The 102,871-nt window shown below is 46.6% G+C and overlaps 1 protein-coding gene and 1 long non-coding RNA gene across 5 annotated transcripts; one reads left to right on the top strand and one right to left on the bottom strand.

Annotated features, from left to right (window-relative positions):
• Nucleotides 1–31,438: 31,438 nt before the first annotated feature.
• LOC133109995 (uncharacterized) lies at nucleotides 31,439–37,155 on the bottom strand. 2 transcript variants are annotated; one of them, XR_009704805.1, is made up of 6 exons: nucleotides 36,723–37,155; nucleotides 36,384–36,475; nucleotides 35,303–35,452; nucleotides 33,251–33,458; nucleotides 32,929–33,068; nucleotides 31,439–32,120 (listed from the first exon to the last, which is right to left on the bottom strand). It is a non-coding gene; the product is annotated as an uncharacterized LOC133109995 (long non-coding RNA). The 2 variants fall into 2 exon arrangements; XR_009704804.1 differs by having other exon boundaries at nucleotides 35,303–36,475.
• Nucleotides 36,880–102,569, top strand: LOC133109993 (filamin-A-like). Of its 3 annotated transcripts, none has more exons than XM_061219797.1 (48): nucleotides 36,880–37,071; nucleotides 41,600–42,094; nucleotides 59,262–59,510; nucleotides 59,920–60,017; nucleotides 62,268–62,415; nucleotides 62,827–62,945; nucleotides 63,144–63,221; nucleotides 64,029–64,191; nucleotides 64,664–64,864; nucleotides 69,526–69,663; nucleotides 70,396–70,522; nucleotides 70,863–70,999; nucleotides 71,619–71,815; nucleotides 72,581–72,694; nucleotides 72,940–73,083; nucleotides 73,829–73,952; nucleotides 74,353–74,513; nucleotides 74,805–74,895; nucleotides 75,006–75,175; nucleotides 75,275–75,392; nucleotides 75,802–76,064; nucleotides 77,465–77,783; nucleotides 78,347–78,520; nucleotides 80,318–80,480; nucleotides 80,737–80,897; nucleotides 81,184–81,351; nucleotides 81,465–81,588; nucleotides 81,801–81,957; nucleotides 82,069–82,258; nucleotides 84,088–84,111; nucleotides 85,660–85,907; nucleotides 86,526–86,612; nucleotides 88,353–88,452; nucleotides 89,421–89,561; nucleotides 89,785–89,913; nucleotides 90,344–90,517; nucleotides 90,605–90,766; nucleotides 91,248–91,451; nucleotides 91,831–91,983; nucleotides 92,537–92,659; nucleotides 93,151–93,417; nucleotides 94,108–94,245; nucleotides 94,551–94,666; nucleotides 99,104–99,236; nucleotides 99,900–100,076; nucleotides 100,325–100,543; nucleotides 100,665–100,865; nucleotides 101,615–102,569. In XM_061219797.1, the coding sequence occupies exons 2-48, from the start codon at nucleotides 41,710–41,712 to the stop codon at nucleotides 101,797–101,799; spliced, it is 7,662 nt and encodes a 2,553-aa protein (XP_061075781.1). In that variant the 5' UTR covers nucleotides 36,880–37,071; nucleotides 41,600–41,709; the 3' UTR covers nucleotides 101,800–102,569. The 3 variants fall into 3 exon arrangements, with proteins under 3 accessions (XP_061075781.1, XP_061075783.1, XP_061075782.1); XM_061219798.1 differs by lacking the exon at nucleotides 36,880–37,071 and adding an exon at nucleotides 37,149–37,166; XM_061219799.1 differs by lacking the exon at nucleotides 84,088–84,111 and having other exon boundaries at nucleotides 36,881–37,071.
• The last annotated feature ends 302 nt before the right edge of the window (nucleotides 102,570–102,871 follow it).

Raw genomic sequence — 102,871 nt, 5'->3', positions numbered from 1 at the left:
CAAATAGTGCAGCACACAGACAGGGGAGTGACTATGGCTCCTGACACAGACATAACGGGATGACGAAATGCAATGAACAGTAATGGATGATAAACAGAAAACCAGATATGATAATGAAAAATAATAAATTACAAGAATTAAACAAACAAACTAACAGACAGACTCATAACACTGAGTTAATGTGTTTGACCCTGTTATTCAGTCCTGGACTCAAGCTAATCAGACCTTGAGAGACACAGTGTGACCAAGGCCATGTCTGAATCAGCCAAGTATGTACTGCCTGCTAAGCATACTGCCTCCTGTTTAGTTCTTAGTATGCAATAAGCAGTATGTGTAAAATAGTCTATCTGTGCTGTGGGAACTACCTGTGTAGTTTACACTCGGGATTCAGTCAGGGAGGACAATAAGCCATTTCACAGCTATTCTGTAAACCAGACCTACTGAACTCCAGTGTCTGCTGGTGTTTGTTCCTACCATGCACTACACCACCTGATTTCACTAATCAGCTCATTATTTGAATCAGGCTGTTAAAATAATGAGTGAAATTGGTTGGTGTAGTGCACAGTAGGAGGGAATACCTGCAGACACTGTGACCCGCAGGACGTGGGGTTGAGTAGCGCTGCAGACACTGTGACCCGCAGGACGTGGGGTTGAGTAGCGCTGCTGTAAACAGTTGGTTTGAACAGCGTACCATGAAAGGTAAACTGTCCACATACATATGTCACTGGAGTTTCAATTTCCCACACTCCTCTGTGTTTGTGTGTTGATGGAATATGACAAGCTGTATTTCATGGGACCACAGCGTTCAATTACTTCCTGAATAGTACGCTCCTGATATACTTATAAAACTTGAAAATAAGTATTTCATCCAGGTATTTATGAAATATGCTCAATCTTCTGAAACCATAACCACAACCTGAAATAAGACCCAGTTGAATCAAAAGTGATGTGTGAAAAGGCAAGCTGCCATTTATTAACAGCAGAGCAAAGAGTTAGTATGGCTAAGTTAGGCTAAAGTCGTTAACTGAAATGGTCAGTGGAAGACTGGTGGATAAAGAAGACAGTCCCCACATCCTCAAAACTTCACTTGAAGAGTTTCCCCGGCGATCCTGCTGGCGTCCGTAACAAGGTGTGTCTCCAGGGAAGGGTCGAGATGCAGCTGTGTGCGTCAGGAGTGTGTCCTCCGAGACAGATCACTGCAACAGGACCGTGACGTCATCCTCTCCACCTACAGGAAGACCGAATCAAGCTGCACACAAAGTCCCACGGAAAAACACTGGCACTTAACATACTCACATAGCATACTCACATAGCATACTCACTTAACATACTCACATAGCATACTCACATAACATACTCAAGTAACATACTCGCATAGCATACGCACGTAACATAGTCACATAGCATACTCACGTAACATACTCACATAGCATACTCAGTAGTAGGTGAGTACGCTGATTAGCACACGGCCCAGGAGGGCTGGAGTCCCACGTGCATTTCCCCCAGAGATGTCTACTTCCTGTTCCACTTCCTGTCTTGCCTCAGGAGGATAGCACTCAGCTTCCCTGCAGCACTCAATGGAAAAACTACAAGATCCCTGCCTACGATACATTACATTGTGATACATTACATTACATTATGATGCATTACATTACATTTCATTATGATACATTACATTACATTACATTACATTACATTATGATACATTACATTACATTATGATACATTGCATTACATTGCATTACCATACATTGCATTACATTGCATTACTTTGCATTACTTTGCAGGTATTCAGAAGATGCTTGTTTCCCCAGTGGCATTATGCACAGTATCAACTCATACAGCCGGCTGTTTACTTAAGCCATTCTTCAAAAATGCCTTTTTTAATTAATCCATTTAACGCTTCATTATTTGATCATTTGGCATGCATTTGAGAATACTGCAGATTTAAAGCTAGCCCTGTACATGTGATGTGTGTCCTCACAGAATTCGACAGCGCGTGCAACAGAATGTGGGTGTTTGCGGTTCATTCATGTGCTGGGCAGGGCGCTGAAACGTCCGGGTAAATAGACGGAATACCGTTTGGGTCAACGGGCCAATCAGACAGCTAATAATAACCAGGCCCATCGGGCAAAGGTGGTGCTATAATTAGGGGTGCAAGGAAGTCCTGTAGGTGGTTCCAGGACAAGATGGTTATTTCTGCCATTGCAATCATGTCATGAATTGCATCATGTACAGAACTGTGCGAAAGCCAGAGATCACTTTTCTAGTCAGATCAGCCGTTCAATGCATTTTCTTCAGTCTTTTTTCAGAAAAACATGCAGTGCGGCAGTCCATCAGTATTTGGACAGTAGTACAATTTCAGTTCTTTCCTCTGTACTCCAACACACAGCCGAAAGGATTGGCTTTGAAATGAAACCATGAATACTGAGGTTAAAGTCCAGCCTGTTGCTTTCAATTTGAAGGAATTTACATCTGTACTGGGTCATTTGTGTAGGAATTGCATCCTTTTTGTTCATAGCTCCCCGCCCCCCACCAAAAGTAATTGTGGAGCTTCTCAGCTGTTTCTGATTAGTCGGGTGTAATCAATCGCTTCCTTAGGGCGGGTATAAGAAAGCTTTCAGTATCTTGTCTTGATTCTAGGCTTTTGATTTTCTTTGGAATCTGATATTTGGCTTTTGTCAGCATGAGGACCAGAGGTGAGCCAATGACAGTCATAATGAGGCTGAGAAATGAGAAAAAGCTGGTGAGCCCAGTGACCCAAAATGGCCTGGTAGGCCGAGGAAGACTCTGCAGTTGCCTTTAGGAGGCAGGCATGGATATGTCTATGACTCCTTCCCACAGAAGACATCACACACAGATCTACAGAGGCTACACTGCAAGATGTAAAATACTTGTTATCCACAAAAAAGAATGGCTATGTTACAGTTTGCTAAGAGGTACCAAAAGATTGATGCAGATTGATTTGGACCAGAGACTGAGTGGAGGCTAAAGGGAACTGCCTGAGAATCAAAACGCTCCACACCGCTCTCATCTGTGAAACATGGTGGTGGGGTGTTATAGTTTGGGCAGGTATGGCTGCTACCGCTGCTGGCTCCCTTACCTTCACTGGTAGTGTGACTGCAGATATCAGCGGCAGAATGGTGTTTCTGAAGTGCACAGAAGCTTATCTGCTGCTTCATCCCACAGCAGGGCAATCTCTCCACTTCAGCTGACGTGTGGTGAGTGTTCTGGTGCAAAATGGCTGCCGTTCCATCACCCAGGTGGGGGCTACTCATTTAGCAGTGGTTGAGGCGAGTTCCCCCTCATCACTGCTAAGGCATTTGGGTGTGAAAAGGGTGCTCTATAAATGCATTGATCTATCCGTTCTTCATCTGTGATCCATGAGCAAGAAATGTAGCTATATCAGATCATGCAAATGAATGGGCTGATTTGATTATTAAGTGTAAAAGCGGATATGAGGTCCAGAAACGCGTATGAAGGAGAGTTCCCAACCAGTGTGGAATTTAGTGCTACAGTGCACACTACCACCACAAGAGGGAGACAAAGTGTCATAGCAGCAAGATGAAGAATTGCAGGGGAGTAGAGTTTATGGCCTTTTTTGTTGCCCTTAGAAAGACAAAATTATGCCAGATGATGGCGCTGTTGCATCAACACGGACAGTACCAGCAGTCTCGCAGTATTCCTCTGATTCTTCAGAGTATGAGGTCATACCTCTAAACTTTGGATAATGCAGAACAAATGTTTTGTGGATGAAGGGTGTTGCTGGTATTTGAGGAATTGGTAATCTGGCCAGTGACATCACCCACATTGCATTTCATTATGAAAAAGCCGTGGCTGACGTCTGTGCTGGCTTGTTGTTTCCTGTTGTAACAAACTGCCAATTATATTAGGATGTGATATGACCACATCAGCTGGAAAAATACCTTTCAGAAAGGGTGGGAGAGATGGAGAGACAAATGGAGAGAGAGAGAGAGAGAGAGAGAGAGAGAGAGAGAGAGAGAGAGAGAGAAGGATAAAGAGAGAAGGGGAGGGTCTGACAGGGGAAGCCAGATTTTAATAAAACATTAAACATCATTATTGAAGAATACTTATATCTAAGGTGAAGTGACATATATCATATAACAGCACTTCTCAACCTTTTTTTGAGACTGTAACCTCTCCAATGCACTTAATCCGGCTCATTAAGACATGCCATTGTAGTAATAGTATTGGTGATCCTCAGATAATCCTTTATTTCCCTTGTCTTCATTCATAGCAAACATAGGTGAGTGTGACATGTCATTACAGAAAGCAAAAACGCTATATTTAAAATGTTAATTTCCTTGCTTTGTGTGTTATTTAACTGAATAATTATTGACGTCTTGATGTTTCATGACTGGGGCTTTTGATAATCTCCCATCGGCCCCCCAGGCAGTTCCCCAAGGCCCTCTGCTGTAAGGTATTTCAGCCTATAAAAACTGCCCCCCCACATGATGATGTCACCTGGGTATAACTCATCCCCCTTCCCCCATTGTAGAGAATGGATTCAGAAAAAACAGTAACAAAACTCAGTACTGTGATTGTGACTTCAGAAATGGAAAGAAAACGTGATTAATAATGCTCTTGCGTTCCCCGCCCCCTTAACCAGTGCATTCCCAGGGTGCCCTGCCAAAGGAAGCCCAGACAGCAGCGTGATTCAGACAGCAGCGGGATTCAGATTCAGATTCAGACAGCAACATGATTCAGATTCAGACAGCAGTGTGATTCAGATTCAGATTCAGACAGCAGCGTGATTCAGACAGCAGTGTGATTCAGATTCAGACAGCAGCGTGATTCAGACAGCAGCGGGATTCAGATTCAGATTCACACAGCAGCGTGATTCAGATTCAGACAGCAGCATGATTCAGATTCAGATTCAGATTCAGACAGCAGCGTGATTCAGATTCAGACAGCAGCGTGATTCAGATTCAGACAGCGTGATTCAGATTCAGACAGCAGCAGGATTCAGATTCAGACATTTTAGCATCCCTGGGCGGCTACTAATAATGTTGTATTAGTTAATAGCACAATAATACAACTAGAATAACAAATAACTGCTGTATAAGAATAAAGATATTGTTAATGCCTTAAATGGCTACTTTGTTAAGAGCTTTACCGGGGAGGAGGTTACGAGTAGGCCGGAAGGCATACTCAATACTAGCAATGTCAATATTGAGATAGGGGATAAAGAAATAATGAATAAATTACATAAACTAAAGACAAATAAGACAGAAGGCCCTGATGACATATTCCCATTTAGACAGTCTTTAGAAACTGGAGAAATACTGGATGACTGGAAACAAGGTAATACCCATATATAATAAAGGGGACCGTACCGATCTAGGAAACTACAGGCCTGTCAGTCTAACTTGCATCACAGCAGTATAGCACAGGGCCACAGGACCTTAACACAGGGCCACAGCACCTTAACACAGGGCCACAGCACCTTAACACAGGGCCACAGCAGTATAACACAGGGCCACAGGACCTTAACACAGGGCCACAGCAGTATAACACAGGGCCACAGGACCTTAACACAGGGCCACAGCAGTATAACACAGGGCCCCAGCACAATACACAGGGCCACAGCACCTTAACACAGGGCCACAGCAGTATAACACAGGGCCACATGACCTTAACACAGGGCCACAGCAGTATAACACAGGGCCCCAGCACAATACACAGGGCCACAGCACCTTAACACAGGGCCACAGCAGTATAACACAGGGCCACAGGACCTTAACACAGGGCCACAGCAGTATAACACAGGGCCCCAGCACAATACACAGGGCTACAGCACCTTAACACAGGGCCACAGCAGTATAACACAGGGCCCCAGCACAATACACAGGGCTACAGCAGCATAGCACAGGGTGACAGCAGCATATCACAGGGCCACAGCAGTATAACACAGGGTTACAGCACCTTAACACAGGGCCACAGCATCATTACTGAAAGTTCTCAAGCTTCTCTCCCATAGTGCATTGCTCTCTCGGCTGGACACATACACACCCAGTATGATTAAGAAAAGAGTATCGGTTTCATTTCCTGTCTCTGACCACAAAATGGGTGTCACTCCACACCCAAATTATTTCTCTCTTGCTTTTATACAGAGCCACCACACAACAATTCTTTTGTATTTCATTTTTTGAGGCGAGAGATTTTTGTAAACAGCACTTGGCATGTTGTTGATCACTTTTTTATGTCACTTCTTCTAAAAACCTTCAGCCTGCATACTCTTGCAAGACTATGCTAGCTAGCCTTATGCATTCTGTACAAGCAGTTGAAAATATATGTAGTCTTGTTTGGTTTCCATACCCTGGTTTTGTGGCCCTACATTATGGTGCATCAATAGCACAGTGTGTGTGCTGCATGAGTCTGTCTGTCTCAGTGTGTATTTTGTTTGTACGTATCTACTTCTGTATGGATTTGCAACATGTAATTGGCTAGTTCAGTAGTGCAAACTTCTTTTTCAATGCAGCTAAGTAAATCGTTCATTTATATTTATATTACAGCACATGTACTGTATGTGTGTTAACTCCATGGTGACCTGGGCCAGTACTGTCTGTGTGTTAACTCTGCAGTGACCTGGGCCAGTACTGTATGTGTTAACTGACTGGTACCCTGCTGGTGATGAAGTTTATTCCACTGTGTGTGTATGTGTGTGTGTGTGTGTGTGTGTGTGTGCAGCTTGACCTGTGGGTTGCAGTCTTAAAAGTAGCTGGTGACATCACGTGTTTCACAGGAGAGTCTATGCCTGTCTCCACTTCTCTGATGTGGATGTGGTCAATGACCACTGTCCGCAGAAGACTTCTAATCTAACATAACATAACACACGGTAATGGCTAAAAGCTAAATAGCATCTCACACAATATCAAGGCTGCTCTTGAAAACCCCAAGTTTTTCTGCCTCCACTACTCCACTAAATGTACTGACAAGCTATTCCACACAGTCACCACTCTCTGTGTGAAAAAATACTTTGTTATATCAATCAAATCCCCCGAAGTCTCCTTTTACCTGTGCGGCCAACTTCATGAACAGAAATACAGAGGTTACACTTCAAGATGCAAACTACTGGTTGGCTGCAAAAATAGGATGGCCAGGTTACGGTTTGCCAAGAAGTACTTAAAACAGCAACCACAGTTCTGGAAAAAGGTTCTGGACATATGAGACGATGATTAACTTATATCAGAGTGATGGTAAGAGCAAAGTATGGAGGAGAGAAGGAACTGCCCAAGATCCAAAGCACACCACCTCGTCTGTGAAACACGGTGGTGGGGGTGGTATTGCCTGGGCATGTATGGCTGCTGAAGGTACTGGCTCACTTATCTTCACTGATGATGTAACTGCTGATGGTAGTAGCAAAATTAATTCTGAAGTGTATTGCCACATCCTTTCTGCTCAAGTTCAAGTGAATGCCTCAAAGCTCATTGGCCAGAAGTTAATTCTACAGCCGGACAATGATCCTGAACATGGGGGGAATATGTAGCCACAACTGTTAAATCTCAAATGGTGGAGTAGAGAGGCAAATAAATCAATTATGGCTCTTTGTCCCAAACATCAAGGAGGTCGCTGTCTACCCCCAAATCTAGTCTTTCTCTTGTACACGAACACCATACACATGTAGAAACATGCACACAACACATATATACTGAGTTCATACATAAACACACACGTACCCAGATGCACACAGACACAGATGTTGAAAATAGTCTTTCTTGTTTGCTGGGTTTCATATTTCAAACTGAACAAATAATTGTCTTGGACTACATTCTTCATTAAACCTTCACCATTCATAGAATGTTAATACAATACAAAATCATTCCTTTGGAATCTGAAGAGGCTCTGTTTCCTTGGAAAGAGGAAATGCACTTCAAATAAAATGTGAACTTGATTTCATTATGGGATGTTAGTTACAGTAATGTGTTGTGTATGAGGGAGGGACATGGCATGTCACAAGTTGATGGGCGCATTCCTGCACTGGCCTTATGTTCTCGTTCAGAGGAAGGGACAATGTGTGCCGTTACCATGGAGATAAATGTGAAACGGACAAACAAGCAACGGCTTTTAAACTGTGCCAGACAGATTTCTGCTGAGTAATCATTTCTTTGTGCTATTGAGAGTACCATTTTGCTTCAGAGGGTCTTAATGCTAATTATTTTCATGCCTCTTTAATTCCACTCTCTGTAGCTTCAGGGTAAGTATTGTTTTTAATGTTTTTCGTGTTTGTTCTGTGTCCCCTCCACCCCCGACCTAGGGCCTTGTTCTTGGTGTATAATTCTTCGCTTCTCTGTGTAATGACCATTTTCCATGTTTATGGTAAAATAACAATAACAATAGCAACAAATAATTTGCTAGTGCGCACATCCCCAAAAGTCTTGCCATACACAGCTGTCAGTCAACCAGCAGTACTTCCTGTGGGAACAGATTGGATTGGTTGGATTTTGATGTGTTTGTTTTCATTGTTGGAAAGGTTTTCTAGAACTTACTCCAAACACAGTGATCAAAGAGTGATGTTTCACACACCACAAAAAGGGTGGATTTACATTGTGCTATGTATGACTTGCTGATTTGAACCAACAGGTCTTGCTGTCTTACTGAACCTTTTTCTCAAGATTCTTGTGATCAATGTGCCCACCCACTTTTCCAGATGTAACCAATTATATTCAAACGAAAGACGCTTTGAAGGTATCTCACTTCATTTCTGCACCATCTGATCATCTGATCACCATCTGAGCGGGTACCTCCCTGGCATGCCCTCTGGCTGCAGTGGTCAGGTCCGTTCCCAGAGGGTAAGATGAGCAGGTCTTCTGTCCTCCCCACATCTGGGTTCCCAAACAAAGAACCTGCCTGTTTTCCACCATGGTTTGGAGACCCTTCTCTTCAGACCTTTAACATTAACACTACACTCTTCTGCGGAGCAACCCCACAATTAATTAGCACTTTCATGCCGCATGTGTGTCTTAGCTTGGACTTTCATGTAACACTTGTACCTTAATGTTGATATTGCAGTTATTTTGTTGCATCTGTTGTAATCATGCCTCACTTCAGACTTAGCCATTGCTTTATTGACTTAACCTTGAGACCTAGCCAAAGCTTTACTGTGCTAATGACTTGAAGTCCATGGCTATGGATAGCTGCTACTTTAAATCTAGTCTCTCAGTGCTCTCTGTATAAGGGATCTAGTCCCTCAGTACTTTGTGTGTAATGGATCTAGTGTCTCAGTACTTTGTGTGTCAGGGATCTAGTGTCTCATTGCTTTCTGTGTAAGGGATCTAGTGTCTCAGTACTTTGTGTGTCAGGAATCTAGTGTCTCTACTTTGTGTGTCAGGGATCTAGTCCCTCAGTGCTTTGTGTGTCGGGGATCTAGTGTCTCATTGCTTTCTGTGTAAGGGATCTAGTGTCTCAGTACTTTGTGTGTCGGGAATCTAGTGTCTCTACTTTGTGTGTCAGGGATCTAGTCCCTCAGTGCTTTGTGTGTCAGGGATCTAGTGTCTCATTGCTTTGCGTGTAAGGGATCTAGTGTCTCAGTACTTTGCGTGTAAGGGATCTAGTGTCTCAGTACTTTGTGTATAAGGGATCTAGTGTCTCAGTACTTTGTGTATAAGGGATCTAGTGTCTCAGTACTTTACATGTAAGGGATCTGGTGTCTGGTGCCAAAAAAGGTTGAAAACCCCCGTGATAAGGGATAGTGATTGAAGACTGCCTGTAATGATTTTGTCGTAAAATTGAGTAATTGGTGTCAATATATTTCTTTATTCTAAAACATTCATGATCTAAACATGGAATGCTGTCACAGTAATCAGTTACCATAAAACTATGCTTTAGGAGCAATGTTACTTATCATTTTGAGTAGTTGAATTAATTGATAATTTGATGCATTGTAATGAATGAAAAGACAGTCATATCATATGTAATGTGTGTATTTCATTTTGAAAGGCTAGTACTTTGAAAGTTAAGTTGTGTCAAGTGATGTGGTTCAGTAATCAAATTATTTTTGGTTTATCCGTATTGTATTCAAGCAATTGGAAAAAATTGTTTGAAGTTTCGAAAATTGTGCATGTTGATTATCTGTTTTTAGTTTTGTGACTGGGCAGCCTGTAGCGTAGTGGTTAAGGTAAATGACTGGGATACGCAAGGTCAGTGGTTCTAATCCCGGTGTAGCCACAATAAGATCCGCACAGCTGTTGGGCCCTTAACCCTGCATTGCTCCAGGGGAGGATTGTCTCCTGCTTAGTCTTATCAACTGTATGTCACTCTGGATTAGAGCGTCTGCCAAATGCCTTTAATGTAATATTATGTGTCTATAGTTTTGAAAGATTACCTTAAGTTTCTACAATTAGTGATTGTGAAAAAACTGTAATGGCAGTTATGTGTCATTTGATAACAGTTATGTGTCATTTGATAACAGGGCTAAAACAGGAAGAAAGTTGTTGGAAGAAAGGCCGCAGGAAAAAGCACAGGTCAGTTTTCATCTGTGTCGAAAGGCAAGGTGTGTGGCAGCTTGTTTTTTACGCTGGGTGACGGGTATGCGTCTCTCAGTGGTTCAAACCACAGCCAGGACATGTGGCACCATCTGCAGCTTCTAGCTGGGACATGACACAATCTGTTTTTCCAATGCTGGCTTTCAGTGGTGCACCTCATGTGCAGGTGTGGACATGATATCCCTGGCCAATTCTGCTTGGTATGTGTGCTGTGCATTTGTGTGTGTTTGTTTGTGTGTGCACAAACTTCAACCTGGGAGCTATACTCAGTCAGATATAAAAAAATATATGAAAGCACCTACAGTGGGATACTGCAGGTTTTCATTCCTCTCCTCCAATCAGGGTCTGATTTAAACTCTGACATTAAATGCCTGAGTACTCTGCAGAAATGTAGTTGTGTATAAAACCCCTTACTTACACTAGCACTTACTGGAAACACAATTTGGGGGAATAGTTCATCAGAAGTATCTGACATTCATTTGACTTCTGGGATTCATTATAGTTTCCAACTGGTAACTAAGCTAAGCAGGGCTGGGATTGGTCAGTGCTGAAGCTAAGCAGGGCTGGGATTGGTTAGTGCTGAAGCTAAGCAGGGCTGGGATTGATCAGTGCTGAAGCTAAGCAGGACTGGGATTGGTCAGTGCTGAAGCTAAGCAGGGCTGGGATTGGTTAGTGCTGAAGCTAAGCAGGACTGGGATTGGTCAGTGCTGAAGCTAAGCAGGGCTGGGATTGGTCAGTGCTGAAGCTAAGTAGCGCTGGGATTGTCATTGTAATCACATTCACGTCAGTGTATCTAGCAGATATATAACTTATAAAGTGTAGTCTCCTGCGAGGACAGGGGCGATGGCTTTGGGAAGTTGAGATGCAGGACTGCAGTAGAAAAGTGACTACAGTCAGTGTTGACCCACTCATATAACATATGATTATTATGAAAGTAGAACAGTATTTTGTCTTCATTCTGCAGGTTGCAGAGTTTAGTTCATTAATGGGAAACAAATGCAAATATTATTATTTTTATTAATAAAAACGGAGGCAGATTAGGCACACAGGGAGCCACCCCCTCTTCATGTGCCTGGGGCCTGTGAGGTACAGTATCATTCTGCTTTTCATAATTATTCAACTCATCGTTCAATCATCACTTGGCACTGACACAAGTATTTTTTTTACTCATGTCCATGTGTTATCTTATGAGATCCAGAGAATACAGTCCCTTCAAAAGGTATTGGAACAGCAAGGCCAATTCTTTTGTTTTTGCAATACAGTGAATACATTTAGGGTTGAGATAAAAAGATGAATATGGGACACAAATTCAGAATTCCAGCTTTTATTTCCTGGTATTTGCACTTACATTTGTTGGTAGTGTGTTTTGGGCCTTTGTCTTGCTGCATGATGAAGTTTCTCCCAATTAGTGTGGACACATTTCTCAGTAAGAATGTTTTTGTGACTTCTAAATTCATCCTGCTGCTACCATCATGAGTTACATCATCAATAAAGATTAGTGAGCCCACTCCAGAAGCAGCTATGCAAGCCCAAGCTATGACACTTCCTCCACCGTGCTTCCTAGATGAGCTCATATGTTTTGGATCATGAACATATCCCTTCTTTCTCCACACTTTGGCCTTTCCATCACTTTGGTAGAGGTTAATATTGGCCTCAACAGTCCATAACACTTTGTTCCAGAACTTTTGTGGCTCATCTCTGTACTTCTTTGCAAATTGTAATATCGCCTTCCGATTCTTACTACTGAGTGGTTTGAATCTTGTGGTATAGCCTCTATATTGCTGCTCTATAAGTCTTCTTCGAACAGTTGATTGAGATGCCTTCACCCCTGCCCTGTGGAGATTGTTTGGGATGTCACTGACTGATGTTTCTTCACAGCTCTCACAATGTTTCTGTCATCAACTGCTATTGTTTTCCTTGGTCGACCTGTTAATGTCTGTTGCTCAGTACACTAGCGGTTTCTTTATTTTTCAGGACATTCCAAGTTGTTGTACAAGCTATCCCCAACCCTTCTGCAGTGGCTCTGATTGATTTCCCCTCTTTTCTAAGCTTCAAAATTACTTTCTCCCAAAGACTGCTCTCTGGTCTTCATGTTGGTTTATCTTTTCTAACACAAATGCAGTCCTCACAGGCAAAACCCAAGGCTAAAACCAAGAGTAGACATTCAGAACTATTTATTAACCAATCAATCTAACGGGACACATCTGGGCAACAAGAAACACCTGAAAATCACGTTCCAACACATTTTCTCACCTAAAAATTAGGTGGTCTGATACAAAAGGTGATATGTTCTAAGTTGTTTAAAAAATATAAATGCTGAAATTCAGATCTGTCATCTCATTTTTTGACCTCAAACACAATTGTATTCAGTGTACACCAAAAACAAAGGAATCTACCTTGCGGTACCAATACATTGGGAGAGGACTGTATATTCCTTCATATAACTGAGTTGTCATAAGTAATGCTTTATTTAATTCTGTATAAGTTGTGATCTTTTACTTTTACAAGGATTGGATTTGGTTGATTCCTTATCCACCTCCTGGGTGTGTTTATACAGATCCAGCACTGCAGTAAACTAATGAAGACCTTGGCAAGGGAAGCACTGTTGGGTTGTGAATAAATCACCTACAGCATTCAAACACTGTGAAGACTACAGCTTGCTTTCTCTGCTAGAGCTTGTGCACAAAACATTTCTTCTTTCATTGTCCTACTTTTGATCTGTTTTTTGGCCCTTCAGTTTGGCGATGTTTAGGGGAATAAAAGCGGTTTGCTAACCTCAAAGCCCAACCCTGACTCTAACCCTCACATCCTCATGAGAGATCCAGGGAAGTCATAATACACTCACCACACATTTAGAAAAGCATTTTTTCTTTGCTTTCATTTTTATTATTTGAGGCCAAAGGAAACTATAGAAGACCCATGATATCACCGAGAGGGAGAGGGAAAGTCAGAGGTGAGAGAGGGAGAGAGAGAGAGAGAGAGAGAGGGAGGGAGGGAGAGAGAGATGGAGAGAGAGAGATATAGGGAGAGAGGGAGAGAGAGGCAGAGGGAGGGAGGGAGAGAGAGATGGAGAGAGAGAGAGAGGAGGGAGGGGGAGGCTGAGCGGGCCCAGGCAGTAGAGGCTTTGTCCTTATTTGGGGTGAGGAATGCAGAGGGTCGGGGGGTGAGGCAGTGATGAATGACCCCCCTCCCCCGTCTCCTCCTGTAACGCCTCAGAGCTGAGCACACACACTCACACACACACACACTCACACACTCACACACACACACAAACACACTCACATACAAACACACTCACACACAGTCATACACACGCACACACACTCACACACTCACACACACACATACACTCACACACACACTCACACACACACACACACTCTTACACACACACAAACACACTCACATACAAACACACTCACACACAGTCATACACACGCACACACTCACTCACTCACATACACACACAAACACACTCACAGGCACACATACACACACACAAACACACTCACACACACAGTCACACACACACATGCTCTCACACAAACACTCACACACACAAAACACACCTGCTTATACACACACACATGCATGCAAACACACACATGTGCACACAAACATACGTGTGCTCACACACACACATATACATGCACACACTGTGAAGGGAGAGAGTGAGTGGTTGAAACACTGAAGAGGTCCATTAGGTCGTTTGCTCTCATCAGTGGTGCAATGTTATTTTTTTCCCATTGCTCATGGCCATTAACAGTTGCTGACCAGCATAAAATCTGCACCAACATGCAGCTTGGCACGACTGTTCATTTCATGCCCAAAATACACCAAAACCTCAAAAAATATGTAAACATGTCTCAAAATAAAATCATTCTACTGAACACGTACTAGTTTTCTTCCAACAAGAATACTTTGTAGCACAATAATCTAAAATGCTACAGGTGGCACAGGTGGCATTACATTACATTTTATTTAAATCTTTGAGGTCGTAAATTATTCTAGTTTCTCTTTTGTTATTGACATTAGTTCAAACATTACTTTGTTCTTTGGTTGATAGTGTAAGTAATATTTCTTTTTTTTCTTCACAAGCTTTCCATTACAAAACAGCACATTTTCACTGTATAGAAAGTACCACTAGTCATACAGTACTGTGCAAAAGTTTTAGGCAGGTGTGAAAAAATGTTGCAAAGTAAAAGGCTGCTTTCAAAAATGGAAATGTTAATAGTTTATTTTAATCAATTAACAAAATGCAAAGTGAGTGAACAGAAGAAAAATCTAATCAATATTTGGTGTGACCACCCTTTGCCTTCAAACCAGCATCAATTCTTCGAGGTACACTTGCAGAAAGTCAGGGATTTTGTAGGCATATAGTCAGGTGTGTGATTAACCAATTATACCAAACAGGAGATAATGATCATCAATGTAATATATAGGTAGAATCACAATCATTAACTGAAAGAGAAACCGCTGTGTAGGAGGGTTAAAACTGGGTGAGGAACAGCCAACCTCTGCTTGCAAGGTGAGGTTACTGAAGACAGTTTAATGTCAAGGCAGGCAGGGGTTTCCAGATGTGCTGTCCAAGAAGCACAAAGAAACAGGCAACGTTGAGGACCGTAGACGCAGTGGTTGGCCAAGGAAACTTAGTGCAGCAGATGAAAGACACATCATGCTTACTTCCCTTTGCGATTGGAATATGTCCAGCACTGCCATCAGCTCAGAATTGGCAGAAACCAGTGGGACCCAGGTACACCCATCTACTGTGCGGAGAAGTCTGCTCTGAAGTGGTCTTCATGGAAGAATTGCGGCCAAAAAGCCATGCTTCCAATGTGGAAGCCAAGCATCTCAACTATGCATGAAAACACAGAAACTGGGGTGTAGAAAAATGGCAGCAGGTTCTCTGGACTGATGAGTCAAAATTTGAAATATTTGGCTGTAGCAGAAGACAGTTTGTTCGCTGAAGGGCTGGAGAGTGGTACAAGAATGAGTGTCTGCAGGTAACAGTGAAGCATGGTGGAGGTTCCTTCCAAGTTTGGGGCTGCATTTCTGCAAATGGAGTTGGGGATTTGGTCAGAATGAATGGTCTCCTCAATGCTGAGAAGTAAAGGCAGATACTTATCCATCGTGCAATACCATCAAGGAGGCATCTGATTGGCCCCAAATTTATTCTGCAGCAGAACAACGACCCCAAACATACAGCCAATATCATTAAGAACTATCTTCAGTGTAGGGAAGAACAAGGAGTCCTGGAAGTGATTACATGGGCTTCACAGAGCCCTGATCTCAACATCATTGAGTCTGTCTGGGATTACATGAAGAGACAGAAGCATTTGAGGCTGGCTAAATCCACAGAAGAACTGTGGCTAGTTCTCCAAGATGTTTGGAACAACCTACCTGCCTAGTTCCTTCAAAAAATGTGTGCAAGTATACCTAGAAGAATTGATGCTGTTTTGAAGGCAAAGGGTGGTCAGACCAAATATTGATTTGTTTCTTCTGTTCATTCACATCTTCTGTTCATGCATTTTGTTAATTGATAAAAATAAACTATTAACATAACTATTTTTGAAAGCATTCTTATTTTACAGCATTTTTTCACACCTGCCTAAAACTTTTGCACAGTACTGTAGATATTCAGCAATAAAGGTTTTATTGGCATACAGCAATTACACATGAGAATGACAGAAAGTACATTACTGTAATACAGCAAAATTGGTCTAGTTCTTTCTCTTGCTATGCACTGGGGAAAGAACCTCTGATCCATCCCCGGCAATCATCAGCTGATATACCCAGTCATCCATCCTTTATATTGAATGCCACCACAAATTCATACTCCTCTGCCTCTCCCCCTCCATCATCCGGCCATTCATCTTCCTCTTTCACACACATTTGTATTTCTTCCTGGGTTCGTCTCCTAAAATCATCCCAAAGAGGTGCCTTTTTATAGACGGTCTTAAAATGGAGGGCCTCCAGCACCATTTCATAAGCATGCAGGATTCAATGCTCAGGTACTGTGAGTGTGCGTGTGAGTGTGTGTGCCTTTCGCCTGTTCATAATCCACACTCTGTCCGGAAGACAAGGAAGAATCCACGCTCCTCAAAGAATAATTTGACAGCATAAAACCTCCGTCTCTTGACTTACAGACAAACAGCACATCCAAGACACTGTAAGTAGCACCACAGTATCAGTGCAACCAAAAGTGTTACAAATAACCAAAGTAACACACACGCCCAGTTACGACTACAACGAGCGCTTTAATAACACCAGTCACAAAAAGAAACAGAGCATACATACCAACCATTGCCAAAAATGAGTAGCACTTGCAAAAAGGTCTGCATTAGGGCCAACAAAACCTGTGGCATAAAAAGAACAAAGCCACTGGCAAACACAGTCCAAACTGCAGTCTCACAAAATCCGGTCTGTTCATATTAAACATCCGAACCAAAAACCATGCTACTAAGACAACACAAAAATTTGGAGAGACAGGTGATGATCTGTCCATTTGGTTTCATGTTTTTCACCGTGTTGTATTCTTATTACCCTCTGTCTGTCTGTCAGTTCACCCCATTCATTCGTTTCACCTGTTTCACTTCCTGATTGTTTCCCACACCTGATTGCTATTCCCTCTTGTTACCTGTCATATATGAACCGCTCTGATTGTATGTCTCGTCACCTGATTGTTATGTGTCTTCATCATACTCTCCAGCGTTTTCTGATTGACTTCTGTCACCGCCCATTTTTGTTTATTGACCTTTGTTTTTATCTGCTTTGCCCGTCTGCTATCGACCCTTCCCCTGTGACCACGAGCCCGTTTTGGATTCTCCTTACTGTTCCTGTTTGCTGGTGTATTGACCCATTGCCTGGACACTTTATCACTTTATATCCCTACTGAATCTGTTTGCTGGCTCTTGACCTTCACCTGTCTGACCTGCCTATTTTATAATAAGACTTTGTTTTAGAATCTACACCTTGGTCTTGCATCCGGGTCGCTTGTTCTACAGACCTGATGGTGCCTGTTTTTGACAGATAGGATGATCTACCCGACGCTCGCAGGGCGGAGGAAAGTGTTTTCTCCTCCGTGGCTTGGCATCTTGCCACCTTTTCTGCCTTCTGCTCATAATCTTCTGTGATCGAATTCCAGCACAGATTCCTTTCTCTGGATGAAGTAGGTTCATTTAGGCATATGAAGTACGTGCCGTGTCTTCATTGGGAGCTCACCGTACTTTGTGGTCCTGTGTATTTCTGTTTGCTGAACTGTCAAACATATTATGCGGTGGTTAAAATGACCTTTCTGTTTTGTTGTCTAGACTTCTGTTCAAGAAATTCAGGTTTGTGGTCATAGTTGTAAGTCGAACTCTGTGTCTTGTTTTTGTCCCAAAATAATGATAAGCTTTTGTACAATAACTGAACACACATGACAGTTATATTTAAGAACAATGATCACATTGGTTTGACAATCCTGCGATGGCAGACAAGAGACCTGTTGTGTCTGCATGAGCAGCAGTCTGCAATCATTTCAACTTTTTGATCATGTGATTGTCCGATCATTTCAACTTTTTGATCATCCGATCGTCTGATCATTTCAACTTTTTGCATCGTTGCAAGTTTTAAATCACTTTTATCACCTATTACTTCCATTTTTATATTATTAACTTAGCATATATTTCACATGACTTTTATTGTTATTTCTAACTGTACGATTAGTACCTAACGCGGAGAACAAGCCTTTCAGCCCATCTAGAACAAAAGAGCATTATAATAGATAATGCTGCCCCTGTCTCCTCCATCGTCTCCTTTAATGAAATATTAAAACATTACAGTCTGAAATGATTGTTTCCTTCCATTTAACTGATGCTATATTTAATACCTGGAATCAATTTGGTTTCCCTTGTATAAAGAGCTTCTTTCCTGTTGTCTCCAAGACTGCATTCATTACATTACATTACATTACATTATTGGCATTTGGCAGACGCTCTCATCCAGAGCGACGTACAGTTGATTAGACTAAGCAGGAGACAATCCTCCCCTGGAGCAATGCAGGGTTAAGGGCCTTGGTCAAGGGCCCAACAGCTGTGCGGATCTTATTGTGGCTACACTGGGGATTAGAACCACTGACCTTGGGTGTCCCAGTCATTAACCACTACACTACAGGCCGCATTCAATGTGTGGTGTGAAACAGATATTGTACAGCAAAACCTCATTTCATTAGACTCACTACTCTTAACTATATGTCTCTACTTGGTGTTTTTTACTGATACACAATGCCTCGACCTTGATTCACATTGAGTTTATATCATTTCTTAAATTTGAGCATAATGCCTTTTTCATTGACTGATTGTCTAAGCCCTGTTTTCAGAATCACATTCAAGTACTTTATAAATAAATGTATGATGATAATGATGTTGATTGGTGTCGAACACTGGTAATGTACATAAGCCCTGGCTGAACACTGGAGTTAGTGATGTACAGAGCAGAGATTGTATACTTTGCTTACTCCAGTGTCCAATATACAATAAGCAATAAATGAATACCGGAAAATACATTAAAATGAAATTGTTTTTTAAAATAAGTTTAAAAAAATATAATAATGGAATGGGAATACACATAATAATAATAATAATAATAATAATAATAATAATAATAATAATAATATCTCTCCCTCTCTGTCTGTAGAAAACTGTTCTGGGCTCACAGTTGTGTTCCCTCTGGAAGAACATCACAGGGATATGGGCGATTTGGCGGAAAAGCGGTCCGTGAACTGATCCCCTGCACGTCCTCCATGAAATGTGCCCCAGAGTGCACTCAGAGGAAGCAGCTGATTGGCTGTGCTGTTGTGGTATTTGGCATTGATCTCCCACAAACTTGTGTTTGCCCCACAAGTTCCATCTGTTCCTGCCTGGACCACAGTGTGATGTAACGACCGCTTCAGCCAATCAGGATGTCTGACCTGGTGTTTGACTGCGTGTGTGTGTGGCAGGCTTGCTGGCACGGCCAGAGGCAGCTTGCGCATTCAGCTTTTTTTCAGGGTTGGTTGTTTGGAAATTCTTGCAGTGTCGATGCAGGCTTACCTTACATGGCTGTGTTTGCGCAGGAGCGAGTGAGTGTTCGTAGAGAGGTTTAGAGAGCACAGCTCATAAAGTCTCTGTGCTCTGTAAAACGGCAGGAGAGATGGAAATCTGTGGGTAAAATGGGTAGCTATGGGGGGGGGGGTGTACTGTGTGGGTGGGTGAATGTTGGGGAGGCAGTCTGTGGGTATAGGTGAGCTCCAGGGTTAGGACTTTGTAAACTGAAACTTGAAGTGAAGTGCCTCTATAAAATTCAGATTGCTCTCTCTCTCTCTCTCTCTCTCTCTCTTCTCATCCGCCTCTTCTCATCCCTCTCTTTGTTCCGCTCTGTGCCAGCCCAGGTCTCCCTGTCTCACTGCTTCAGAGGGGACCGATGAGACGCCACTTCTGCATTCCGTGAGTATGTGCTCATCGAATGGAAATGTCACAGGGGCTCCGTGTGAAAGCATCTCTCTGTCTCTCTGTGTGGTGGCTTTGTTCACCACGGCCCTCCAAACAGGGCTGGACTGGAGACCACCTCAGTGGAGTCCAGTACAAGCGCGAGATCAGGAGCAGTCAGGCCCCTGTCACGACAGTTCACCGTGGGGTCCAGACAAAGTCAAGACCGAGACAGAATGCCGGTGACCATTCTGAACCAGATCGCGTTCCTATTTGTACATTGTACAAATTTAAAAAATGAAAATAATAGTGATAATAGAAAAGGCAGCAGAGAACAAAAACCATTAATACAAAACTAATGGCCTGGACTGGCTGTCCAAGTCCACATACCAACAAGACTGAGACACGTCCCACAGACCAATGAGACTGAGATTTGTCCCATAGACCAACGAGACTGAGGCACGTCCCACAGACCAACGAGACTGAGACACGTCCCACATACCAACGAGACTGAGACACGTCCCACATACCAACGAGACTGAGATACGTCCCACAGACCAACGAGACTGAGACACGTCCCACAGACCAACAAGACTGAGACACATCCCACAGACCAACAAGACTGAGATACGTCCCACAGACCAACGAGACTGAGACACGTCCCACAGACCAACAAGACTGAGACACATCCCACAGACCAACAAGACTGAGATACGTCCCACAGACCAACGAGACTGAGACACGTCCCACAGACCAATGAGACCGTACCACTACAGCCATCAGCATTCAATTAACCAGAAGCCCATACTGAACAAAAGTTCTTGAAATAGATCAAAAGTTGTCTTCTCGTTAATTCATTACTGTGAGCTGAACCAGCAGTAGTGTTTAAAGATTGAGAGGGAATCAGTGAAGGAGAAACTTTCTGATTTGATAAAGTACCATTTTATAAATCTCTATTTAATGCTGTTCTGTTGCTTTTAGAATCGTTCTCTACAGCTATAATAGTTTTGGTAGTTCTTCTTTGGAAATGTCATTTTTATTTTCTTCTCAGAAGATACATTGAGAATCATATTTACTGATGTGCTATATCTTTAGATAAATTGTGAACACGTTTATCTGAAAATGCGTTGTGACTGAGACTAATTGTGGAATGTGTGGATCTGTGTGCACGGTGCTTATACACTGCATTAATGCAGATAGCTACATGCTCTGTACAGTACATTATCACGAGACTGTGTGGGGCAGTGGAACAGAACCCTGGCTTTTAATGGAAGCTGACCAGGAGCTCATGCAAGAGAAACATTCTTGGACTGTGATTCACTGCTTCTGTACAGCTGGCTTACCATTTAAAGCTTGAACTACACACAGACAAACACACACACACACACAAACACACTCATTCTCATACACTCTGGACATACTGGAATTCATGAACAAATAGTTTAAATCTGATGGAGATAAGGGCACGGATGACAGTGAAATATGATGTCAAAGGATGAGGAGTGCATCACCTTCAAAACCAAGGGACGGCATTGAGTGGATGGGCCCCACTGTCTGGTATCTGTTAAGGGTCTGTTTCAGTGTGTGGATGGGCCCCACTGTCTGGTATCTGTTAAGGGTCTGTTTCAGTGTGTGGATGGGCCCCACTGTCTGGTATCTGTTAAGGGTCTGTTTCAGTGTGTGGATGGGCCCCACTGTCTGGTGTCTGTTAAAGGGTCTGTTTCAGTGTGTGGATGGGCCCCACTGTCTGGTGTCTGTTAAAGGGTCTGTTTCAGTGTGTGGATGGGCCCCACTGTCTGGTGTCTGTTAAAGGGTCTGTTTCAGTGTGTGGATGGGCCCCACTGTCTGGTGTCTGTTAAAGGGTCTGTTTCAGTGTGTGGATGGGCCCCACTGTCTGGTATCTGTTAAGGGTCTGTTTCAGTGTGTGGATGGGCCCCACTGTCTGGTATCTGTTAAGGGTCTGTTTCAGTGTGTGGATGGGCCCCACTGTCTGGTATCTGTTAAAGGGTACCTACCCCACACACAGAGGCCTATTTTGATGCATAATATTCTATTATTGAACATTTCCTGTGACATTGTTTACACACAGTGTGTAGCTTTAAAAGCTTAAAGTTCTTTAACCACGTTGAGCATTCAAACATTTTGAAAAGGACATTGGAAATGGCATGGGCACTGTCATGTGAAGTTGTTGACAGCTCATACCAGAAACTGCTAAAAACTAATGTAAACACAGTCTACTATATAAGCAGAATCATGCTGAAAATTGATTCGATCATGAAATTATTCAGAAACTTCAACTGGTTATTTGTATGAACCACCGATAACCCCATGTAGCATGGTTAGGTGGAGACCATGATGATTCAGATGACATTATGTGACCTCCAGCACAATCACTAGCTTGCAAGGATCACATAAAACAGGCATCTGAAGTTTGTGCGGGAAAAAATTGAGTGTTTTTGCTGCAAAGAACATGAACTAAGAACCACACATATGATTGTTATCTTTTTATTGTCCCTACTCACAGCACGTTCATCACGGCTTGTGTCAACTGTCTTCTCCTTTTTCTGAACAAATATCGTTGGTACGGTGTCAGACTTTTTGTATATAGCAAAAACAGTATGTTTTAAGGGGACTTTATACTATATCTCAATGGTTAAGGCTCTGTTCCAGTGTGTCGATGGGCCCCACAGTCCAGTATCATTTTAAGGCACTGTTCCAGTCAAATAATTGACCTTGTCCACACCATGTCTGTGTGTGTGTCTGTGTGTGTGACTCATAGATATTGTGCCGATAACTCATGGTCCACTCCCTGAGGAAGTGAGAGCTGGATCCAGCCCTGTCCGGAAAACTCTGAGAAAGGTCATTGGTGGAGAATTGGTTTGCCTGTAACACTGTCTTCCATTACAGTTACCAAGATTAATCTCCCTCGTGCTCCAAGAGAAACTCCTGTTTTCCTGTTTCCTGTGTGTGTGCCTTTATGAAAGACCACTATTACAGGGGTTCTTGTGTGTGTGTGTGTGTGTGTGTGTGTGTCTGTGGGTGTGTGTGACCCTTTATGAAACAGCATTATTACAGGGGTTCCTGTGTGTGTGTGTGTGTCCCTTTATGAAACAGCACTATTACAGCAGGAAGCAGGAAGCAGGCTTCCCCACCACACTGCCACTGGGGAGCACAGTTACCATGTCATTGTGTGCTGAAATGGATCGTAGTGGTTAAGGTCCATGACTGGGACCCGCAAGGTCAGTGGTTCTAACCCCGGTGTAGCCACAATAAGATCCGCACAGCCGTTGGGCCCTTGAGCAAGGCCCTTAACCCTGCATTGGATTGTCTCCTGCTTAGTCGGATCAACTGTACGTCACTCTGGATAAAAGCGTCTGCCAAATGCTATTAATGTAATGTAATGTAATGACTCGCACCAGGTTTTATGAAAACGGAAGAATTAGACTTTACACACACACAGAAACCAAAGCTGATCTAGAAGTAATTTTGTATTTATTCGTCAGGGAAGTTACACTCTTCAGAGCACTGTAAGCTAGCTTGGTGGTCGGAACATGGAGAGGCTACATTACTCCACGTAACATTAGCACGTTAGTGTTTTAGGTTCTCCACCTAAAGAGTGCATGACTCTTCCCTTTAAAGTAAAATGTTAGTTTTAGATTTTTATTTCGTACTTTTGATTTTTCTCTTCTTTCGTTTTCCTTTACACAACATTTCTCAAATAGTTTAAGTATGCTTGTGTGCTACAGCTTGCCAACGAAAAGCTTGGGCCTGCTCTGGGGCCCTATGGGCCTGCTCTGGGGCCCTGTGGGCCTGCTCTGGGGCCCTATGGGCCTGCCCTGGGGCCCTATGGGCCTGCTCTGGGGCCCTATGGGCCTGCTCTGGGGCCCTATGGGCCTGCCCTGGGGCCCTATGGGCCTGCTCTGGGGCCCTGTGGGCCTGCTCTGGGGCCCTATAGGCCTGCCCTGGGGCCCTATGGGCCTGCTCTGGGGCCCTGTGGGCCTGCCCTGGGGCCCTGTGGGCCTGCCCTGGGGCCCTATGGGCCTGCTCTGGGGCCCTGTGGGCCTGCCCTGGGGCCCTATGGGCCTGCTCTGGGGCCCTGTGGGCCTGCTCTGGGGCCCTGTGGGCCTGCTCTGGGGCCCTATAGGCCTGCCCTGGGGCCCTATGGGCCTGCTCTGGGGCCCTGTGGGCCTGCCCTGGGGCCCTATGGGCCTGCTCTGGGGCCCTGTGGGCCTGCCCTGGGGCCCTATGGGCCTGCTCTGGGGCCCTGTGGGCCTGCTCTGGGGCCCTGTGGGCCTGCTCTGGGGCCCTATAGGCCTGCTCTGGGGCCCTATGGGCCTGCTCTGGGGCCCTGTGGGCCTGCTCTGGGGCCCTGTGGGCCTGCTCTGGGGCCCTATAGGCCTGCCCTGGGGCCCTATAGGCCTGCTCTGGGGCCCTGTGGGCCTGCTCTGGGGCCCTGTGGGCCTGCTCTGGGGCCCTATAGGCCTGCCCTGGGGCCCTGTGGGCCTGCCCTGGGGCCCTATGGGCCTGCTCTGGGGCCCTGTGGGCCTGCCCTGGGGCTCTATGGGCCTGCTCTGGGGCCCTATAGGCCTGCCCTGGGGCCCTATGGGCCTGCTCTGGGGCCCTGTGGGCCTGCCCTGGGGCCCTGTGGGCCTGCCCTGGGGCCCTATGGGCCTGCTCTGGGGCCCTGTGGGCCTGCCCTGGGGCCCTATGGGCCTGCTCTGGGGCCCTGTGGGCCTGCTCTGGGGCCCTGTGGGCCTGCTCTGGGGCCCTATAGGCCTGCCCTGGGGCCCTATGGGCCTGCTCTGGGGCCCTGTGGGCCTGCTCTGGGGCCCTATGGGCCTGCCCTGGGGCCCTATGGGCCTGCTCTGGGGCCCTATGGGCCTGCTCTGGGGCCCTATGGGCCTGCCCTGGGGCCCTATGGGCCTGCTCTGGGGCCCTGTGGGCCTGCTCTGGGGCCCTATAGGCCTGCCCTGGGGCCCTATGGGCCTGCTCTGGGGCCCTGTGGGCCTGCCCTGGGGCCCTGTGGGCCTGCCCTGGGGCCCTATGGGCCTGCTCTGGGGCCCTGTGGGCCTGCCCTGGGGCCCTATGGGCCTGCTCTGGGGCCCTGTGGGCCTGCTCTGGGGCCCTGTGGGCCTGCTCTGGGGCCCTATAGGCCTGCCCTGGGGCCCTATGGGCCTGCTCTGGGGCCCTGTGGGCCTGCCCTGGGGCCCTGTGGGCCTGCCCTGGGGCCCTATGGGCCTGCTCTGGGGCCCTGTGGGCCTGCCCTGGGGCCCTATGGGCCTGCTCTGGGGCCCTGTGGGCCTGCCCTGGGGCCCTATGGGCCTGCTCTGGGGCCCTGTGGGCCTGCTCTGGGGCCCTGTGGGCCTGCTCTGGGGCCCTATAGGCCTGCCCTGGGGCCCTATAGGCCTGCTCTGGGGCCCTGTGGGCCTGCTCTGGGGCCCTGTGGGCCTGCTCTGGGGCCCTATAGGCCTGCCCTGGGGCCCTGTGGGCCTGCCCTGGGGCCCTATGGGCCTGCTCTGGGGCCCTGTGGGCCTGCCCTGGGGCTCTATGGGCCTGCTCTGGGGCCCTATAGGCCTGCTCTGGGGCCCTGTGGGCCTGCTGGGGCCCTGTGTGCCTGCTCTGGGGCCCTGTGGGCCGGGTCAGGCAGCAGTGGTCAGTGTGGGTCTGCTCTGGGGCCCTGTGGGCCGGGTCAGGCAGCAGTGGTCAGTGTGGGTCTGCTCTGGGGCCCTGTGGGCCGGGTCAGGCAGCAGTGGTCAGTGTGGGTCTGCTATGGGGCCCTGTGGGCCGGGTCAGGCAGTGGTCAGTGTGGGTCTGCTCTGGGGCCCTGTGGGCCTGCTCTGGGGCCCTATAGGCCTGCTCTGGGGCCCTATAGGCCTGCTCTGGGGCCCTATGGGCCTGCTCTGGGGCCCTGTGGGCCTGCTCTGGGGCCTTGTGGGCCTGCTCTGGAGCCCTATGGGTCTGCTATGGGGCCCTGTGGGCCGGGTCAGGCAGTGGTCAGTGTGGGTCTGCTCTGGGGCCCTGTGGGCCGGGTCAGGCAGCAGTGGTCAGTGTGGGTCTGCTCTGGGGCCCTGTGGGCCGGGTCAGGCAGCAGTGGTCAGTGTGGGTCTGCTCTGGGGCCCTGTGGGCCGGGTCAGGCAGCAGTGGTCAGTGTGGGTCTGCTCTGGGGCCCTGTGGGCCGGGTCAGGCAGCAGTGGTCAGTGTGGGTCTGCTCTGGGGCCCTGTGGGCCGGGTCAGGCAGCAGTGGTCAGTGTGGGTCTGCTCTGGGGCCCTGTGGGCCGGGTCAGGCAGCAGTGGTCAGTGTGGGTCTGCTCTGGGGCCCTGTGGGCCGGGTCAGGCAGCAGTGGTCAGTGTGGGTCTGCTCTGGGGCCCTGTGGGCCGGGTCAGGCAGCAGTGGTCAGTGTGGGTCTGCTCTGGGGCCCTGTGGGCCGGGTCAGGCAGCAGTGGTCAGTGTGGGTCTGCTCTGGGGCCCTGTGGGCCGGGTCAGGCAGCAGTGGTCAGTGTGGGTCTGCTCTGGGGCCCTGTGGGCCGGGTCAGGCAGCAGTGGTCAGTGTGGGCAGGCCCACCGTCGCTGAGTCAGGGGGCAGGCAGGGGACAGACAGCTGGGCTGAAACGAGAGGAGAGGCAGGGTTTCACACGAGATACACAGAGCACAGGGCTGGATGTGGCGTAGGGGAGGTGGGAGATTTAAACAAATGACACAGCACACCCTGCGGCTCTCCAAGACCAGGGTTGCAGAAGTGCACTCCAGGTGGCCAGTATCTCAGGTGTGAGATGCATGAGCAAAACAACGCACGAACTATCTGATTTGTCTGTCATAAGTACATGCACATTTCAAATATTTACTAAAGAGGTGTACGGCTATATGATCTCATAAGTGGTTGAAATAAATGAGAGTAAAATAGTGCACTTCACCAGAGTACTGCCACTACTGTGTCTACACTGAGACAAACAAGCCCGGGTCACCTTAATAACTACTGTAGGAAACAGGATGTAGCCTGCTGTACAATGTTCTCTGCACTACTTCTAGGTCAAAGAAGTTGGCAAGCAGACAAGATTATCCTGCCATTATACGTTTGCAGTACAAACTCTGCCACACACTAGGCACTGTACATTTTCTCCTGTTTCTAGCAGGTTAACTAAGCAGGCATTTGAGCTACAGTACCAGTGTGCAGTGTCCCTGCCATGCTCTGCTCATTCTGTGCTCTGTGCTTCAAAACATCATGTTTATTTAAATGATCCTGGATTACAAATACAATACTTTTTTATTATTATTACTATTATTAGTAGTACTGGGAGTAGTAGATGGGGTGAAGGAGTAACAGCCAATGTGACTCAAACCCATGAATCCCCCTCACACACACACATACACACACATACACACACAAACACATACACACACACACACAAACACATACACACACACACACACACCCAAACACATACACACACAAACACATACACACACACATACACACACACACACACACATACACATACCCATACACACACACACACACGCATACACATACACATACACATACACACACACACACACACACACACACATACACATACACATACACATACACACACAAACACAAACACACACACACATTCTCACAATGAAAACAAACAGAATTGCCTGTGATCTGAGAGCACATCACATTGCGTTAATCTCTTATGAAATCCCACTGCTGGGAACTGCCCCCTGTTTATTCATGAGATTCCTGCTCTTGTTGGGACCTGATATGGCGCAGTGGACATCCCGCCCTCCCACCCCCCCTGACCACAGGGCCCTTACTGTGGGTCAGTCTCAGAGCTGGGGTGCTTATATTTGATGCTCATCTGCATTTCATTACAGTGGTTGTTCTTGGAGCCTCTGGCTCAAAAGTAAGATCCTATCACTGCTATCATAAATTGGAGGGGGGGGCGGGGGTTGCGCAAGCCAAGACCTCTCTGAGCCTGCCTGTCCCCCCTCCCCCCGCCTGCCTGCCTGTCTATCTCCCTCCCTGCCCCCCCCCCGCCTGTCTCTCTCCCTGCCCCCCCCCGCCTGTCTATCTCCCTCCCTGCCCCCCCCGCCTGTCCCCCCCCTCCCGCCTGTCTCTCTCCCTGCAGCTCCCCTGCTGGTGTTTGCAGAGTGAGTGCACATCTGATATCGGTTTTGATAGCTGGGTGGGCCAAATCTCGTCGCCTCTCACCCTTTCTCGGCTGTTATTGGAGAAACATGATAGTTCTGCTCTCCAAAAAGAACACGACAGAGTAATGCTGCTATAAGCAGAGCAAGCACCAGGAATTAATACTCTTGTGCAATTACTACAAGGCCTACATCTAAGCAATGCGAGGACTGAGTACGGCTACACAAGTGCTAAACCTTAGCAATGCCAGCCATCCGTACTGTTACACAATTACTACACCTAGTGTAATGTAACATAATGTCATGGAATGTACTGTTTTCTATGCTGTATCCAGGGAAGGAGGGTTTCTGTTACCCAGAAAATGAGCAAAACATTATTAAGTAATACCATTTGTTACTGTTCACGTGACTAGGAACTAGCCATTTGCTTGGTGTAGATTTTACTAGAGACGATTGCACTGTGCCTATGGCACTGTCCTGAATCTTTGTCCTTGTCGAGGTTCATTGTGTTACTCAATGGGTCTTCTGAAGTTTGCATCCGCTAGCTTGCTGTCTGCTTCGCTGGCTATTGAGGTAGCAGTGTGGTAACTGTCGCTAGTTAGCTCCTGCTTGGCCTCGCCTTTGGCATTAGACAGCAAGGAAGATTATTAGATGAATTTAAACGATACATTTAAACTTTGGTGTAATCATTAAGCCGCCACAGCACGTGGTCAGTGCATCACCAGCCCGAAATGTCTGCTCTCTCTCTGACAGAGCTGGAGCAGAGGAGGGTAAGGATCTAAGATGGCGTCATCCCTGGGACACTCAGACATTTCGGTGTGACTCAGTTATCACCATCTGTTTGGGGCCTGTCTGATCTGATCCCCGCGGGCCATGTTTACAGGTGCATTACAGCAGTGCTTGCGCAAGCCCAGACAGACAGAGGTACGCCACGATGACTCAGCCTTACGTAATGTCCCAGGACCAGGCTCCAAGCCTCTCCCGCAAAGCTACAGGTCACTTATAGTGCTTTTTAAAAAAAAAAAACACACAAACCACAATGGTGGGGTTTTAAAACAACAAAGTTTTGTTTTACTTTTAAAACCCACTTTAAAAGAAAGGGAACAATAGATGGACAAGAGCTAGAGAAGGAGGAGGAAATTACCATTATAGGCTTTCACCCGGGGCCTTGTCAGGGAATCAAGCGGTAGGCCTAACCTTTAAGTTCCATTCAGGCTTTGAGCCAATTTCTGTCACAGTTATTCAACACTAACAAAAACATTTAGTTGGACTCTCTCTCTCTCTTAACTCTCAATCCACACTGATCATCAACCTTGAACACCCTCAAATAGAAAAGAAATCATTAAAGTTAACACACAAATGGCCATTCATGATGAGTGGTAATCCGTTGGATCTCACTGTAGTTAAGGCCTTGCTATTAGCATTACCATGCCATTGAGATCTCACTGTAGCTAAGGCCTTGTTGTTAGCATTGGCATGCTACTCAGATCTCACTGTAGCTAAGGTCTTGTTGTTAGCATTAGCATGCTACTCAGATCTCACTGTAGCTAAGGCCTTGTTGTTAGCATTGGCATGCTACTCAGATCTGACTAGCTAAGGCCTTGTTGTTAGCATTAGCCTGCTACTCAGATCTCACTGTAGCTAAGGTCTTGTTGTTAGCATTAGCATGCTACTCAGATCTCACTGTAGCTAAGGCCTTGTTGTTAGCATTAGCATGCTACTCAGATGTCACTGTAGCTAAGGCCTTGTTGTTAGCATTGGCATGCTACTCAGATCTGACTAGCTAAGGCCTTGTTGTTAGCATTAGCATGCTACTCAGATGTCACTGTAGCTAAGGCTTTACTTTTACCATTATCATGCCCGTGAGGGTGAGGGGGCAGCTGGAGCAATTAGCGCCACAGGGTAATTAGCATGAGTCATCTGCGCAGAAAACTCTGACAGGGTGCACTGCTGTTTTTCACATGTTGAGAATGTCACTTTTACTCCAAGATTTTTAAATCCAAAAATGTAAGTTGAGATTTGACTGTTTTGGCTTTTACCGGGTTTCACAGATTTAATCCAATGAGAGACTGGCTACCTTGTTCCCACATCCTTACAGGACAGATCCAGGTGTTTCCTGTTGTCTTTAACACAGACATCATTAGTGTAGTCTTTACAGAAAGAGACAAGTTTCTTTAACACAGACATTATTAGTGTAGTTTTTACAGAAAGAGACAAGTTTCTTTAACACAGACATTATTAGTGTAGTCTTTACAGAAAGAGACACAGTTTCTTTAACACAGACATTATTAGTGTAGTCTTTACAGAAAGAGAAAAGTTTATTTAACAGACATTATTAGTGTAGTCTTTACAGAGAGACAAGTTTCTTTAACACAGACATTATTAGTGTAGTCTTTACAGAAAGAGACACAGTTTCTTTAACACAGACATTATTAGTGTAGTCTTTACAGAAAGAGACAGTTTCTATACCACAGACATTATTAGTGTAGTCTTTACAGAAAGAGACACAGTTTCTATACCACAGACATTATTAGTGTAGTCTTCACAGAAAGAGACACAGTTTCTATACCACAGACATTATTAGTGTAGTCTTTACAGAAAGAGACACAGTTTCTTTAACACAGACATTATTAGTGTAGTTTTTACAGAAAGAGACAAGTTTCTTTAACACAGACATTATTAGTGTAGTCTTTACAGAAAGAGACACAGTTTCTTTAACACAGACATTATTAGTGTAGTCTTTACAGAAAGAGAAAAGTTTATTTAACAGACATTATTAGTGTAGTCTTTACAGAGACAAGTTTCTTTAACACAGACATTATTAGTGTAGTCTTTACAGAAAGAGACACAGTTTCTTTAACACAGACATTATTAGTGTAGTCTTTACAGAAAGAGACAGTTTCTATACCACAGACATTATTAGTGTAGTCTTTACAGAAAGAGACACAGTTTCTATACCACAGACATTATTAGTGTAGTCTTCACAGAAAGAGACACAGTTTCTATACCACAGACATTATTAGTGTAGTCTTTCCCGAAAGAGACACAGTTATGCTGGTATTCATTTTCATGCAGCTTTTTGTCATCTCTGTGATGGTTGGGTGTAAATGGGGCATTGTGGCGCTAGTTAAGTCAGGTTACATCTAGTCGAGCCAGTTAGATAGCTAGTTAGATACATGGGGAGGGTCCTGGTACTGCAGTATTGAGCAGACTGGTGAAACATGAGGTTTAGCGCTTAGCCATTGAGGAAGGGTGGGGCATGTGAATGCGTTTCCTCACATACACTGCAAATAACCACAAATTACAACAGTTGTATACAGAAGAGCATCTCTGAAGTGGATAGGCTAAAAAAAAAAAAAGTAATACCTAATAAATACAGCAGAAGTCTAAAAAAATAAGTAATACCTAATAAAGTGTTCACTGAGTGTACATATAAATGAAATATTTATTTTTGGTACACTTGAATGCTGTATTCACAAGGTTTGTACAGGGTTCTGTAGTCAATTTGGCCCCTATGAAGTTTCCACAAGACCCACGCACGTGTACACTATGTCTTATTTCAATAAATAATTAGCCTAAACTCTATGTCAAAACAAAGAAAAAAAATATTAAAAGTCTAAAAAATGAATCTCATAAATAGCCAATAAAGCGCTCACTGAGTGTATGTGCTCCCTGTCACTATTTGTGTGTTTATATGTAGTATGGGGTCCTGACCTCTTTTCTATATGGCGTATACCTCTATCTACAAAGCAACTGAAACCTCATCACCGCAATTTTGATTGTAGTTTACAGACACATTTATGTGGGAGGCCTTGTATTTGGCTCCAGGATCCATTCTGTGTTGATCTCTGGCTGCATGCTGTCCTTCCAGGCCCTGCATTGGAAGGGCTTTCACAGCGAAGGATGGGGGGGTCACGTGGGATCATGTGGCTTTCGGCCAGGCCGAACCCTTCTCACTGTATCACCAACTTTCCTCTGCTGCGTAGAGGCTCTGGTCTCTCTGGTTCTCAGACGTTATACGAGCCGGTGCCAGACCTGGACACAAAGGGGAAATCCTGTTCCCTGCCTGAGCATGCACACAGTATGTGTGTGGGGGCAGTGTGTGTGTGTCTTAGAGGGGGGGGGGGGGGGGGGAGTGTGTGTGTGTCTTAGAGAGGGAGAGTGTGTGTGTCTTAGACAGGGGGGAGTGTGTCTTAGAGAGGGGGGGAAGTGTGTCTCAGAGGGGGGAAGGTGTCTCAGAGGGGAGAGTGTGTCTAAGAGAGGGGGGAGTGTGTCTTAGAGAGGGGGGAGTGTGTCTTAGAGGGGGGGAGTGTGTCTTAGAGAGGGGGGGAGTGTGTCTTAGAGAGGGGGGGAGAGTGTGTCTTAGAGAGGGGGGGGGTGTCTTAGAGAGGGGAGTGTGTCTTAGAGGGGGGGAGTGTGTCTTAGAGAGGGGGGGAGAGTGTGTCTCAGAGGGGGGAGTGTGTCTTAGAGGGGGGGGGTGTCTTAGAGGGGGGAGTGTGTCTCAGAGGGGGGGAGTGTGTCTTAGAGGGGGGAGTGTGTCTCAGAGGGGGGAGTGTGTCTTAGAGAGGGGGGGGAGTGTGTCTTAGAGAGGGGGGGGAGTGTGTCTTAGAGTGGGGAGTGTGTCTTAGAGAGTGGGGAGTGTGTCTAAGAGAGGGGGGGAGTGTGTCTTAGAGGGGGGGAGTGTGTCTTAGAGAGGGGGGAGTGTGTCTTAGAGAGGGGGGGAGTGTGTCTTAGAGAGGGGGGGAGTGTGTCTTAGAGATGGGGGGGAGTGTGTCTTAAAGAGGGGGGGAGTGTGTGTGTCTCACAGAGGGGACGTGAAGCTGAATCTCTCAGTCCTACTCACGGAGCATGTTTCTGAGCGTGGGGGACTTCCTGTTCGCGAGAGGGTGTGTCTGGCCGAACATGTGAAGAGTCACACAGTGCAGTCAGGGGGAACGCCCGGTTTCCCAATGTCATCGCGCCTGTCCTCAAAAAGTTCCACTTCTGCAAACACAAAAACCTCACCAACCACAGAACAATACCACCATTCTGAATCATTCCCTCCATGTGGCTTCCATCCTGGTTGTGGAACAGGAAATTTATTTTTTGCTCTTCTGTTACTCTGTAAAGCCTCTTTGTGACAATATTATCTAAAAAAAAAAACGCTATATGCAAATAAAACTCACTTGACTTATACCGGGAGCTTAGGCATAGGCCTTGTAGGATCTGAGGGAGAGGCATGTTCAGGGACCAGGTCATGTGCTTCAGTCATTCACCCCACTGCCAGGTGCGGGTGGTCATGCAGGCTGTCCGCAAAGCGGGGGCTAGCTCACTGACCTGATGAAGAGGGATGGCCATGTGCATCTGCTGCCTGTGTCCACTGTGGAGAGGTACCTGTGACAACTGAGCCAACTCAACTACTGATGATACTGCTAACAGACTGGCCTTCTTTTTTCATTAAAGCATACTAGGTACCTCTCCACAGTGGACCACAGGCAGCAGATGCACATGGCCATCCCTCTTCATCAGGTCAGTGAGCCTAGCCCCCCGCTTTGCAGGACAGCCTGCATGACCCACCCGCACCTGGCAGTGGGGTGACTGACCTGAAGCACCATGACCTTGGTCCTGAACATGCCTCTCCCTCAGACTCCCTACAAGGCCTATGCCCTAAGCTCCCGGTATAAGTCAAGTGAGTTTTATTTGCATATAGCGTTTTTTCTCTTTTAGATACTATTGTCACAAAGAGGCTTTACAGAGTAACAGAAGAGCAAAAAATGGGAAATATCAGCCCTAAACGCCCGAATAGCATATGAGGTAAACAACCCCCCCCCAAGCAGGAGAAAAACCCTCAAACGGTGGCTTCCCGATGGGAAGAAATCTTGAGAGGAACCCGGCTATAGGGGCATGCCCATCCTCCACTGGCCTACAGGTTGAGATGGTGACAGTTCAGGTATGAAACTAGCCGGTAAACTAGAAAGTCCACATGGATGGATGTGAGTATGCAGTTCAGAGGGGACTGTTGCTCCAGGATGTGTTGAAGCATAGTCAGCCACACTGAGCATTATGGGATGCTCCTGTGTTTGTGATGATGCTCCTGCACTGATTGTCCGGTAATGTCCTTTCTTTAACATGCTTCATGAGTAATAATAATAACTGAAGATAATACTCTTCACAAACTTCTTATAAATGAAAGGCACAGTTCACAGCATGGATTCATATTCCCCAGATTGCTACAGTATACAGTATGTCATCACAAGAACAAACCGCTCTTGTGTTTACCGCAAACTCATTGTGCAGAAACAAAGATGAAAATTGTTTACGCCACCAAAAGGCTGTTAGCCCAGAAAACAATTTCTTTTGTTTCCAGAACATTCCAGGAATTATAGCATAAACATTGCCAGCATTTCACTTTTTCCACTGTCTTGGATATGCTTTGCATTTTTGGCATTTTAGAAATAACAAAGCTTAGCCATGACCTACTCATTCAGTCTTGTTAGTCTACTTAAATGAACTTGAATTTTGTTCATTTTTGTGGAATCGTTCAATTTTCAATGAACAGGCCATTTCAAGGTTTACATTCTTAACATTCTTTAACTGTATTTGACAGTATAAGCCATGATGTTGATTTAATCATGATGTTCATGATTGAACGATTATCCAGACTTTGACACAACATGCTTGGAACAAAGAATACATTCTAAGACTGTTTAGAGAATGAGCTTATGCCATTTTAATAACCATCTCAAATTAGGGATTCAGTAGAAATTAAGATTTAAAACATGAATTATTCATAATTCACTCATAAGATCATAGATTAAGTGAATGTTTTCCATTGGGCTGAAGGATGGCTCATGTTAAGGGTCAGTGTGTGGATGGGCCCGGCTGCAGCTCATGTGCTGAGCCTCCCTGCAGTGACTGTGAGCCCACTGCTTCTCAAACAGATTAAAAACTGTCTTGCCTCATTGGCACTCTTTTTGTCTTATTAAGTGATAAGATTGGTTTTTACAGTGCCCAACCTTGGTGTAAAAATCAGAGGTGGCAGCAACACACGGCTCAGAGGAGCGCACAAATGCTCATCTTCAACTCTCAACGCCAAAGATTGCTTGAGAGCTCGACCGAGCTTTCCCAATTTGGAGAAAAATAGGGGGGAAAGCCAAAGAAGAGGGAAAGAGATGGCACGTTCTGTGGCTTTACTGCCTCATCTGTCTCATCTGCGGCTCTGGGGCTCTGGGGCTGACCTCTCTCTCCTCTCCTGCTGACAGGCGCTCACTCCATCCTCAGCTTCTTCTCTCTTTCCAGCGGGATGACGGGATGAACTGCTTCCTCATGTTCCAGGAACAGGTCCTACATGAGCAACACTGCTCTTTAGGAGCCATCTTAAGCATCTTCTGAAAGGTAGAGGGAGTCACTCACAGCTAGCTTCTCTTTGTTTTCAGTAAACAAATGACAATATTTATAGCTATTAGGCCAATAAATGCACAGCAATGTGAAACAACTTTTAAGTTTTGTCAAATTAAACTACCCTTGTCCAGCAGTAACACCATAACCATCATTAGAAAAACTAAATCCAGGCTCCTCCTACATACAGATCAAGCCCCGCCTCCCAGCAGTTCAGGGCCGTCCTACACACAGGTGCCCTCAGCACTCATACGAAGTTAAGAGCAAATGTGAGAAATGTGGAATTGAAGCCCCTGAGTATTCAGTGATCTGTAATGCATATTTAGCTTCCCCACATCAACTTCATTTAGTCGCTTCTTTAATCTAATTTGGACTAATACTTCATCCCTGTCCCCAACTCCAGCAATGATAAACTGAACCAAAACATCCTACATTCCCCACTCCCCTCCCAACACACACACATATATGCACACACACACACACATATATACATACATACACACACACGCATACACACACACGCATGCACACACACGCATGCACACGCATACACGCACACATAGGCATGCATACACACACACTCATATGCACCCACACATACACACACACACACATGCACACACACACACACATGCATGCACACACGCACATGCATGCACACATACACACACACACAAATGCACACATACACACACACCCACACATACGCATGCATACACACACACACACACACACACACATGCGCATACCTATACACACGCACATACACACACGAATGCACACACATACACACGCATGCACACAAACACACACGCACGCACACAAAAACATACGCACGCACACAAACACATAGGCACGCACACAAACACACACGCATGCACGCACGCATGTCCTGTATTTGCAGGGCTCCTCTGTGCTCACTCCAGCAGCAGGGGAGAATGGAGCCTCGCGATGTGATTGCTGCTTTTTCACTGCAGGTCTCTTCTCCCCCATTGAGACTTGAACTTAGGAAACTTAAAAAATAAAGAAATAAAAAAAGTGCTATAACAAGCCTTTGTCTACTGGCCTCGTAGCCCATTCAAGTTTGAATACGTTTTTATTAAAGCAAAGGACCGGTAGACTAAAAATTTGAAACTGAGGAAGACAGGGAGAGGCTCAAGTCGTGAGATACTGCAACTTCAATACAAAGGTAAAGCTAAACTGCCGACATCCCACATGAGTTTACAGTGCACGGGCGAGCGGAACGGGGTGACATCATACCTTTAAAATCCGAAGGCGCGGTCACCGGTATAACGTCAGCCCCTTCTGCTAAAACGCGCTTTCACCAGGAGAAAAAATACCCCCCTTTGATATTTTACCAATTAAGGCTTTTGCTATTGCGACGGCACAGGGAAAGGAGGGAGAGAATACGAAGGGGTGTCACTCTTGTTCTTTCTCGAGTTCACTGAAGACGCATTTCCCCAAGAGAGACGCGTCGGGGAGGGAACTACAGGGTGATAACACATTTTCCTGATTTAGCTTCACGCACACCCGAGTGGCAAACAGAGGGGGAGAGAGAAGCATAATTTAAAAGCATAACCCAAAAACCGGCATTGCATAAATCTGAAAAGTAAGTTTGGAACTTTAAGCGTGTCTCGTTGTTAATCGACGTGCTTGTTACTGTTTGAACAATTTTCTTAAACGTGTAAGAAGTTCTTACTTGCGGTAGGTACTTTATTTAATACTTAGAGGCATTTAGTTTAGTTTTATTATGAGCAGATATGTATGTTTTCAACCCGGCTTCAATAAAAATAATTGTTTTAGTTTTTTATGTTTGATGTTCCAAGGTCATGGCAAGCGAAGCATTGGAATATGGATATGTTGATGCCTGTGGTTTGCATTGTTCATTGCCGCGAAGACGTTTGTGCTGCCAGAAGCTATAGGTGATTTTGCGGCAGCTAAAGGTTCAACAGGTAGTTAATAAAATGTTCTGTGCTTGTAGTCTTGGGTGGTAATTGGTGCCTTGCACAATATGTACGCTCTTTGTAGAAAAAAAATAAAATAATGTTTCACATTGTTATGCAGTGTATTACCAGGTACAAGTTTGATGCTTAAAATTGCCATTTTGAAGGAAACATGATGTTATGTTGTAGAGACTATCATAATAACAAAAAATAGCGGATGATCACTGTATAATAATGATGTCTGGACATATTAAGTTCTTTTGTATATTGCATTACTATATTTTATCTTTCATTCCCGCTTGTATCCCTTGTTTTGTTTTTTGCATTACATGTTTAATGCATTACGTGTAATTGACAATAATTTGATAGTTTCGTTTTTATTGGAACTGGGGAAGCTATAGCTGCACGCCATCATCTGACCGTCAACAGGATTTTAAACTCACTCATGTAGACTAATCTAATTAAGGTCTCCTCGCCAAATAAGGTAAAATACTGTAAAGCCCATCTCTGTGTCTGGATCTCCAACGTTTAAGCAGCTTGCGCCCCCGTACGCCCGTACCGGGGTCTGCGCCTACAAGCGTGGGGCTGCCCATCACGAATAGGCTACCCTGGTCTGAGCCTCCACATTTATTCACTGCTTTCGGTCAAAATGGGTAACTCGGATTAATCGTGTGTAAAGAGATTCAGAGGACTGTCAAAGTCGTCTGCAAGTTGGGCTATTTTGGCAATTTTGTTCTCCGCCACAAAAATGTGAGAAAAATAGAACAAATGAAAGTCCAGTAGTATTATGTTGACGACTTCGCATTTAATGGGCTACATTCCCGCTGGGGCAAGAACGCGTCCCGGGCTGCATTCAAGCGACGCAACGCAACAACCGTGAAACTGCAATCTAAGCGATTCACTCAGGCAACAGATGTGTAGGCTTTATCTAGCTGCGGTTAAAAGCGAGAGTTCCTTTCTTTCAAGTACTCCAAGGCGTGGTTGGTGTGATAAAGTTTAACTTTAGCCAGGCATTGAAATATGAATTATATATTAATATTTGGGGTAGGACAGGTTGCTTATGCTACCGTTATGTGACTGGGAGGATGTTACTGGCAGTCTGAAACATGGGTCAGAGGTGGGTTTTCTTTACGCACATAAGATAATAATTCGCCTCTCCGTTGATAACGGGGTGCGATTCAATGATGCAGGTGAATGGTGTCCACGGTTACCTCAAGGGCATGGTCTTGATGGTACTAATTAGGAGGGAGGGAAAGAGAGAGAGAGAGAGAGAGAGAGAGAGAGAGAGAGAGAGAGAGAGAGAGAGAGAGAGAGAGATGGGGAGAGAGATAGAAAGAGAGAGAGAGAGAGAGAGAGAGAGAGAGAGAGAGAGAGAGAGAGAGAGAGAGAGAGAGAGAGAGAGAGCGAGAGAGAGAGAGAGAGATATGACTGTGTAGGCTATAGGTTAGTGAACATAATCAAATAATGTGTGAAGCGTTTGGATAAACTTCATATAAAACTAGTATCTGATATTTCAGAGGGTGGAAAACCCCGATCTCCGGGCTTCTCTACAGCATACGGAGCCTAGAGGGCACCAGACTCTGCGCTATAGCGGAGACCCTTCTCCACGGGCATCTATAACGATAACTGCTAACTATGATGATGAACTTTATCACACCAACCACGCCTAGCGCCCACGCCCATCATTCAACGGCGTTATAGCGCTTCCCCCCAGTAAACTCAATGCACAGCAGTTACCGGTTGATCTGAGTTTTTGTTTGTTCTAAAATCGCTCTACGCGAACGATGCGACCGTTTCTGCATTCTATATTTCTTGTAGTCACCATTTCATTCTACACACGCATTTCTTATCATTTCATTTTCAACATTCATAACTATCGCCATGAGAGCCTCTATTTTCTCGTGTAGGATAGTGTAGGCTATCTGTCCTCGTGCACACTGGAATCTATAATTAAAATATCTAACAATGACTAAAACTGCCATTAATAATAATGTTTGTGTTGCCGGTAAGAAAATAGCAATATAACTCTGACCAATTAGGCTATTCCCTGATCGCTATTCCCTGATATTGCTGCGTCGGGACTAATAACAAATCTAGTCTAATAAGAACCCAGGTGGTTCGTTGCGGATGCTAACAGGCTCTAACCCCCCCCCCCCCTCTCTCTCTCTGAGGTCGGGGTGCTTTGGTTCCTCATTAGACAGCAGCATTCTTTGCATTCTCCCGCAGTAACTGAAGGGAAAGACCAACATTCTTCATGGACCACGTCCATACAAGAGCGTCTGGCAGGGTTACCTTATTTAGTAATGGGCTGTAAGCTAACAAATCCATTTCCCAAGCCAAATAACTCACCATTTACGCCTCCTACACTCTCTATATCATCACTGAGAGTAAAGTAAGTGGGTTTTACATGATAGAAGCATTCTCCTGCCTCTCCCGGAAGAGTTTTATTTCATTTCATATTTCATTGTGAAACGAACAGACAAATGTAACGTTTTCATCAATCATAAGTATTGTTCATCATTTAAGAATGCAAAAAGATTCAGAGCGATTCAGGCACTACACTTGAATATGTTATACTTTCTGTTTACTTTTTTTCTGTAATCGAGAACCTGCGTAATGTAAATGTACCTTGTCTATGAGCTATGTGGTTATAATGTACAAGATGTTCTAACTCGGATTTCTGTGTCATGTGACCATATCCTCCTAAGATCTGGCAGGCAATTCATCTGTGTCCTCTGTAGGGGACGCGAGTCTCTGGTCTTAACCTCAGCAACCATACTGTGCTGAGACCACGCATCAATCACAAGGCGAAGAGAGAAGAACTGCAGAGCCCTCCTGGTTCAGGGAGCAGAGATAGGAGTTTAACGCACTGGAAACTGGAAAAGCTCTGTGCAGAGCTTTTTATGCACAGAGGAACTTGGGATCCTGCTGCCTTCAGCTATTTTTTAATTAACGGTCCCGTCATAATTTCATAAGTCTTCCTCAGTGCATACTTATGCATCTAACTGCATATGTTTCCTCTACTGTATCACATTACATTACATTATTGGGAATTTGGGAGACGCTCTTTCCAGAGCGACGTACAGTTGATTAGACTAAGCAGGACCTCCCCTGGAGTAATGCAGGGTTAAGGGCCTTGCTCAAGGGCCCAACGGCTGTGCGGATCTTATTGTGGCTACACCCGGGATCGAATCACCCACCTTGCGTGTCCCAGTCATGTACCTTAACCACTACGCTCCAGGCCGCCCTGTGTATTGACAAATCCGATAAGCAGACAGGCTAAGGGCTTTTTATTTTTTTAGCGCAATTCCACATTTGACTTCCCAAGGCTTTCATTTAATTGTATTCAATATTGAATCTAGCTATATGTTCACATTATATAATATTATTATACAGGAATTAATGCAAATATACACTCAACAAGCACTTTATTAGGAACATTTTTACTTTAGAGCACCTACATATTCATGCAATTATCTAATTAGCCAATGGTGTGGCAGCAGTGCAGTGCATACAATCATGTAGACACGGGTCAGGAGCTTCAGTTAATGTTCACATCAACCATCAGAATGGGGAAAAATGTGATGTAAGTGACTTTGACCGTGGAATGATTGTTGGTGGCAGACAGGGTGGTTTGCGTATCTCAGAAACTCCTGGGATTTTCATGCACACTAATCTCTAGAGTTTGTCAAGTGGTGCAAAAAAAGTAATGGATAAATGGATAGGATACAGCAGTAGAAGTCTAAATTAAATACCTAATAAAGTGCCCACTGAGTGTATATATATATATATTTTTTGACACACTTGAATACTGTATTAGGCAGAATTGTTAACTGAACATCACGAGGTTTGTACAGGGTTCTGTAGTCAATTTGGCCCCTATGAAGTTTCCACAAGACCCACGCACGTGTAGACTGTCTTATTTCAATAAATAATTAGCCTAAACTCAACGAAGAAAAGACAAACGAAGAAAAAAAAATATCATAATCTCAAATTGATGAGATTATTATAAAAAGCATTCCATCGCTCCTCTTTTAATCTAGACGCCCACGCATCGGTGCTGACCTAGATATCACGTCATAGAAACGTGCTGTGGTCTGTCCTGGGCTCCAATGATCGGGGTCTGATTCTTCGCAAAAGTTTGTTTTAACATTATTCGTGACGTTTCTGGTCTTTGTCTTTTCTCACTTTCAGAAGAATACGCAGCGTTCAGGAAGACACGGACTGCGAGGATTTGTAAAAAATATACTGACCCCACCCAAAAAGCTAGACAGCGAACGAGCGAGGGAGCAGAGTCAATAAAAATGAGTAGTCAACACCCACGCCTCCACCAGTCGAGCGCTGCCGCTTCCAGTCCCGTTTCCAATTCTGTCCACGGCTCGGATAAGGACGCAGACATGCCCGCCACGGAGAAGGATCTAGCGGAGGACGCTCCGTGGAAGAAGATCCAGCAAAACACCTTCACGCGTTGGTGCAACGAACACCTGAAATGCGTCAACAAGCGCATCGCCAACCTGCAGACCGACCTGGGCGATGGGCTCCGGCTCATCGGTCTTCTGGAAGTGCTCAGCCAGAAGAAGATGTTTCGAAAGTACAACCAGCGCCCCACATTCCGGCAGATGCAGCTGGAGAACGTCTCGGTGGCGCTTGAATTCCTGGATAAGGAAAATATCAAACTTGTTTCCATAGGTTAGTGCCCGTTATATATGTATTGCATTTAAAAGCGCATGTTTCTAGGCTTAAAACCGAGCAGCCTAATCATTAAATAATCACTTTAACAAAGAAAGCGGGGGGGGGGGGCTTTTAAACTTTGATACAAGAATTGGGGGTAATACCAAATTACATTGTATTCAAGTTAACTGTTAATTGTCCGGGCTCACAGCCGCAGGAAACCGCTACGTGTAAAATACTAACGCAGCGTCTTGAGCCGTTTAAAGCATGTTTAAGTCGCATACCTCACTGCTACCTCGTCTCCGCGCAAGTCTGCAGCAAACCAACACAACGGAGGAGGAAAAACGGGTCAAGTGAATTTGTGATTTTTACGGCCTGGTGCAGAAACTCCAGATTTAAAACGTACTTTTATATCCCCATATTTGAAAAGTAGAAACAGAATAGTTATCTTATAAGACCGTGTAGGCTATTTAAAAATGCGGTCATAAACAGCCTAATATTTACAGCAAAACGATGCAGATTTTCCCGAAAAACTTTTTTCGTGTTGCAGGGGTAGAGACGCCTTGTCTTCCCTGGTCCCAACGTAGCGGTGTTCCTTATTGTGGATACGCTGCCCGTAATGTTTAGCACAGAGCATGAGGTTAGCTGGATGTAACGATAGTTCAGAAAGTAAAGGCCTCGCTTTTTAATTTTCGGAATTATGTGTCCAGGCTGGATATTCCGCTCATGAACCACACCAAACGAGGGTGGAGGAAATGGCCAAATTGTGTCAATAGGGCGGACGGCTAACCGACATACTTTTAGCTTTTGTCTGAATCGGTGTGCGAAAGCCAATCAATCCACTGCGGATGAAGTCCAGACGTTCAGAATTGTTTCAGTGTAATTTTTTTTTTTTACCCTAGACAAAACGACACGTACACCTTTGAGACGGGAACTATCGTTCTGTTAAGGTTTCTGTTAAGAAATTCATTTAGTGAGGTTCACGATTTTATTACTGAAATAAACTACCTGATTTTTTTTTTTTTTTTTTTTTTTTTTATCGAAGTATCGTGCCAAACGGCATGGATTAGCCTAGCCTACACGAACTCGCAAATTCTCTTTCCATATGTGAAAAGGCAGAGTTGGTTATTTCCCAAACTTGAGAGCCACAGGAAACAAGTTGATTGCTTAAACTATGAGTGACAAAGATAAATGCAAGCAAATTAATAATAAAAAATAAAAAAACGCGAATCAAACAAAATCGTTTTCACACTAAGAGGAGAAATTGGAAATAAGATAAATAATGCGCCTCTCCGTGCTAGATAAATATTGGAAAGAATGTATAGACCGGTAGCATGTTGGAAGCCTATGTATATTTAACAATCGAATGAGTTGTAACGTTTTCGATCAGACAGCTTTTCTCACATTCACGGCATAATCCTTCCGAACAGAAGTTAATAGGGGCAAGTTTGGACAGCTGGATAGGCCGTGTACATGCTTGTATATACATAGAAAGTCGTTTATCCTTAAATAGAGAGTATTATTTGTCTGGAACGTCAAAATTAAGGTTAGAAGCAGCAGGTTTCTTGTAATTACGCAGGGACTGTATAATTGCTGTCATATACACTTTCAAATGTCATGCATTTATCTACGTGGTGATATGAGGAACTTTTTTATTTATGTGGAAGTGAGGAGCTCTGTACCTTCATGCATCTGGCCAATGTGTGAGGTGATTGGCCACTGGCCCAGCCATCTTCTGGCTCAGTCTGTATCAGATCTGTTTTTAGATTTCATGCCAACCTGTCTGATGGCCTCGATCCTGTACATCTGGGCTGTCAAACCCTGTTTCTGGACATCTACCGTCCTGTAGGTTTTACCTCCAACTCTAGCAAAGCACACCTCATTCAACAACTAGCTGCTCAGTCATAGAATTCGTTGTGCCAAATTTAAAATGAAAACCTATAGGAAGGTAGACCTCCAGGAGCAGGATTGAGCAGCCCTGATGTGCATGATCTGACATTTCAGCTATATTTATTGATATGCTTGTGATTAATATGCTTTTGTTGATATGAAATTTTACTTTTGGCTAATTTACAAAGTAGAACTCTCATTGATGTGCAGTATACAACTAATTGGCTTACTGAACCAGGGTGATTTGCAGAAAGAGGCTTGCATTAAATCCAGAAGCTGGAGACTCCAGGAAATTCAGATTCCATTATAAATTATAAAATGTATTATTTATCTGATGTTTGAACCACCAACCTTCTGTGTCTGTCATGTACCTTAGTCACTAGGCTACAGGTTACTGGTTCAACATGTCTTTACCTCATGGCCAGTAATAGTTCACTGTTACAAGCCTGGGTGGTTCGGAGCCTTAAATCCTGCCACTTTAGCAAATTACAGATCCTTTCCAACTAATCGCATCAACTGTGTGAAGGTGGGTCTGTGTTGAACATGCAGTTTGGAAGCCTTCGTCTGAGCTGGTCTGTCCCTGGTCTGGCCTGCTGCTCAGTCACTATCTCCAGATCTTTATAGATCTGACTGTCTGGGTTCTGAGACTGAGCAGGCCTAATGATAGCTTTAGCCCCAATGCATCTCTCCGCTGTCTCTCAAAGGCTACGTTCACATTACAGGCCTTTATGCTCAATTCACATTTTATTTTATTATTTTGTACATTTTTATTTTTATTTTTATTTTTTTTGCTCAAATCCAATCTTTTTTTCCATCTCTTCAGATGTTTGTAAGTGTATCTGTTGATCCCCATTGGTGGTGCTGTAGTGGTGTGATCCCCCTATTGGCTGTGCTGTTTCTTACAGCTGGCCTCCTTGTCATATTGCACTCCCCTTCAGTAGTCCTCAGGGATGGGCCTGGCCTTCGCTTCTCTGAGCTCTTAAAGATGGCCTCCACCCATTTTCCATCTTCTGTCTATTTCTCAGAATCACTGCGGGGTCGGGGTAGGAGACCCTGTCTTGGGTGCTGCGTTTAATTTCTTTCATTGTAACAAAAAGGACTCGCACCAAAAACAATTCTGCAAGGTCCTGGTTCACAGGAACTTGTGAAAATCAGAAATAACTTCACACAATCTTGATTCTCCAGAAAACAATGTCTTTCTTTCATTATCTGGTAATAGGAAGCCATATTAAGGTCTTCCCCAGAATGCTGGTTACCCTTCAGGCTACAGAACGCTGGTTAGAAGAGTAAAAGTGTTCTGAAGATCAATGAGCTTCAAATGTTAGCCCTTTTTCATGGCTCAATAAATAACAATATTTGTTTTCTGGAGCATCAAGCAAGTACGTGAGTCTTTACTTATAATGGCTTTCATCCCGTTCTAAATTACACCCACTCATCGTTTCTACTCTCCTCTTTCATCACGTTGTCTTTGGGTTTGTGCAGACAGATCTGCCCCGGCTCGTCCGCACGGTTGTGAATCATGCTGACTGAGCCTGTTGCCAGGGCGTCTCCGGGTGTGGCCGTAGGCTGTGGTGGTGTGCGATTGCTCCTGATCTTCCCTGGCACTGATTCTCCGGTGCTGTGTCCACTCGCTTAGATCTGTCCTTCAGGACTTCAGGCTCTTTCATTGGGCCCACGTTTTCTGTATCGCTGGAGAACTTGGGCAGATTAATATGCTACGGCCCGAACAGGCAACACCAATTCTCCTCACTCCAAAGTTTTAGCCTCATATTTTACTGGCTGTGTTCTTTATCTGAAAAGAACATATTTCAATTTCAACAAGACTTTGAACAGTTCTGCATCCTATTAGATTAGTTTGATTATTCTCCCCACTTTTTTGTTGGTTAAATTAGTTGTGCATTAACCTTCTGTAAAGCGGATGCCCACCACATCAACAGAAAATTTTAACTTGGTCTCCTTAATTCTTTTTGGGGAAAGCCTTATGGTTTTCCAGATTCCTAGAGAAGGTTTTCCGACCCATTGCACCCACACCAACCCCACAGGCCCATCCTGGATATCCCAGAACTGCGTGAATGGCTGTCAGGGATACATTTGCTGGAAAACCTTGTTTTGGGGAGGTTTGGACTGTATTCCAACTCCAAGCTTGTACCACTAGGAGCAGCGTGTCCATTATATCTCGCATGTACCACCCCTCTGAGAATCTGACCAATGGCTAAGCTGCACAGCCTCGTCCTATCGTTGCTCCAGCAAGTGCAGTTCCCAAGCCAGAGTCTTCTGATGGATCTACAGATTTCACATCCTGGTTGAGAGGCTAGTTTTAGTCCTTGCATGGAGTATTTGTACAGTATGTGCTTTACTTTAAAAAGGTCATCTTTGTAAAGTAACTGCCTTATGGAATTATACCCTGCGTGCACCTGAGGTGTCTGGACTACATTTCGAAAAGAATAAACTTTGGGTACAGTTTAGTCCATGGTCAAACAAAGTTCAGGTTAACATTACTGTGTTGGCTGAGCATATCCATTATTACGTTACATTATTGGCGTTTGGCAGACGCTCTTATCCAGATTAGACTAAGCAGGATACAATCTTCCCCTGGAGCAATGCAGGGTTAAGGGCCTTGCTCAAGGGCCCAATGGCTGTGCGGATCTTATTGTACCTGGGATCGAACCACCGACCTTGCATGTCCCAGTCATGCACCTTAACCACTACGCTACAGGCCGCCAGTGCTAATAAGCCCTCTGCACTGTGTTACAGTAAACATGACTGTTTGCCGTGTCATTTCCTATGCCTGCCACACCCTGTGTTTTGTTAGACTATAACCCAGCTGTGCTGTAATATTGCGCACTGAAATTACCATCTCATAGTCACCTGATGTGAAGCCAACGAACTGGGTCATTTGACAACCAGGGTTCTTCCAGTTAGTATGCACTTTACTGAGGTCAATGCTAGAGCCCTGTGCTGCCCAACCCTGTTCCTGGAGAGCTATAGCCCTGTAGGTTCTTAGTTCAACCCTAATGACACCCCTGATACTACTAATTGGCAGCTCAGTGAGATATCTAGCTGTTGAATGAGGTGAGCTTTGTTCGGGGTGGAGTGAAAACTTGCAGGACTGTCGATCTCCAGCGACAGTGTTGGGCAGCCCTGATGTGTGGGTCAGAATAGTGGCGGTTGAAGACCGCATTGGATAAATATGTTGCCATGTGCTACATGACCACTGATTGATTGCTCTGGTGTTGTGTTGCGTACGGTGTGTATTTCTTTCACTTGATACAGGTGGGCTACCCCATCCCATATTTCGAATACCCCGTGCCTCTGATTTTCCATTTGAATAGGAAACCCTTTTCTGCAGAGTACAATCTCCTTTCGCCTTAGCGTTTGACACTGCAAACAAAGGCCTGCCTTTCCTTTTAAAAAGAAGTTAGATGTTACTCTGTGTACAGGTTGTAATGAGTAACCGTTTGCCTGGTTATTTGTTCTGTTTGGGGGGGCTAAGTACAGCAGACGTTGGCTTCATCCTCCTCCACCTCACCACCTCCCTTCCGTCTGGGGCATTCTTCATCCCCCTCTCCCTCTCATCACCTTTCGTTTGTCATTATGCCCCAATGATTTATTTGGGGTGAAGAAAAATAAAAGTGAAAGAACACGGGAAGACTGGCAGCCTGAAGGGACGTGTGCAGATAGCCAGTTATTACATTACATTACACTACATTAGTGCCATTTGGCAGAAGCTCTTATCCAGAGCGACGTACAGTTGATTAGACTAAGCAGGAGACAATCCTCCCCTGGAGGATTGCAGGGTTAAGGGCCTTGCTCAAGGGCCCAATGGCTGTGCGGATCTTATAGTGGCTACTGCAAAGGATTAGAACCACTGACCTTGCGGGTCCCAGTCATTTACCTTAACCACTACGCTACAGGCCGCCCCGCATTATGTCAAACTGTGTGGCTGCCATTTTGGATTTGGTTTATCTCCATATGTATTGAGGTTAAATGGTTGTAAAACATGCCACACACTTGTCTCTTTATGGAAAGGAAAATGCTTTTTGTCATTTGCACCCATAGAATCTGATTTGCAGATTAATATCAGGTGTAGACTAACGTTATCCTGCGTCCTGTCCTCTTTGGACCTTCACGTGGGCATAACTTTGCTCATCGATGGCTCCTCTCCTGATGTGCTAACAGTAAATATGTCAGTGGGCCAGAAATGTTCCCTATGATCTGAATTTTAGGGGCTTTTTTTTTGTTTTGTTTTTTTGTCAGTCTGGTCTTACTTTGCTAGCAGTAGTTTTGGTTTCCTTTGCGTCTGGCAGTTCCGTCTGGAGAACATTTATTTAAAAACATAAAATAAAATGATCCTTCGGCTATGGTGAGGCAGCAAAAATGTGTGGGGCCAATTTTCTCAGCTTTCCTCTTTCTAGTGAAAGGTCCCAGATAGCCAGTGACTTCAGGCCAGAATCGCTGCCGATCCAACCAGAAACCGCTGCATCTAAGCAATCTCAGCAATCTGTGCTGCAATCTAAGGAAAGTTTTCTAGCCAAACCACGTTGCCATGCATTTCTTAGCTGGCTTCTAAAATGCATGCTTAGACGGCTGAGATGTAGAAACGTGGTTGTTGTCTTTCCGAGTCGCTGTGGGTTCTTTCCTTCTAATGCAGGTGGGGAAATGAGTTCCACACATAGATTGGGTGGTTTTAGCCAGTGTAATTCCAGGAGATTAGTTTTGACACAAGGATAGTCCGTTTCTCCATTTCATTTCGGCAGTCATATGGGGGTCATAGCAAACCTCATCTGGAATTAAAAGGTTCTGTGGAAAGAACGGAAACTATCAAAAGTAGATGTGGGATTGATTACATAATTGCCTAAATTAGTTGCCATGGTAAACAGACTACATATTTACTCAGCGATTGGTTGCTATGGCATTGTGGTTGAGCTTTCTGAAACCACTTCTATTGGTAAGACAAATTCCTTTTGCAGCAGACATGGCCTATCCAAAGACTTGTGTATTTTTTAGTCATGCATCACGGTTGCACATAAACTGTTAGTTGCTAGTTAATTCATGACATGCAGAATAAAATATAATCTGCATTAACAATTCAGTCTCCATCATATGAACTAAAATTGGCTATGTTGCTTTCTGCCTCTTTTCATAGGCCTAGTAAAGTGCAGTACTTTAGCAAGTATTTTATATTGGCAGTGCAAATGTTTACTTTATTTGGAACAGAAGATATCCATTTTGGGGTGTACCACAGTGTTTGGTAGCACATTCAAACAAACGAATGTCAGTACAGTTCTAAAGAGTCTCCAGAGTGTTTTTTTTTCTGTGTTTAATTGCCTGGGACTTACAGAGGAATCTAATCGAATGCAGTCTGCACAGTGATGTCCTCCATGTTGTGACATGTCCTGGCAGGGTGGGGCTCGTGCTGGTTGCCCCGGAGACCTCCCATCAGTCCAGTCACTCCTTTAAAGGAGCTCCTGCCCAGAGTCTCTTGCAGTGCGTTGGGTGAAAATAAATGTAGCTTGGATTAAAGGAGACTTGCAGTTGCGAGAAATGCGATTGGCTGAAAGGGAAGACTGCTCTGTGCGCATTGGCTGAAGAGGAAGGAAAGTGTAACAGGCACACACACACACAACTTTGAATATTGTCAGTTGGCCACAGTGTAACTGCCACAGCGCTCCCAGTGCAGTGTGGTCTGGCGAGGCATCAGGGCAGCACAGGCCTGCATACTGCATACTGTACCCTGTACGCTGCATGCTCTGGGCTAACTGACTCCAAACAGTCAGGTGCCAAGAGCTGGAAGATTCCTGCACATGTGGAGACATGTTTTTTTTTTATTTGGGTACATCATGTACGTCTGTCTGTCTATCTGTCTGACGCATGTTCTTCTGTGAAGGGGAGACATGCCAAGCTCATGTGGAGGACAAAACTGATGTGATGGCGATGTTTACGATTCATTTCTTCATCACAAAGGAGTGCTTCGCTCCACCTCAGGAATCCAGTGCCGCAGGGCATGGATTATGCAAGGCTTACCACTTCAACGGATATTTCTCTTGCGAAACACAAATGAAGTATCCACTGTTGCATGTTGAATGTCATCACTGTCATGCAGAAACCTTGCACATCCATTTTTTGACACGTTTCATTCATTTTTTTTTTAACCATCAAATGTTTCATAACTCGACTAATGATGCTGAATTTCTGTTGCTAGTTTAGTTTTGAAACACTTGCATGATTAAACCACAGTGCCCTGTTGTTGAATATAGAAATGGCTGTGTCTATAAGGGTTTTTTTGCACCCATGAAATGTTGTATCGATGTGTGGCACTGCTGAATTGGGGGTAACATCGTCAGGTCTCTTCCAGGGACCGTGTTTGCATGTAGTGCATATTCACAATTTTGGGAGATTTTGAATTAAGTTTCTTCAGTGGTTTTATTGTAAATGAGGTGTACCCCTCTCTGTTCAGTTCCTAGCTGCAGCTTACTTGAACAAACGTGTTCTCTGATCTAACTGCTCTTCTGGAATGTGTGTTGCATCATCATGAAAAACCTCTTTCCTTACGGGACAGGCAGGGAGCTGTCAGCAGGTTCACTTCGCCTTGTGCAATATTTGTATCTGTCATTCTTTTAAAATTCTGATATTTTCAACAAATATAAATCTCATTTAAGTTCAGTGTAAGGCACATCTGGAACTGCACGGTGGACATCACCTCTGCACACTGTTAAGGGTTGTTCCAGTTACAAATTGAAAATGGGATGCATGCCAGCAGTCTTTCTGAGAGCCATACATTAGGAATAGTTTTCCTTAAGGAAACCAATAGTCTTGTAATATCCAGGCAGCATAGCTTGAGCTGCAGCTGTGTAATGGCAGTGTGTGAGTAGCTCATTGTTTCTGAGTAATGCAGCTTTAGATGTACTGGTCTAGGTTTTAGTGTAACATGGTTGTAGTCGTCCTAGTAGATCTTGGTTTTATTGTAATGCTTTTGGAGCAGTCATCTCAGGTTTAGGTCTGAGTGTGTAATGCAGTTGGATGTTGGGACGGTGAGTTTTACACTGAGATGGGTTTGCAGCTGCACTGCCCACAGATCGGAGTCTTACTCTTTTCCCCGAAGAGCTGAGCCAAGATGACGCGCGCGAGAGCACTTTCACACCCTCCAGGCACGCAAAGCGGTTGCCTGGTTTAACCTTCTCACCGCATCAATCTCAGGGCTGCACTTGTTTCCCCTCTGTTTCTTTCTTACACATCCTGTTATTTAGTTTTCTTTTATCTTTGTCACCATGAAGACCTGCAGATGCTTCTTTGGAATTCTTGTGCAATTTGCATCAGATTTAGAATTGAAATGACTGGATCTCTAGTGCGAAAACAAAGTGAAATTCTCTTATGACGGGTAAATTTCGACTTACCTTGGGATCAGATGTACTTGTATTTTATGATGGGCCTTTGACACGCAGAGCGATCTTTACCTGGGTTGCTACACAGGGACTAACCCAAAATAAGGAGTGATGCGCTCACCCCAGAAACCCAAAGCCTGTGAAGACTCAACGGGCACTGGGGACGATGTCACTCTTTCCGTTTTATCGAAGGTGTTGTGCTTTGCTGTTTTCAGAGGTCCAGCTGTCCCTATATCTGGTTGGTCCCTGTGAAGGTATCCAGATGCTGCAAGGACCGTTTTGTACGTGTCTGACTGTCCTTGCTGTGAAGTGCTTATTTAGTCCTATCTACTTAGCTGAGCTGAAGCATGTCTGGTGATCTTTTACAGGACTTTTTCTTGGATTGTGGATGGGAGCTCAGCAGAGTGTTGTGGAGCTCACGAGCATGGGGTCTATTGGGAATAGGCCATCCCCTCCCTGGAGAGCTACGGCCATTTCTGGTCTTAGTTTCCGCCAGTTTATTTCCAGGGCTTAATTGGCTAATTGGCTGTATCCATGGCTCACTTTTAGATGGGATCACACTGAAACCTTTCATGTAGGGCCTCTGGAACAGTCACATCATCTATTGCAAAATACATTTTTACATGGCTGGAAGCTGCCATGAAATCTGCCTGACCCCCGTTTCCCACAAGCCCCTGCATTAAGGCAAAGCCCAGTAGAAAGACTAAGGGGTGGACAGGATTGTGTGCTATAAAGAGGGTTTGTTTAAACTGGCTTTGTTTACCGGAGCATGCACTGTGAAATTTAATAATTTAATAACAGGGGGGCCACTGACTGACAAGTACATGATCACAAAACACTGATCCTACAGCAGGGCTGCTAGATTTAGACAAAAATGATCATCACACTTATATTGCAGTTGTAATTCTATGAATCCCATTTAGCAATTGAATACCTATTCTGTGTTGCAATTGCACGCACTCGCACACACACGCACACTGGTCGACTGGTCATAACAAATATTGATTGCTTTTCACAGTACATTTATTTTCTTTTTTTTATAACTGGTAATCTCATAACTTTTGAAAACGCCTTCACTTTAAGGATTTTATTTCGTAGTACTGTACATATTTTTAAATTTCCATCCTGCTTGTCATACACAATCTATTAGACTGGACCTTAGGCTACATACTAACATAGCCTACTATAGCTGTTGTTGGCATTTGCTTTTCAGCGTTCCACAACGGGATGATTGAGTACTCAATTCTGTACAGCACCATTTTTAGTTAACACCGTGGCATTTTGCCACTCATCAAGTAAAGGTTTCATTTATGGATATGATATTTCAGTTGTGATCTAGCTAGCAAACTGCAAACTACTTCAATAGCTACACTTGGTAAAACTGGTCTGTGGGATTTGTCAGCTCATTAGTTATATCACTGAGCTATATGATAGAACGCATTAATGGTAAGATTGGCTGTGACAAAGTGATCCAAACAAACTTGTATATATTCAATTTTTCTGGTGTGAGATCTTGCCTGCTTAAATTCCTTCTTTCTGTTCACAACCTTCAATTTTCTTATCCCTGGTGGGTAATAATATTTGTCAAACGAAAAATGACTTGTCTCTCTCCCGATCAGCTTGATTTGAGCAACCATAAACTGTGCAGAAATTATTCAGTGTATTCAAAAAAAGGATCTATAGGCTAATGATGAAAATGCATTATTTACCTTTAGTTCCAAATTAGCGAATGTAATGAACCGACATGTCCTGCTCAATATTCTTCCATCTTCTGTAGAATTCTTTCTTGGTGATGCACGTCTGAAATATCACGCCTATGTGACAACTAGGGCTGGGTGATATCGCCGTCATTGTATAATTATTTGTATTTGTAAGCACTATAACCACCCATGTCTGGCATGTGGTGTTTTTGCTGACTTTTTTTTCCCGACTTACAAGCCAACGTACATTACATTACATTATTGGCATTTGGCAGACGCTCTTATCCAGAGCGACATACAGTTGATTAGACTTATTGTGGCTACGCTGGGATTCAAACCCCCAACCTTGCCTGTCCCAGTCATTTACCTTAACCACTATGCTACAGGCTGCCCCTATGTACTGCTGCCCTACAGGCCTGCCCACTGCTGCCCTGCTGCCCTGCTGCCCTACAGGCCTGTGCACTGCTGCCCTGCTGCCCTACAGGCCTGTGCACTGCTGCCCCACACTCCAGCATGACCACTCTGCTTTGCTGAGTGGTCGTGACTTGTGCTTCCTGCCATTCGTCTGTATGGCTCTCAATCATTCTAACTGCGGGGCTTCTCCAACCTAGCTCCCAAGTGGTGGAACAAACCCCATTCCTCTGACGCACCCAGTCACTGCCCATTTTCCTTTGTGCTGTGATGACGCATCTCCTCAGACTCTTCCATGACTAACATTAGAACTACACTCTTCTGCAGAGCTGCCCCCAGTCTACCACTTTCATGTCACACTTGTATCTCAATCTTCTAGCACTTCTTTCCTGCTTCAATATCTTGATCTTGTGGTTCTTTATATCATGTCTCTTGTAATCTTATTTCACATGTAGCATAGGACTGAATTGATTTACTGACTTAGACTTGAGACCTAGCCAAAGGTTTATTGCTTGAACTAGCCTTGATGTTCATGTCTATGGACAACTGCTACTGCATAATAGAATTATTCCTTATCTGACCTGTGTTTATATTCATTCCAGTGACCTTCGGTATGCACTTATTGTACGTTGATTTGGATAAAAGTGTCTGCTAAATGAACTGTAATGTCACAGTTGGTTCATGGCTGAGCTTACTGGAACAGGGAGTGATGGAGTGGGAAGTTTTGGCTGTGTCCCTCCGCGTTCCCCTGCCTGGAACAGGGAGTGATGGAGTGGGAAGTTTGGGCTGTTCTGCCTGGTTTCCACAGTGAGGTGCATTGTGGGAGCCGCCTGCCCCTTCGCTGGGTCTCGGTAAAGGACATCTGCCCCTGTCAGAACTGAGCTGTAAAACTTCCCCACACAGCACTTTTTCCACAGCTAGATTCTCCTCCTCCCTCCTCCCCCCTCCTCCTCCTCCTGCTGTAACGGGAAACCTCTGTGCTGAGGAACAGCGAAGACTGCCAGATCACGTTTGCTTCTGCCCTTTTAAGGCTAAAAAAGCAGAGGGAATGTTCCAGCTGGAGGGAGGGAGGAGGGGAAGCTCGGGGGCGGTCCGTGTGAGACATGTTCTCTCTCGCGTTGCGCGTTGGCCCTGCGCTGTAGAGCACCATGTTTCCCATGTTGTACTCCTCCACTCGGGGGTCCAGTGATCCGCACTGGCCACCGTGGGCTTGTCATTTCATTAAAAAAAACAAACCGACATTAACGACATGTTTTTGCCGTACCTTAAGTAGTTTTTCCATGTGCATCCACATTTTCGTGTTTGTGTTCCGGGAGGGGTATTTCACTTTGTGCGTGCGTCTCTCTCTGTCTCTCTCCCTCGGGGGTTTCTCCGGGCCTGAAGCGCGATCGGTGATGTGCTAAACCCCCCTTAGTCCCGACTCTGGGGGGGTCTGAGTCATGGAATGGGTGTGGGGGTGGGGGTGGGGTTGTGATAAGATGCCCCTGGAATGTGAACACTTCCCTCTGGCACCGGTAGAGATGAGTTCAGCTCTGTGGGAAGGGTCATAATTTCTCCTTTAAACTGATTTGGGTTTTATTGCTGCCTGTTTTGTCCTTGGGCCACTGAGACTGAGTTTGGCGTTTTAACACTTTGAAGGGAACCTTTTTTTTTTTTTTTCTCAATTTCCTAAATTCTGAGACTCCATTGCCTTTAACTGCCAGCAATGATCCTGAAACTGGCATTGGAATGCTCAGCTAGGAACGTTCTAATCACACATTTGTGATCTTGCACCCCAAAGTCTTACCTGAAAAGGGTCACTGTGGGTTTTTGTTTTAGACACACGGCGCCTGGTTCTACTTGTCAAGCTTGATGTGAATGAAGATGATGATTAGCTAACTAGTTGATTCATGTGTCATAGTGCTGACCTGCACCCACAGTGACCCTTATGATAAGATTAGGTTAAATATCACACTATGCAAGTGCTCTCTCTGGTCTTCAGCCACTGTAGCTTAAAGACGATCATAATTTAATTCACATTTTCCTTGTCAATTCTTCATAGCCAGACAAACACATCTTTATGTATGTAGTATATATTCCATAAAATTGTAATGCTTGTGTTGTGTTCTTGTGTATCAAAATTGCCATATTACCACTGCAGTGATCAGTGAGCTGTGGCAGGTAGGGGCTGGTTTCTCTCTGTCTCAAGGCAGGTAGGGGCTGGTTTCTCTCTGTCTCAAGGCAGGTAGGGGCTGGTTTCTCTCTGTCTCAAGGCAGGTAGGGGGTGGTTTCTCTCTGTCTCAAGGCAGGTAGGGGCTGGTTTCTCTCTGTCTCAAGGCAGGTAGGGGCTGGTTTCTCTCTGTCTCAAGGCAGGTAGGGGCTGGTTTCTCTCTGTCTCAAGGCAGGTAGGGGCTGGTTTCTCTCTGTCTCAAGGCAGGTAGGGGCTGGTTTCTCTCTGTCTCAAGGCAGGTAGGGGCTGGTTTCTCTCTGTGTTAAGGCAGGTAGGGGGTGGTTTCTCTCCGTGTTATAGCAGGTAGGGGCTGGTTTCTCTCTGTGTTAAGGCAGGTTAGGGGGTGGTTTCTCTCTGTCTCAAGGCAGGTAGGGGCTGGTTTCTCTCTGTGTTAAGGCAGGTAGGGGGTGGTTTCTCTCTGTGTTAAGGCAGGTAGGGGCTGGTTTCTCTCTGTGTTAAGGCAGGTAGGGGGTGGTTTCTCTCTGTCTCAAGGCAGGTAGGGGCTGGTTTCTCTCTGTCTCAAGGCAGGTAGGGGGTGGTTTCTCTCTGTGTTAAGGCAGGTAGGGGGTGGTTTCTCTCCGTGTTATAGCAGGTAGGGGCTGGTTTCTCTCTGTCTCAAGGCAGGTAGGGGCTGGTTTCTCTCTGTGTTAAGGCAGGTTAGGGGGTGGTTTCTCTCTGTGTTAAGGCAGGTAGGGGGTGGCTTGGGGCTCAGGATGAGTCAGGCTCAGCAGGCCCTGGGAACCATGCCTGGGTCTATTAAAGGAACAGATGAGCGAGCAGTGCTACGCAGCGCTGCAGTCATGTTTGGAGAATTTGCTTTTATACTGTGGTTAAGCCCAGTGGATGTGTTTATGTCCAAAAAAGGCCTGACTGTGTGTGTACATGTACTGAACGCTCAGGCCGCAAAGCTGGAACGCTCTGGAATTCCTGTTGTGTTTCCTGTTAACGGGCCGTTTGATAAGCGAGCTCCCGCTCCCGCTTATCCCCCGAATCAGGCTTCCCCTTTCTCCCAGAGCTGGGCGCTCGCTTCCTCTGCCTGCCGCTTCGGTTCCATGTTTCCGGGGCAGCGATGGGCCCTCTGGTGCTTCCTTAAAGACTGTCCTCACTTTGTACAGGCAACGTCCCAACATCTCGGAGGGTTCAGGGTAAAGGGGTCCTTGGCTGTGGAGTTACAGCAGTGTGCTATAAAGGCCAAGTTAATGATCTGTGTGTTGAGTGACATCCTCTTGGGGGTGAGAGCCCATGCCCACTGACTTGCAGTTCATGTTCCCTGTTGCCTTGGAGATTAAGGAGTTTTTGTGGCTGACAATTGACTTCAAGTTAGAACTGCGAGTTGCCTACTGTCGGATCACCCTTTCTTGGGATTCATCTTCCTACCCTATAAGTGTGTGTGGTGTGGTGTGTGTTTTAAATCCTTTTCTCCTCTTTAGTGAGCTTGTCTGGTGTATTGGAGACCATGGAGTACTCTCAGAAAGTGAAAACCTCTCCTCCTAGTCCTCTTGCTTGGCTCAGTTGTATCAGGCAAGATCAAAGTTTTAGACGCATCCCAAGGATTATTAAAGCAAACAGGATGCAACTGACCATAATCAGATGCCACAGAAAAATGTCAACTTAGTATGGAAATGCTGAAAAGACTTTCAGCTTGTTGGAAATATAACAAAAAATAAAATATTGGATGCAACCGAATACTGACCCCTTTTGGATATTCGGTTATTCAAATAGCCGTGTGCATCCCTACCCCACACGCACCAGTTCCTCCATTTTGTATTTGTTTGTTCCTCCTCCCTCTGTACTTCAGAAAGTGTGCGACTGGTGCACAGAGTTCTCCTGTTACCAGGGATACCACATGGCAGGGCAGGGTGCCATCGTTACAGGATTAGGTTTAGTCAGGTGACCTAGAGATTAATGAGATCTAATCGTCTGATTTACATCAAATAAAGATTTTAATCTCACAAATTGAGCAACGATGCAGAAATTCAATTCAAATTCAAACAAAAAGAGAATAATTATTGTGACTGTTTCAGCAGTAACCCTTGAGCTGTGTGCCATTCTAACCTCAGCCAGTGGCACGTGTGGTCCCTGCAGATCTGAATCGCGTGCCACGCTGGCTGTGATGATTCATTTCTTCCTTTCCATCGTGTGTGTGTGTGTGAGTGTGAGTATATGTGTGTGCGAGTGTGAGTATATGTGTGTGCGTGTGTGAGTATATGTGTGTGCGTGTGTGAGTATATGTGTGTGCGTGTGTGAGTATATGTGTGTGCGTGTGTGAGTATATGTGTGTGCGTGTGTGAGTATATGTGTGTGCGTGTGTGAGTATATGTGTGTGAGTGTGTGAGTATATGTGTGTGCGAGTGTGAGTATATGTGTGTGCGAGTGTGAGTATATGTGTGTGCGAGTGTGAGTATATGTGTGTGCGAGTGTGAGTATATGTGTGCGCGTGTGTGAGTATATGTGTGTGCCTTGTGAGTATATGTGTGTGCCTTGTGAGTATATGTGTGTGTGTGTGTGTGTGTGTGTGTGTGTGTGTGTGTGTGTGTGTGTGTGTGTGTGTGTGTGTGTGTGAGAGTATATGCGTGTGTATATGTGTGTGCGTGTGCGTGTGTGAGTATATGTATATGTGTGAGTATATGAGTGTGAGTGCACGAGGCCTTCGTTCTCTTCACACCCAGGGAGGGAGCTTTTATCAGTTTGTTGGTGAGCCGTTCTCCACCTGTGTAAATGCAGAACGATAAACCGGCTATCGCTGGAGAACCTGAGATACAAGCCCATCGGGAACCGAAGCCGTCCCAAACTCTGAAACTATGAAAGCAATGTGGAAAATGTAAAGAACTGGGATCCTATGTTTCGAATTGTTACTATTGCCTTTCATTTGTTTAACTTAACCAATAGTCCTGCAAGCATTTGCTTTTGTATACTATTTATTCTGGCCTTTGTTGAAATGCTCCCCCAGATGTTGTGTTTTTGAATGGTGTTAAGAAATGCCCCCTTGGTCTCATTTTGATAGCCTTTAGTTTATTTTTAATCGATGGAAACTGAGTCATTTCTGTTGCATTAAAATGCTCACGTCCCTTCCACTGGCTTTAATAGCAGTGTTTTTGACTTGTCTCACTGCGTTCCACTGGCACTGAAATCCTCTTGACTTGCACTTGGATATATTTAATGTGAGTTTGCATGTCTGAGTGCGACTTCACCAGACGATTCTGTGCTTCTGAGTTCACAGACCCCTGTGTAGGCAGTCTTTATGCACCATTTGGTGCTCCAAATTTCCCAATTTACACACACCATGGGTTTATAAATGACTCCATCTATGGTTCACTGTCCACCGGCTGTTTCTGGCTTGCAGCCAGATTATAGCGATGCCACTCCAGCCTGGGCCTACTTCTTACCGTATGATTCCTTCAGCATCTCAGAGGGTTCCTCAGTTGGGGTTGAAATGAAAAATTACAGCATGCTGATCTCCAGGAATGAGGTTGGGAACCAGGGGTTTTGTGTGTTTAGTGCCTGGCAGTTTTGTAAAATGCTGAGGACAAATTACCCCACGGGGTTCACTGAAGTATATTCTCTTCTGAAGCCTGTTGTCTTTTGTCCCTCAGACTCCAAGGCCATTGTGGACGGGAACCTGAAGCTGATCCTGGGCCTGATATGGACACTGATCCTGCACTACTCCATCTCCATGCCCATGTGGGACGAGGAGGAGGAGGCCGAGGCCACCAAGAAGACGCCCAAGCAGAGGCTCCTGGGCTGGATCCAGAACAAGCTCCCCGAGCTCCCCATCACCAACTTCAGCCGCGACTGGCAGACCGGCCAGGCCCTGGGCGCCCTGGTGGACAGCTGTGCTCCCGGTGAGAGGGGCGGGGCTAGGGCCTCTGAGTGGGTGTGGCTAAAGGGGGCTGTCCCCTGTTAAGGCTCTGTTCCAGTGTGTGGATATGCCCCATGGTCTGGTATCTGTTAAGGCTCTGTTCCAGTGTGTGGATATGCCCCATGGTCTGGTATCTGTTGAGGCTCTGTTCCAGTGTGTGGATGGGCCCCATGGTCTGGTATCTGTCCTGAAAGATAGTGGAATGATAAATGATGCTGTTGAGTGTATATACTTTGTCCTTCCAAAGGGAGAGATAAGGAGCTGACATAAAAGAAGTCACCCCCCGTGTCTGTAATGGTCTGTGTAATAAAGTGTGGGGGTGTGGTGTTTGTGTTGGTGTTTGATTGTGGAGGTGTTGGGGGTATTTGAGCTCACTTCTGTTCCCTCCCCAGGCCTGTGCCCTGACTGGGACTCCTGGGATGGGAGCAAGCCGGTGGAGAACGCCCGAGAGGCGATGCAGCAGGCTGACGATTGGCTGGGGATCCCACAGGTACACCCCCCCCCCCCCCCCACCACCACCACCACGCCCACCTCCACACCCCAAGCCATTCCCCCCCTCCACACCGCGCCCACCTCCACACCCCAAGCCATTCCCCCCTCCACACCGCGCCCACCTCCACACCCCAAGCCATTCCCCCCTCCACACCGCGCCCACCTCCACACCCCAAGCCATTCCCCCCTCCACACCGCGCCCACCACCACGCCCACCTCCACACCCCAAGCCATTCCCCCCCTCCACACCGCGCCCACCTCCACACCCCAAGCCATTCCCCCAATTGGAGAAATCCCCACAGAGGCACGCCCACTGAGGATCGTGGGTCCAGTGAGGAGATGAAGCATTTCGTGTTTACGGACTGCCGGAGAGCAGCAGGTGCAGGGTGTGCTGGCGGGGGTTTCTGTCGAATGGCACAGGAAGCCGGGCAGACCTGGTGCGTGTGGTACAGTGGGTAGTGTGTCTGCCAGACTGCCAGTTGCTTGTGGTTTTCCTGCAGCAAGCGCCAGTTCTGCTAACTGTGCCTTTTAGAGGAATAAAAACCGCCCCTAAGCGCCTTTTGCGTCTCGCACGTCTGTCTGTCTGGCTCCATTCGTCATTTTAGAAGTTAGAGGTTATATGCTTCTATTGTTCGCTGACCAGATATTCTCATCAGTTAAATTAAGTGCCACTTACTGTATGTGCTAGTTATATTTGTGGCAGTATGTACATGCAATCATTTTCGCATATTTGAACCTTTAGATTCCATATTTGCACATATGCTAGGCTACTTTAGCTTGGGGACTGCAATATACACGATACTCTGCGATACTCTACAATATACACTATTGCAGGATCTATCAATTAATCACACTAGTTTAAAAATTGTATGCCATGTACTAACAGTTTGTGCGCAAGCTATTGAAAGACTGATACAAGAGGATGCATTTGACATGTTGGAAATAAATCATGCCTTAGGAAAGTGCAAAATAAGTATATTGCCTCTAACTTCAATATGCAAAATTGGCAATACACAGGTTTGAATCATATTTTTTGACATACAGTAGGCATTATACATGCCTGTAGCAGTTTTCAGGGATTGGTGCTGATGCCTTGATGGAGAGCAGGCTGATGTTCTGAACCAGGATTTACAACATGGTGCCCATAGATATATAATGTTTTTCATGGTGAGGAATTGCATGCTGTAATGTGTGCCACAGTGGGACCTCTTCAGGATTCTGCTGAAGCTAACCCAACCCCTATGGTCAGACGCACACACACACACACACACACACACACACACACACACACACACACACACACACACACACACACACACTCAATGCCCTGTGGGGTTATAAAGACCCACCCCACAGGGTGCCTGCCCTGGAGTGATCTGTCCCGTCTTTGTATTTATCTTGGTCCTGACCAGGGGGTCAGCCTTTGAAGGTCCACCCAGATAACTGTCTCTATCTCCATCAGTTGTATACAGCCATCCTATCAGGCCTCCTACATCAGGTTAAATGAACCTCCCCCTCAGTCACTTTGAGGAAAATCTCTGCAGGTTTTTTAGAGGGAAGTTTCTGAGGGAGGGCCATAATAAAACCGCTGTCATTAACAATGCATTTGACAATTTACATTGCATCATAAACGGTGCCAATAATCCACTGCTTCTCTCTCAATGTTCCTTAACTACTGCCCTTTCTTTTATGACAGTGAGTGTTTTCAATGTTTCTTCTGAAGCTCTGGGTGGAGTTACCCACCCTGAGTGTGTGTAACAACACAGCCACTGTGTGAATATGGTCAATCGTGTTATGCCATCTCTAAAATGGGCACAAGCGTGAGTTTGTAATGCTTACACTAACTAGCCCCATCATCATTGCTGGTGACACCATTGGATGTGGGTGTTGGGATTTATAATTGTATTAATTTATTGCCAGCTGAATCTGGTGATTTATGAAACGCTCAACACATGCGGAATTGGTGGGTTATTCACGAAATATGGGTACACGGGTAATATGTAGTGTTGTGTGTGCTCTAAGAAGGTAATGGCATTCTGTGGGTGCATTAGAGTTAGGGTTAATGTGCTAACCCTAATCTGCTCTCCATGTGTTAGGGTTAATGGGATAACCCTGCGTTGGGGTTAATGGGATAACCCTGCGTTGGGGTTAACGTGCTAACCCTAATCTGCTCTCCATGTGTTAGGGTTAATGGGATAACCCTGCGTTGGGGTTAACATGCTCACCCTGATCCGCTCTGTCTCTGCAGGTCATCACTCCTGAGGAGATTGTGGATCCCAATGTGGACGAGCACTCGGTCATGACGTACCTGTCCCAGTTCCCCAAGGCCAAGCTGAAGCCCGGAGCCCCCCTGCGCCCCAAACTCAACCCCAAGAAGGCCCGTGCCTATGGGCCAGGTGAGTGTCTGTGTGTGGGCCTGTCTGTGGCTGTGCCTGTCTGTGTGGCTGTCTGTGTGGCTGTGGCTGTGGCTGTCTGGATGTGGCTGTGCCTGTCTCTGTGGCTGTCTGTGTGGCTGTGCCTGTCTCTGTGCCTGTCTCTGTGGCTGTGGCTGTGGCTGTGGCTGTGGCTGTCTGGGTGTGGCTGTGCCTGTCTCTGTGGCTGTGGCTGTCTGGATGTGGCTGTGGCTGTCTGGATGTGGCTGTCTCTGTCTCTGTCTCTGTGGCTGTGGCTGTGGCTGTCTGGATGTGGCTGTGCCTGTCTCTGTGGCTGTGCCTGTCTCTGTGGCTGTGTCTGTGTGTGATGGTATTGTGTGTGTGTGTGTATACGTGTGTGATCTTTCTCTCTCTCTCTCTCTCTCTCTCTCTCAGGTATTGAGCCCACAGGTAACGTGGTGATGAAGAAGGCTGTGTTCACTGTGGAGACCATCAGTGCTGGGCTGGGGGAGGTGCTGGTGTACGTGGAGGATCCGGCCGGGCACAGGGAGGAGGTGAGAGCCTAGCAGTGTTGCACACATAGTCACATGACAGTCACATGACAGTCAGGATTTGGGCTACGGATAGACGATTCCGTCCAATCAGACGGAACCTACCCTTTCCTTTTTGTGAAATTTCGTGTTTTCTGGTTTGTTGATTTGTCTTGCCCTTCAGGGCCAGCGTATCTAACCACCTTTTGTTTCATGTTTCAGGCTAAAGTCACTGCCAACAATGACAAGAACCGCACATACTCTGTGTTCTACGTCCCCAAGGTCACTGGACAGCACAAGGTAGAAGCAGCGCGTAGCGACACAGCTTATTAGCGCTTTCATGGCACAGTGTTACCGCTCGTCTGGGAATGTTGTGAGCCAGCTTTGGAGCGATGACTCGTGTAAATCTGATTAATTTCTCTTCCGTTGCCCGTCGCTGGGAATGAGAGTTTCTGCTCTGAGGAGGAGTGATCAGATGTCGTGTAGCCGGACACGGATGCGTTCTGATCATTTTCTAGTACTGAAAACGTTGAATGGAGAACTCCCTCCCTCAGTCCTGTCCCATAAATGGTAATTGGGACTTCATTGGGTACACTGTCCTTCTGAAGTAACCACAAGGCTCACTAGTTAACGCTGAGCTCTTGTTATGGTGTAGAGTCTACTGGGTGTCTGGAGAATGATAGAGCATTTTGTGTTCTGAATCATTTCACAATATTTAATAAAAAAATATATTAAAAAAGGCCAAACCTTGGACCCTATTGCTCACGAGATCCCTCTCCCGAGCCCCCTCATGCTCAGCCCCCTCTCACAGTAAATGAGGTTGTCTTCTGTCGAGCGTTTATACAGGCTCTATGCATGATTGGATACTATTTACTTCGTTAGTGGATGATGCTAGCATGTTAGCCTACTGTTATCTCTGTCTTAGCTTTGTGCTTTACCTGTATACATTTCTCAATGACTTGGATATTATCTGTGCGTGCGTGCGTACGAGTGAGTGAGTGAAGGTGATTTACGTTGCTGTGTAGGAGGCAATAGAAGCATTGGACGGGGGACGTCCAATGGCGATGCTTGGCCATGTATAACAGAGCCTGTGATTGCGTCCCCCAGGTGACCGTGCTGTTCGCCGGCCTGCACATCTCTAAGAGCCCGTTCGAGGTGGATGTGGGCATGGCGCAGGGAGACTCCAGCAAGGCTACTGCCCAGGGCCCGGGCCTCGAGCCTGCCGGAAACATCGCCAACAAGAGCACCTACTTCGACGTCTACACCGCAGGTAGGGCAGTCTACACCGCAGGTAGGGCAGTCTACACCGCAGGTAGGACAGTCTACACTGCAGGTAGGACAGTCTACACTGCAGGTAGGGCCGTCTACACTGCAGGTAGGGCAGTCTACACTGCAGGTAGGACAGTCTACACTGCAGGTAGGGCCATCTACACCGCAGGTAGGACAGTCTACACCGCAGGTAGGGCCATCTACACCGCAGGTAGGGCCGTCTACACTGCAGGTAGGGCCGTCTACACTGCAGGTAGGGCCGTCTACACTGCAGGTAGGGCAGTCTGCTCATGTCTACACTTCAGGAACTGTGGTATTGGTGGGTTAGTGTTGGCAGAGTGTGTGATTGTTGGGAGAGTGTGTGACTGGTGGGTTAGTGTTGGGAGAGTGTGTGATTGTTGGGTTAGTGTTGGGAGAGTGTGTGATTGGTGGGTTAGTGTTGGTAAAGCATGTGATTGGGGGTCTCTCTGCAGGAGCTGGTGTGGGGGAGGTGGAGGTGGTGATCATGGACCCCAGTGGGAAGAAGGACACGGTGGAGTGTGTCATTGAGGACAAGGGCAACAGCAGCTACCGCTGCACTTACAAACCTGTCCAGGAGGGGGCGCACACCATCTATATCACCTTCGCCGGTGGACAAATCTCCAAGAGCCCCTTCACTGTCACTGTGGGAGAGGGTAAGTGTGTAGTGTGTTGGGCAGAAGGGTGGGTTAGTGTGTAGTGTGTAGGGCAGAAGGGTGCACTGTGGGAGAGGGTAAGTGTGTAGTGTGTAGGGCAGAAGGGTGGGTTAGTGTGTAGTGTGTAGGGCAGAAGGGTGCACTGTGGGAGAGGGTAAGTGTGTAGTGTGTAGGGCAGAAGGGTGAGTAAGTGTGTAGTGTGTAGGGCTGAAGGGTGCATAGTCATGACCGTGCTCAAACTGAGAGTGGGAGTAAAGGTACATTTCAAACCAGGACATGAGTGTGGAAATTTGTTTAAAGGAGTAGCATGGTGGTTGAATGTGACACTTGCCAGTTGTCTTTAGGCAACAACAAAACACATGTGGTTACTTAAATTTTTTAAAATTATTATTCCGTCATTTAAATTCATTTAGAACTAAGTTTCCCGCTATAAAATTTCGCCCAAACTGTCTGGGAGTGGTAAGGAGAACAGTCAATTAGCTATGATTGACAGACTGTGCTCCCACTTTCCACACATAGTTACCATAGTTACCTCCATGATACACACTCATCCTGGGTGACTGAAATTTTAGAAGATGGCTAACTTAGTATATCAACTACCGATGGCTACGGTAAGGATGCTGACTTATCCAATGATAATTTTTGCTAGCTCGCTAGCCAAGTTAAGGTAAAAGTACAACCTATAAAGTCCTTATTAAAGCAAACTAGCTAGCTAACGTTGGCTAGCTAAATGAATATAACCAGAAATAATCTCATAGTCCATAAAAGGCACTCTAATTTCAGTGAACCTAACGTTAGTCAAATATTTGCATTGTCTTGCCTGAAGGCCAGCGGCGCAAACTATGGGTCACAAGTTATAGGGGGGGGATAAAGGGGGAGTGGTTATCGTCATACATATCGTCATGACGCTCTACATTAAGAACATTCTCAACTGGTTGAAAATAGGACAAGAAATTAGAAACGTTTACTTCTCCAAAACTAAAGAATGAACATGTTTAATACTTTCATCGTGTTTCTTCAATGCCCTCTTGTGCAAATTGGTTATGAAAACCTAGAAAGTGTGACCAACCACCATGTTACTAATTGTTTCGTAATGTTTCCGTTTGTGTGCTGCTTTCTGCCGTTTATCTTCCATCTTTTCCCCTCTTTCTCCTGCTAGCCTGCCTGAGGGTATCTCTTCCTCTCTCTCTGGATCAGCTTCTTGACTTCTGATGTCATTTCCTGTCTCCTTGGATCTCTGTCGGTACCTGAGTGGCCTCTTGAGCATTTGTGTACTGCATGCATTTCCTGTTTCCTGTGCCGGCAGTGTAGTTGTTGTGCACGTACAGTAGTGTGCAAACATCTGGGCGTCCCTGGTCACAAAGCCTTTTACAATTAATATCTAAATGAACAGAACCAAACCTGACTTTGAAATGGTGCAAAGTTAAACATGACACATTTCTTCAAATTTTAAAGCGAGATTACTTTTATTTTTTATTTTTTTTATTTTTTAGCTTTTTACAGTTTAAAAATGATTTAAGAAAAAAGGAAAAAGGCCCTGTGCAAATGTTTGGGAACCCTGTCAGTTAGTACTTTGTAACTACTCCTCAGGCAAAATAACGGCTTGTAAATGCTTCCTGTTGTCAGTGAAGAGTCTTTCAATTGTTTCCCCATTCTTCCTGGCAGAACACCTCTAACTCCGGGATATTCACACTCACGTGCGCATACTTTATTATCAGAGTTCTTCAGAACGGTTTCATTTCCTCCAGGGGAAGTCCAGTCATAACTGCCCATTTTTCTCTGGTTTTAAATAGATTGTCACGGTGACCATGACGCATCATGGCTGCTGGCTCTAACAGATTAACAGGTTTTAGGAGTCTGTACATCTCCCTCTGTCTGTCTGGGTTTCTCTGCTTGCTTCTCTTTGAAAAAGAGGGAATGAACTGTAATTGTTTTGGATTCGAATTGATTTGATCTTTCCTGGTGAAGTTGAGCCGACCAAGAGGACCAGAGGGTTGGATTTGCACTTTTTGAGAATATTTCATAGGTTCCAATACACCAGAGAAGCTCAGTAAAGCATACAAATGTATGTATTTGACCCAGATTGAGTGGTGTTATTATGAAAGGATATAAGTCTTGGTATTTACTGTGTTTTAATATCACTCTAAACGCCCTGTCACACCCTCCCCCCAGGCTATCTGCCCTGCTGGCTAATTGCCCTGTGCTTTCCTTACATCTTATCATACATTCCAACCCCCCATCTCTCTCCCTCCCAATCTCTCTCTCCCTCCCTCTCTCCCTCCCAATCTCTCCTTTATCTTTTCATTTTTTTCTCCTTCTCCTCCCATCTCTCCCCTGATCTCTCTCCCTCCCTAAGTTTCCTTCATCTTTCTCTTTTTCTCCCTCTCCTCCCCATCTCTCCTTCTGTTCCTCTCCTTCTCTTCCCTCCCTGTCTATTTCCCTCTCTCTCTTTCTTGCACATTCTCTTGCTCCCATAAGTATTTTGCTCATGAAGATAGTGAATGAGAAGGGTCGGTGCGTTCACTGAGTGAAGTCACGCTCGTTTGTGGGTCATGGAGCTCTGTCCTGCAGCCATTCCTGTGTCTCAGCCTTAATCAGCCTGTCCTGCAGCCATTCCTGTGTCTCAGCCTTAATCAGCCTGTCCTGCAGCCATTCCTGTGTCTCAGCCTTAATCAGCCTGTCCTGCAGCCATTCCTGTGTCTCAGCCTTAATCAGCCTGTCCTGCATCCATTCCTGTGTCTCAGCCTTAATCAGCCTGTCCTGCTGCCATTCCTGTGTCTCAGCCTTAATCAGCCTGTCCTGCAGCCATTCCTGTGTCTCAGCCTTAATCTGCCTGTCCTGCAGCCATTCCTGTGTCTCAGCCTTAATCAGCCTGTCCTGCAGCCATTCCTGTGTCTCAGCCTTAATCAGCCTGTCCTGCAGCCATTCCTGTGTCTCAGCCTTAATCAGCCTGTCCTGCAGCCATTCCTGTGTCTCAGCCTTAATCAGCCTGTCCTGCAGCCATTCCTGTGTCTCAGCCTTAATCTGCCTGTCCTGCAGCCATTCCTGTGTCTCAGCCTTAATCAGCCTGTCCTGCAGCCATTCCTGTGTCTCAGCCTTAATCTGCCTGTCCTGCAGCCATTCCTGTGTCTCAGCCTTAATCAGCCTGTCCTGCAGCCATTCCTGTGTCTCAGCCTTAATCAGCCTGTCCTGCAGCCATTCCTGTGTCTCAGCCTTAATCAGCCTGTCCTGCAGCCATTCCTGTGTCTCAGCCTTAATCAGCCTGTCCTGCAGCCATTCCTGTGTCTCAGCCTTAATCAGCCTGTCCTGCAGCCATTCCTGTGTCTCAGCCTTAATCAGCCTGTCCTGCAGCCATTCCTGTGTCTCAGCCTTAATCAGCCTGTCCTGCAGCCATTCCTGTGTCTCAGCCTTAATCAGCCTGTCCTGCAGCCATTCCTGTGTCTCAGCCTTAATCAGCCTGTCCTGCAGCCATTCCTGTGTCTCAGCCTTAATCAGTCTGTCCTGCAGCCATTCCTGTGTCTCAGCCTTAATCAGCCTGTCCTGCAGCCATTCCTGTGTCTCAGCCTTAATCAGCCTGTCCTGCAGCCATTCCTGTGTCTCAGCCTTAATCAGCCTGTCCTGCAGCCATTCCTGTGTCTCAGCCTTAATCAGCCTGTCCTGCAGCCATTCCTGTGTCTCAGCCTTAATCAGTCTGTCCTGCAGCCATTCCTGTGTCTCAGCCTTAATCAGCCTGTCCTGCAGCCATTCCTGTGTCTCAGCCTTAATCAGCCTGTCCTGCAGCCATTCCTGTGTCTCAGCCTTAATCAGCCTGTCCTGCAGCCATTCCTGTGTCTCAGCCTTAATCAGCCTGTCCTGCAGCCATTCCTGTGTCTCAGCCTTAATCAGCCTGTCCTGCAGCCATTCCTGTGTCTCAGCCTTAATCAGCCTGTCCTGCAGCCATTCCTGTGTCTCAGCCTTAATCAGTCTGTCCTGCCGCCATTCCTGTGTCTCAGCCTTAATCAGCCTGTCCTGCAGCCATTCCTGTGTCTCAGCCTTAATCAGCCTGTCCTGCAGCCATTCCTGTGTCTCAGCCTTAATCAGCCTGTGCGTGGTCAGAGTGTGTCTCAGCCTTAATCAGCCTGTGCGTGGTCAGAGTGTCTTTGATGTTTCACTGCCAGCCTCAGAGCATATTCTCTTCACGGCTCAATGGTGCTCCAGTATGCATTGTGATTTGGTAGATTATAATAATCTTGTTTTGTCCTGAGGCTTTGTGTTTGGGGAAAAAAAGATTAAAAAAGGAAAATTAAGCGAAGTCTTATGCTAGAACTGAACCCACCAGTATTAATGTGTAGTCTTAATGCTAGGACTGAACACGCAAGTATTAATGTTGTCTTAATGCTGTAACTGAACACTCAAATATTAATGTAGTCTTAATGCTAGGAGTCAGGGGTTGATTTTATTTAATTGTATTTTTGTTGTGACAATTATAATCACTTCCTAGCCGTTTGCTTGCATGCCTTGATCTCATTAAGTGTGTGCAGTTGAAGAGCATGCGTATTTTTGCCATACGATCAGATGCTTGTATGACTGACCCTGCAAGTGTTTTTGTGGTGTAACGCCCAGCCAGCTGTTGGTTGTGTGGTGGAGCGACCGCCATGCTGAGCGTGTGTGTGTCCCCGCAGCCTGTAACCCCACCCTCTGCCGAGCGTCCGGCCGGGGCCTGCAGCCCAAGGGGCTCCGGGTGAAAGAGGCCGCCGACTTTAAGGTGTTCACCAAGGGAGCCGGGACAGGAGAGCTCAAAGTCAACATCAAAGGACCCAGTGAGTACCCACAGCCCTGGGTCACCCTAACCCTGATCCTAACCCTAACCCTAACCCTGACCCCCCCCAGAGTCACTGCCCTAAAATACTGCCCTAACCCCAACCCCAACTCCCCAGAGTCACCACCCTAGTCAACACTGCCCCAACCCCAACCCCCCAGAGTCACCACCCTAGTCAACACTGCCCCAACCCCAACCCCCCAGAGTCACCGCCCTAAAACACTGCCCTAACCCCAACCCCCCAGAGTCACCGCCCTAAAACACTGCCCTAACCCCAACCCCCCAGAGTCACCGCCCTAAAACACTGCCCTAACTCCAACTCCGCAGAGTCACCACCCTAAAACACTGCCCTAACCCCAACCCCAACTCCCCAGAGTCACTGCCCCAGCAATGTCGACAGGGTCAAACTTCATCCACATCACCTGCAAGGTTACACACCCCAAAACTTCTGCTGAATCCCCACCAAAAACACTACTCCCAGGATCACACCCCGGAAACATCACACCCTTGGTTATACACCCCCTAATAAACCTGCTTAACATTTAGCCTCAAATACATTCATGTATAATTGATTTCATGTAAATGCGTTTTGCTTATCTCTAGGTGTGGTGGTGTTTACTTTCACTTGTATGTTGTGGCTAAAAGCAAATGCCAGAAAACTGCATTGGAAATGTACTGCCTGTGTTTGGCAGTAGTTCAGTAGTTCTCATTGCTGCTCTCTGTCCTGTTTCAGAGGGTCTTGAGGAGCCCTGCAAACGGAAGGACCTCGGTGACGGCACGTACGGCTTTGAATATTACCCCACCTCAACCGGGAACTACGTCATCACCATCACCTGGGGAGGGCAGCCAATCGCTCGCAGGTGAGCGCACCTGCTGTGGGCGGAGTCTGAGACTGAAGCCCTGCCACGCCCTGTTTCTGCTCAAATTTCAGTGGAACCTATATCTGTTATTCTTTGCACAATTCCAATAACGTCACGTTTGTTCCTAACACTGAGCTACATGCTGGTCACATCTCTATGGTGTGTCTCGCATGGTTACACCTCTGTGGTGTGTCTCACACGGTCTCTCTGAAGATGCTAGCAAGTTGCATCACGGCTGCGACCGAGACAGCAGCTTGGAAGACCTGAAACAGTTTGGCTGATTGGAGAGGCAGCTAAAGAGGGGTTGTTAACAAACCTTTCCACTTGCTCCTTCCCTCAGCCCGTTTGAGGTGAAGGTGGGCACAGAGGCCGGCCCCCAGAAGGTGCGGGCGTGGGGCCCAGGACTGGAGGGTGGCATCGTGGGAAAATCGGCAGACTTTGTGGTGGAGGCCGTCGGGGACAATGTTGGAACACTGGGTAAGTACTTGGACAAAGATCATCTCCTGTGGAATGTTCTGCTCATTTAACATTTAAAGGGCAACTCCAGTTGAAAATCAGCAATCCAGTGCAAGTACAATCCGCGTTTTAAACTCGATATAATGCACTGCGACCACCTGCTCTACTTTTTCACACATTGTGTTTGCCGATTTGTTTAGTTTTTGATTGTACCTTTATCCTTGGCATGACTGCTATTTCATGTACCGGAATCAAATTTGTTATCTCCATCTGCAAATGTTGATTCAAAGCGGTGATGTCATTGGAATGCAACTCCTCCTGTCTCTTTCACTGAAGTGAATGAAGGTGTCTTATGAACTGGAGAAAACGGTGCAATGCTGACAAAATGTATAATTTTCTCTGTACTTCTGGAGTCACAGTCCGAGCTGTAATCTAATCCATTCCCTGTAATGGGGGGGGGAAAGGGGGGGGAGTTATACCTGTATGACATCATTGTTTAGGATGCGGCTCTGTGTCTTAATTTGTATTATTTTTCTAGCACATTAAGAATACGATGGACAAACGATTCTTATGGTAACATATTAATGAGTGCAGCAGCCTACATCCTATTGCCGAATCCTCAAACTCCTGTTCGTGGCAGGGTTCTCCGTGGAGGGCCCGTCCCAGGCCAAGATCGAGTGCGATGACAAGGGCGACGGGTCATGTGACGTGCGGTACTGGCCAATGGAAGCGGGCGAGTACGCCGTGCACGTCCTGTGCAACAACGAGGACATCCAGCACAGCCCCTTCATGGCCCACATCACACCCTCCCCAGGGAAGGACTTCCACCCGGACAAGGTCAGTCCAGCCATCGCCCTTAAGTCCCCTGTTGCTTTCACTCCTAATCTAGATCGACTCAAACCTAAATTTGTCTATTTTACTCATCTGAATTAAGAAACTGAATTAAATCTGAATTGAAATTCCTTTAGTCCACTTGTCTCTTGTCTAGCTAGTTGAGTTGATCACAAATCTGTTGAAATGTTTCATGTTGGCCAATGTACGGGGCTACAGGGTGGATTTTTCTTAACATATCTCTTTAGTCATTGGTCAGAAAGGGCTTCTTTCAACACCTAACAGAATTACCTGGTAATTTCATAGGGGTTAGCTCCAGGCCCACATCAAGTCAATGGGTAAAAAGCAAAAGTGTGTTAATTGCACCTACCATTTTGGCTAAAATTATATAAATAAGTTCATTCATTCTACAGTAGAGTTATTTGCAGTACCACCCTGCAGAGTGGCATTGCGATGGATAATGCAACCATATTTTTATCAGTTGAAAAATTGATATGCAAGCATACTTTTTATCTGTAGAGAATCAAGCTGGATAAACTGCCAGTGAGCTAGCGAATGCAGCATTGGCTCGACTTCCTCTTATCTCAGATTTGTGGTCTTTGACTTCAAAGTGAAAATGAGACTGCAGGAAAAGATAGGATCTTGTCAGAAATGTACATGTAACACGTGTGCCTTTATCTGCTGGGTTTCACCAAAGGTACCACTTGACTGAAAACTCTCTAGTTGAGGGTGTGTTTGGGTAATTGGTGAACCCCGTTCCTGTGTTTTTAGGTGAAGGCGTACGGTCCCGGTCTGGAGAGCAGTGGTTTGGGCGTGAACAAGCCTGCAGAGTTCACTGTGGACGCCAAGCTTGGGGGCAAAGCTCCTCTCAAGATCCACGGCCAGGTATGAGCCATTCATTTCAATTCAATAAATCATATGCGAGTAATGTGTATTCAATAAATATGTTCATACCGTTACATTTGTGCAGCAGCGCAAATGGCTGTCTTTTTAAAAAATTTATTGACAGAAAATGCAACAGCCAACTGTGTTTTTGAGCAACACAACAAGTGGCATTCTGTATAATTGAATGTGTGTGAAATTGTACTTTGGTAAAACTGTCTCTCACTGCACGTCCCACTTCTCTGTAGGATACGGAGGGGAATCCTCTGGATGTGCATGTGAAGGACAACGGGAACGGCACATACAGCTGCAGCTACACCCCGAAAAAACCCCTCAAGCACACTGTGATGGTGTCATGGGGCGGCGTCAACATCCCCAACAGCCCTTTCCGGGTCAGTGCTAACGTGCTAACAGTACAACATCCCCAACAGCCTGTTCAGGGTCCCTGCAAATGTGCTAACAGTACAACATCCCCAACAGCCTGTTCAGGGTCCCTGCTTATGTGCTAACAGTACAACATCCCCAACAGCCTGTTCAGGGTCCCTGCTAATGTGCTAACAGTATAACATCCCCAACAGCCTGTTCAGGGTCCCTGCAAATGTGCTAACAGTATAACATCCCCAACAGCCTGTTCAGGGTCCCTGCTTATGTGCTAACAGTACAACATCCCCAACAGCCTGTTCAGGGTCCCTGCTTATGTGCTAACAGTACAACATCCCCAACAGCCTGTTCAGGGTCCCTGCTAATGTGCTAACAGTATAACATCCCCAACAGTCTGTTCAGGGTCCCTGCTTATGTGCTAACAGTACAACATCCCCAACAGCCTGTTCAGGGTCCCTGCTAATGTACTAACAGTACAACATCCCCAACAGCCTGTTCAGGGTCTGTGCTAACATGCTAACAGTATAACATCCCCAACAGCGTGTTCAGGGTCTGTGCTAACGCAACGACGTATCCCCAATTGACCTTTTTGGGCTTTGTTATTGGTAAATGTAAGTTAAAAATGTGAATGAGACTGAAGAGACTCACAGAATTGGCTCAGTCAATTGACTCGGTGTTAGAATTGACTCAGTATTTGGTTGCATTTTATTTGTCCAGGTGGAATGTTGAATGTAACCCACACTTCTGTTTGTGTAGATGAACGTGGGAGCAGGTTGTCACCCCAACAAGGTGAAGGTCTCAGGGCCTGGAGTTGCCAAGACGGGCCTGAAAGCCTTCGAGCCCACGTACTTCACTGTGGACTGTGCCGAGGCCGGCCAAGGTGAGCCGTCAGTACTGCATGTCACTTTGCGATTGGCTAAGTGGCTATTTATGGGAAATGTAGTTTAACCCTCCCACAGTCAACTGGACTACACCCTGGCAAAGGCTGTGCTACTGAAATGCCTTAGCACTTCCCATTTTGTGTTTTAATTATTTTTAATTTAACCTTTTTTATGGTCATGACACCATAGTTAAAACATTTTAAACCTTTTTTTTTTTCTTTTTTTTTCCCCTTCCTACTTTCTACAAGAACCCCTTTTTTCTTTGGGAAGGTAAAGTCCGGCATAGCATGGCGTTTCCTGTAAACTGCCAGCTGGTTTCCCTCTCCTCCAGATGGAACGGTTTCCGAGCAGATGTGTAATTAGTCAGTGTGTGATTGTTTCATTCCCGCTGCTTTGCAGGAGACATCAGTATCGGGATCAAGTGTGCCCCGGGCGTGGTTGGTCCCACGGAGGCCGACATCGATTTCGACATCATCCGAAATGACAACGACACCTTTACCGTCAAGTACACCCCTCCGGGCGCGGGCAGTTACACCATCATGGTCCTGTTCGCTGATCAGGTGCGCGCTGGCCAACATGCCAATATTCGCTTTTCTCTTTTGGGCAAATTATTATGAAGTGCCTCTTGTAATGTGCTTGCCGTTGATTATTACCGTGTATGTTTTCTGTCCAGTAACATTGATAATCTCTGAGCACCAGTGAGCCCTTGCTAATGGGAATGCCTGTCTCTTCCTGTGTAAAGATTCCCGCGTCTCTAGCAGGCCGTCCCCAGGGGGTGAGGCGTGAGGGCTGGTAGGCAGGAATTATTGGGCGTATTGTGGGCGGGGCTTAATGATTGGCATCTCTCGCAGGCCATTCCCATGACTCCCCTGCGGGTGAAGGTGGACCCTGCACACGATGCCAGCAAGGTGAAGGCTGAGGGGCGGGGCCTGAGCCGCAGTGGTGAGTCTGTCCTCCGACCAGCAGGGGGCGAGCTGCCTGAACCCCCCTTTAATCAGGTATCTGTGTGTGAGCATTCATGATACAAACAAAACTCTCCCTCTCCCTCTCAGGTGTGGAGCTGAACAAGCCCACTCACTTCACGGTGAACACTAAGGGGGCGGGTAAAGCCAAGCTGGACGCCCAGTTCGTCGGTCCCACCAAGGCGGATGCCGTCACTGACTTCGAAATCATCGACAACCACGACAACACCCACACCGTCAAATACACACCTGTCACACAGGTGAGACCTACCCAGGTGCCCACGGCCCAGGAGCAGAGGGAAATGCCAGAAGGAGCTTAATTCTGATATGTGAATGTGTGTGTGCTTATCTCCTCCCAGGGCACTATGGGTGTGAATGTCACCTATGGCGGTGACCCTATTCCCAGAAGCCCCTTCTCTGTGGCTGTAGCCCCCTCGGTGGACCTCAGCAAGGTCAAGGTCTCGGGCCTGCCAGACAGTGAGTTTGAATTCTGTTTGTGCTCCCTTCCATCCAAAGGAATTCTCTGTTGCCTGCATACAAAGACCACGCCTGTAGTTGGCTTAAAAAAAGGGGTTTCACATTCATCCAGATGCAGCCATTGTATTTGGAGAGACTGCATAAAGACACTCGCTCGTACATGTGGAACGTCCCAAGACAAACAACCTTGCTTGGCAAACGGCCAAACCCATCGTTTTACAACGTTGCCAAATGAACAAATTTCGCACAGGAGTGTAATTTAAAAATACAGCAGCCTGAACGTAGTGGTGCAGAACACACATGATGGGGGAATGGTGCGCTGTATCTAATTTTGAGCTGAATTTCGGGGGGGGGGGCTGTTTACGGCAGTGGCTAGCTGAGCCCCGCGCTAACCCTGTCTCCCCTGCAGAGATGACGGTGGGTAAAGACCAGGACGTCGCAGTGAAGACCAAGGGAGCCGGCGGGCAGGGCAAGGTGGGGGCCAAGGTGACCAGCCCCTCTGGGAAAGCCCTCCCCTGTAAGGTGGAGCCGGGCCTGAGCCCGGAGACCAGCCAGGTCCGCTTCATCCCCCGCGACCAGGGGCCCCACACGCTGGAGCTCACCTATGACGGGGCCCCCATCCCTGGGAGCCCCTTCCCTGTGGAGGCCGTGGCCCCTGCCGACCCTTCCAAAGTGAGGACCGACGGGATTGGCCAAACGCTGCGTGACTTTATAACGAGCTCATTCCCTGAGGCTTGTGATTCTATTCCCAGCTATAAATTCTCGCCTATCCCTTGTTCTTATCCTGAATTTGTGCCACATTAGTCCCATAACTGTCTTTCTTTTTCATGAGTTTATATTAATTATATTAAGGTGGTTTATTATAATAATAATAATAATAATAATAATAGTAGTAATAATAATGAACGGGCCGAGCAGAATGAAGGATGTGTCTCTGCTGACGTGAGACGTGCTCTGAGTACATCTTGGTAAACATTGGACTAAATTTGTAGATGGAAGAATAGCGCAAAATAGTTTTTGTTAAAATTCTAAGTGGTAAATTCAATATGGCAATCACTGCAGTTGCAGCTGCAACTCTTGCTGTTTTTCTGTTAAATTCCTAAGTGCATTGTGGGCGCATGCTTTTGATAGTGAAGTCCTTCATGACGTATGTTGTGTTGTGCACCTTCATGACTTAAAGGCACAGGCTCCAAAACAACCAAAGAATCCAAAGAATGATTCTCAGCTAATTCATCAAAAAAGATTGTGTTAAAATGTGAATGTCCTTATTGTAGCGCCACCTAGTGGTTGAATGATACCAAATTTATGACAGTCTCAGGGCTGAGATTGCTGTTAATCCAAGCATTGCTGAGATTACCTTACTTCCTTTTTGGCATCTTCACTGTCATATTTTAACTTTACAAGCAAACATTTTGGAGTATCTTAAATATTTGGATAACTGAGGGATGGTCTTAAGATGAATGTGGTTCACCTGGAAGGTTTACATCACTTGACCTCGAAGGCAACAAAAGAATCCAACAAAAAAGAATCATGATTCGAAGAATGTGATGTGTGTGTGTGTGTGTGTGTGTGTGCGCAAGTTCACTGTGTGTGTTTTCCCCTCTGTAGGTGTGTGCGTTCACTGTGTGTGTGTGTGTTCACTGTGTGTTCCCCTCTGTAGGTGTGTGTGTTCACTGTGTGTGTGTGTGTGTGTGTGTGTGTGTGTGTTCCCCTCTGTAGGTGCGCTGCTCACTGTGTGTGTGTTCCCCTCTGTAGGTGTGTATGTTCACTGTGTGTGTGTTCCCCTCTGTAGGTGTGTATGTTCACTGTGTGTGTGTTCCCCTCTGTAGGTGTGTATGTTCACTGTGTGTGTGTTCCCCTCTGTAGGTGTGTATGTTCACTGTGTGTGTGTTCCCCTCTGTAGGTGCGCTGCTCACTGTGTGTGTGTTCCCCTCTGTAGGTGTGTATGTTCACTGTGTGTGTGTTCCCCTCTGTAGGTGTGTGTGTTCACTGTGTGTGTGTTCCCCTCTGTAGGTGTGTGTGTGTTCCCCTCTGTAGGTGTGTGTGCTCACTGTGTGTGTTCCCCTCTGTAGGTGCGCTGCTCAGGTCCTGGGCTGCAGAGGGCGCGGGTGGGGGAGCCGGGGCAGTTTGTGGTGGACTGCAGCAGCGCGGGCCCCGCTGAGCTCACCATCGAGATCATCTCCGGCTCGGGCACCGAGGCCGAGGTGCACATCCAGGACAACGGAGACGGCACCTACACCATCACCTACACCCCCCTGTACCCCGGCGCCTACACCCTCACCATCCGCTACGGCGGCCAGGACGTGCCAAACTTCCCCGCCCGCCTCAGCGTGGAGCCGGCCGTGGACTCCAGCGGGGTCAAGGTGTTCGGCCCCGGAGTCGAAGGCAAAGGTATCATCCAAAAAAAACCCTGTTACCCAATCACTGCATTTACATCAAGTCCCCAATCCTGTCCAGGCTAAATTCCTAACCTGGCTTTCCAACCTGCCGCCTAATCTTGATTTAGTTGGCAAAAACATTGTTCCCTCCCTCCCAGATGTCTGGTGAGCGTTCTGAATGGCTGCTATGAATCACCCAGATGGGTGTGGCACACTGGTGGTGGTGGAGGAGAGGTTCCCCCTCATCGCTGTAAAGCGCTATATAAATGCATTCAATTTATTATCATTTGGCATGGCAGCAATCTGTGCCTTACCATATATAGTTGAAATAATTTCTGTACTTTTTAAATGTATCTGGTTTGTGTTATCTGCAGAGAGTAAAAATAGTTTTCTTGGTTTTAGGTGAATTTTCTCTTTGCTTTCCTGGGCTGTTTTTTTTTGCTCTTCTGAATGCTTCTACAACAGCGTTAAGCTTTTTGTTGGAATTATCCGTGTTCTTGTGGACTGGCTGTGCTGGCGGTGTTGCGCTGTGTTTGACGCACTCTTAAGCCAGCCCTACGCTCTTCCCTCCCCCAGGAGTGTTCAGGGAAGCCACCACGGACTTCACCGTCGATGCGCGTTCTCTGACCAAGTCCGGCGGGAACCACATCAAGACCTGCGTCAACAACCCGTCCGGCAACTGCACCGACGCGCTGATCCGAGACCTGGGCGACGGCACCTACCAAGTGGAGTACACCCCCTACGAAGAGGGTGAGCCCCGCCCCTCGTGCACCCTCTCCGTTACCGCGGCTTTAACGCCAGTGACACAGACTCCCGCCCGCTGTGCTATGCAGTCTCCGTATACACAATATCCCTCATTAGAGGTGGGTGAAACCGATTCAGCGTAGTATCGTTTGTGATCCGTTTTTCTGCAGTACATTATTGATGCAGTGGTGGCACGTATCGATATTTTATCTCAGTATATATTTTATGAGGCACGTTATATTTGTAATTACTTTAATGCAGGGTACGAGGCGAGAGAGAGCTCAGTATATACCCCCATGTCTTGTCATAGATTAGTGGTGCCCAATCACATGGCATGGTGGGCTGGGAATATGCGGGTTTGTTTTCCAACCAATCACTGCACCAGCTGATTTCACTAATTATCACACCACCAACCAGAGAGGAAGGAACTAATTTATGAAATCAGCAGGTGTAGTGATAAGATACCATTGTCCTCAAGATTAGTCTCTCAACAACTGGTTTTGTGGAAAAAATGTGTCGGTACTGTGTGAGCAAAAGCCTCACTTTGTAGATCGAACCAGTCCATTCTAGAACCAACGGTGAAAAGACAGGTTCCTTTAACAGAAATATACCGTTGGGTCAAAGGCCTTTTAACCGGAGGTCTGCCGAATTAGTCTGATATGCTCACAATTCTAAACTCCTTAAATGTATTGGGAGGCGTCCGCTGTTGTCAGAATTCTAATAGCAAACACAGCAATAACAATTTCCCTTTATTTTAGTAGTAAAACTTTGCAAAAACAGTCAGTCTTGCATGCTTGTATCCACTAACAAGTGTTTGTATGCAATACAACACTAGAGTGTAACTGTGGCCTCCATGGGTAAAAATCATAGGTCAGTACCAGCTGACTTCAGACACTGGGAACTTTAGTTCTGTGGAAGGTTTTGCTTTCAGTTCCTAAATGTTTTACTGAAATAACTGCCTAGACAATCATTGTTTAAGCAAATTATATTTAATAGGTCTCCTCTTATTTCTGTCTAACAGAGGCCTTTCAGTTCCAAACGGTTAGATAGGATTTCTGTAGGTTAGATTTCCACGGTTATGAATTTGAATGGCATCCCCAGTGGTCTGGGAAGTAAAGGGCTTGACACTGACCCTGTTTTATTTCATAAACATTCAGCAACGTGCCTCAGTCCCCCAGTTCTTCTCCCCCAAGAAAGAGCTGTATTCACAATCGATGCTCTTTGTTTTACATTGTTTAATTTCAGTTGTCTAAAATTGTGATACTGACACTGCTTAAAAATTCCTGCTTTTTGAAAAATGTTTTCAATGAAAAAGGTACATGGATAGATAGATAGATAGATACTTTATTCATCCCGAGGGAAATTTTAGGCATCCAGTAGCTTATACATACACACACATACACACATATCTCACACTCATAAAGATCAAAATCACTCACAGGAAAGTAAGAAATAAAGAGCATGTGATTACAAGGGCCTAGTAGGGACTGGCCCTGTGATATATTGAAATTTGGAGGTGTGGAGGTAGACCTATAGCTTGGAAAGGCGATGGTGATGTAGTAACCCTGTGTTCTCTCCCAGGTGTGCACAGTGTGGAGGTAGACCTATAGCGTGGACAGGCGATGGTGATGTAGTAACCCTGTGTTCTCTCCCAGGTGTGCACAGTATGGAGGTAGACCTATAGCTTGGAAAGGCGATGGTGATGTAGTAGCCCTGTGTTCTCTCCCAGGTGTGCACAGTGTGGAGGTAGACCTATAGCTTGGAAAGGCAATGGTGATGTAGTAGCCCTGTGTTCTCTCCCAGGTGTGCACAGTGTGGAGGTGGCGTACGACGGCTCCCCAGTGCCCAGAAGCCCGTTCCGTGTGCCGGTGACGGAGGGGTGTGACCCCGCCCGTGTGCGAGTGCATGGCCCCGGCCTGCAGTCCGGCATCACCAACAAACCCAACAAGTTCACCGTGGAGACCAGGTGAGGGCGGGGCCAGCCCGGGGGTATTACACACAACGACTCCGCCATGGGGAAACCGGCCAATGGGGCCAATGGGAAATATACATCTTCTCTCAAAATACGTCCCAAAAATTCCACAATAGCAGAAGCGTAAACTTGTAAACCATGCAGAATAAAAGAAGACCAGCCCATATTGCTCATGAAATGCATTCCTGCTCGTCCCTGGGTCCTGTAGCCCGTGTGTAGCGTGTTCTTGCTGTGTTCCCGCCTCCCCCAGGGGTGCTGGTACTGGCGGGCTGGGTCTGGCGATGGAGGGCCCCTCGGAGGCCAAGATGGCCTGCACCGATAACAAAGATGGCAGCTGCTCCGTGGAGTACATCCCCTACGAGGCTGGGAAGTACAACCTCAACGTCACCTACGGTGGCCAGCCTGTCACTGGTGAGACTTTCTGCTCCATGTGTGGCTGAGAGTTTGAGGGTTCTCCTGGGGTGTCTTGAGATCAGTATGGTTAATCTAGCCTGCTCCATCCATAGTGGGATTCCCCTCCAACTGTTTTATGCTAATTTGGGCAGATTTTTCTGAAATTTGCAAAAGGTTTGCAAAACATTTGAATGGAAACAGTTAATGTCTCTCTAGATCACCTTTTTCCTCTCTCTACCTCCACCCCTCCCCCTCTCCCTCTTTCCTCTCTACCTCCACCCCTCCCCCTCTTTCCCTGCTGCAGGAAGCCCCTTCTCCGTGCCTGTTCACGACACGGTGGACTCCTCCAAGGTCAAGTGCCAGGGCCAGGGTCTGGGCACCAGCGTGCGGGCCAATGTCCCTCAGGTCTTCACCGTGGATGCCAGCAAGGCGGGGGTGGCCCCTCTCAAAGTCCGCGTGCAGGGCCCCAAAGGTCAGCCCCCCCTCCAAAAAAAAAAAAAAAAAAAAAGGAAATGCTCCCTTCACAGTCTAGTGCTGGAAAGGACAGCTTATGGGCCCGGTCTTAAAAAGCGGTCTCTCCTCTAGGTGTGACTGAACCGGTGGAAGTGGTGGACAATGGGGACCAGTCACACACGGTCAGCTACGTTCCTACACGAGAGGGCCCCTACTCCATCAATGTGCTTTATGCTGACGAAGAGATCCCGCACAGGTGAGTCTCTCCTCTCACTCTTTGGATGTTTGAATAGTTTCGTTTGGAGTTGTAGGCTTAGGATTAGTTGGTTACGGAGCTGTATGCTTAGGGTTAGACAGGCTGAAGATGCTGTAGGGTTCAGGCGAGTTGGTGATGGTTTGTTTCATCAGTCCGTACAGGCTGAAGGTGCTGTAGGGTTCAGGCGAGTTGGTGATGGTTTGTTTCATCAGTCCGTACAGGCTGAAGGTGCTGCCCACTCACGATGCCAGTAAGGTGCGTGCTAGCGGCCCGGGCCTGAACACGAGTGGCGTGCCCGCCAGCCTGCCCGTGGAGTTCACCATCGACGCCCAGGATGCTGGCGAGGGCCTGCTGGCCGTGCAGATCACGGTGAGGCCGCGCCTCGCTCCGCGCTCATCCGCTCCTTCATGCATCCAGAGCTAGGATTACAATCACTGAAATGCAGGTGCAGTTGATAAACTTGTTAATTGGCTGTGGCAGGATCCAGAGGGAAAACCCAAGAAGGCCAAAATCAGGGACAACCAGGACGGGACTTACTTGGTGTCCTATGTGCCAGACATGACGGGACGGTACACCATCCTGATCAAGTACGGGGGCGATGAGATCCCGTACTCCCCTTACCGAATCCGCGCCCTGCCCACTGGGGACGCCAGCAAGTGCACTGTCACAGGTACAGCCTCCCCACATCAACATCACCAACACTGCTCCTTTTCTAACTACCTAATGCTGGGGAATCAGCGCTGCTGGTATATGCCCCATGGTCTGGTATCTGTTCAGGCTCTGTTCCAGTGTGTGGATGGGCCCCATGGTCTGGTATCTGTTCAGGCTCTGTTCCAGTGTGTGGATGGGCCCCATGGTCTGGTATCTGTTCAGGCTGTTCCAGTGTGTGGATGGGGCCCATGGTCTGGTATCTGTTAAGGCTCTGTTCCAGTGTGTGGATGGGCCCCATGGTCTGGTATCTGGTACGGCTCTGTTCCAGTGTGTGGATGGGCCCCATGGTCTGGTTATCTGTTAAGGCTCTGTTCCAGTGTGTGGATGGGCCCCATGGCCTGGTATCTGTTAAGGCTCTGTTCCAGTGTGTTGATGGGCCCCATGGCCTGGTATCTGTTAAGGCTCTGTTCCAGTGTGTTGATGGGCCCCATGGTCTGTTATCAAATCCAAACACTACATGTAGTGCCTACATAATCGCACATGAAGTAGGACGGTCTGAAGTGAAATCACACACAGAGCAGGTAACTGAAGGATGGGAACATGGCCTGATGGCTTTTGCATGCTTCAGATTGCGTTGACCAGTCTGGCCCTTCTCCTCTGATGTCTCAATTTGGTAACATCAGAGCTGTCAAGAAGAGCGTTTACACTGGCCAGCTTTTTCAAGAGCTACAGATTCAACTTGGGCTTGACATCTTAGTTATAATCATTATATTCACCATCACAATGAAAATCGAAAATGCTGAATGAGCATTACATTCATTATGATGGGTAATACAGAATACACATTCTGTTCATTATCACAATGGAGTTCATGAATGTCATTACAGAGAAGAAAAATATATATGAATTATCATTAAACATGAATTATCACAGTGATTATCTGACTGAAGCTGAATGTATTAGACTGCTTGAATCAAGAAGCTGTATGTATTAAACTGATTAGAACAGGAAGCTGAGTGTATTAGGCCGATTAGAACAGGAAGCTGGGTATTAGGCTGATTAGATCAGGAAGCTGAGTGTATTAGGCTGATTAGATCAGGAAGCTGATTTGTATTAGGCTGATTAGATCAGGAAGCTGAGTGTATTAAACCGATTAGAACAGGGAGCTGAGTGTATTAGACTGATGAGATCAGGAAGCTGAGTGTATTAGACTGATTAGAACAGGGAGCTGAGTGTATTAGACTGATTAGAACAGGGAGCTGGGTGTATTAGACTGATTAGATCAGGAAGCTGAGTGTATTAGACTGATTAGAACAGGAAGCTGAGTGTATTAGACTGATTAGAACAGGGAGCTGGGTGTATTGGACTGATTAGAACAGGGAGCTGAGTGTATTAGGCTGCTTAGAACAGGAAGCTCAGTGTATTAGACTGATTAGAACAGGGAGCTGGGTGTATTAGGCTGATTAGAACAGGAAGCTGAGTGTATTAGGCTGATTAGAACAGGAAGCTGAGTGTATTAGACTGATTAGAACAGGAAGCTGAGTGTATTAGGCTGATTAGAACAGGAAGCTGAGTGTATTAGGCTGATTAGAACAGGAAGCTGAGTGTATTAGGCTGATTAGAACAGGAAGCTGAGTGTATTAGACTGATTAGAACAGGAAGCTGAGTGTATTAGGCTGACTAGAGCAGTCACACACTCACACACGTGTCACCTGTTCTGCCCTGCTGCTCACACTCATATCACATGTTCTTTTTTTACCATCCTTTGTTCTTTTTGGAGCACATTTTGCCTTTTTGTTGTTGCTGACGATCTCACTTTTTGGCTCTCTGCTTCTCACTTTTCCTCAGTCTCAATTGGAGGTCATGGGTTGGGTAAGCGCTTCCTAAATCTTCCCCTTTACCTTTCATTTTGCATGAATATTGGCATGGGACAGTTCAGCAAGGCTTTTCTGACTTATGCGCTTGGAACATTTTGACTTCATATCTTGTTTTTCTTTCAAAAGTTGGGAGAGTATTATGTGAGGAATTTTCACATTTGGGCTGAAACATTACGAAGAATTTAGCGGATATTACATTGAAATGCAATGCAGACATGCTCTTGTATAAGGTTTTTTTTTTTTTTTTTTTTTTTTTTTTTTTTTTTTTTATTATACAGTTCTTCGGTACAGTCTCTCGCTACATTGAGAAGTGTGCCGTAACCTTAACTGTTATTGTTTCTGTATGGGTGACCAGTGAAACTCTTTGGTCGATTTACTAGCATTCCTAGAAGATTAAGTTAGTAGCATTCAAAGAGAATTGGGTTTATATTTTCTCTCTCTCCATCCATCGATCCATCCTGTCTGTCTAATTGTCTTTGCAGCATGATCTTCATCCTCAGGGCTGTTGTCATGGTTACTAATGACTAACCACGGCCATACACTTGTTTCTTGTCATGGCTGGAATTACCCTCTCTTATATGGTTTTGGGGGGACGTTTTTACAAATTAGGGGAGAGTTGGTTTATTTTGGAAAGTGAAGTAATCTTATTAACTGAATTTTCATTGTACATAAAACTGGAGCAATGTTAAAATGGAGAAGACCATTCTTCCTTGGAAGTGTTTCAATGAAATCCACATACCCTCTGGATGTTGGCCCAGAGTTATGCAGTGTGTTTAATGGGAACTTTGTGATTATCAAAATGGAGGCAGATTCTCTAGTTCAAGTCTCTAGATGAAGAGACTGGCTGTTGAGAGCCCCTCTTCTCTCCTGCTCGTTCCTCCAGTTTTTTGTGCAGTGGTTTGAATGTTACCGTTGGTTACCAGGCCTGGGTCAAATGTGCATCTGAAATACTCTAACCCTTCAAGATGCTGGTAACATTTGAAAACACTCCTGTAATTTATAGCAATCTATTTACTGGTTTGTTTAAGTATCTTAACAGTAATTATTGAATATTTTTTGAGCGCACTAACGGTCATTGGTAGCTGTAGAAAATGTCCAAACTTGAAGCCGATGGAAGTGCTTTTGGGAAAAACACGTCACCCCTGGTGTCTTTTAGGTATTAATAAAACAGCCAATCAGCACCAAGGTCCTATGTGATCATGTGCTTTTTAATTTCCCCCCCCCCCCCCCCCCTCATCCCAGAAGCATTATACACGGACGTTTACTTCTGCATGGTGTTTAATTAAAGAGAAAAGGCAGATGCACCGCTCGGTGAAGATCATTTATTGTTATTGCGCTTTAAAAATATTAAATAGTGGATATGGCTTATCTCACAGCCCTACCTTGTGTCTGTAAGGGTTAGAAGTATATCTTTTTGATGCTGGTCTGTTAGTTACAGGGGGATAATGTAGGAAGAGGGGACTGAATGTGTTCTCTATTACATGCAAGAAAAATGGATTTTTGCGGAAACTTTCTAAAGCTTGTGAAATTTGGCGTGCCTCAGGGGCCGGAGTGGGGCCCACCATACAGATCGGTGAGCAGACGGTGATCACGGTGGACGCCAAGGCGGCCGGGAAGGGCAAGGTGACGTGCAGCGTGTGCACGCCCGAAGGGGCGGAGCTGGACGTGGACGTGGTGGAGAACGAGGACGGGACCTTCGACATCTTCTACACGGCGCCACAGCCCGGGAAGTACGTCATCTGCGTCCGCTTCGGCGGAGAGCACATCCCCAACAGCCCCTTCCAGGTCACCGTAAGTACCGCGCCGCTGGAACGGCACTGACCGTGATGAGAATGACGATAACGGTGATGAGAATGACGATAACGGTGATGCATTGTGGTGATATAGTCATTGTAGTAATAACTAATATTTGTGGAGAGTTTAGTAGTAATAACTTAATGGTACTAATACAATGTGTTCAATGTTCTTTCCGTGAAAATAACTTAAAATGAGCAGCAGGCACAGCTATTGGTTTATGTTACACAATATTGGTATCCTTTAAGTACACAATGTTGATATATTTGATCTTTACTTGAAGTCATCTTAAAATGGAGCCATATTCTCGTGCTGCTATATGACGGACTAATGTGTGATGTTTGTTTGACAGTGCTAGATCTGCTCAGGGTTGTACTGCTGCTTTCACACTGTCCCCCGTGGGCTGTGGGCTGCTCTGCCTGCAGCTCCATGGACAAGCTCACACTGTCAGTCAGTAATGTCAGTGAACGGAGGGAAAATGTTTTCTCCCTCACTGTATCCCCCCCCCCCCCTTTCTGTTTTATCTTCATTCTCTCCTCTGTCTTTTCTCCCTCTCTCCATTCCTCCTCCTCTCTGGTATGTTCTCTCCTCCCTCCTCCTCCTCTCTTCCTCCAGGCCCTGGATGAAGGTCCCACAGAGCAGATGCTGCTGCAGAGCCAGGCTCCCCAGTACGCCTATGCACCCGGCATGGGCCAGCCCTGGGTACTGCCAGCTCCTCCCCTCTCCCTATGACTCCGCCATGTCTCCCGTCACCTCCTTCTCCCCTCTCCCTAACCCGAGACTCCGCCATGTCTCCCTTCACCTCCTTCTCCCCTCTCCCTAACCCGAGACTCCGCCATGTCTCCCTTCACCTCCTTCTTCCCTCTCCCTAACCCGAGACTCCGCCATGTCTCCCGTCACCTCCTTCTTCCCTCTCCCTAACCCGAGACTCCGCCATGTCTCCCGTCACCTCCTTCTCCCCATAGCACTCTGCTACTTGGTCTGGCTGCTCCTTCTTCCCTGCAGGTTTAAGAGCAGTTTCCCCAGAACCACGCATTTGGTCTAACACATGAATAACATTTATTTATACGGCATCTATTTTGACAGTGTACAATGGTAGTTTAGAAAAGCGTGTAATTGGAGCCGTGGTGGCGCAACAGGCTAAGATGCAGCAGACTTGCAGTTGCAGTTCGTAGCAGTTGCACACCGAGGACCGGGGATCGATTCCCGGTCCTGCCAAAAAGCCTAGTTTGGCTCTTGTGGAGCGGCATAATTGGCTTGTTAGTGGGTTAGTGGGATCGCCACACACATTAGACCGAGTAACGGTCTACTTGAGACGAGACGGCTTGGAGAAGGCGTGTCGGTCGCAAGATCCTCCTGGGCCGCCGAGGGACAGGGTTGTAAGGCGGTGTGTCCCCAGTTAGCACTGATGGATTAGAGAGGGTATATTTGCCTACCCCCCCCTACCAAACCAAATTTGAAAAAAGAAACGCATGTTTAAAGCAATTTATTTTACCAAAAATCTCAAAATACATATGCCACTGAAACAAAGCCTTGTGCAGAATTGAACCCTAGGTATCTCTTGAGGTCACTGGTGCAAAATGGCTGGCATACCTAAGCCTGGTCCCCCTGGTTGAGATATTTCTGGTCTTAAGATAAGCGTTTCTGCACTATAGGAAAAGCCATATCTCAAAATATCACATTCATTTTCCCAAAAACTATTACATTTCAAATGAAAGAGAAAATGTTCTTCACTTCTGCCATGGTTAATTGTTCTTTTTATCATAAAATCATCTCAAAGTCTTTTTCAAGCATCATTGGGTCTTTATTTATCTTTTTATTCTAAATCTGTACTGCTCTCTGTCTCCGTGCCAAACCTCAAGTCCTCCATCTTCTGTCATGTCATTTCATCTTGCAGCATCACTGTTGGTGATTCCATGGTTATCTTCTTCATCCTCTTGTGTGCTGTGATGTCATTTCCTCTTGCAGCATCACTGTTGGCGATTCCAATGGCCATCCTGTTCGTGTATTGTGATTTGCACACTTCATAATGCTTATTTTTCCAGCCAACCTTTCTGCCAGCTTCTGACATTGTGTGGGTGATATCACAGGGTCAAACTTTCTTTTTATTTTGCCTTGACATTGTTTCGTTGTAAGATTGTCAGCTCAAATATTATACCATTCTGCGTAAAAAGAAGAGGTCAAAGACAAAGAAAATGGCCACTTAATGTTCCCTAAATTAATTAGAACTTTTCTTCCAAAGAAAAGTTTTTGAACCCAGTGTCCTAAATGTTTGAGCAGTATGTGTTGACTGAGCCACAGCTAGTCTTCCAGGCTAATAATTTTCTGCTAATCACCCAGAAAGCCAAAGTTCTCCATTAAATAAAAATACATATGGAGATAGTGTTGTTCTAGCAAGACAGCCATTTGGTAAGACTGTTGACCTTTGACCCTGTGTTGCAGGCAACTGACCAGCCAATGGGCATGAACGGACTGGATGTAGCTGGCCTACGACCTTTCGACTTGGTCATTCCTTTCACCATCCAGAAGGGAGAGATCACGGGTAAGTACAGCTGCACTGAGGCTACCCTGGGAGAGAAGCGCGTTATTGGTGGGATCACTGGGAGAGAAATGCGTTATTGGTGGGATCACTGGGAGAGAAGCGCGTTATTGGTGGGGTCACTGGGAGAGAAGCGCGTTATTGGTGGGATTACTGGGAGAGAAATGCGTTATTGGTGGGATCACTGGGAGAGAAATGCGTTATTGGTGGGATCACTGGGAGAGAAGCGCGTTATTGGTGGGATCACTGGGAGAGAAGCGCGTTATTGGTGGGATCACTGGGAGAGAAGCGCGTTATTGGTGGGATCACTGGGAGAGAAGCGCGTTATTGGTGGGGTCACTGACTGAGGCTACCCTGGGAGAGAAGCGCGTTATTGGTGGGATCACTGGGAGAGAAGCGCGTTATTGGTGGGGTCACTGGGAGAGAAGCGCGTTATTGGTGGGATCACTGGGAGAGAAGCGCGTTATTGGTGGGATCACTGGGAGAGAAATGCGTTATTGGTGGGATCACTGGGAGAGAAGCGCGTTATTGGTGGGGTCACTGGGAGAGAAGCGCGTTATTGGTGGGATCACTGGGAGAGAAATGCGTTATTGGTGGGATCACTGGGAGAGAAATGCGTTATTGGTGGGATCACTGGGAGAGAAGCGCGTTATTGGTGGGGTCACTGGGAGAGAAGCGCGTTATTGGTGGGATCACTGGGAGAGAAATGCGTTATTGGTGGGATCACTGGGAGAGAAATGCGTTATTGGTGGGATCACTGGGAGAGAAGCGCGTTATTGGTGGGATCACTGGGAGAGAAGCGCGTTATTGGTGGGATCACTGGGAGAGAAGCGCGTTATTGGTGGGATCACTGGGAGAGAAGCGTGTTATTGGTGGGATCACTGGGAGAGAAGCGCGTTATTGGTGGAGTCACTGGGAGAGAAGCGTGTTATTGGTGGAGTCACTGGTTAAAGACCGGCCCTTCTCCCCAGGCGATGTTCGGATGCCCTCTGGGAAGGTGGCCAAGCCAGAAATCACCGACAACAAGGACGGCACGGTCACTGTCCAATACGCCCCCACCGAGGCCGGACTCCACGAGATGGACATCAAATACGATGGCATCCACATTCCAGGTACAGGAAAACACAACCAGGAAAGCTTTCCACATTCACAGTAAAAACACTGCTAGGTATCCACGTTCCAGGTAAAAACATTCCAAGACATAGAATGAGAAATTGCCCATCTGCCTACTACGTTGGACACTGCCCTGGATAAGCATGTCTGGTAAATATCACATTGTAATTGTGAATTTAAATTGTTTGCATACTAAGTGGCGTTTTCTCATCCCCTGTGCAGGAAGCCCACTGCAGTTTTACGTGGACTATGTGAACAGCGGTCATGTGACTGCCTACGGGCCGGGGCTGATCCACGGCATGGTTAATAAGCCCGCGGTCTTCACGGTCAACACCAAAGACGCAGGGGAAGGTACAGCAGCAATGCACCCTGGGAATCCATAATTGGCACATACAACACTCTCAGCATCTCACTGGCCTTCTAAGCATGAAGGAAGATTGGTTGGATGGGGAGGATTGCATCTTTTTGCTCATGCGTCAAACACAGTTTATTTGTATAACAATAGCTTGTCGCTGATATATTTGAGTTTTGTACATTGGGCCTGTATAATTTCTGGGATATGTCCACCATTTTGGTTTTATCTGCATGTTGGAATAAGGTGTTTGCTTTTTGAATTGAATTGGTTTTGGAATTGGGTGTTTTTGGAAACGGGTGTTTATTTTTGGAATTGTCTTGTTGGAATTGATGCTTTGGGTGTTGTGGGAATTGATGCTTTGGGTGTTGTGGGAATTGATGCTTTGGGTGTTGTGGGAATTGAGCGTTGGTTGAAATGCGCCCCCAGGTGGTCTGTCTCTGGCGGTGGAGGGCCCGTCGAAGGCGGACATCAGCTGCACTGATAACCAGGACGGGACCTGCATGGTGTCCTACCTCCCTGTCCTGCCCGGAGACTACAACATCCTGGTGAAATACAACGACAAGCACATCCCCGGGAGTCCTTACATAGCCAAGATCACAGGTGAGCCTGGCCCTGGGGCTCCTGCAGAGACCTCACCTGAGGCACAGGTAGCCCGGGGCACAGGTAACCCCTCACCTTCTTTCCTAGGCGATGACTCGATGCGGATGTCTCAGCTGAAGGTGGGGTCTGCAGCGGACATCCCGCTGGACATCGGCGAGCTGGACCTGAGTCAGCTGACCGCCTCTCTGACCACGCCCTCCGGACGGGAGGACCACTGTCTGCTCAAGATGCTGCGCAACGGGCACGTGGGTGAGTGACCGGCCCCGGGACACGCCCATCCCCTGAGTGACAGGCCCCGGGACACGCCCCCCCCCTGAGTGACAGGCCCCGGGACACGCCCACCCCCTGAGTGACAGGCCCCGGGACACGCCCCCCCCTGAGTGACAGGCCCCGGGACACGCCCACCCCTGAGTGACAGGCCCCGGGACACGTCCCCCCCTGAGTGACAGGCCCCGGGACACGCCCCCCCCTTCAAATAACTAATAACTGACCCAGGTGCAGTGCAGTAGACCCGCAAGGAGTGCAGTAGACCCTCAGAGTTACCAGCCTTGGGTCCAGAGTAAAACCTGTAGGTGTAGGTTGCTTTTCAGAGGTTAAAACCGTTTACACAAAGCAACAAGTGGCCCGTATGACATAAATATAAATGCGCATTTGAAATGCGTGTATGAGCCGGTTATGTCCGAATTGAGTGGTTGGAATGCTCAGGTCCGAAGCCTCTCTCCCCCCCCAGGCGTGTCCTTTGTGCCCAAGGAGATCGGGGAGCACCTGGTCAACATCCGGAAGAACGGCAGGCACATTCCCAGCAGCCCCATCGCCGTGACGATCAGCCAGTCGGAGATCGGGGACGCCAGCCGCGTGCGCGTGTCTGGCCCCGGCCTGAGCGAGGCCCACACCTTCGAGCCGGCCGTCTTCCTCATCGACACGCGGGAAGCAGGTGAGCTATGCTGTGTAAGAGACGCACAGGCAAAAGAATGGTCGGGTCACAGGCACAGGTCAAACACAGCCGTCCAAATAAGGGTCCTGCACAAGTAGGTTCTCCTGACTTCATCACGGCCTGAGCTGGCTGATCGCCCTCGGCTGTAGCCGCTGTCCTATGATTGCGCCCCTGGTGGCGTCGCACACCTCCGTCTGGGCAACTCAAATTGGGGAAATGATGCCTGACTTTCTGACTCATAATTGCAAGCGTTATCTTTCCTGGTGGGACGGTCATAATGACCTCCCTCTGCGGTGTCTGGAGCACAGCGCTAGAATGCTATGCTGGGCCCCTGCGTGGTGCTGTGAGTCTCTGACCCCGGCGTGCTCTCCTGGCCCAGGTTACGGGGGCCTGAGCCTGTCCATCGAGGGCCCCAGTAAAGTGGACATCAACACCGAGGACCAGGAGGACGGCACCTGCAAGGTCACCTACTGTCCCACCGAACCGGGAAATTACATCATCAACATCAAATTTGCCGACCAGCATGTGCCAGGTAGCCCCACCCACTGTTAAAAATAGAGAACGAGTGTTTTTCATGTTTTATTAATGCTAATGGATTTTATGAGACCCATTAAATATCAAATTATTCTGAGGGTGATGTCCAGCATGTTGGTTAGTTATTTGGGTAGTTCCCCTTTAAACGGGCTCTCAGTATGTAAGAAGTGGTGAAATAGCTTATTATTGTGGTATTAACATGCCATGACCTTCATGTTTATCACACAGTGAGAGGGTAGAATAGTTTATTAGCGTCTTAACGTGCCCTCCATTCATGTTTATCAAAGTGAGAGAGTTGAATAGTTTATTGCTGTGTTATTAACATGTCCTCCTCTCCCTGTCTATCAAAGTAAGTGAGAGGGTGGAACAGGCTATTACTGTGTTATTAACGTGCCCAGATCTCCATGTCTATCCATATCTTCTGGTCAAGCAGAAGAGCCTGTGTGTGTGTTTACTGGCCACTTCTGCCCTGTAGTGTGTGTGTGTGTGTGTGTGTGTGTGTATACACAGAGCCTGTGTGTGTGTTTACTGGCTGCCTCTGCCCGTCACAGGAAGTGCGTTCACGGTGAAGGTGACGGGGGAGGGGCGGATGAAGGAGAGCATCACCCGCCGCAGACGAGCCGCTTCGGTGGCCAACGTGGGGAGCCAGTGCGACCTGAGCCTGAAGATCCCGGGTACTGCGCGGGGGGGGTCTACACGGGGCGCGGGGGGGAGAGGGGCGGAGTCTACACGGGGAGAGGGGTGGGGTCTACACGGGGAGAGGGGCGGGGTCTACACGGGGAGAGGGGCGGGGTCTACACGGGGAGAGGGGCGGGGTCTACACGGGGAGAGGGGCGGGGTCTACACGGGGCGCGGGGGGGGTCTACACGGGGCGCGGGGGGGTCTACACTGGGAGAGGGGCGGGGTCTACACGGGGCGCGGGGGGGGGTCTACACGGGGAGAGGGGCGGGGTCTACACGGGGAGAGGGGGCGGGGTCTACACGGGGAGAGGGGGCGGGGTCTACACGGGGAGGGGCGCTGAATCTAAAGGGATAAACAGTGAGGAACAGTGTGGGTGTATGGTATTGAGTGGCAGACTTTAATAGATGGCCGCATATCCCACATTGAAACATGGTGTGATGATTGCATATTCCAATCCTTCTCCCCTTCTCCCCCCCCCCCACAGAGATCAGCATCGCTGACATGACTGCCCAGGTCACCAGTCCTTCCGGAAAAGTCCACAATGCGGAGATCATGGAAGGAGAGAACAACACGTACTGCATCCGCTTCGTTCCCACGGAGATGGGCGTGCACACCGTCAGCGTGAAGTGCCAGGGCCAGCACGTCCCGGGGAGCCCCTTCCAGTTCACTGTGGGGCCCCTGGGGGAGGGCGGGGCCCACAAGGTCCGGGCTGGGGGCCCCGGGCTGGAGAGGGCCGAGGCTGGAGTACCAGGTACTGAGTGTGAGAGAGAGTGTGAGAGAGAGTGTGAGAGAGAGTGTGAGAGAGAGTGTGAGAGAGAGTGTGAGAGAGAGTGTGAGAGAGAGTGTGAGAGAGAGTGTGAGGGAGAGTGTGAGAGAGTGTGTGAGAGAGTGTGTGAGAGAGTGTGTGAGAGAGTGTGAGAGAGCGTGTGAGAGAGCGTGTGAGAGAGCGTGTGAGAGAGCGTGTGAGAGAGCGTGTGAGAGAGCGTGTGAGAGAGCGTGTGAGAGAGAGTGAGAGAGAGAGTGAGAGAGAGAGTGAGAGAGTGTGTGAGAGAGTGTGTGAGAGAGTGTGTGAGAGAGTGTGTGAGAGAGTGTGTGAGAGTGTGAGAGAGTGTGAGAGAGAGTGTGAGAGAGTGTGAGAGAGAGTGTGAGAGAGAGTGTGAGAGAGAGTGTGAGAGAGAGTGTGAGAGAGAGTGTGAGAGAGAGTGTGAGAGAGAGTGTGAGAGAGAGTGTGAGAGAGTGTGTGAGAGAGTGTGAGAGAGAGTGTGAGAGAGAGTGTGAGAGAGAGTGTGAGAGAGAGTGTGAGAGAGAGTGTGAGAGAGAGTGTGAGAGAGAGTGCGAGAGAGAGTGCGAGAGAGAGTGCGAGAGAGAGTAATTTGTGTTTATTAACCTATTTTCAGCATTTTGTGTGTGTGTGAAGTGTAACCTGCTCTCTCCTGTGCAGCGGAGTTCAGTATCTGGACCAGAGAGGCAGGTGCAGGTGGGCTGTCCATTGCCGTGGAGGGCCCCAGCAAGGCTGAGATCACCTTCGAGGACCGGAAGGATGGGTCCAGTGGGGTGTCCTACATAGTCCAGGAGCCAGGTAACACACCCCATCTGCCTAAACTCTCCCTGCACACACACCCCACCTACCTGAACACTGCCTGCACAAAGAGCCAGGTGTCCCAATTTTTATAACTGTACTGCTAGGTGCAGTAATTTGCATGCCCACCAGGTGGCTGTAATAATAAAAAGCTAGACCGCATCAGGAAGCAAAACTGCTTAATATCCACAACTAGCAAAAGGAATGGGGTTTTTAGTTCTGTCTTGTGTTTATGGAAGAATTTTGGGATGGGTGGCACAGAGCAGTACGGCGTGTAAACCAAGGCTCACTTTCTTCCTTTGCAGGTGACTACGAGGTGTCGATCCGGTTCAACCAGGAGCACATTCCCGACAGCCCCTTCATCGTTCCTGTGGCCTCCCCCTCAGACGACGCCCGTCGCCTCACTGTTGCCAGCCTTCAGGTGAGACATCGGGAAAGACACACCAGGACCCCCCCCACCCACGGGGGCCCCAGCTCCCCCACACCCCAGCAAACGCAGCGGCCAAGGGCATTATGGGACAGAGAGAGGGGCACAACAGCAGGCCCAGGGCATTATGGGACAGAGAGGGGCACAACAGCAGGCCCAGGGCATTATGGGATGGAGAGGGGCACAACAGCAGGCCCAGGGCATTATGGGACAGAGCGGGGCACAACAGCAGGCCCAGGGCATTATGGGACAGAAAGGGGCACAACAGCAGGCCCAGGGCATTATGGGACAGAGAGGGGCACAACAGCAGGCCCAGGGCATTATGGGACAGAGAGGGGCACAACAGCAGGCCCAGGGCATTATGGGACAGAGGGGCACAACAGCAGGCCCAGGGCATTATGGGACAGAGAGGGGCACAACAGCAGGCCCAGGGCATTATGGGACAGAGAGGGGCACAACAGCAGGCCCAGGGCATTATGGGATGGAGAGGGGCACAACAGCAGGCCCAGGGCATTATGGGACGGAGAGGGGCACAACAGCAGGCCCAGGGCATTATGGGACAAAGAGGCACCACAGCAGGCCCAGGGCATTGTGGGACAGCCATTATGGGACAGAGAGGGGCATGACACCAGGCCAAGGGCATTATGGGACAGGGAAGTACAACTTCCATCTTGAAATGTCCCCATCTCAGAGAAACGGCAGTTTCTAAAATTGGGCCAGTAGACGCATGACTGTTGGCGTGGCGTCATGCTGTTTTATAGGTGGGGTTTGGGACAGGTTTGGCGTAGGCGCGGGCGGTAGCCCTGCTGCTGTGGATGTGCTGGTTGGTGTGGAAGCTCTGGGACGGCAGGACTGTGTGTGTTTCTCGTGTCTGTACCTAAGGGCTCCCAACAGCCCGTCACTCAGAGCCAGAGCACTCAACCAGCAGTTAAAGGGTTAAAGGTGGTGAAAGAGGCTCTGCCACACACACACACACACACACACACACACACACACACCATGCACACACACACACACACACACACACACACACACCATGCACACACACACACACACACACACACACGCACACACGCACACACACACACACACCATGCACACACACGCACACACACACACACGCACACAAACACACCATGCACACACACACACACACACACACACACACACACGCACACACACACACACCATGCACACACACGCACACACACACACACGCACACACACACACCATGCACACACACACACACACACACACACACACACGCACACACACACACACACACGCACACACACCATGCACACACACACACACACACACCATGCACACACACACACACACACACCATGCGCACGCACACACACGCACACACGCACACACACACACACACACACACCATGCACACACACACACACACACACACACACACACGCACACGCACACCATGCACACACACACACACACACCATGCAGACACACACACACACACACACACACACACACCACACCACACACACACCACACACACCACACACACCACACACACCACACACACCACACAGACACACACACACACACACACACCACACCACACACACAGAAGGTAACAGAAGGTAACACACTTCAGCAGTCGATTATGTGGTGCGGTCTCCTACTTGCTCTCCTCTGAAGCCTCTTTAACCCGGTTAGCTGCCCGTTTATGAAGCTCCTGGTCCTCATCAGTCATTGACTGGATCTGCAGCCATTGGACCCTCAGCTCCTAAAATACGCTGAAATTTGGTTTTGGGTCCACTTACCGAAAAACATGGGGGGGGGGGATTACATTTGAATGTAATTACATTTGGCACAAGGTAACCATATCACAACGTTTTTGGCAGTCTGGTTTTACAGTCGCCTGCGTTGTATTTATTATGTATGTGAAAGTGCAAGATTTCAGAAAATATGGGACAAAGGGTGTTACAGATTTTTTTGCTCAAGTACAGAACATTCTGGCTAATTGTTGGCAACGCTGCTTGCAAAGCTCCTTACATACTGAAATATTAAACTGCAGGACATTATTTTAGCTCAAATTTTGTAAAATTATGTAAAATGGTTACTTTTCTTGAACCCTTTTGACTACAGGCATAATCCTGTTCTCCTCTGAGAGTTAACCCTTTTGGGTTTGTTTTCCAAGAGTCAAAATGACTTGCTAAGTATTACTAAAACAAAGTTACAGGAGCTCAAACACAGTGAAAGTGAAAGCTCTCTTTCTCGCTGTAAATATTTTCTGTTTTCGAGTGGATACAGATTATTGTTGCTTTCGTTGGTGTGCTTAGAGACACAATAGAGCCACGGCTACAGCACTAAACAAATCCCCTTTCAAATTTGATGACAATATCACCAAAAATTGTTTGCAAAAGTGTTAGCACTCTCCCCCCCCCCCCCCCCCCCCCACCTGTCACCCTCCCCATACCCCTTTGTCTCAACCTCCCTCTCCTTGCGCTCTCCTCAGTTAGCAACAGGCCAAGAAGATCAGAAAAAATACAATAATCGCAAGAATAACCTCTTATATAGTAATATATTCATTGAGGTCCATTGATTTCAGTTTTTGTCAAATACCCAGCCCCCATCAACAAGTCAAACACATTCCATAATTTCACATGCTATTTATTATTCAAAAGCAGGCTGGCTTATTTATAAGCATACTGAATAACAATACAATATTTTGAGAATTTATCTAGATGCTCACTGATATAAAATGGGGCAGTGCCACTGAAAATAACCTCTTCCTGAAATATTTTTGGCATAATTAATCAAATTGAGTGTGCGGTGGTTTTGTTACGCAGGCAAAAAATACTGTTTTGTTTTATGCAAACCTAAAAACTACGCATTTGTGTTAGAAAAGATAAACCAACATGAAGACCAGAGAGCTGTCTTTGTGAGAAACCAAGCCATTTTGAAGCTTAGAAAAGAGGGGAAATCAACCATTGGGGATAGCTTGTACAACAACTTGGATTGTCCTGAAAAAGAATGAAGCCACTGGTGAACTGAGCATTGACACTGAACAAGTCCACCAAGGAAAACAATAGCAGTTGATGACCAAAACATTGTGAGAGCTGTGAAGAAACATCAGTCAGTGACATCACAAACAATCTCCACAGGGCAGGGGTGCAGGTATCTCAATCAACCATTTGAAGAAGACTTCGAGAGCAGCAATATAGAGGCTCTACTACAAGATGCAAACCACTCCTCAGTAGTAAGAATTGGAAGGTTGCAATTTGCTAAGAAGTACAGAGTTGAGCCACAAAGTCCTGGAACAAAGTTTTATGGACTGATGAGACCAAGATCAACCTCTACCAAAGTGTGGAGAAAGGCATCTGCTCATGATCCAAAACAAGCTCATCTGTGAAGCACGATGGAGGAAGTGTCAGGGCTTGCATGGCTGCTTCTGGAGTGGGCTCACTAATCTTTATTGATGATGTAGCTGATGATGGTAGCAGCAGGATGAATTCAAAATTCTACAAAAACATTCTGTGTGGCAACTTACAGAGAAATGCATCCAGTTCATCATGCACTAGGATAATGTCCCAAAATGCACAACCCAACAAAGCATTTAATGAGGGAGAAAAAGTGGAATATTTTAGACTGGCCAAGTCAATCACCAGACCTTAACCCAACTGAGCATGTATTTCACCTCCTGAAGAGGAAATTGAAGGGGGAAAAAACCTGAAACAACTGAAATAGACTGCAGTAAAAGCTTGGAAAAGCATCACAAAAGAAGAATGCAACAGTTTGGTGATGTCACTGAGTTGCAGGCTTGATGCAGTTATTGCAAGCAAGGGATATACTACCAAATATTAAGTGTTATTTCCTATAATTTACTTAAATACCAATACGTTTGCTCACCAAAAAAATCAGTTGGCCTGATACCACAGATGCTATGTTTTAAGTTGTTTAACACAGATACGTGTAAATACCAGGAAATATAAGCTGAAAGTCTGAAGTCTTGTCTTGTGTTCATTTTTCATTTTTCAGAGTTGGTTTTTAATTCTAAAAACATGCTATTATGCATGCATTTGGTTCACTGGACCATTGCTGTGAAAAGGACACAGGTTACGTTATTTCCTGATGTATATGGATTTCCAAAATGCAGAGAAAGTGAGGTCCCCCTATGCTTGTTTTTGCCACCCACATCTTACAAAATCAGGAACTGTTGTCTGAACAGTTGAACTGATCTTAAAGTAGGTTATACAGATAGAACCTTGAGTTTGAACACTTTGAAATAATAATTTCCTGCCAGTTTAATGTCTCAGTATGTAATAGGATTAAGATTTGTTGCAAAATCAAAAGAAGCTTGGTGGTTGGAATTGAGAATTTGGACTTGCGCAATGTGTCCTTGCCCAAATAGGCTTGGTGTGTAGATTGGACTGTTAAGCTCTCATTCCCTGCAGGAGTCTGGGCTGAAGGTGAACCAGCCCGCCTCTTTTGCTGTCAGCTTGAACGGCGCCAAAGGCGTCATCGACGCCAAGGTGCACAGCCCTTCTGGAGCTCTGGAGGAGTGCTGCGTTACTGAGATCGATGAAGGTAACCCGGGAGAGAACTACAGCCCAATATCATTACTGTATAATCAATGTAACGGGAGACCGCACAGTATCATTACTGTATAATGAAGGTAACGAGGGAGCAGTTGAAGGAGAACTACAGTCCAAAATCATTACTGTATAATCCATGAAAACAAGGGGGTGATGCAATATTGTTACTTTATTATAACGGTGACTACAGCCTGAAATTTTGCTTCATAATATAGGTGAGCAGAGCTCACAGTTTAGCCAGACTTGTTATATAGGCAATGGCGTTATGAGCTCAAACCTGCAAAACCTCTGGCTGAACCTGAAGATATCAGGATAACAGGAACATAGCCTGTTAGATGCTGTTGGTGATGCAGAAAGTATTATGATAACATGTACTTCCATATATAAATATATGGAAGTACATATAGTAAATGAGTACTTTACATGTTCATAGCCAGATTCATTGGTAGGGCTTGCATTTCACCAAGTAATTCCCAGAACAGCCCCAAAAGTATTTTCTTGAATTTGACAAAGGAAGTTTGCGTCTTGCTTTTAAATGATAGAAGTCCAGTACGGAGACTGATCTTGGAAAAGGCCGTTGCCAGGGTTGCCAGTGGCAGCATGGGCTTCCATGGCGTGGTATACAGTGTGATGCTCACGCCTTCCTCTCCCGCAGATAAGTACGCGGTGCGCTTCATTCCCCGGGAGAACGGACTGTATCTGATCGACGTGAAGTTCAACAATGCCCACATCCCCGGCAGCCCATTTAAGATCCGCGTGGGGGATGCCAGCCAGGCAGGAGACCCTGGAATGGTGTCTGCCTACGGGGCCGGTCTGGAGGGGGGGATCACAGGTACTGTTTGTGTCTTGTGTCTGGTGTCTTGTGTCTGGTGCCTTGTGCCTTGTGTCTGGTGCCTTGTGCCTTGTGTCTGGTGCCTTGTGCCTTGTGTCTGGTGCTTTGTGCCTTGTGTCTGGTGCCTTGTGCCTTGTGTCTGGTGCCTTGTGTCTTGTGTCTGGTGCCTTGTGTCTGGTGCCTTGTGCCTGGTGTCTTGTGTCTTGTGTGTAAGTCTGTAGACTCTTAAGTGTGTGTCCCCTCTACAGGCTCTCCTTGTGAGTTCATAGTAAACACCAGCTCTGCGGGCCCCGGGGCCTTGGCTGTGACCATCGACGGGCCCTCCAAGGTGAAGATGGACTGCCAGGAGTGTCACGGGGGCTACAAAGTCACCTACACACCAATGGCCCCAGGGAACTACCTGATCTCCATCAAGTACGGGGGCCCTTACCACATCGTGGGCAGCCCCTTCAAGGCCAAAATCACCGGTGAGCCCCATTAAAGTTAACCCATTAGAGAATGGCGTTATGGCCATTGTGGCATTGATGTTTTTTGGCTGGCGAACCTGGCGAACCTGTGGAACCTGTGTCTGTCTGTCCGTCTCCTCAGGATCGCGTCTGGTGAGCAGCCATAGCATGCACGAGACCTCGTCCGTCATGGTGGACCCCGTGTCCCGCAGAGTGTCCACCTCCCAGCAGGGGGCACCAGGCTGGGGCTCGGACGCCAGCCGCGTTGTGGCCAAGGGCCAGGGCCTGAACAAGGGCTTTATGGGACAGAAGAACAGCTTCAGCGTGGATTGCAGCAAAGCAGGTGCGTCTGCCTGGGGGTGTGGTTTCAGTGCTCACCTGAAAAACAATGATGCAGGTGTAGCTATCACGTTTTTATGGTTAAAACTTGAATTTTACGCCGCAAATTCTATTTGAGTACACTGAGGCACTGGAGAATGCTACAGTGTTGGTGTATTGTTAATCGCACAGTAATCTCAGTTCAGTGGTTGCACTGAAGAATGTTGACTATTTTCAGGTTTTCCTCCTTGGAGAGAGCTTTGTTTGGTCTGAGAGAGCATTCTTCAGGCTTAAGTAATTTTTACAGTATGTAGTAGCAGCATGTTTAATGTGATCACGCTACATATACCATTTACACAACCCATACAGAAAACCAAAATGGGCGGCCTGTAGCGTAGTGGTTAAGGTAAAGGACTGGGATACGCAAGGTCGGTGGTTTGAATCCCGGTGTAGCCACTATAAGATCCGCACAGCCGTTGGGCCCTTGAGCAAGGCCCTTAACCCTGCATTGCTCCAGGGGAGGATTGTCTCCTGCTTAGTCTAATCAATTGTACGTTGCTCTGGATAAGAGCGTCTGCCAAATGCCAATAATGTAATAATGTAAAAACATTTGAAACCAATGTTTGGGGAAAACCTTTAACATTTTATCCTCTTCAATGAGTTGTTTTGTGAGATTTTAAGCTTGCAAAACAGAAGATGATCTTTAATGACATTGGCAGATTTGTGAGCAAAATATATATAATGGCTGGATTTGCTTTGCTTTCTCTTTTTTAGGGAGGAACATGCTGCTGGTGGGGGTGGACGGCCCCCGGGTGCCGTGTGAGGAGATTCTGGTGAAGCACCTGGGTAACCGCGTGTACAACGTTTCGTATCAGCTGAAGGAGAAGGGGGAGTACATCCTGGTGGTGAAGTGGGGCGATGAGCACATCCCTGGCAGCCCTTACCACATCTCCGTGTAGCCCACTCCCTCGCCCCGTTTCCCCCAGCCTGGCCCTCTGTACCCCAGTTATACATACTGAAACACTGAGTGCCCCCTTCTGTTCACTAGCTTGACTTCCCTTCGTTCTGTAAGCCCTGTAGTTGTCACATTTGTTTTTCTCATTTTACAAACTTAAACGTACATTTTTATTTGCATTCATGGTGGAAGCTGTGGGCTTATATTTGAACAGTGGTAGAGACAAATGCATTGTAGTCATACTTCCCAAATAACGGTTTAGTTGCTGCTAGTTTATTTTTTATTTTTTATTTTTTGGCTGGATTTAGCAACACTGCTGTTAAAATTGTGGGATCAGTGGAGAGCGTTAGAGATTGTGCCCGTTTCCCGGACATTTGCGTTAGTTTCACGCCGCTAAACACAGCAGGGTATTTTAGAAATGTTTATTGAAGAGAAATGAAAGGGATTTGTGAGGCAAAGCGGGGATAAAAGCCGAGTAGCGTGCGTCGTGCAGACGGGACCAGGAGGATATATATTTGGATTTTTTCTTTCTTTAATTCAGTGTTACTGGTAGATGGAACTGCTGTTTTTTGTTTTTTTTTGTTTTTTTTAAGTTCACTTTGAAGCAGTCTCATGACTTCACTGCCACCAGCCTGCCCTGGTATTGTTATTATGTAATCAGCATATCAGAGTAATGAAAAAAGGATTGTCTTATGTGAATAAGATGAAAGAAATGGCTTTTAAGCAATGACTGTTGCAGTTACATTTTGATACACAATAAAGTTGTCTAAAATATTTTTGTTGTACATCAAACTTGTGTTTAACTGTTGATTTCTATAAGTTATGAGATGGATATCCATATACCTGCACACGTGCCTGTGAGAGCAACATGGTTTAAACCTAAGGCTTAAAAAATTTCAATTCTAAATATCTTAACATGGATGAGACATCCTATACAGTTGACAAATCCAATCACAACAAAGAAATTTAACAAAATTACATTTATTTTCCTGTAATTAAGATTCACTGAACTTTATTATTGCTTTCAAAATGTCCACTAATTAATGTATAATGCTGATGAGAAATGCGGTTCAAAA

This window comes from Conger conger, chromosome 14 (assembly GCF_963514075.1).
Source record: "Conger conger chromosome 14, fConCon1.1, whole genome shotgun sequence".
In the NCBI taxonomy this organism is placed as follows: Eukaryota; Metazoa; Chordata; class Actinopteri; order Anguilliformes; family Congridae; genus Conger; species Conger conger.
The sequence above is the reverse complement of the archived record's forward strand: the minus strand, read 5'-3'. Positions and strand labels throughout refer to the sequence as shown.

What these genes read in the sequence shown, in the direction of transcription:
- LOC133109993 (XM_061219797.1), top strand. Translation starts at nt 41,710, where the DNA reads ATGAGTAGTCAACACCCACGCCTCCACCAGTCGAGCGCTGCCGCTTCC. An exon ending in TTACATAGCCAAGATCACAG is followed by an intron (nt 90,518 to 90,604) that starts GTGAGCCTGGCC and finishes CTTCTTTCCTAG; the next exon opens with GCGATGACTCGATGCGGATG. An exon ending in CGTGGATTGCAGCAAAGCAG is followed by an intron (nt 100,866 to 101,614) that starts GTGCGTCTGCCT and finishes TCTCTTTTTTAG; the next exon opens with GGAGGAACATGCTGCTGGTG.